Here is a 109,093-nt window from a genome sequence, read left to right as displayed (position 1 = left end):
TAACCACAAATCATCACAGCAGTATCTGCCAGACAAACATCTTCAGCACCTTACTTTTACAGCACCTTTAACCACCTCTATACAAACTCTCCATCATAGTGCCCTTAAACAGTAACAGAGACTTCTTTGAAGACCAATCTGTAGTCATTTTTCCTTTTCTGTGCTTCTTTCTATACTTAGATCCCTTCTTTATGCCTGTATCTGTAGTTAGGATCCATCATTGTGTCCTCATCTGTAGTAAGACATCCTCTTCATCTGTAGTTGTGTTCCCTCTCTTTGCCCTCTGTAGTTAGCCCCCCCCCCCCCTTATGCCCTCAACACTAGTTGGGCCCCCACTTTGTGCCTCCATCTGCAGTTAGCCCCCCCCTTTGTGCTAAATAAATGGTACCCCTTTGTCCTAATGAACTGTACCACCGCCCCCCTGTATAAACTGTGCCTCTTATGAACTGTTTTTATATTAAATAGTGCCACTGTCCCCGTATTATACTGTGCCCACAATGTAGTTTGCCACTGCCTACCTTATAAACTATATTACTACTGCCCTCCAATGTACTGTACCACTGCCCCCTGTAATGTGTCATACCACTGTCCTCTCTAATGTACTGTACCACTGTCCTCTAATGTACTGTACCACTGTCCTCTAATGTACTGTACCACTGTCCTCTAATGTACTGTACCACTGTCCTCTCTAATGTACTGTACCACTGCTCTCTCTAATGTATTGTACCACTGTCCTCTAATGTACTGTACCACTGTCCTCTCTAATGTATTGTACCACTGTCCTCTCTCATGTACTGTACCACTGTCCTCTAATGTACTGTACCACTGTCCTCTAATGTGCTGTACCACTGTCCTCTAATGTGCTGTACCACTGTCCTCTAATGTACTGTACCACTGTCCCCTCTAATGTACTGTGACACTGCCCCCTCTAATGTACTGTACCACTGTCCTCTCTAATGTACTGTACCACTGTCCTCTAATGTACTGTACCACTGTCCTCTCTAATGTACTGTACCACTGTCCCCTCTAATGTACTGTACCACTGTCCTCTCTAATGTACTGTACCACTGTCCCCTCTAATGTACTGTACCACTGTCCCCTCTAATGTACTTTACTACTGACCTCCTAAATCATTGTTTTCCAACCAGTGTCTCCTCAGCTGTTCCTTAACTACAACCTCCATTATGTCAGGACATGATGGGAGTTCTAGTCTTGTAGCGACTGAAGGGTCACATGTTGGAGAACACTATACTAAATAAACCTCCCTCCTAAATTATGGTTTGCCTACCAGTGGCAAAACTACAACTCCCATTGTACCCTGGTGGCAGGACATGATGAGAGTTTTAGTTTGGTAACAGCTCAGGAGCCACTGTTAGGAAGCAATCATTTAGGGGTACAGTTTATTTAGTAAAGTATTCTCCAACATGTGACCCTCCTGCTGTTCCTAAACTACAATCCCCACTATCTCCTGCCAGAAGGGCATGATGGGAGCTGTAGTTTTGTCACAGGTTTGAGAACACTACTAAATAAACTCTACCTATGTGTATACACTCCAGCCGGAATTCCTCAGAAGGCAGTACTACATAAGTTCCGTAGAAATCACGGCCATTGTTACAACGGCCATGATTACTACGGAACTTACTGTATGTAGTGTGAACATAGCCTTAAACACTAAGTTTTACTTATCTCTTCTTACATCACATTACATACACCCAGGGACACACACACACATCCCATGCACCCAGGACACACACATCTCATGCACCCAGGACACACACATCTCATGCACCCAGGACACACACACATCCCATGCACCCAGGACACACACACATCCCATGCACCCAGGACACACACACATCCCATGCACCCAGGGACACACACATCCCATGCACCCAGGACACACACACATCCCATGCACCCAGGACACACACACATCCCATGCACCCAGGACACACACACATCCCATGCACCCAGGACACACACACATCCCATGCACCCAGGACACACACATCTCATGCACCCAGGACACACACACATCCCATGCACCCAGGACACACACACATCCCATGCACCCAGGACACACACACATCCCATGCACCCAGGGACACACACATCCCATGCACCCAGGACACACACACACATCCCATGCACCCAGGACACACACACATCCCATGCACCCAGGGACACACACATCCCATGCACCCAGGACACACACACATCCCATGCACCCAGGACACACACACATCCCATGCACCCAGGACACACACACATCTCATGCACCCAGGACACACACACACATCCCATGCACCCAGGGACACACACATCCCATGCACCCAGGGACACACACACATCCCATGCACCCAGGACACACACACATCTCATGCACCCAGGACACACACACATCCCATGCACCCAGGGACACACACATCCCATGCACCCAGGGACACACACATCCCATGCACCCAGGGACACACATCCCATGCACCCAGGGGCACACACATCACATGCACCCAGGACACACACATCCCATGCACCCAGGACACACACATCCCATGCACCCAGGGACACACACATCCCATGCACCCAGGGACACACACATCCCATGCACCCAGGGACACACACATCACATGCACCCAGGACACACAGCACTTACTGTAATTGCAGGGAAGCTCTGAGGGGGCCATGTGGTGCAGTTCTCTGATCTTCTCCTAACAGTCGGACTCTGGGCCCCTCCTCTTCTTCTGTCCCGACATCCAGGAGAGCAGGAAGCAGCCGGAGGAGGTAGTGAGGGAGTGGGGGAGGGGCCCGGGCTGTGAGGAGGGGGTCCTGTCTGTGTCTCTTCTGCCCTGGTATAGAGTGAGCAGACACACAGACAGGAAGCTGCAGTGTCTGCTCTGAGAGCAGCGGCCACTACTTCCGGGCAGCCTTAAAGTGGCAGAGCAGCCTAATTAACATCCGGCCTCTGCGGCCCTTAAGTGTACTGGGGGGGACCGGCCCGGGGGGCCCCCAGCCTTGGTGGGCCCGGGGGCGACCGCCCCCTTTGCCCCCCTCTAATTTCGCTACTGCGTCAGACCCAGGACACTGAGTTTTCTGTGTGCCTGGTCGCTGTGTGTGTATGGGAGGGGGCAAGAGCTGACAGCCTGAGCCAAAGGGGAAACAAAATAAAGAATGTATACTTACCTGTCCCTGTAGTGCTGCAACACCGCTCCTGGACTCTTGCCAGGTTCCTTCAGCTCCCGCTCCTGCCACATCATGAACCAGGTTCAGGAATGCCAGCTCAGTGACTGAGGCGGAACACTGCTGCAGTCACTGATTAAAAGCAACAGAACCCTCCACTTTACTTTTCACCTGGACCTGCGGCCGTTGGACCCAGTTGTGGAGTGAAGGATTCTGTTGCTGTTACTATCCCGTTGTGGTTGCCTGGGAGTGGCTGCGGTTTATATACCTGCTGTGGTCGAGTGTTGTGCCTTGTATTTGCACAACACCATCAGGTGAGAATATCCATTTTCTCTTTTTCCTGATGCCCTTCTACCTGATTTCTACACTATGGAGCGCTGTTCATTTTTATATTGCAGTCACTGATTGGCTGAGCGGGTACTTTTCCCCAGGTTGTGATGAACCAAGAAGCCTGGAGCCCAGCGGTGGTCAGGGATTTAGTGATATGGCGCACCCCGGGACCGGCTCAAGGAGCGGGACTTGGCGAGATGGGGTAAGTATCCAGGGCTCTAGCGGGGGTTGGGTGGCCTTCACCCCGGCATGGGGGGTGACAGGTTCCCTTTAAAGGAGAAGGGTAACTAAAAATATCATTTAGGACGGGGTGGGAGGGGAAATAAAAAATCAGTTATATTGATCTGTCTGGGCGCCCACTCTGAGCTGCAACTTATGCCCCTATTCCACCGGTTGTTAAGAGGAGCAAACGAGCGCTCTCAGCGCGGCTGCAGCGAGCGGGTGAGTGCGGGAGGGGCGGCGGGGAGTTGCGGGGGGGGGGGGCTGCTCGGAGGATCGCTGATCGTCCGGGCAGCCCATAGGATACAGCAGCGTCTGCTGCCGATGCTCCTATTCAACGGAGCGACGGCAGCAGATCGTTGCTGTATCAGTCGCTTGTTTTTCAACATGTTGAAAAACAACGACTGCAACGATCAGCCGACATGAACGATGTCGGCTGATCGTTGCACTCTATTCCACGGGACGATTATCGTTCGTAGCGGCCGATATCGGCCGAATACGAACGACATTCGTTCCGTGGAATAGGGCCTTTACTGCTGGATCCCACCGGCTGTCTTCTAAGTTTGCCCCTCTCAACCAGTCAGTGACTAGGGTGGGATACCGCTGTAGTCACCGATTGGCTGAGCAGGCTGAATCCCACCAGCCTGTGACGTGGATGCCGGGTCATGACATACTCGGAACTGTGGAGAAAATTACAGCCAATGGGATCCAGAAGCTCCATGGTGTGGTGCAGCGGGGAGCAGCTTTGTTTTTTCAATTTCTTCCCACCTCCCTGCTCGTAGTGATTTTTTAAAACCCTGCCAGACTTCCTCTTTAATTATAGTAACTATGAAGGGGAGTTTTATCACACATGGTGTAAAGTGTAACTGGCTCTGTTGCCCCTAGCAACCAATCAGATTCCACCTTTCATTCCTCACAGACTCTTTGGAAAATGAAAGGTGGAATCTGATTGGTTGCTAGGGGCAACTGAGACAGTTTCACTTTACACCATGTTTAATAAATCTTCCCATATATATATGATTGAATTTACACTAATAGCGAAGTGAAGTGCTTCTTAGCCGGCTGCCTTTGAACCCTGTATGTCTCCGAGTGCCTGGAAAAGCTGCATGGATTATTATTATTATTATTGTTATTATTATTATGTTAGCATCATGTATTCCAAATAACATACTGTGAATATACAGTGGCGATCCTTGGCACGAAGCACCCCAAGCGATCGCTTGGGGCCCCAACATCCAGGGGGGCCCCCACGCCCTGCTCTTGTGCTCAAGACCGCTGGACAGGGCCGCTGCCCCGCTCGCTGCTGTCATCTGAACTGTAACTATGAGCACTCATAATGAGCGCTCATAGTTACATACAGCAGCACTGACAGGGCGGGAGACATTGGCTCCCTTCCTGTCAGTCACTTGTGGCTGCAGGAAGTGTTTTCCCTGCGGTCACAAGTGGCAGCTTTGTCCTTGTGGTGACATCACTGGAGCATCGGCACCAGGACAAGGGGAGTGCGGCCTCTTGTGATCGCAGGGAAAACCCTTCCTGCAGCCACAAGAGTGAAGAGAAGAGGAGACGCCTGGACCCAGGTGAGTATAAGTGTTTCTTTTATTGTGTTATATACTATATGGGAGGGGGAGCACACAGGGGTCTGTTTAACTGGGGGAGCGCACATCGGGGGTCTATATAAATAAGGGGAGCACACAGGGGGGCTATATAACAGGGGGAGCACACAGGGGGGCTATAGACTACAGGGGCTTCACAGAGGGGTCTATATACTACTGGGGGCAGCACACAGGGGTCTATATACTACTTGGGGCAGCAGAATGGGGTCTATATACAACTTGGAGAGCACACAGGAGGTCTATATCCAAGTGGGGGAGCGCATATACTACTGGGGGAGCACACAGGGATTTATATACTACTGATGGGGCACCCAGGGGGTCTATATACTACTGGGGGAACATACAGGGGGTCTATATACTACTTGTGAGGCACACAGGTGGTCTATATATAACTGGGGGAGCACACAGGGGTCTGTATACTACTGGGGCAGCACACAAGGGTCTATATAATACTGGTGGGGCACACAGGGGGATCTATATACTACTGCGGGAACCACACAGGGGGTTTATATTCTACTGGAGGAGCACACAGGGGTCTATATCCAAGTGGGGGAGCACACAGGAGGTCTATATCGAAGTGGGGGAGCACACAGGGGGGCTAAATACCCCTGAGGGAGCACACAGGGGGCCTATATACTAGTGGGGGAGCACACAGGAGGTCTATATACAACTGGGGCAGTACACAGGAAGTCTATATACTTCTGATGGAGCACACGGGGGGCTATATATAACTGGGGGAACACACAGGGGTCTATATACTACTGGGGGAAGCAAACAAGGGGTATATACTACTGGGGGCAGGACACAAGGGGTATATACTATTAAGGGCAGCACACAAGGAGTATATATTACTGGCGGTAGCGCACAAGGGGTATATACTACTGGGGGCAACACACAGCGGTCTATTGTTTTGGAACGCGTGTCGAGGGGGGGGCCCCAGACATAACTTCGCTTGGGGCCCCAGAAATGCCAAGACCGCCCCTGTGAATATATTACATACATCAGTCCCTACCCATCATGACAACCTGCCCTGGCCAGCATAGAGACAATATCTCTAGCAGGGATTACTATAACCTCAGTGCTGAGTATTTTCCCATCATCATCATTATTAGCAGTTGTAGTACTATTATTAGTATTTTTATTATTATATATTCTAAACAACCTAAAGCAAACAATAGTGTGAATTGTCTGGCTATGGCTCCCCCATCCCTGACCATGGCCCAGAGGAGGAGCACCCATACTCCCTGTGACTGAGGAAATCTGAGCCCTGCAATAATCTGCCCTCCCTCCTGGCTTTCAAAAAAATTGCCGGTCTGGGAACCAGAAGTCTCCATTCCGTGCTGGCTGATAGAAACAGCTGGATCTCCCTCCTCCTCCCCCTCCTCCTCCTCCTGCTGCTGCTGCTGCCGGGGACTGGCGAGCTCTGCTTCCTCTTTTGTCTCATCCATTCAGTAATGCAGACTGGGAGCATCTGAGCCAGGCAGGGAGGGCAGCCACACTGCAAGGAGGGATCGCTACTATCATGCCTGGGATGCCACACCGTGCTGCTGCTGCACACTAGCCCTGATTCTGGACGTGCCCTTCATGAATCCCAGGAAGGGCAAGGTATGATCTGATCCCTGTGCCCATAGTGAGCAGCTGCTGTCACTCGTGTGCCCACTCTGGCCACTGCTTCCTCCCCCACGTTGAGTCCTTAGCCTGCAGGGAGTGGCTGGGCTGGGAGAGCCAGGGGCTGACTGCAGGGCTGGGCTGGGACTCCCAACATCTGATACCCAGGCTTCAGTGGATGCTGACATGTCAGGAGGTAAGGGCATGATCTGTGGGCATAGGGGGTGGGCATGGCAGGGTGTGTAGGGGAGTCACCAGCTAACCTTCCAGATCTGCAACAAAGGAGGTAGAATGCACCCTTGCTCCATGCTGCCTGGCACATACACTGGGCACAGGGCTGGGGACCATCAGGGGGGCTCCATAGGAGCTGGTAACAGAAGAAGATGGGCTGCAGATGGCAAGGAGATTTCCTTTCCCCCATAGAGGAATCAAAGTGACAGTGTCTATTTCTGCTGCTGGGAAGGCTGCATGGTTACTAGACAATGCATCTGTTATTGTCATAAGCAGGAAGTGTGTGGAGTGTGTGACACATTGGAAGACAATCAATAGATATAATAGATAGATGATAGTAATAGTAACATTAAATAGATGTACTTATATAGAAGCTACTATTCACAAAGGACAGTAACACGTAGGATTGGTTGTGTCTATGTTGGTTCAGGTTGTACTGTAAACTATGAGTGACCATTGATGATAGAAAAGGATCTTATGTATCAATGTGACTACAGTCTTCTCCTTCTCCTGTGGAGGCTGGCACCTCTATAGATCCTTTTCTAACCATGTGATCTAGACATATGTTTCTTTGTTTTGTTTTATTTTATTTATTTATTTATTTATTTATTTATTTTTTGAAAGATTTAGTTGAGAGTTGAAACTCAAACTCTTGTATAGACATTGGACTTGTTACATAGAAATCTTTCTGACACGACGGCGGCGGCGGCGGCTCTGTGGGAGAACGTGGCTGTCACGTTATTGTATCCTGCACTGGATTGCAGCAGTTCTCATTCACACCTTTCTCCATGGAGTTCCTCGGTTATTTTCATTCTTTTTCAGACCTTTTGGTCTCTTGTGAAACATTTAAGCAAATATTTTGACGTTGTATCCAGACATAGTGTGTGTGGGGGGTGGCTGAGTGGATGACCACCTGGCTGACTGGATGACCACCCAAATGACAAGGAGGTATAGCCCCCCCTGGTCTGTTTGTTCTGCCCATGAGTTAGCAGATATATCATTGGCCACTTAGATAAGGAAGCCTCCTAGACTGAAAGCTCCTGGGCCATCCCATCAGGGAGGACCCATTGGCTGGCATGTTAGGCCTGATGTCAGGATGACACTGCAGTCAGACATTTACACCCTAAATGACATCACAATGTAGCCAAAGGGCCATATAGTAAGTGTATATTGAGTATATAGTGTATATAGTATGTGTATATGTCATATTGGGTAATAAGTATCACTATCTGCATGATTTTTCACATTTAGCTACTACTAAGTTGGGTTGTAATTCCAAAGCAAACATGTATTATTTAACCATTAAAATGTCCTTCCCTAGATGTGGATACCCACTGATACATATATTGCTGGGCACTAGAATTAAGAGTAGGGGACCTTTGCCCTAGCCACCATTTCTGTAACCTGTGAAGCGCAGATGATGCAGGACATGAACTATTATTTAGTAGCAATACACATGATAGGTTCTGGGTTACAGTTGTTGGGTGAAGTAGTTGCAGAAGATTATGTTGTAATTCAGTTGTGCCGGAGGAGGATGAACGTTTTCTTACAGCTAATTCCATAAATTGGGAATACAGGCCAAGCTCCACTATCCTCAATAAGTGGTGTAATTACTTCCTGTCTCTCCGAACGCTTCTCAAGTGCCAAATCCAATCAAGGAAATTCAACTTTTGTCTAGCAGAATGCTGCATTCTTTATTTCATTACTTCTCATGTTTTATCATCCAGTGTTTTCAGTACATGCAGGATAAATAGAGTTATTATAAGAAGTTTCCTATTGCATAACTGGAAATGGATGGTTCGGCTGGCCCAAGTGTGGATGTGGGAAAAAGATATGCAAACGGTTTCTTGCTCTTAAAGGGGACCTGTAGCCAACACGCAAAAATGAAGATGTTACTATTATCACATTGCTTAAAGGAGTTGTTCACCATTTTTTTTATTTGAAATGAACCTGTACCAGAAAGTACCAGAGATTTGTAATTTACTTCTATTAAAAAATATCAGGTCTTCCAGTACTTATCAGCTGCTGTATGTCCTGCAGGTAGTGGTATTCTTTCCTGTCTGGAGAGCAGGAGAGGTTTTCTACTCTGGACAGTTCCTGACCTGGACAGAGGTGGCAGCAGAGAGCACTGTGTCAGACTGAAGAGAATACACCTTTTCATGCAAGACATACAGCAGCTGATAAGTACTGGAAGACTCAAGATGTTTTAATAGAAGTAAATTACAAATCTCTGTCACTTTCTGGCACCAGTTCATTTAAAAGAAAAACTCTTTTGGTGAACAACCCCTTTAAAGTGTCCTAAGTAGCCATCTTTTTAGGGTTTCTTGATATGTCATCTGTTTTACGAGATACTTGGGTGTACAGTTTTTCTGACAGCTCATTTAATGGTCAGATGGGCATGAACATAGTTTTAAAAATGGGAGTGAATATCAGATGATGGATGTGATTACAAAGTCAGGGGGTATATATTGTCATACTTCACATGTCCGTGGCCATTTTTATGCTCAGGAAACACTGATCCTGAAGCCTTTCAGGAGGCTTCAGGAAACTATCAGTGTTTCCTGGTTGTAATAACGGAGAAGTAAAAAAAAATAATACTCACCTGCTGCAGGCTGCAGAGGTGTCCTGCTCCAGCATCTCCTATGGCATCTTATGGCGCTGCTTCCATCACTTGTGCGCCGCAGTGCTGGAAGGGATGGTAGCGGCCTCTTGTGGCAGAAGGTATAATGCTGCCTCTGGCTAAAAGAGTGATTGACAGGGTAAAAGCCTATGGCTCCTGGTATAGTCAATCACTGTAATGAATTTAAAGCGACTCTGTACCCACAATCTGATCCCCCCAAACCACTTGTACCTTCAGATAGCTGCTTTTAATCCAAGATCTGTCCTGGGGTCCATTCGGCAGATGATGCAGTTATTGTCCTAAGAAACAACTTTAAACTTGCAGCCCTGTGCCAAACGGCTGTGGCTTAGAATATCTGTGTCCTAACTGCACCACCCCTTCGTCCCTCCTCCCCCCCTTTTATCATTAGGAATGCCACTGGCAGGATTTTTCCTATTCCTCTGCAGTGAACACTGCACAGGTGCCTTAACAATGCAGCCCATGTGCAGTGTTCACGCAGCTGATGAATAGGAGAACACCTGCCTGCGGTATTTCTAATGATGAGGAGGGCGGGGAGGAGGGACAGAGAGGTGGTGCCAGCCTAATGCACAGACACTCTAGGCCACGGCTGCAAGTTTAAAAGTTTTTTTCTAGGACAATAACTGCATCACCTGCCGAACGGAGCCCAGGACAGATCTTGGATTAAAAGCAGCTATCTGATGGTAGAAGTGGTTTGGGGGGACAGATTGTGGGTACAGAGTCGCTTTAACTGTATGTGCTCTGTAAAGCACTGCATGTTAAAGGGACATTGTCAGCACCCGACAGCACTTGCCTGGGTGTTGGTGCTGGCTCGGGCTGTCATGCAATGTATTCAAAATTCCAGACAGATTCTGGATGTAAATTCAGAGCTGTCCAGAATTCTGGATGCCCCCATAGGGTTCTACAGGGCGCTGTGCCAGAATTCCAAACAAATATAGTACATGTCCTATATTTTTTGGACCCATTTTTTGGCACAGACACCCTTTAGGAAAAATCCTGAAGTTTATCTGTGTTCCATAGAACGCTATAGGCCGGAAATCCGGGTAAATTCAACAGATGTGTAAAGGGGGCCTAAAGCTTCCCCCCCCCACCGACAGTATAATCACACCCATCACCTAATATTCACTCCCATTATTAAAATTATATTCACACCCATGTGACTCTTCCCTGAATTGTCAGACAAACTATAACCTAAGATGTATATTATGTATAGCTTAGTCACATAACAATGGATGCACATTAGACACATATTATTTTGGTGAGTAATATATGCCAAAATACTCAAAAAACTCAATTGGGGATATTTATTAAAAGGCTAAAATGCCTTTTTTAGGCGCAGATGGTCCAGATCAGCAGAAAAATATTTGCAAATATTTTGTGCGCTTTGAGTCCATCTGCACCTCTTGCGTCAGAGGGGCGGGGAGGGGGCGCTATGCGGGGGGTTCAGAAGCACGCAGAGGGGGCACGGCCTCTACATGTGCTTCATTTATCGTTTTTACAGATAAAAAATGACGGTGAAACCTATGCCAGCTCTGAGCTGGCGTAGGTTTCATGTTATTCACATGGAGGGGCTCCGTGCGTACGGGATTTATGTAGAGGCAATGCGCCTCTACATAAATCCTTACCGCTCTGGTGCTGCAGGGACATTTGTAAGCCCAGTGAAAAAATGCCAGACTTAATAAATGTCCCTCTATGTGCACATATCCTTAGTGAGTGCAGATGTTTCCCAGACTGATTTAGTGCTTTTGAGAAGGACAGCTTACATGCCACCTGCTCTCTGGCCAAGAACAGAAATGTGGAGCCTGGCACAGAGTAGTCAACAAAGGTTGCACCCCTGATTTAATAGAAAAATGTCTCTTCTGCTTGATACTTTATTTAACCTGCTTAAAATCTTAAAGGGAAAAACTTAACCTGCTAATAGCCCCGCATAGTGCTGTGTCATCCGGCCCGCCCCCTCCATTTAGTACTATTAAAAGGGGTGGGCCAGATGATGCGCCAGTGCTCCTAACGGTGCTCCAGTGCAAACTTTACCCCAACTATCAGTGCGGGACTGGCTCAGAGGAGGAAGAAAGACACATACCTGCCTCCTCAGCATCCCTGGCACTGTAGGGAGCTGTCAGCAGATTAGATTTGTCTAACCTGCTGATAGCTCCCCTTTAACTCCTTAATGACCAGGGGCTTACATTTATGCCCTTGCAGGCTGGGCCTTAACGCAAAGGGGCGGAAATGTACGCCCCGCCGGCAGGGCCGTGCTATGAAGTGAGCTCAGGAGCTGAGCTTGCTTCCTAGCAGGTTGGGACCAGCTGTATTGAGCAGCCGGGCCCCCACCGTTAATGACGGGTATTTAAGTGTAAGTGACAGGAGCATCTCTTGCCATTTACCAATTGGGACATCCACAGCGTGTCTGCAGGGGTCCCGATCACACTGCCTGACTGCCGAGGTCTGCTGCTTACCTCCGTGCAGGCAGGCTCTATAGGAAGATCGCAGATTACACTGATCCCTGCTATGCTATTGCATAGCAGTGATCAGTGTATGAAATCTAGGGGACTTAAACAGTGTAAAAAAAAATGAATAAAAGTTTTAAATGTCCCAAACCCCTCCCTCAACAAAAGTGAAAATCACCCCCTTCCCATTTTAAACATAAAACAGATAAAAATAATAAAGCTAATCAACATACAATATACCGTAATATGCATAATCGTCTGATCTATTAAAATAAAACAATATTGTTCCCGCACTGTGAACAGCGTGAACAAAAAGCAGTAGAAAAAAAGAAGAGATTGCTTTTTTTTAAATTACATTTTATGTATAAAAAATTTATAAAAAGTCATCAATCCGTCTGATCTAAAAGAAAATGTTACTAATAAAAACTGGAGATCATGGCGCAAAAAATGATGTCCCATACGACCCTGTAGGAGAAAAAAATAAAAGCGCTATAAGAGTCACAATAGGGCCATTTTAAATGTACATAAAAAAAAGTTAAATAAAAATTGCTAGTAAAATGTTAGAAAACCCAGTAAACATGCATATCACTGTGTTCAGACTGACCTATAGAATAGTGAAAAAATGTGAGTTTTACCGTGAAGTGCATTACGTACACATAGAAACCCCCTCCCAAAAAATTGCAAAATCGCATTTTTTCACCCAAATTCACCCCATAAATGATATTTGGGGGGTTTCATCATTCATTTTATGGCAGATTCAAATATACCATTACAAAGTACACTTGTTTCTGGAAAAAAAACAAGCCCTCACATGACACTGTAGGTGGAAAAGAGTTATAGGTCTTAGAAGACGAGGAGAAAAACGAAAACGCAAATTGGCCCGGTCCTTGAGATCATTTTAGGCCTGGTCTTTAAGGGGTTAAGTATGTCAATCACTATTATCACCATGGTTATAATGTATCACTGCGAAAAGATATAAAGAATAACTCCATTATAAAGAGTTGCATTATTTTGTGGTCATTGATAGGAATCTGTTACCTGAATAAACAATTGACATCCTTCTACTAATAGCATCCCTTATGCTTGGAAATCATGTATAGACAGGCGCCTGTTTTTATTTAGCATGTTAGCTTGTTGATTTGACCTATAAAGCCACTAGATCGTGAAATATTTTTAGTAGATATTATCAGTCTCGCACTTAATCTTGTCGTCAGGGTGTGTGAGACGCCATTTTCTTGACACCACAGCAGCTCTCAGCTGCACTTAGCTACAACTTTACAGTCTCCTGTAGTACATTGAATTATTCTTATGAGACAATGTTGAATATATGATTTTTAAAGAAAGACCACTTTATTAGAGTTCTGTATGTAACAAAATTATAGTTTTGGTCAAAAAGGGTTAGGCCTCTTTCACATGGTCAGTGATTTTTCTGGGCCGCAAAACCTTTTCCTATATTTTTTTTTTTTTATCTGTGGAACATCATCTGTATCAATGAAATGTAAACAGTACTAGTTTGCTTAGATTTGATCCGGATCCCGTAGACTTCTATTGGTAATCTGTGCCGCAGTCACAATCTGCACTAGAACATGTCAATTTTTTACGGAACAGTGATAGTAATAGTGATTTTTCAGATGATTGGTTCCCTTTAATTTAATTTCATTTCATCATGGCAACATAAAACCCTTCCTATTATATGACTTATAGGTACCTTACATGTTAAGGTCCTATTACACAGAGCTATTATCTGTAAATACTTGCTTGGCGGCTGATCACTCACTTTAAACCTGCCTAAAAATAGTCTGCCATTGGCCACACATCTCCCCGTGAACTGTTCCGGCCTGGGCTTCAGTCAGACACAATCACAGGTTGCAGATCGGTTACCATGGTTACCAGAGGCCTTCTGTGTCTGTAGAAGTAACAGTACCACACAATACATTAGTAGTACAGTGTACCTTACAAACAATCACATGTAAAAGTTTTCTTAAAAAGGCCTTAAAAAAAAGACATACTTGGTATTGCCACATAATATCCGAACTGTTCAGTAGTAGTATGAAGGTAAAATTTTATCACTGTTTGGTGGCTATATTTGCCTTTGGTATATTGGGAACAATGTTATATAGCACCTATATATATATTTATACTGTACAATCTACGCTCTGGGGCACAAATTATATGTATGAAGCCCCCATTACTGGTTAGTTAAGTCAACGGATATTGGTGGAATACTGCTAAGCTATGGAACCCATGTCTAAATACTGTGCATGTAACCAATGTGACCCTCATAGATTGCTAAAATAAAGTGACAACAGCATCAGAAAAGTGTTGGTAGCACATGCCCCAGTGGTCAGACTCTTGCCATATCCTAGCAATATCCCCCCCAACGTCTGTGATGAGACAATTCCACACATCATACTTACACTTTATAGGCAAACTACCTGCAGGTTAGAAGCATCTAACTTGCTGTTATGTCCCTATAGCACATGGGGCGATGAGGATGAAGGTAATTTTCTTACATAGATCCCCAACACCGTTTTAGGGATATTTTTAGGTTATTTCATATGCAGATAAGCCATTTTGAGGGACTACCACCCTCGATGCACCGATCTGCCCCAGCCAGCTGGCCCCTCCTAATGAACATTAGCAGAGCGAGGGACTAGCCACCCCGGGCAGATCAAAGAACTGGGGGTGCTATATGGACATAACAGCAGGTTATTGGTAGTTGGTAGTTTCCTTTTAAAGTGAATATGTCAGCTGCAATTGACATTCTATACTACTGACTGTTAGATAGCTGTAAGGACAAGGAGACACATGGTACCTTTCATGTATCCAGCTGTGCCTCCAGGATGAAGAACAATGCTTTTAATCTCTGGTAAAGAGAGTCAAAGAGGATCTTCCAAGGATCTTATGTGGTCGGGGGTTTAAGAGGTATTACAGCTTGATGCGTGTTAGGAGCTTGGGAAAGCCTCCTCTGTGCAGCTCCCATGTAGTATTAGGTTCCCCCATGCAGGTCCCATGTAGTGTTTGTCCCCTCTGTGCTGATCTTATATAGTATTAGGCCCCAATGTGCAGCTTCCATATAGTATTATGCTCTTTTGTGCAGCTCCCATATAGTTTTAGGCCCCTCTCTGCAGCCCTAATATAATAGTTTACCTCCTCTGTGCAGCTTCCTTCTAGTATTAGGCCCTCTTTGAAGGCTTCATATAGTAGAAAATCTCCTGATAGTTTGGGTAGAATTTTAATGTCTACCTGCAGGACACAAACAGGACAGTATGGCTTGTCTATGAGCTCATACATACTGCCAAGTAAAGTTTCAGGTGGCAGGCAATGAGATCTTTTCCATTAGTCTTATAGAACTGGGGTACTCCAAATCTATGTACCTAGAGATCCTACAGTGTGTTGCCTCAACTTATTTCCTAAATGTATCAAAAAGAAACCTGGGAAATTTCTGCTAGTATTATTAACGTCATCAAAGACCTTAATAGCCAGGAAATGGAAGCAAACAGAGCCTCCCTCTCAAAATTTCTTGAAGGGCCAATTGAAAGAATTAGCCCGTTGGAAAGGCTGACAGCTTTTCTGAACAACAAAATTGACCTGTTTGAGTCTGTATGGTCTCCATGGGACTCCTACTTTGATCCGGCTGCTGGTAACAGCTGAGAGTTCTAGGTTCCCCTCCCTCCCCCCTTAAGTTTGTGTTCCCCTTCCCCCTTGTCCTGTTCTTGTTCATCCTGTCCTGTTTGTCTACTTACAAAGTACACTATCTCTGATGACTCCGTTGAGGTTTATAGATCTTCTCCTTACTATTATCTTGGTATCTAGATCTGGATATTTGACCTGGATATGTTTTTTCTATATGTTTCTCGATGGGAATGCGTACTTATCCAACTCCAGAGGTTTACCTGTTTTCTTTATGTGGATGGAGTCAAGTTTGCTGTGTCTTATTTTTTATTTTTTTAAAAATTAGTTATAAGAAAAAAAAAGAACTCAGGATCGACGGCATCAGATCGTTGCTGTATGAGTCGTTTGTCTTTCAAAAAGGTTGAAAGACAAAGGACTGCAACGATCATCGTTCATGTCGGCTGATCGTTGCCTTCTATTACACGGAACAATTATTGGCCCTAACGGCTGATATTGGCTGATAATTGTTCCGTGTAATAGGCCTTAAGGAGGAAAAGGGAGTATAGATAAGTTTTGGGGTAACAAGGAGTGTACTTTAAGGACAGTGAGACAAAAGTGTGTTACAGTAATCCACATGTACTTAGAAATCCTTGTCTGAAAAATAAGTAATTGCATTAGAAGGAATGCACTTCAATTCAATGTTTAATACATGCCACCATTTTAGTATTTTACAGAACACTTTGTATTATTGGCCTGCTTTGGTAATGTGTAATGTGGAATACATCTCTTTGTTTCTGGCAGAACTGAGTCCACGCATATAGACAGGGGGCATTGATGTTTGTCAATGAGAGAATGTGTTTTCCTCTGAATGAGCTTAGATACAAAACGAGTCCAGTTCTGGATTGTCTCATTTGTATTCAGTGTGGATGCAGTCTGCACTACATAGTCCCAGCTGCCAGTTACACTCTCAGTGGTGGTAGGATTGTTATTGTTTGTCATTCGTTATTCAAAAATATTCAGTATCATTGTTTAACTGAACTGAATAAGCTCTTTTCTCTAATAAATAGGATTTAGAAATGCATTTATATGTGTATAATTCTATCACAACACATATTTGGAGAACAACTGAATTGTTATTTCTGGGTCTATTATTTTTTTACTTACCAGAAAAGAATAAGGGCTCTATTACATGGAGCGATAATCAGCCGAATCAGGCCGATTCGGCTGAATATCACGCCATGTAATAGAGTCATCAGCTGCAACCGCGCACCGCTACATGTAATAGTGATGCTTGCTTCCCTGCACCATGGCTGTAGCTTCGAAGCGGTCACTGAGCTGACAGGCTGCTCAGCCAATCAGTGGCCAGGACCGTCGCGCCAGTGATTGGCTGAGCAGCCTGTCAGCTCAGAGACTGCTTTGAAGCTGTGGCTGCGGCTCTGGGAAGCAAGCAGAGGGTAGGAGAAGAATGAAGAGGTAATGTATAACAGTTCTGGGTAAGGGCTGTACGGACATTACCAATCAATAATCAAGTCGTGTAATAGCCTCAGTAAACGAACGCTGATGTAGCAGATTGGCACTTGATTACATCATTGATCAAGCCGCCTTTGGCCAATCTGGTAGGACCCTTAAGGAACTACATCTGTATAGCCTGAATGAAAAGGAAGAAATAAGGGACATGATCAAATCCTTTAATTACATTAAAAGATTAAATAAGGTACCGAAGCATGGAAGTGTTCATATGAAACTAAATGCAAGATCGAGGGGCTCTAAGGTTAGTTGGGGGGAAGAACAGAAGCCATGTCTGAACCTACTTTTTTACTTAAACACTAGTAGATGCTTGGAAACCTCTAGCAGATGTAGTTGATAAATCCACAATAAGTGAATTTAGACTTACCTATGATAAACATATAACCATCCAAAAGTAAAGAGGAGATAATGTAAGGGCAGACTAGATGTGTTTGTATTTCACTAATAGCGTATATTAGTTCAAAGTTTGTATCCTGAAGAAAATGACTAAAAATAACATCCTGCTATAATTTTCACAGGATTGCACCACATTTGTGACTCACACTTCCAATAACTAGTAGAGTTTGGGTTCTCCGACTTCCTGTTAGTAAAACCACTACTTTAATTACATGCACATGTCTGACTATTTATCCTAGTAAGAGATGACAAGAGCCACTCGGCACTAAACTGTCTCCCCCAAATGAGGGTGTATGGCACATGGAGGGTATAGTGGCACATGATGGAAGATGACAAGAAGCAATGATAAACTATTATTTCCTGTTGAAGAAAAGCCAAGGCATGTTTTCCTGGAATGCTTAACATCCTATATTTAGTTTTCAAACCAGAACTGAATGGGTATTGTACAATACTTGGACAAAACAGGATTCATCTGCAATGTGTAAATGCACTTTGTAGCCATTGTATCTGATGGTTCGCAGTTTGTTCATTGTTGTCAATCCCCAAGATCCGCTAAGGTCCATTATATCTGCAACAGGGACCTGATTATTTTTTGGTTTCATCGATTCATCAGGCTTTGTAAAGACTGCAAATGACCACCGATCTCATTGGTTGCCTTTGTTGTCCTCGGTTGTCCATAGCTTGTATCATTTTGTTGTGACAGTAATGGAGATCAGCAGAACATGCCCTCAATTCAGAGTGAGCTTCTGCTTATATACATTAGGCTGTGTAAAGGATAGGAGAGAGACACGGCAGCAGCCTGAAAGCAGATTACAGACTACTTTAAACTGCCTTCAGACAATACAACTAGGCTGCAATCACACATCATAGCTGTTTCCTTGTGGTACCATAGTACTGTAGTAAAAAAAATCTAACTTTGTAAGACACAGCTGTGATGGCGAAGCTGTTGCAGAATACTGAACTAACAATGTGCACCCATTAAAATGTTAATTCCAAAGCTTTGACATTGGAATTTCATGGCTCTCTACAATTCTGCAAGAGTCTGGCTTTATGAATGACCGAGGACTGCACCAGCATCTAATGTGCTGTTTTCCCTGCATTGGGCCCCAGCTTCCTACATTGATGTTTGCTGGACAGGAAGGTTATGTGACCTGAGTGTCCTAAACAGACAACATCCAGGGGGAGATTTATCAAACATGGTGTAAAGTAAATCTGTCTCAGTTGCCCCTAGCAACCAATCAGATTCCACCTTTCATTTTCCAAAGAGTCTGTATGGAATGAAAGGTGGAATCTGATTGGTTGCTAGGGGCAACTGAGCCAGTTTCACTTTACACCATGTTTGATAAATCCCCCCCCCCAGTGTTCGTATGGGGCTCCATTGACACCTACAAACTAGGTGGTGGGTAACAGGTTCCTTAAAGCAGTTATTAGCAGTTGGTATGTGGCTTGCTTGATGTGGTGTACTGAACACAAAGGTGGTATTCCTTAAAGGGGTATTCCGGGAAAAATTAACTTTTCTCCTTTTTTTATCCTTTTCTCAAGATAGAGGGAAACCCTTGAACTCCCCGGTGGTTCTGTTAGGAATAGAGCCCCAGGTAGGCACGCGACCCGTGGCTCCATTCCTTTGGAGCAATGGAAAGAGACGAGTACATAACTCTTCCGGTGTACTCGGTTCTTTCCGTCGCTCTATAGGAATGAATAGAGCTGCAGGGCATGTGCCAACCCGGGGCTGTATTTATAGTAGGGTCTAATACAGTTATTGCTGGGGGGTTCAGGGGTCAGACCCCCTGCGACCCCTACGTTTCCTAGAAAACCCCTTTAAATAGGTACTGCTAAACAGGTTAGGAAGAATCGGTTGTGCTTTGGACATTGTTATATAAGGCTTATTAATACTGTTTTGAATGTTAACATTTTATGAGCTCAACCTTTATAGAATATCCTCTTAATTCTAATGGGAATTGTCATCAGCATATTGGACAACATGTTGCTTTTTAAGGGAAACACCCTAGGAATTGGCATGGAAGGGATTTTTCTGCATGATAGATCCCATTTGTTGTGTCATGAGTAGGATTCTTAGTATACAGTTTCTAGTATCAGTCTTTGTACATTGTGGTCTTTCTTAGATGACTAGATCATTTTAATGTATAGTGTTTATACATATAATATGTATATATATTATGTAATATATTAATATAGTGTAGTTTATAAGTAATGTTATAAAAGCTCCCTGCTAGCATCAGGTTCTGCACTCCTAAAAAAATACACTTAGGTGGCCAGCTTACTGCTTCTCTTCTCTCATTGCTAATAACTACTCTACCAGGTTTAATCCTAAACTATGATATCCTCTCACTCTTGCAGTCTTCTTGTGTTCTTTGCCTGCACTGCGGGATATGACCTAATATTACTATATTGGCTTACAAGCTCTTCATCGGGAAATAACCGGTCTCTGCGTATCACCTGCCCAATATCACCCCTACAGTGAAGCATGGTGGTGGCAGCATCATCACCTGTGGATGTTTGTCAGCAGCTGGGCCAAGGAGACTGACAAGAGCTGAGGGAAAACTGAATGTAGGGGAGTATGGAGATATTCTTAATGAAAACCTTCCCCAGAGTGCTGCGGACTTCAGACTGGGACGAAGGTTCACCTTCCAACAAGACAATGACCCAAAGCACACAACCAAGACAACCCAGGGGTGACTTAGTGCCCTATTACACAGAGCAATAATCTGCCGCCTCACTCCAGGTAATAAACTCAACTCAAGTTCATACATTACCTCTCCACGCTCCCCCGTGTCTTCCTGTCTTCGCCACACTCCCTGCAACTTCAAAGTGGTCTCTGAAGTGACAAGCCGCTCAGCCAATCACAAGCCAGGACGGGACCGCCATGGCCAGTTATTGGCTGAGTGGCCTGTCATTTTGGAGACCGGCTCTGAAGTTCCACTGGAGGCTGCATGGAGAAGACAGGAAGATACCTGGGGGAGGTAATGTATAAACTTTATTATTACACTTTTAAAGCAATGGCTGCATGGACATCGCTAACGTTCTAGCTGCACGATAATCGAGCCATGCAATAGGCTCAGTAATCGTGTGCCGTTCTAGCATACCAGCGCTTATTTACTGTATTGGTTGGGTTGTCGAATACGGCCCTTAGGGAAAACTCTGTGAATTTCCTTGAGTGGTACTGCCAGAGTCCTCACTTGAACTATCTCTGGAGCTGACCAGCTGTTTGTGTGGGAGATGATGATGATGATTATTATCTAGTTGATGATGTATTTTCTTCTTTCGTCCCCTCTTCTTACAGACAGGTAGTTACCTCTAGCGGTGCCCTTTACAGGCACCATGCTGCTTTTGATTCAATAATTGCTTTCTCTTCTCAGAAAGAAAATAAAGAGGTTATATACCCCCTCTTCTTTCCCACAGAAACCTGCAGAGAAATCAGTATTTGTGGAGATATCTTTTGGAATAAAACCTTTTGTATGTTGTAGTACTTTATTGCATATGTTGGCTTCATATCATTAGCAAACAAAGCTTTTTACCACAAAGAACAAACAGTTAAAGTGAATCAACTCATAGTAATTTTACCAGTATGTAATATTTTACTATTACAGACTTATTTGTGTGTATGTTTGTAGATTTCTATGAGAACATTTCAGCAATTGAAAGAGCCCCTTGGATCCTCCTGTTCCAGTCATCAGTGGCAGGAAGCATTTTTCATGGTCACAGTCCAGCTTCCTGGACTCTGTATACAACCTCAGAATTGGTGCGGGGAAAGAGGTTGTAGAATGGTTCTGTCTAGCAGCTATGTCAGTGTCAGGTCAGTGATACAATAAGGCGGATTCACTAACTAAATTACTGTCTGTAGGCATCACTAGAAACGCTCTTTGTCATGCAGATTCACTCCAAGACAACAGACAGATTTTCTCACCCTCAGTTTTTGGGAAAATGCAGTATGCAAACCCTAAACGTAATTTCAGAAGGATCTATAGTGAATAACTCTTTGAAGACTTTTTAGAAAGTCTTTTTTTCTAGCTTGTGACAGATGCACTTTAAACCAAAGACAGAGGAGTAAAAAAGATAGGGTAAGAGCAGGTGCTCGCCTTATTATCCCTATTCCTCTCCTGCCATACTCTGGATCCATAGAATATATACACACAGGGTAAAGATATGCAATGACACTCTTATGTAAGCCATCGTAATGCTATAATAATACATCAGAACATATGTGGAAAAACACAAATGTGAGGCAGGAAATTCTAGCAGTGGAGATGAGGAAAACAGACTCCTGGCTTTGTAAGTGACACTAGAGGTGGAGAGTAGACGGGCTGGTCTGCCAGATGACACAACGCTGCCTGTACTCACATAATCCATTTTATGACTTTTTTTCCTTGTCTTTCTGCCTTTGTCAGATATAGAATCTGCTCCCTGTTTAAACAATGTAACCACAGAAGCAGCTGTTTGTCCTTTCTCTAATGTCCAGAATGTCTTAGCAAAATAAGCGTATGCTATAACCAGGGAGAGGACTGTACAGCTGCTAATGCCATAATTATTGTATTTTTAAAGGGTTTTACAGGATTGGGAAAGGATCTTCTTTTTTAATACCACTTTTTATTGGTTGCGTCTGGTACTCAGCACATCCATTTATACATAAAATATTGTTCTATACCTCTAGCTTGTGAAACTGAAGTCTAAAGGGCCATCTACATTATCATTCTAGAGCGACACTAGAAACGTTCCTTTGGCTGATAACCGGCCCATGTAAAAGTGACAGCGGAAAACACCTGATCCTCGGCTGATCACATCTTTTGTGCTGCTTTAAAATTTATTGCTATCAGCTGCACATCTTCCTGGGTAAACAGGAGATGTGCAGCCAGTAGCAAAGGGAAACTGACGGCATGGATATGCATATATCTGTGCTGTCAGTTTCCAGATCACACAAGACAAGCAGTGCACACAAATTCATCAGCGCTGCTGTGTGATCCGGCAATGTCACCTCCCATCGTTCTCTGTGGCCGTCACTGTGTCTTTAGGCCACCACCTCACCTCCTCCTGCTGTCAATCATTTTGGAGGAGGTGCCCTGTAATTACAACAGCAGCCAGGGGACAGGAGTAGAACAGTAGCTGACAGCATGAATATCGCTTCTGTCATGTCTGCATGAAGGATCATTCGTAAGGCCCGGCCACACGATTTATTGTGCCATGTAAACGCACTGCAAAGGAGCGCTGATCTCGCTGATCAATGTTCTTTTGTTTCCAAGAACATCCAAAGATCTAGTGTAAAAGCACCCTTAGGGGCCTATTCCACGGAGCGATAATTGCTCCATGTAATAGAGACAACAATCAGCCGATGATTGTGTCATCGGCTGATCGTTTATTCAGGTTCAAACTAGGGATGGTCCGAACCAAGTTCGGTTCGGGTTCATACGAACCCGAACTCTCGGAAATGATTCCTGCTGTCTGGCCGCTCCGTGGAGAGGGTGTATATAGCGGGAGGACCACCTGGAAAACTGGGATACAGCCATAGCCATAGGCTGTATCCCAGTTTTCCAGGCGGTCCTCCCGCTGTATTCACCCGCTGCATGGAGCGGGCAGACAGCGGGAATTTGATGCCGAGCGTTCGGGTTCATACGAACCCAAACCTTGGCAGTTTCGGACCATCCCTAGTTCAAACCTAAAATCATCAGGCACCGACCGCGCATCGCTACGTGGAATAGCGATGCGCGGCCGGTGACCAACGATTTCAGCAGCACCATACATTACCTAAGCATGTTGCAGGTCTTCTCCTGCGCTCCTTCTTCCTCCCGGTCCCGTGTGCAGCAGCAGCTTCGGTGCAACCTGTCTTAGCTGACAGCAGCCCTATGTGATATAGTATTGAAACATAATAAAATAACAATATAAAATGCTGATTTAATTAGAATATATAAAATCACTTATAATGATCATGGAAACAATAAAATACAATAAAGGTACTAGTAAAAATGCCGCCGGGCCCTGGCGGGAAAATAAATAAATGAATATTTGGATACCAGCACTGCAGGTTAAGTTTGTAATGGGTGATGTCTGAACAGCAATAGGCAGAGTAGCTATAAATATAATAGGCAGCTATGTGCCACGGAGTTTGCTGGTTACAGTAGTTCAGATGCAGTCACGTAGTTGTGGCTGTTTGTGCTCCACAAGGTAGCAACCTTGTATCAATCAGCAACAATGAATGTTTTGCTGCATAAACGGATAGCAATCCATAGATAGTCTATAAACAACAGTAGAAAATTACAAACTGTAGATTTTTAGCAGGATTCTTAGTCATAAGCTGCTGCCACAAACTGCTCTGGAGACATGAGTTGGTGAGTATCTATGGTATGTCAGTATACTGGTACTGAAATGGCTGGGATTGCTGGGATCTGTAGTACTATACAGTGCCAGTCCAAGTACATTCTACAGATACATTCTTATTTGTCTAGGGTGGAGGTTGTGTAGTAGTAAAGAAAGCGTCTGGTGTCTGTGACACCTCTCCCCCGTCCCGATAGAGATACAGCAGCCTGTGGCAATGCGTCCTTGTGTAGTGGCAGGAGCAGTTCACACACTCTGCACGGCCGCGCTCTGGATGTTCTCACCGTCCTCTTTTTGTCCGTTTCTGATGCAGCAATATTCAGGTATAACCAGCAGTTTGTTTGGAGAAAATGGCATATGTTGAATGGGGCCCTAATAGTTAAAATGGTGTATAGGACTTGCTCTTACACATGTGTGGGAGCATAATGTTTAGCAACCAGCAAACTCCGTGGCACATAGCTGCCTAATATATCTATAGCTACTCTGCCTATTGCTGTTCAGACATCACCTATCACAGACTTAACCCGCAGTGCAGGTATCCAAACATTCATGTATTTATTTTCCCGCCAGGGCCCTGCGGCATTTTTACTAGTACCTTTATTGTATTTTATTGTTTCCATGATCATTATATGTGATTATATATATTCTAATTAAATCAGCATTTTAAATTGTTATTTTATTATGTTTAAATACTATATCACATAGGGCTGCTCTGACTTAGAGGACTATATAATTTTTGTTAACACTTTTTGGTCCTCATATGCCACTATAGGTAGGGGCAGACTATATTTTAACCTCAGTCATTTGCACTTAGACCTTTGAGCTGCACCACTTCCCCCCTTTTGTCTTAGCTGACAGACCGCTCAGCCAATCGCTGGCCAGAACCGCTGCGGCCGGTGATTGGCTGAGCGGTCTATCAGCTTAGACAGGCCGCTCCGAAGCTGCTGCTGCTGCTGAGCGGGACCGGGAGGAAGAAGGAGTGCAGGAGAACACCTGCAACATGCTTAGGTAATGTATGGTAATTGAACAAGGGCTGCAAGGACATCAGTAACGATGTCCCTGCAGCCCTCGCTAAACGATTTTTGGGCCATGGAATAGGCCCAGTAAATAAGCGCCGATCTAGCAGATCGGCGCTCGTTTACATTATTGATCGGGCCCCGATCGGCCCGTGGAATAGGACCGAGTTAACCAGAGTCTGCACATACATGATAATCATGATGAACTGACAGTAACACACATGCTCTGAAAATTTCCAGGGAACATAGTAAAGATACACTACTTGTCAAACACGTGACTAGTGACGTTCCATCTGGGGGAAAAGGCCTGCTTGAATGGGACATTTTCTTTTTTAATTATTTTAACCCCACAAAATATTTTAGCTCTCTAAAGTATGAGCAATTGTTACAGAAAATCACAATCTTTCCTTTGGTAGTGTTATACCTTCTGTACTTAATATACTTACTAGACCAGCCTTTGTAACCCGGAAAGGAGTGGACCTAAAGATAGTCTCTTGGCCAGAGCAACTGTCTGCTACAACATTATTGTTTCTGTTCAGCTAAAATTTCATATAAATTTCCCATGGCACCTGAATTTAGTGAAGTGGAGAAGAATAATGGCTTTGATGGATCACCTTGGTAAAATGTCATATACAGTGAGAGACCTGGTGTAGCTAGAAGCTCTGCAGCAGTCAGTACCACCAGTGCAATAAATCAAATATGACATTCCCTTCTGCAGAGACATATTTGTTCCTCTATTCCTAGCTACCAAGTAAAAGTAAAATCAGTTTGATAAAATTATAAAATCTTCTGCAACATTTTTAACAAAAATATGTAGTATAAGGGTCACAAGTATATATTAGATTGCATTCTTGCAGTATTTTGCGATTGTGGTACCGATCTACTGTGTACCTCCCAGAGGCTACAAGCCCTCTCTGCTTTATATGGGGCACAAAGGAGCTTTATTCCAGCGTGCGAGGTCAGGAAATGGGCGGCAGCTAGTCATCTGGTTGGGGAGCAATGCGCAGTACGGGGATGATTGACAGGCAGAGAGGCCACTAACAGGTCACGCTAACAGAGCACGCTGTCAGGTAGAGAGGCCAGAGCTCCTCACCTAAATGACTAGCCCCCCCCCAACCTCGCACACCATGCTGATTGGTTCCCTATAATTTATGTATAATTGCAACGCTGTACGGCACACGGGAAGATGGTGAATCCGTTTACGACATAGTATTACATAGATGTAAGATGACAGTCACACAAACAATAGTAGTCCACCTTTGTGTTGCACTTTGGGGGATTGTGTCTATATAGTCAGGGTTGCTCTCCCTTGTGTAGCATTAAGCAAAAAAAAAAAACAAACATCCATGACACAGACATATTTGCAAAAAAATTGATAGAAAATTGCATTGCATATTTACAAGAATTCCAAACCTTGACCGGAGACCATGTCTGTGACATCAGACGCACACAACGTTTTAGGGCAGCACCCTGCTCTGTACTTAAAAGGGTCAATAACCTCAAAACAGATGTGTATTCTTTCCTTTTGGAGAGAATTTTGGTTTCGCATATATTTCTAGGCAGTGCTCTTAGACTCCTAGTTGGAGTGAACCACTGACAATAACACTCCCAAGGTGGTGACTTCCGGTTCCGGCGCGCGGATGCTAGCAGCGTGAGGGAGAAGCTCCGTGCCGGGCGCCACATTTATCTGTCCTCCCACCACCGTTCCCGCTTGGGGGGGGGGGTCGAGAAGATTACGGCTACTCCCTGGACACCTGCGCTGTCAGATGGAGAAGTTTCTGCAGCGTGTCGGCGAGGCGTCATCATCATCCCAGGCGACAATGTTACTACAGCGTGTGAAGACAAAGGCTAAGATGGCACCCGCTGTTACAGAACAGGAAGGTGCAGCAGCTCCTGACCCTCACCCACCCATATCCCAGGACACTGGTCTATACACTGATGATTCGGGTGAGCAGTTTATCTCTGGACTACATATAAGCTGTAAATCGCTGGCCATAGAAGTGGCGCGCATACTGAGTCCTGATCTTAAGGCGTCGCTTGACTCCACCATAACGGCAGCCCTCAATCAAATAAGAGGGGACATAGACAAACATTCCGACCAAATTAATGAGTTAGAAACCCGCTTAAATACGGTGGAGACAGAACTGACTCTTAGATTAACTTCAGCAATCCGCCCTCCAGATAAAATCATTACAGGACAAAACAGAGGATCTGGAGAATCGCTCCAGAAGGAGCAACCTGAGAATAGTGGGGTTGCCAGAATCCGTCTCAGCTCCTTGCTTGCTTAAAATATGTGCAGAAGAACTACCCCTGGCACTGGGACTGCCGGCGCTATATACTGTGGAACGGGCACACAGATTGGGCCCGCCCCGCATGACACCGGGCAATAATGTGGTGCCAAAACCGCGCCAAGTTATAGCAAAATACCTGAACTATGCTGACAAGAATATGATTATGCAGATGTACAAGAAAAAACAGGCAGATACCGTTGTCAGGGGATACAAGATCTTACTATTTAACGACTTTTCTGCCGACATTGCGAAGAGGAGGAAGGCTTATGCTCTGCTTTGCACAGAACTGGTAAAGCGCCAGATCCGTTTTGTCTTACAATTCCCGGCGACGCTGAGGATCTTCAGGGCGGATGGCACCTCGGAAGCCTTCCACAACCCGGATGATGCAGCTCACTTTGTGGGCATACAGGATCCCCAAGCCACGCAAGACAAGCACAAGCGTCGCAGAATGAACAGCCCCGAGTCTTCCCAAGACACCATGGACTGAGTGACTTAGCTCGTGTTGGGTTTCTTGAGAACCTGCAGAGGTTCTACCACCCAGTGTATCCTTCTAAAATGTGATAATTTCTATGGTTCTTCATAATTAGCTAATTACTGTTCCAGGTTCTTTCTTCCTAGTTTGGACTATTTCTTCTAATAGTTGTGTTCTTTGTTTTCACATGTCACATGTAGAACTGTTTTCTACCCACCGCTGGGGGCGTCAATTCCTCTAGGTGGCCCCGGTGGGGATATTCCCTCCTTCACACAAGATATGATATGTTACCATGTCAGTGTGAGGTGGTGGACATGCGAGGTCCACGTTCGTCCGCGAAAAAAGCGAAGTCCATGATACACCTTTTGCTCGCGGCTCTGATAAGAACTCATTGCTCCTTCTTTACTTTTGTTACTGTTTGTATGTTGTTTTTCTGTCCAGCCTATATGTTTGTCTGTTTTTTTGCCGGCAGGGGGTCCAGAAAGTCGCCTATCCGCCTCAGCAGGGGTATTCAGGTGCCTTGCCAGCTCATTTCCGATCAAGTAGTTACATTATGAAGATAGTGATATGGAATGTAAAAGGTCTGCGGTCCCCAGCAAAACACATAAAAGTCCTCCGTCATTTAAAGCGCTTAAAAGCGGACATCGCCATGCTCCAAGAGACTCATCTCTCGGGGACTGATTACTTTAGGATGACTAGATTATGGGTTAGCGAGGCGCATGGATCCCCGGCAGCAGATAGGAAAGCGGGGGTACTTACGCTACTACATAAACACTTAAATTATACTGTCGTTTCACAGTCCTGCGATACAGAAGGGAGACGCCATAGTCTATTGTTGGACACTCCAGCGGGGAGACTGTCCCTCCATAATATATATGCTCCCAATTCTGATAGACGTCCCTTTTTCTCCCAGTTAGAAGCAGCTGTATTGCAGGACGGGGAAATGAACAAGCTACTTGGTGGTGATTTCAACTCTGTGTCTCATGTCACGGAAGACCGCAGGAGGTCTAAAACAGTTGGATCTGCCAACCTCGCTCATGATGCATATATCCAACCACTGTTAGACACGGCTGGTCTCACAGACACGTGGCGCCACACACACCCCACTGAAAGAGAATTCACACACTATTCTCATTCCCAGGACACATGGTCCAGACTGGATTACTTCTTTGCCTCCCCATCCCTCCTTCACAAAATCGATGATACACATATCCATGATCTGGTCATCTCAGACCACTCTCCGGTCAGCTTAGTTATCAGGGAAGACTTTCCTAGGGGCCAGGACAGGGTGTGGAGATTCCCCTCCTATTTAGCTGGAGACACAGATTTCTAACAGTTGTTACAGCACTGGTGGCTCGAGTTCTCCTCTGATAATGCAGCCCACACCACAAACCCAATATTATACTGGGAGACTTCCAAAGCAGTCATGAGGGGAAAATAATGGCTTACACAGCGGCCCATAAAAAGAAGGTAGCCCTAGAATATAACAAAGGGTCCATTGCACTCCGACAGGCATACACCACCTTCTTTCAGCAACCGTCTCCTCAAAACAAAGACAAGTGGGTAGAAGCTAAGTGCAATTTTGATAGGGCACAAGACGATTTGGAAAATTGCAGCAGGGACCAGAGGTTTGCTGACCTATACCGGTTTGGCAACAAGGCTGGAAAGATGCTTGCCAACTTGGCTAAAGGCAGATGGAAACCCACACACATCAAGTCGTTACGCGATTCCTCTGGATCTCTGCAGCAAGACCCAAAGTCGATCTCACACATACTAAAAAACTATTATCAGTCTCTATATTTGCAGGGTCCGCTGCACTTGGAGGCAGGGCACCTTTTCCTAGACTCTCTACAATTACCCCAACTAACGGGAAATAACCTTGACTCTCTAAACGCACCGGTCTCAACGGCGGAGGTCAGTGATTCCATTAAATCCCTAAAAAATAATAAAGCGCCCGGACCTGACGGGTTTTCTGGGGAATACTTCAAAATACTATCTGATAAATTTATCCCGGATCTAGTTAACGCTTTTAATGCTATCCTGACTGAGGGAGAGCGCCTACGCTCGGGAGACTTAGCTCATATAAAGGTCCTACACAAAACTGGTAAGGACTCGACTCTCCCCGGATCCTACAGGCCAATATCCTTGATCAATCAGGATCTCAAACTGTTGTCAAAGATATTGGCCTCTAGACTTGGCTTGTTTCTCCCAGATCTGGTGGGCCCTCATCAGTCAGGTTTTGTTATGGGTAGGTCCGCGGTGTCCAACCTGAGGACCGTTCTGGCGGTCCAGACTGCGGTTGCCAGACAGGGTTACTCCAACCAGGCTCCAGCCCTTTTCATAATAGACGCCGAGAAGGCATTTGATAATGTTAGCTGGGCCTGGTTGGACATGACGCTGGACAAATTTGGCATCAGAGGTCATTTTCGCACGTTTCTTAAATCCTTGTACTCTAACCCCACGGCACGGATACATACTCCAGGGACCCTGTCTGAGGCCTTCCCCCTTCGGAAGGGCACCAGACAGGGTTGCCCACTCTCCCCACTACTGTTCAATTTGGCCCTGGAGCCCCTGGCTCGTTATCTCATCCAATCTAAAACGTATCAAGGGATAATGGTAGGGGATCAAGAAGTTAAAGTGGCCTGCTTTGCCGACGATACTCTCATATTCATGAACTCTCCCCGCAACCATTTACCGGCATTGGTTGACACCCTGATCCATTTCGGGACATTTTCGGGGTATAGAATCAATGTCGACAAATGCCAACTATTGCCCCTTAATGGAAACTTATCATCCAGAGACATACCTGAAGACCTGGCCATCACAATTAATAATTCATATATCACGTACTTAGGAATTAAGGTTGGCAAATCCCCCACCTCTATCTACAACTTGAATTACCCGCCTCTCATTAGGAAAATAGAACAGGAGCTCTCCAGATGGACTTCCCTCCCCCTCTCCCTAGTTGGCCGTATTCACCTCCTTAAAATGATTTCCTTCCCTAAACTCCTATATCCCATGCAAACTATCCCCCTGCTCCTTCGCCATGTGGATCATAACAAATTGAAAAGTATCTTTGTGAAATTCATATGGCAAAGAAAAAGGCCCCGCATTTCATACGAAACGCTCTGTTTATCCAAATTGGTGGGAGGGGTTCAATTACCCCACATTCGGATGTACAACCTAGCTGCTATGTTCCGACATGTCAGGGATTGGATCCTGCACACCAATTACCACTCCAACTATGCTCTGGAATCCAGACTAGTTTCCCCGTGGTCGTTGGCAGCATTACTGCAATCTAAATATGCACTCTTGCCGGGGTGTGTGCGATCCAATCCACTTATCATCGACACTATCTCGGCCTGGAAACAGGTCAGAAAACTCTTCAATTTACCTTACACAGTGTCCAAATTTAGCCCCTTATGGAATTCCCCAGCTTTCCCTCAGGGCTCGATTAACAAATTCTTAAGGGAATGGAAGACCCGTGGGGTGACTTGTTTTGGAGACCTACTAGATCAGTCCACAGGCACATTTCTATCCTGGGAAGCATGCTCGGCCAAATTTGGTCTGGCTCCCTCGCAATCGTGGCAATTTATACAACTAAAATCCCATTTTAAGGCTCTGGCCACACAATGCGAGAAGCTGGAAAAAGCAAACTCCGTTGATTCTCTTATAGGCCCAGCAGGTAGACGTGATTCCTTGTCAGACATCTATAAAAACTTAAAAGAACTACACCTTAAACCAGTGGAACTTAAAGCTCTTAATAAATGGTCGCCCTACCTCCAAACCACGGACCTCCCAGACAAAATAAAGAAAGGCATCTTGTATGTTAGACAGGCAACTCCCAGTGAAATATTGAGGGAGACACACCTCAAGATGGTCCATAGGGCCACATGTGCAAATTGCCCAAAGCGGACTTACTCCATTGTTTATGGCAGGGGTGGGGAACCTTTTCCATGTCGAGGGCCGGTCGGGCATTAATAAAATCATTCGAGGGCCGCATACCGTGTGCGCAGGGGCTGGCTGGCAAACTTTAGCCTGGGGGGCAAGCACACAGCAGTGGCCCATGAGTAGCGGAGAATCATCACGGCACATATACTTAAAGGAGAACTCTTGTCGAACCTAAACATCCCAAGCCGGCAGGGGGTAAGGGGAACATAATAAAGCATCTATGCTTACCTGTCCCCGTGCCATCGCAGTGCAGCGTCTCACAGACCGGCCTCCTGCAGCTGTGGTCCTGCAACGTCACATACTGAGGTGAGTGGGTACTTCCTGCCGGGACATGGCAATGCAGGAACCGGAGGAACAGGATAATGGCAAGAGAGCTGGGGCACAGGGAAGTATAGATTCTTTTTGTATATCCCCCCCCAGGATTTTTATATGAGGCCAGAGTTTAATCTGCTTTGGATTGGACTGTACCTGGTATGGACATTATACTAGTACTGACTAAACCCTGTATACTAATATTACCAATAATACTAGTATACAAGGGACAAATAATACCGCCACACCAGGTACCACATACTACAACTACATTATAAATGGTTACTAAATAATACTGTCACACCACGAGCATTACTACTATACTGGTACTACACTCCACCACACAGGGGCCAATATTCCCCCATACAGTGACCAAATAGAGGTAGATACCAGCTGTACACAGGCTCTGTATACCATATAAGTACAGTGCAGACACTTCCAGTGACTCACAGGTGACGTTTTCTCTGATCAGAGTCAGTGAGGTTTCCTTTTCTTTTCCATCATGAAGACTTCTTCCAACCCCAAATCATCTCAGCAGTATCTGCCAGACAAACATCTTCAGCACCTTACTTTTACAGCACTTTTACCCACCTCTATACAATCTTTCCATCATAGTGACCCTAAACAGTCACAGAGACCTCTGTGAAGACCAATCTATAGTCATTTCCCTTTTCTGTGCTTCTTTCTATACTTAGATCCCTTCTTGATGCCTGTATCAGTAGTTAGGATCCATCGTTGTGCCCTCATCTGTAGTAAGACCACTTCTTTGTGCCTCATCTGTAGTTGTGCCCCCTCTCTTTGCCCTCTGTAGTTAGCCCCCCCCCCTTGTGCCCTCATCGCAAGCTGGGCCCCCACTTTGAGCCCCTATCTGCAGTAAGCCCCCCCACCTTGTGCTAAATGAATGGTTCCCCTTTGTCCTAATGAACTGTACCACTGCCCCCTGGATAAAATGCATCTCCTATGAACTGTGTCTATAATAAATAGTGCCACTGCTCCCGTACTATTCTGTGCCCACAATGTACTGTGCCACTGCCTCCCTAATGTACTGTGCCACTGCCTCCCTAATGTACTGTACCACTGTCCTCTCTAATGTACTGTACCAGTGTCCTCTCTAATGTGCTGTATCACTGGTCTCTCTAATGTACCACTGCCCCCTCTAAAGTACTGTACCGCTGTCCTGTAATGTACTATACCGCTGTCCTCTAATGTACTGTACCACTGTCCCCTCTAATATACTGTACCACTGTCCCCTCTAATGTACTGTACCACTGTCCCCTCTAATGTACTGTACCACTGACCTCTCTAATGTACTGTACCACTGTCCTCTAATGTCCTGTACCACTGTCGTCTCTAATGTACTGTGCCACTGTCCTCTCTTTTGTACTGTACCACCATCCTCTAATGTACTGTACCACTGTCCCCTCTAATGTACTGTACCACTGTCCTCTAATATACTGTACCACTGTCCCTTCTAATATACTGTACCACTGTCCCCTCTAATATACTGTACCACTGTCCTCTCTTATGTACTGTACCACCGTCCTCTAATGTACTGTACCACTGTCCCCTCTAATGTACTGTGTCACTGTCCCCTCTAATGTACTGTACCACTGTCCCCTCTAATGTACTGTACCACTATTCCCTCTAATGTACAGTACCACTGTCCTCTCTTATGTACCGTGTCACTGTCCTCTATAATGTACTGTACCACTGTCCCCTCTATTGTACTGTACCCCTGTCCCCTCTAATGTACTGTACCACTGTCCCTAATGTATTGTACCACTGTCCTCTCTAATGTACTGTACCACTCTCCCCTCTAATGTACTGTACCACTGTCCTCTAATGTACTGTACCACAGTCCCCTCTAATGTACTGTACCACTGTCCCCTCTAATGTACTGTACCACTGTCCCCTCTAATGTACTGTACCACTGTCCCCTCTTAATATACTGTACCACTGTCCCCCCTAATGTACTGTACCACTGTCCCCTCTAATGTACTGTACCACCATCCTCTCATGTACTGTACCACCATCCTCTAATGTACTGTACCACTGTCCCCTCTAATGTACTGTACCACTGTCCCCTCTAATATATCGTGCCACTGTCCCCCTCTAATGTACTGTACCACTGTGCTCTCTAATGTACTGTACCCCTGTCCCCTCTAATGTACTGTACCACTGTCCCTAATGTATTGTACCACTGTCCTCTCTAATGTACTGTACCACTCTCCCCTCTAATGTACTGTACCACTGTCCTCTAATGTACTGTACCACTGTCCCCTCTAATGTACTGTACCACTGTCCCCTCTTAATATACTGTACCACTGTCCCCCCTAATGTACTGTACCACTGTCCCCTCTAATGTACTGTACCACTGTCCTCTCTTATGTACTGTACCACCATCCTCTAATGTACTGTACCACTGTCCCCTCTAATGTACTGTACCACTGTCCCCTCTAATGTACTGTACCACTGTCCCCTCTAATGTACTGTACCACTGTCCCTAATGTATTGTACCACTGTCCCCTCTAATATACCGTGCCACTGTCCCCCTCTAATGTACTGTACCACTGTGCTCTCTAATTTACTGTACCACTGTCCCCTCTAATGTACTGTACCACTGTCCCCTCTAATGTACTGTACCACTGTCCCTAATGTATTGTACCACTGTCCCCTCTAATGTACTGTACCACTGTGCTCTAATGTACTGTACCACTGTCCTCTCTAATGTACTGTACCACTGTCCTCTCTAATGTACTGTACCACTGTCCTCTCTAATGTACTGTACCACTATCCCCTCTAATGTACTGTACCACTGTCCCTAATGTACTGTACCACTGTCCTCTAATGTACTGTAAACCTCCCTCCTAAATTATGGTTTCCCTACTAGTGGCAAAACTACAACTCCCATTGTATCCTGGTGGCAGGACATGATGGAAGTTGTATTTTGGTAACAGCTGAGGAGACACTGTTAGGAAGCAATGATTTAGGGGTACAGTTTATTTAGTGTGGTCTCCACCATGTGACCCACCTGCTGTTCCTAAACTACAATCCCCATTATCTCCTGCCACCAGAGCATGATGGGAGTTGTAGTTTTAAACTAACTGAGGAATCACAGGTTGGAGAACACTACTAAATAAACTGAACCCCTAAATGATTGCTTTCTAACCAGTGGCTCCTCAGCTGTTGCCAAACTACAACTCTCATCATGTTCTGCTAGCAGGGTACAATGGGAGTTGTAGTTCTGCAATAACTGGAGAGTCACATGTTACAGAACAAACTACAATGCCCCCCCCCCTCCTCTCTCCACAATATACTCACTAAACTTGTCCTGTGCTGCTCTTCTGCTCTGGCCTCTTCCTCTCAGGTCTGACCAGAGAGGTGCAGGCAGGGCTAATCGCACTGCCTGAATCACCATGGAGACTCTGGCTGGCCGGACAGGGAGGTGAGTGTCCCCTGCTCCAATCAGCCCTAGGCTACTGTATTGTATTGGTGTCTTACAGACCCCAGTACTATACAGTAACCCCCCCAGACTCCCTCCCCAGATACCAGTCCTGGCAGTGGGCGGCTCCTCTCCCGACCAGCGTCCTCTTCTCCCTCCTGCATCCTCTTCTGTGGGCTGTGCACTTGTCTTTACTCACTGATGGAACAGGCTGCCTGCTCCACCAATGAGTAAGGGGAAGTGTGTGAGGAAGAGTCAGCCACACGCTGCTGACTCCTGGAACGCAAATGCAGCGGCCGCTACTTCCAGGGAGAACTTTAAAGTGGCAGAGCGGCTTTAATACTATCCGGCCACTGCGGCCCTTAGGTGTACTGGAGGGGACCAGCCCGCCCCTGCGTGTGCGGCAGTTAGTAGCGTGGGTTTGCAGCACCCAGGACAAGGCAAAGTATTGTTCCCCTAGTTCCCCTGCTATTGTAGTTAACCCCCAGTGATGCCCTGCGATTGTAGTTAACCCCCCCAGTGATGCCCCTTGTAGTCTAGTTAACCCCCAAGTCATGTCCTTGGTAGCCTAGTTAACCCCCCCAGTGATGCCTCTGGTAGGCCTAGTTAACCCCCATCAGTCATGTCCCTGGTAGCCTAGTTAACCCCCATCAGTCATGTCCCAGGTGGCCTAGTTAACCCCCATCAGTCATGTCCCAGGTGGCCTAGTTAACCCCCATCAGTCATGTCCCAGGTGGCCTAGTTAACCCCCATCAGGCATGTCCCTGGTGGCCTAGTTAACCCCCATCAGGCATGTCCCTGGTGGCCTAGTTAACCCCCATCAGTCATGTCCCAGGTGGCCTAGTTAACCCCCATCAGGCATGTCCCTGGTGGCCTAGTTAACCCCCATCAGGCATGTCCCAGGTGGCCTAGTTAACCCCCATCAGGCATGTCCCTGGTGGCCTAGTTAACCCCCATCAGGCATGTCCCTGGTGGCCTAGTTAACCCCCATCAGGCATGTCCCTGGTGGCCTAGTTAACCCCCATCAGGCATGTCCCTGGTGGCCTAGTTAACCCCCATCAGACATGTCCCTGGTGGCCTAGTAAACCCCCATCAGGCATGTCCCTGGTGGCCTAGTTAACCCCATCAGGCATATCCCTGGTGGCCTAGTTAACCCCCATCAGGCATGTCCCTGGTGGCCTAGTTAACCCCCATCAGGCATGTCCCTGGTGGCCTAGTTAACTCCCATCAGGCATGTCCCTGGTGGCCTATTTAATCCTCCATCAGGCATATCCCTGGTGGCCTAGTTAACCCCCATCAGGCATATCCCTGGTGGCCTAGTTAACCCCCATCAGGCATGTCCCTGGTGGCCTAGTTAACCCCCAAATAAAAAAAATAAACATCCCACTCACCTTACCTCCGTTCCCACGCTGCCCATGTCCTCTTCTGTCCCAGGTCCTCTGTGCCGGTCTTTGTCCTGCAGGCGGCGCGCGATGAAATGACGTCATCGCGCGCGGCCCGCAGGAGACTGAAGACACGCGCCGCTCTGCTGGGGAAGAAGCCGGCATAGACAGCATCCTCCTGTGTCCGGCAGCTGTCACAGACACCGGAGGATGCTGTGTATGCCTGTGTATGGCTCCTTCCTCCTCCAGAGCGGCGCGCATCACAGGGGAGCCGGCCGGAGGTTCCCCACCCCTGGTTTATGGCAATGCCAGCAGGTGCAGGAGGTCTGGAGGGATGTACAAGTGTTTATTAAGAAAGTGTGGCATGCTCACATTCCGCTAGACCCTCTTGCTTGTGTACTTCATTACATCCCCAAAGACTCTTCTGACCCCTCTTCCTCCCTGGTAGCTCACAAAGGGATACACTTATTCCTCTTAGTAACCCTCAAGTGCATATTGCGCCATTGGCTTCAACCTACCACCCCCAAAATTGAGGAAATTCAGGAATACATGGACTCCCTACTACACCACGAACTGATTACAACATTGAGGAATAAGGAACTATCAGCGAAGACTTTCTTTCTTAAATGGAAGAGCTTCATTGAGCTGCTGGGCTGCACGAACAATTCTTTTATTGTTTGTGCAGCCCTGGAAGCTGTCAGCACACATATATATATATATATATATATATATATATATATATATATATATATATATATAAATATATATATATATATATTTATCCCTGCTGTCAGTTTCCAGATCACAAGCAGTATATACTTAACATCCTCCAGCTATATCTTCAGGCCTAACCCCCTGTGTCTGTCAGTTATTCTGGAGAAGGCGGCAGCCTGAAGGTACAGCAGCAGCAGAGGACGGGAGACCCAGATGCTGGATCACAAGCAGCTCTGATGGCATGTATACATTATTTGCAATCTAGAAACTGACAGCTCATATATATACATTTCTGTGCTGTCGGTTTCACTTTATCGTTATTCGCCGCACATCCCCTATTTACACAGGAATATGTGCTATGTTAATAAATTGAAGCAGGCTTAAAAGACACCATTAGCTGAGGATTGGGTGTTTTCCTGGTCCTTAGCTGATCGCTGTCACTATTACACGACCAATTATCGGCCGAAGGAGCATTTCTAGCAACGCTTCTGGACAATAATAGGCCCTTAACAGTTAACAAAAAAAACAAATGAAACCAACAGAAGACAGAAGGACTTGCTCCAGTGCCACTGCCTTTTAGTAGCCATTGGTAAAGGTCTCGGTGCAGTGGAGTGGTCGATATTTGAAGGAGCAAGACCTGAGGGGCATTGCAGGCCTAGGGCTCAGATGCTTTAGGCTCCGCCTCTTTGACACAGCTTTTTCGGAATAAAACATAGCACCAGGAGACCCTTGAACCCCACCACAAGAAAGGATTTCATGACAGACCAGTGATTTGGGGGGAGTTACAGATTCGCATGAACGTTCTATAACATACCAAACATAACAGCTATTTATTACAGCAGTTTGCTGCATCTTTGTCAAATAAAAATTGACCTTGCATATGTTTTACTCTGGAAGATGAATGAACATCTTGTTAAATGCTGTATACTGACCTCAGCAGAATCTTGTAGGAATTGACTTTTGTAGAGATGGTGCTTCGGGCTTGTCAATATGCACCAGATGTTCAGTTTCTTAACAAGTTATATTGAAGGAACAAATGTGGCAGCCACAGTCTATGTATATGTGACACCCACTTAAAGGAGAACTCTGAGCAAATGTTAAAAAACAGGGAGGGTAAGGGGTGGAAACATAATAATAATAAAAAATGATACTCACCTCTCCCGGTACCCCCACAGCTACAGTACCATCGCTCATGGTCACCTGCCAATCTCCTGTATCTCCCAGGTTCCTGTTTCATCATGGACAGAAACTACCGCTCAGACAGTCAGTGACTGCATAAGTGCCCTGCTTCAGTCACTGACTGGCTGAACTGGCATTTCTAAATACGGGTGTAACAGGACTAAGACATAAAGGAGACTGATGGGTGACCATGAGGGGTGGTGTGGCCTCTGGCAGGGCACCAGGGTAGGTAAGTATCACTTAATTAATATGTTCCGACGACCCCCTGCCATCAATGTTTTTTTTTACTCTTGCCTCTATAAAGCTACAGGTTACAGTTTATCTAAAGGAATATATCAGTATATAATTGACATGCATTATGAACATAACTTACTTTCAGGAACATGGGCTACTGAGATATCCACAGGATAGCTCATCAGTCACTGATCGGCAGGGTACCCACCTGCCGCCCCCCACTTATAAGCTGTTTGGCCCCGGAATACACAGTGAATGGGGTCAGAAGCAGTTCGTCTCCATTCACTGTGTAGCGGTGGTGACATGTAACTACAGCTCAGTTTCCATTCAGTGAATAGGAGCTGAACTGCAACAACAGGTCACCACCACTACACATTAAACGGAGACCAACTGATTCTGGTCCCGCTCACTGTGTAGTGTGGGTGCCAAACAACTTTTTTTTTTTCTTCAGAAAAACCTTTAATGTAGTTTTATTATATTAATAACTCTGTCCGTTATTTTTCGGGTATATTAGCTAGAGCAATAAACCTTGTGTAATAAAAAATAAGGGGGAGATTTATCAAACATGGTGTAAAGTGAAACTGGCCCAGTTGCCCCTAGCAACCAATCAGATTCCACCTTTCATTCCTCACAGACTCTTTGGAAAATGGAAGGTGGAATCTGATTGGTTGCTAGGGGCAACTGAGCCAGTTTCACTTTATACCATGTTGACTCCCTCGAAGTCTATGTGATTTAGTCAATGTGGGCTGGACAGACTTGTCGCGTCTCTTTTTACAAGTTATACTGTTCAATTCCTGGCAGCTGAATTCCCATGCTGTCTGCCCGCACTAAGCCTTTTATTATGTGACTGTCAAATGTCTGCCACATGCCATCCAGAATTTGGAACCTGATTATATTAGATTACAATAAAATGCCTTTTTCTTATTTTTGCAAGCATGAAATAACACACATGCTGTCTTACCAAGTCCTGTCAGCTCACCCAGCATGTGAAAACCAACAGCGTGTAAGTGAGCAGTAAATGGGTATTGGCATTTTATAGCTCATTTGGATGATTCATTTTTTATCTATATAAAAAAATATTATAGAAACCTATGACGTTAGCAGACAGATACAGTATGTATGTATGGCAGTGTATTTATTAATAGATACTAATGTCCCTATTGATACTGTCAGTTTGACCAGTCTTTTATCCAGTTTTTCGATCCCCACCACGGACCCTGCTTGGAATTCTGCCTGCCTCACTGTCTCAATGTTAAGTATTAGGCTCCTCCACTCTCCTCTGAAAGAATTAAAGGGGTTATCCAGCGCTACAAAAACATGGCCACTTTCCCCCTACTGTTGTCTCCAGTTTGGGTGGGGTTTTGAAACTCAGTTCCATTGAAGTAAATGGAGCTTAATTGCAAACCGCACCTGAACTGGAGACAAGAGTAGGGGGAAAAGTGGCCATGTTTTTGTAGCGCTGGATAACCCCTTTAACATTGACACACTGAGACATGCGGGATTGTGAGCAGAGTCCGTGTCGGGGGATCCGGACAGAATTCTGCCTGTTTTACTCAGTGTAAACTGATCCTTATCCTGCATTACAAAAACATGGCCACTTTCTTCCAGAGACAGCACCACGTTTGTCTCCAGTTCGGGTGGGGTTTCGCAACTCAGTTCCATTGCCGATTTGCAACATGACCGTAATTAATACTTAACTTTATCAGCAAAAGGGAATCCCATCCGGAGTGTATACACATAGTATACACCCCATCAGGGATCACTAGCGGCCACAGTTTTCTGCTGCCGCTATGCATAAATAGCGGCCGCAGAGAACCTGTCAGTTCATACAATGGAGTGTGCGGTTCAGGCCACACTCTTCATTGTGTGCAGCAGTGAATTCGGATGCGGGCGCACCCGCATCCAAATCCAGCAGAAGTGAAGATCATCCAGCTGGTACTGCTGTTCCAGCCGTGATGATCTTCAGTAACACCGGCCGGTCACAGAACCGCCGGTGTTATATGTAAAATGAATATGGCCTTACACTGAAAAAATACTGGCATGTCATTGTATGGACGGATCAACTATGCAGATGTGGACGCTATGGATACGCATCCCTAATGCTGCCCATAGTTGTAGATCCGCAGTTACGGAGAGTATTACTGAAGTGTGAATGGGGCCCAATAGCATTGTACAGATCAGTAATTGCGGACAGCACAGTATAGTTGCGGGTCCACAATTGCAGACAGGATTCCTGGTGTGTGAATAAGGCATTAGAGTAGACAGACTTCAGATGCACAGTATTCATCACACAGCCTGTCCCACACTGATAAGTCTGGCACACATGAAGACTGTCTCCACATAGACAGTTGCAGCAAATCTGGGCCAATAAGTCAATCCGCTGCACTTGTTTTCTGCAGAAATGCGGCAACATTTAGGGCATTCTGTGGGTTTGAATTACTCCATGTCCTCGATTTCACATGGGTATAATATCCATGCATTGTAATGAACTTTTTGTAGCATATTAAGCACCAGCTTTAGTTTGTTGCAGGAATTTCTGCAACTCGAAAATCCATTCCTTACATGTGAATAGTGCTGTCTTGGCAGCAAGCACATGGATTTCTGCAACCAATCTGCCTTGCATGAATATACAGGACCCTAACCTCTGTGTATTAGCAATACTGTCACTTGAGTATTTCAGTAGAGCATTAACTGTTTCTAGGCCAACCAAAGGGCTGACTCAGCAGAGACCAGGGCTGCATCCGTCCCACTGCCAATATGCGGAGACTGATACAGAACAGAAGCAAACATTTCATAGTATCAGATTTCTTCACCATTCATGCTTATTAGAATATACTTGGACATCTGCTGTAATGCTTACCATAAAATAATCCAGTAAATGCTAATGCTTTTCACACTAAACACATGTGCAGCTGTGGCTACTGGCGCTACACAGTTAAATCACTTCAGGTCGACTTGATATGGAAACCAAATAACAGGCTTTTATTCCACTTCTCATGATAGTGATTGTCTTTAGTATTATTCTATTACCCGTGCTTTAGTTGTACTCTAAAATTATTTTGAGTTAATTAAAATAAAGTGAATTTTTAGATCACCTTAAGAATACATGAGCAGACAAAATCAGAGATTGCAGAGTTAGACTGCATTCACTTATCTGGGATATACAGTCCATAAGATGACTGTATATCACGGTCTAAACTGTTCTACTCTTACGGGACTCCCTGCTTGTAATTTATTAAGATGCTGTGAGCTCTGAAACCGTTAAAGCTGTATGCTACTGTACTGACACAGAACAGAAGAGTTCAGTCTATGATATACAGTGAGCTTATGCAGGGGTGGTCTTGGCATTTCTGGGGCCCAAAGCGAAGTCATGTCTGGGGCCCCCCCATGCCTCCCCCCCAGTAGTCCTCTTATAACCCTCCTACCACCATACAGAGATTACATATCACCTCAAAACTGCTCTGAACAAAACAGGAAGATATCACCAATGATGCCATAACATAATACTGCCACACCATAACCCCTATCACTACAGACCCTATAACAGAGTGCAGTTACATCCAGTGACTTACAGGAGGCGTCTTCTCTGATCAGCGTCTTTTACTTTTTTTTCTTTCTCTCTCCATCCAGCTTGGGCCACCTTGAAGTCTTCTCCTGGCTGGTAATCTTCCCTCCAGAATCTGTCAGAGAAATATTTTAGGCTCCAACACATCCAGTAGTTAGGTCCCCTCTACGTCTATATAGTAGTTACGCCCCTCTGTGCCCCCACAGATTAAAGGTGTCCCTGTGCTCCCACTTAATAATTAGGTATGTTCTGTGCCCCAGTATAGTAGTGAGGCATATAGGCACTTCTGTGCAGTTCCAATGTAATAAAGACCGCTGTGTGCTGCCCCCAGTTATATAGACCCCTTGTGCGCTGCCGACAGTAGTAAATACCACTTGTGTGCTGCCCCCAGTAGTATATACCTCTTGTGTGCTGTCCCCAGTGGTATATAGACCCCCCTGTGTGCTCCCGCAGTTATATATAGACCTGTGTGATCACCCAGTTATACATAGCCCCCCTGTGTGCTCCCCCAGTATACTATATAGCCCCCCTGTGTGCTCCCCCAGTATACTATATAGACCCCCTGTGTGCTCCCCCAGTATACTATATAGACCCCCTGTGTGCTGCTCCCAGTCGTATATACCGCGTGTGCTCCCCCCAGTTGTATATACCCCCTGTGTGCTCACCCACTAGTATATAGCCCCCCGTGTGCTGCCCCCAGTTGTATATCTCAAATCTTTAAATTACCGAATTTTCAGCCAGGTTCAGGAGCATCTTAGGCCAGGCAACTTTTGCATAAACCACGCCCCCTGTAAAAGTGTCTAAAATGCATAATAAATGTAAAGGATATTCATGTGTGCCACTTTTTCAGCCAGAATTCTCGCAGAGACGCATTAGTACATTTGGGCCATTCTCTTTAAAATGTAACATTTTAGGCCTCCTTCACATGGCCCTTGCAGTCCGCAATATGGACGTTATACGCCCTGTTATAGTCTTAGAGAAGATGCACACGAATGTGAATGCCATCTTCTGTGCATTTAGCCAGAGCAAGGACTGCAAAAAAAAGGGCTCCATAGACTTTAATATGCAGGATCCTTAAATATCATTCGGCAGTGATGGAGGTTGTGGTCTTACCTTTATTTAGAAGGTCCGTCATTCAGTTAAAGGAGAAGTCCAGCAAACATTTTTTATTAAAGTATTGTATTGCCGCTCAAAAGTTATACAAACCACCAATATACTGTACACATATTACGGAAAATGCTTATAAAGTGCTTTTTTCCCTGCACTTACTACTGCATCAAGGCTTCACTTCCTGGATAACATGATGATGTCACGACCCGACTCCCAGAGCTGTGCGGGCTGTGGCTGCTGGAGAGGATGATGTCAGGGGGACACTGAGGGACACAGGGCACTGGAGATACACTGAGCATCCCTCTGCCATCATCCTCTCCAGCAGCCACAGCCTGCACAGCTCTGGGAGTCGGGTCGTGACATCACCATGTTATCCAGGAAGTGAAGCCTTGATGCAGTAGTAAGTGCAGGGAAAAAGCACTTTATAAGCATTTCCCATAATAAGTGTATATTGCTGATTTGTATAACTTTTGCGGGGCAATACAATACTTTAATAAAAATACTTTCTTTTCCTTAATATGTAAATGAGTTGTTTGTTGCACACTTACACTTAAGTTATCCAGCAGAATTGACTCTTCCACCCTAACAGCCAGAATGTGAACCTGTAACTTTAGTAAAATGTGTAGTTTTATGGAAGCAAAGTACAACAATAAATCAGTTTCATGAAGCATTGTCTTCATCTGCGAATGCTCTGCAATGTAAAAAATAATATTGCTTCTCTCTTGCAGGTAACTAAACATGGAAGGCACAATCCATTGCACAAAAGTCTAAGAATTTATTGTGAAAGGTTTCGGAGAGAAGAAGCGAAACTAAAGAGTGATTGAAACTATTACTGCAGATATGCTGAAACCAAGTGGACTCAAAATCCCCGGTAGGGGAGCCAAACACTCCAGCCCAGTGGGAAGATCTTCAGCCGGATCTGGTGTTACTGGCAGCACCAGCTCTAAAGAAGGTACGTCAGTCTATATGTGGATGTTTTACATGGGATTTTCCATGACTTGCTCCAATGTTAAGTTACAGTTTACACCCAGATGTTTTTGGATGATCATAGAAACAGAGGTTCCTTATATTAAAGCTAGGGCTACACAGTAACGCAGAACTGCAGTCTTTAAGAATACAATGAGCTGTGTGTCATTTTTATTAAACTTCGATGTGGTGCTTTTAGATTCTGCTAGACTATGATATTGTTTTTGGCTGTAAATATACAGTTCATGCTTAGAATCATGTTATGGCTTTGGGCAGCAGCCATGATAGATAACTGATATATAGTGCATGCTATAGAGAGAAATGCTTTGCACTATTTGTAAAATAAGGGCTGACACATAGTGATTTGTAATTAACTTCTATTAAAAAATCTCAATTCTTCCAGTACTTATCAGCTGCTGTATGTCCTTTAGAAAGTGGTGTTTTCTTTCCAGTCTTGAGAGCACAAGAGGGTTTTCTATGGGGATTTGCTACTGCTTTGGACAGTTCCTGACATAGACAGAGGAGGCAGCAGAGAGCATTGTATCAGACTGGAAAGAAAACACCACTTCCTGCAGGACATACTGCAGCTGATATGTACTGAAAGACTTGAGTTTTTTTTTAATAAAAGTAAATTACAAATCTCTGCCACTTGCTGGGATCAGTTGATTTGAAAGGAAAAAAAAATTGGTGAACAACCCCTTTAATAAATGTGAGCTTTTATCTATATATTTGTGGCTGTGTAAGTCATTTGGTTGGGGATGTTCTCACTAAGAAATTATTATTTAGGGGATAATTAACTTGAAGAAAAAAAAAAGCAATAGGGCACTGGCCAATAAAAACACCAAAAAGAGCTAAGAGAAGGCGAGCATAAACATTGTGGTTTGGAGACAACATTCTGCTATGGAATTCCCACAAGAAGAAACCTCCCCCACTCTCGTATTGAATTCAACAAATCTAGTGGATTGTGGGTAAAATATTCTTAGCCTAGCTCTGAACTCCGGCCATAGGGAAATATGTGGGAACTAATCTTATGAATGCAGTGTATGTGTACTGAGCAGCATTGTCATACAATCTAAATAAATAATTGACATAATAGGTAACAATTGTTAAAATAAAATGTAAAGCAGACCGTCATTGTGTTTGTGCAGTACAACAAATTCATTGCTGATGTCAGGGTTTTGTTTGTTGAGGGCAATGCAGTGCTGAACAAGACCAGAGCTGAGGCTAGCATTTGGCTCTGCAACAATATGTCACTATGAATGGCATGGCTTATTACTGTTCTCTGATTGATCACATTACCAGGGGATGCCTGGCTTGTATCTCTCAAGGACTGTTTGCTCATATGTATTCCTTTGTTTGGTATTATTGTGTAAAGTTACTCTGTTGGTGGTCAGGAGTGGGTAGATGCTAATGTATACTTTTCTATATTTTACAAGCAGGAGTTCTCACAAAGAAAGTAAACAAATATACAGTGCCTAAATTGCATATTTTCTTTGTACCTGTCTGATTCCAGTACTAGCTGTGTGGTGATTGACAGGTTCTCTACCACACCCGTCTGGTTTCTTCTGCTTACCTAGTGCTGGGTTGCAGATAGTTTAGACTGAGTGGTGATAGACAGTTGCCTATGCCACTCATCTCCATTCCCTGGCAGCCTGTGTTCTTAGTGGTCTGGATCTCAGAGGGTCATTCCAATCACGCCCTGGAACGGGACTCATAAATCTCAGAATAAGTCCACTTTTGCTTGTACATCACTTGAGATAATCTCTTGTAGCTTGAGCTGGCATTTGATATTGGATCATATTGTTTGGATTTCTGACCTCCTGCTGACCTCTGTTTTTGTACTATTTTTGCCATCTCTGGTTTGATCTGTATCTTTATTCCTTTAGGCTTGCAAGTAGTCTGGGGCAGTGTTGGGTGGCCTAACGATAGAGCCTACACTGTTTGTCTTTCTGTGCCATTCCATCCAGGCCCCGGGTACCCCTTACAATCACTTTAAATGCACAGTAAAAAGTGTCAGTTTGAAGTAAATTACTCTCTGTCATTGGTCAGTATATTCTAAAAGTGTTTTATATATATATATATATATATATATATATATATATATATATATACACATTATATATCAACATATGTTAATAGTTATTCCTCCTAGCAAAAACATTATGTAGCAGTCCAATAACGGCAGCACTCCTAAATGTGATCAACGGTGATTTATTTAAACCCGTGAAATGTAGTTATTTGCTGCTTTTTTTTTTTTTTTTAGCCCCTACTATTAAATGTTCAGAAATCACCAGAAAATCACATTGTATGATCTTGAAATAATTATTTTGCATTTTATTGCATGAAATAAGTATTTGATACAATAGAAAAACAGGATATTTGGTACAAAAACCTTTTTTTCTTTTTTTTTTTTTTCCAAAAATGAGCTTGTTAGAAGCATTTTTCCTGGCTTTTAGTACTATTTCATGATGTGAGTTATTTCTTATTTCATTATGGGGAATAGGGACCCATGCCGGAGTTGTTTCCTTGACAACTAAGGACTTCCTCGTTGCTTTGCTATTTTTACTCACTCTTACCTAAAGTTGTGTTAAAGTAATATCATCATCCTCATAGATGTAAGACATTGGATTAAGAAAGAAAACACGTGTCACATAGTGATGTTTTTTTTTAACGATTATTGTAATTTATGTTATAATAAACGTTAGATATTAAAAACAAATCTGCTTCTATGGACTTTATATTTATACAATTCCTAAACCTTGAACCTTTCATTTGCTCTAGTCTTTTACTGTGCATTTGAGAAAGCATGCTCTTAATATATACCTTCTTTGTTATATATCTTGAATTGAATTCTCGTGGTTGTCAAGGTAACAAAGTCCTGGAAACAGTTTCCACTATTCGCAGCAAGCGTTATAGAGCTGTTTCTCTCTGATATGCTATGTTACAATAGGTGTCTTCTAGTATACACTAAGCTAAATGCAAGCACATAATAAAACTAACTAACATATATATATATATATATATATATATATATATATATATCATTATTAAGTACTAGAAAGCAGCAGTGTTGCGGCCATGATTATACTTGATACCAGATATTTTGAATTTTGACCACCCTTAGGCCATGTTCACACAACGTAATTTAAGTATTAATTATAGCCGTTGTTGCCGATTTGCAGCACGGCCGTGATTACTACTTAACTTACATTGTGCTGCAGCTAGAGGGAATCCCGTCCGGAGTGTATACTCATAGTATACGGTGTTATAGGTTGTGTGAACATGGCCTTAGGGTCCTATTCCACGGGCCGATGGGGGCCCAATCAACGATGTAAACGAGCGCCGATCTGCTAGATCGGCGCTCGTTTACTGGGCCTATTCCACGGCCCCGATGATCGTTAAGCGAGGGCTGCAGGGATATCGTTACCGATGTCCTTGCAGCCCTTGCACCATACATTACCTGTCCGGGCTGCAGGTCTTCTCCTTCTCCCGGGGTCCCGCGCACAGCAGCTTCGGAGCGGGGCTGTCAGAACTGACAGACCGCTCAGCCAATCACTGGCCGCTGCGGTCCCGGACAGTGATTGGCTGAGCGTTCTGTCAGTTCAGACAGCCCCGCTCCGAAGCTGCTGCGTGCGGGACCCCGGTAGAAGGAGAAGACCTGAAGCCCGGACAGGTAATGTATAATGCTGCTTAAATCGTAGGGTGCCGCCGCGCACCGCTATCCCACTGTAGCGATGCGCTGGTGGCGAACAATGATTTTAGGTCTGAACCCAACATTGACTGATCGTTCTCTCTATTCCACGGAGCGATAATTGGCCGATTTGGGCCGATTCGGTCGATTATCACTCCCATTTGGCCGATTATCGCTCCTTGGAATAGGCCCCCTAGTCTGTATGCCCTTTTTGATTATTTAGACTACACTGACCCCCACTGACAGCGGTTTCTTCTTAAAGGGTACTTTGTGCCTTAAAAAATTCATATATTACTAAAGAGACAATTTTTACCTCACTAAGTTTCCCCGGGTCCTTCTATGGCGTCTTCTGGTCCCCCGCTGAATGATTCTCCCGCTACTTCCAAGACAAACTCATCTCAGCAGTGACAGCCCGCTCAGCCAATAATTGGCCACGATACTGTCCCGTCTCAGTGATTGGTTGAGTGGACTGCCACTGCTGAGATGAATCTTTCTCAAAAGTGGCAGTGGGATGGTTCAGCGGAGGGCTTGAAGGCCGGAATCCCAGTATCTTGGGAATGTGGGGGCTAGCGAGAAAGTAAAAACGCTGTAAGAATCAAAGTACCTGAGGCCATGCTACATCCTAACTGGATCTAAAATGTCTATGGTATCAGTATTTGTTCATATTACATATTAGCTGACTAAACCCTAATTTTTAGCAGGAAAATAGTATATAGAAAATTCTAGTGACTTTAAGAAGTCAGTGATAAATGTAGTCATTGATATCAGCGTTTAGATTAAATGCCGTGTTTAATAGGAATTTCACATCTGCTATCCACACCCCAGTTAGTGTTCTAGCAAGGTAATACACAGGGCAGTTTCTAGGTAATTTTGACTACAGGGCGAATCTTCATAAAAGCGCCCCCCCCCCCCCCCCCCCAAGTGATTTATTTGGGGTTGTTGCTAGAAAAAGCAGTGTGTGTTTTATGTCATAGTTACCCAACCTTTCTAAAGTCATACAGTAACTCACAGGTGACGTCTTCTTTGATCTGAGGCGTCACTTTCCTTTTCCTCTCCATCCGGCCCAGACCTCCATGCTGATTTCTTGAAGCTACAATTCGTCTCTTCTGGACCTGCCAGACAAACATCTTAGGCTCCGCACTTTTACAACTTCCACTTTTTTGTGTCATGTGCCGTAAGGCTAGTAGCTATGTGGGTTGTCCCCTGTATATAGGACCCCCTGCTGTGCCTTCCAAATAGTAATAATGTCCTCTGCTGTGCCCCCATATAGTAATAATGCCCTCAGTGTGCCTTCCAAATAGTAATAATGCCTCCTCTGCTGTGCCTCCTATATAGAAATAATGCCTCCTGCTGGACCCACCATAGTAATAAAGTTCCCCTCCTGCCTGCAATTAACCTGACCGCCATCCCCAAATACACTACCCCACTTGACCCCCTCCACACACACACACACACTACCCCATCTGTACCCCATCCCCCCCACACACTATCACCTCTGACCCCCCCTCCTCCACACACTATCCCCCCTGATTCCCCTCCTCCTCCACACACTATCCCCCCCCTCCTCCACACACTATCCCCCCCTCCTCCACACATTATCCCCCCTGACCCCCTCCTCCATACATTATCCCCCCCTGACCCCCTCCTCCATACATTATCCCCCCCTGACCCCCTCCTCCATACATTATCCCCCCTGACCCCCCCCTCCTCCTCCACACACTATCCTCCCTGATCCCCCTCCTCCTCCACACACTATCCCCCCCCCTCCTCCACACACTATCCCCCCCCTCCTCCACACATTATCCCCCCTGACCCCCCCTCCATACATTATCCCCCCCTGACCCCCCCTCCATACATTATCCCCCTGACCCCCCCTCCATACATTATCCCCCCTGACCCCCCCTCCTCCATACATTATCCCCCCCTGACCCCCCCCTCCTCCATACATTATCCCCCCTGACCCCCCCTCCTCCTCCATACATTATCCCCCCTGCCCCCCCCTCCTCCTCCATACATTATCCCCCCCTGACCCCCCCTCCTCCATACATTATCCCCCCCTGACCCCCCCTCCTCCATACATTATCCCCCCTGACCCCCCCTCCTCCATACATTATCCCCCCCCCCTGACCCCCCCTCCTCCTCCATACATTATCCCCCCTGACCCCCCCTCCTCCTCCATACATTATCCCCCCTGACCCCCCCCCTCCTCCTCCATACATTATCCCCCCCTGACCCCCCCTCCTCCTCCTCCATACATTATCCCCCCCCTCCTCCTCCTCCATACATTATCCCCCCTGACCCCCCCCCCCTCCTCCTCCTCCTCCATCTCCATACATTATCCCCCCCCCGACACACACACACACACACACACACTTCCCCACTGGCTGCCTTCTCACCTCTCACCTGCGTCTGCGAGGTGAGTACTGCAGTGATAGTAGCGGCGCATCACCTACTGCCCGCCCGACATATCGACGTGTTCCTCCAATCAGAGCAGGGCAGGTGCGTGGAGCCTCTGCAGTGCACGCAGCCAATCAACGCGTGCACCACAGCCGGCCGCAGCGGCCCCACGCTCCCGCTCTGCACTGCGCTGATTGGATGAACACGTGCGGGCAGGAGGTGATGCGGAGAGGCGGCCGGGGCAAGTCTTGAGCGCTCACATGAGCGCGGCAGTGGCAGTGGCAGACTGGGGTGGGGGGGCTGCCGGGTGCCCGGGTGCCCGGGTGACGGTCTGGGTGTGGGGGCGCTGGTGCGCTATCCAACCAAGGCTGTGTGAGGTCCCGGGGGTGCCACCAGCGCCCCCTAACTGTCCGCGCCCCGTGCCGTCGCCCGACCCGCCCGGTGCAAGAAACGGCCCTGGTAATACATAATGTAAAGACTCCGTCTGCCTCTTCCCAGAGCCAAGGAATTCTCCGGAGGATTCCCCATGTTGATGTAACTGATTCACTGAGGCAAGAGGAACAGGAGAGTCATCTTCACCTACATACAGAGATCTCTAACATCATATTAAACATAAATAGGATGGATGAAATTCTCAACTGTTCCCCTGTTCCCGCTAGTGACAGGTAGCTCATACTGTATACCAGCAGACAAAGATTTCATTTGTTTATGTTCAGTTTATAACAAATTAGGCATCATTGTTATTAAAGGGATTATTCAGCGTTATAAAAACATGGCTACTTTCTTCCAGAGACAACACCTTTCTTGTCTCCAGATCAGGTGTGGTTTGCAGATAAAGGGGAACCTGTCACCATTTATATATATTTAAGGCAAATTATTCAGTATAGCTTCTAATTTATTGATTGGAATCTCTGATGTTTCCATGCTGAAGAGTCCAGTCCACTGAGTGACACCGCCCACTGGACTCCTCATTACAGAAAGAGCAGGGATTTTAATTAACAAATTATTAGTTGTACTGAATCTTTTCACACAAAGTAATATATTAATCCACTCAGTTCTTCCAGCTCTAGAACAAGATGTTGATATAATAGATGGCATAGTCTTCGGGACAGGTTCCCCTTAAGCTCTATTCACTTCAATGGAAAGGAATTGCAAAAAAAAAACACCCAACCTGGAGACAGAAGTGGCCATGTTTTTCTAATGCTGGATAGCCTGTTTAAAGCAGTTATCCTAACGACATTGATTCTGGCAGAGCAACAGGGTATGTAAAGGTCTGTCTAAGGCTGGGTTCACACTATGTTTTTGCAATCAGTTTTTTTTACAAAAAACGGATGAAAAACGGATGCAACTGTGTGCATCCGTTTCTCCATTGACTTCCATTATAAAATAAACGGATCAGAACAGATCCGTTTTTTTTTTTATGAAACCAAAAACGTGGTTGACCATGTTTTTACGTCCGTCAAGAAAAAACGGATACGTTTTGATCCGTTATTTTTTATAATGGAAGTACAGTTGCATCCGTTTTTTTCCTTCCGTTTTTTGCAAAAAACGGATTGCAAAAACGTAGTGTCAACCCAGCCTAACTAGTAATAAAATGTCCATACATTATATACATTAGATAAAAATAGGTTGATGGTTGAACAATTGTTTACTGATGAACATTTTGTTGTGGATAATAGGTATTTATTTAACAAAAGATCTTTGCTCTGATTATCAACTTAGCAACTTTGCATCTAGCTGTCTCATGAACAAATTTGCCCTACTGACCAACACAGTTTGCATGACAACACTATAGAATTTAATATCCAAAAGTTGGAACCAATGAGGAAAGAATAGAGCAAAAAATGGCAGGTTGGCCTTTCACTGCTTTTTGCTCCTTTTGTCCATTTCTTAATGTTTCATGTTTGGTGATAGAAGGGGCTAAACTGTGATATGTGAAGTAATATTATATATTGTGTAAAACTCTTGTAGTCCTAATTATATGATAATCTGTCCCATTTGTGTAGGTGCACAAATAAAAAAAAATCTTTACATAAGAAGAAAAGAAATATAATGTAATACAAGTAATATCTAATATCTAAATGTCCTCTGTTACTCTTTTGCAGGTTCACCTTTGCACAAACAAGGTTCAACATCTTCCATCACTGCAGAAAAATCAAATTCCAAGATCACTGAATGCGGGGACGAGTTCCTAGGAGACTATGTAGTTGGTGAACGTGTTTGGGTCAATGGAGTAAAGTCTGGAGTGGTACAGTATCTAGGAGAAACCCAGTTTGCTCCAGGTCAATGGGCAGGTGTTGTTTTAGATGACCCTGTTGGAAAAAACGACGGATCTGTAGGTGGAGTACGTTATTTTGAGTGTCAACCACTACAGGGGATATTTACCAGGCCTTCTAAACTGACTCGACAACCTGTGGCTGACGGTACAGGGAGTGATTCACATTCAGTGGAGTCTTTGACAACTCAGAACTTGTCTTTGCATTCTGGAACTGCCACACCACCTCTGACCACGCGGATTGTGCCACTGAGGGAGAGCGTGTTAAACAGCACCATAAAAACAGGAAATGAATCAGGATCTAACCTGTCAGACAGTGGGTCAGTAAAGAAAGGAGACAAGGATTTACGCATTGGAGATCGGGTTCTGGTCAGTCACTTTTGTATTGATTTTTTAAGTATCAAAAATATATTTTTGCGCATTCTGAAAAGTTACAAAAATGTATTTAGAATGTAGAATGTATTTAGAATATTTAGAATATCATTTATGAAGACCGGTGTACTCATACGCCACCCTGCCCCCTATTACTCCGCCTCTTAGCGTAACCTCCCTGACCTCCTGAGGAGGTGTAGATTTCTGCCATAATTTACGCCTGCGAGCATGGTAAATCTGTTGCCCCCCAGCTCACCCATTATGCGAGTCGGGGTTACGGCAGGCGTTCACCATGGAGAAGGTAAGTAACTGCGCCTTCTCCATGGTGTACGCTATGGGCAGAGGTTTCATAAATTTCCCCCTTAGATGTGAAGTTTGTATTAGGCTATGTTCCCACACAGTATTTTTGCTTAGTACTTTGCAACCAAAACCAGGACAGGAGTGGATTGAAAACACAGAAAGGCTATGGTTACACACACTGTTGAAATTGATCGGGTGGCCGTCATTTAATGGCAAATAATTGCCATTATTGTAAAATAACAGCCATTATTTGCCATTAAATGTTGGCCATCCAATCAATTCCAACAGTGTGAGAACATAGCCTTTCTGTGTTTTCAATCCACTCCTGGTTTTGGTTGCAAAATACTGAGCAAAAATACTGCGTGTGAACTTGGCCTCAAATGTTAAAAACACAATGTGGTGAATGCAGCACGTTGTCTAAAGGGATTTCAGACCGTTTTCTTGGGATGATGACCTCTGTGAAAGTCGTTCATGAAGCTTATAGCAAAGGATCCTAGTTTCTGTAATACTCATCTTCTTCTGCCTGGAAAGAGCTTTGAAAGGAAATGTACCTTCTTAATAATTTGCGAGGCACCTTTCCCTTATCTGTCTTATCACTTTATAGATTCACGATGATGTGTCAGAATGTCATAATCTAGATTTTGTCTGGAGAAGAGATTCTCTTTTCATGTGATACTTTATGTGATGTTGCACTGTATATCCTGTTAACCCACTCCTCGGGATGGAGCTGATAACATGATATCACACCTTAGAACGTGGTAGACAACTGTATGGCAGCTTGTGGTAAGAAGGAAAATACTGCCACTCTATTACTATATCACATTATATCTACTAATCTTTCTATAAATTTGACTTTTTGCAGATAGGGAATTCAAAGGGAACCTGTTGGATTGAAAATGCAGTTCAGGGTGAAGGCATCTTTTTATAGAGTAGGAGGAGCTAAGGAGATTGATGTATTTCATTATTGAAAAAGTGCCAAGATACCAAGTAATTTATTTATGTAAATCTCTACTCAATGATTGACAGTGCACTGCTTATGCACACTTATACACAGATAACTGTCAATCACTGAGTAGAACCTCCCACATGACTACTTAATGGAGAATGAGCAGAGATTTAAACTAGATTTGCATTTCCAGGGAAATACATAGTGCTTTAAAAGAGTTCCCCTTTAACAGTGACTTCCCTTTTAGAGAAACTTGATACCCTCTCTTTAGTGGCTTTGGTACTGTCCCTTAAGGAGCGACTTTGGTGCCAACCCTTTAAGAGTTAACTATATACTGTCCCTTTGAGACCAGCTTAAGGGTACGTTTACACGTACCGGATCCGCAGCGTTTCCCTGCCCAGTAAACTCTATGGGCAGACAAACTTGCAGCAGGAGGCACATCCCGCTATGAGTTTGTCCACAGCCCGCCCCGTTAACCCCCGGCCGCCGGAGCGTATACGTCACCTGCTCCCCGCTCCGGCTTGCTTCGGGGCTCTCAGTGTCTTCACGTCCCACTCAGCCAATCAGTGCACTGCGGCAGAGCAGCACAATGATTGGCCATGGAGGACGTGCTGAGAACCCCCGGAGCAAACCGGAGCAAGGACCAGGTGAAGTATACGCTCCGGCGGCCGGGGGTTAACGGGGTGGGCTGCTGACACTCACAGCGGGATGTGTACAGCGGTTTGTCTGCCCATAGAGTTTACTGGACAGGGATCCACAGCAGAGGGTCTCGCTGCGATTTTGCAGCGAGAAATCCGCTGCGGATCCAGTACGTGGGAACGTACTCTTAAAGAGACTTAGGTACCACCCTTTGAGAAGCAACTGTCCCTCTAAAAGTGACTTTGGTACTGTCCCTGTAAAAGTGACTTATGTACCATCCCTTTAAGAGTCACTTTGGTACTGTCCTTTAAAGAGCTACTTTGGTATTGTGCTTTAAGAGTGACTTATGTAATGTTCCTTTAAGAGCGACTTTGGTACCGCCCTTTTAAGAGCTACTTCACTGACTTACTTCTGCTACTTCACTGACTCAGCTCTGCTTCATGTCATCACTGGTTCAGCTCTGCTGTGCCGTGTGGGTATCGGCTCTGGTACGTGTCATCACTGGCTCAGCTCTGCTGTGCCATGCGGGTATCAGCTCTGCTACATATCATCACTAGCTCAGCTCTGCTGTGCCATGCGGGTATTGGCTGAGCTCTGCTTCTTCACTGATTCACAGCCTTATAATGGTAAAGATCATTGCTTTGCTTCTTCACTGATTCACAGCCTAAGGCTATGTTCACACTACGTATATTTGAGGCTGTATGTTTGAGGCTGTATAGCAACCAAAATAAGGAGTGGATTGAAAACACAGAAAGGATCTGTTTACATAATGTTGTAATTGAGTGGATGGCCGTCATTTTGGATGGCAAATATTTGCTGTTATTTTAAAACAACGGCTGTTATATTGAAATAATGGAAGTTATTTACTGTAATATGGCGGCCATCCACTCAATTACAACATTATGTGAACAGATCCTTTCTGTGTTTTCAATCCACTCCTGGTTTTGGTTGCTATGAGGACCTAACATGAGGACCAAATACATCCTCAAATAAACATAGTGTGAACCCAGCTTTATAATGGTAAAGATCATTGCTCGTTAAGGACCTTCCATCCTCTACATCTTCTATTGGCCAATAGTGGGCATGTGACTGTGTGGATTTATCAGGAACTGACTGACAAGACCTTAGAATTTCTATTGGCTGCTATATTTCAGCCATTTGCATATGTGCTGTGATTGGCTGTTAGCATTTACAGTGTGGCTATTATTTCCTATGGGAAATGAAGGGTCTTTAAACATAAATTTCTTAAAAACCGACAGATCCAATCGAAATCAAAAATAGATAGCACACCTGTCACCGCCGAAGGGCTTAGTAACGCAGTTTGAACGGTGTCTGTGTACAAAGCAGTTTGGGCTTTATTAATCGCAGAACAATGGCTGGAAGAAGAAGCGGAAGAAAAAGAAGAAGCGGAAGAAGAAGAATACGGATTAGAATACAGTGCTTTTTCAAGCACTATAATAAATAATTTAAATAAATAATTCCAGTTATCCTGGAACTTTTCTCACAACGCTATATATCAATCTGCTCAGCTCTTCTGACTCTATAACATGCTCTATGCATTACATTTAGAAATCTGCTATATGGCCGGAGCCAATTGCAACAATGGCCGTGATTTATGCAAAAACTTCCTATTAGAGGAAGGGATGTGCATCCTCAACTTTATGAGAGCTGAACTGTTTACGCAGTAGACAATTAATGGAACTCTTTCTTTTCTGCAATAGACTGCGCTAAATGTTATGTCTGCAGCAAATCTATGGAATGGTGAAAAGAATGCCTAAAGGGAACAGGAGGAAGCTAAATTTCTTCTTTTTTTTGTTATATTTTCTCCCTTTTTTCATTTAAATGTTACAGAAAATACGTAGTACACCTTCTTTCTATGTTATTGTTGTGTTTAATGGAGCCTAAATAACAATTGTGTGTTCCTCACCAAATTCTAAAAGCAAACATACAGTATAACCTCTAGTGACAACCAGAAACACTGCTGGATGCCATTGGAACTAGTTGACTGGTTGTCATCACATCCTTAAAGGGAACCAATTAGCATGATATGGTTCCCGGTATAGATCTACTGTACAGCTCTCTGAGCCTACCAGCCCTCCCTCTTATATCCAGCCTGCCCCTTCCTATACGGCCTCTGCATAGTCAGCAGATAGATGCAAAATTCATCCGGATCGTGGACTCCATGCAGCCACCAATAACCAGCAATAGAAGAACGAGGGATAACGGCATCAGTCCGGGATAAAACGTCAATTTATTCTTCTATAATAAAAAAAAATGTGCAAATCACAGTAGCAGCAGAAACGTTTTGACAAACATATCTTTATCAAGCTTGATAAAGACATGAGTGCAGGAGTGATGCCACTGCCCCCTCTATATACATGAAGATGGGCGGACTGGCAGGGCAGATCAGTAGCCCCTTCTCTAGTGCACCAAACTGCCTATTTTGCATAATGAATGTAGTGTAGATTGGCTGAAAAAACAGTGCAGAGTATGAAGGTAAGGAAACTACCTTCATCCTTAGCGTCCCGTGTGCTACCGGAATATAACAGCAGGTCAGAGTCTTCTAACCCGCTGTTAGTTTCCCTTTAATAACCAAAGTTTTGTACAAGTTTGAATGTTTTCTTCCTGAGACAGCTGTCATTAACTTCTAGTTATCCCTGTTCTAGAACTAACATGGAATAAGCCTATATTTTATACATCCTATTCCCACCACTACATAAAAGTCCTTCTCGGTACAACCTTATTAAAGGGATAAAATATTATTGAGAAATAATCTGCTAGACTAAGCCCTTGAGTATTTAACACTGTAAACCCTACAAGGCTGCTATTGCTCCACGGACTGGTATTTAAGTGCCACAGCACTGGTCTTTTTTGCATGTAATTATAGCATAGAAAACCTTTTAAGTAATCCAGGACAGAGGCTTCCTCTAAAACTGCATGTAAAGCGTTCAGATTCCTGTAATTCGCAGATGAATTAACATGAAGGCAACCTCTATCGTCCTATAGCTTCTTTGGTTTTCTATACACGGCCGTAGAGTGAAAATAAAACAATGTGTGAACAGATGGGAAAATATTTTTTGCGGCATGGGTCACAGCCCCAGCATGAGCCCACAAAGTTTACTGAACAGACTAGACTCATGTGCTGCTTCCCAGGAGAAGAGGGGGTGGGAGGAGGGGAGAGTAGTGAGGTCACTTTGCTCTACAGCATATCAGGCAGGAAATGTCCTTGGTGTTAAACTATGTCAGAGGTTTAAACAGTGTGTCTTAAAGGGGTTATCTAGCACTACATAAACATGGCCGCTTTTTTTCTAGAGACTGCCCCTCTCTTGTCTCCAGTTTGGGTGAGGTTTTGTAACTCTGTTTCATTAATGTGAATAGAGCTTAAAGGGGTTATCCACATAAGAGCAAAAAAATTAAATTGGACTCATCAAGTCCCCCTGAGTATTTTGAGCCATTTCCTGTCTTTCTAGCTGCTGCCATTCCTAAGTTACAAGTTTTTCTAAAAGTCGATCTATAACCAAGATAGGATTTCCCATCATGCATTTCCCTGATTGGTCCATTTGCATACTTGCCCTCTTAGCTTTCTTTCCTGCCCACTGCTGTCATTACTATTGCACAGGAACCACAGGACTGTTTTTTCACAGATTTTGCTTTACATCACCCCAATATGTATTCCATACTAGCTGATGATGTAGCAGAGCTGACGCATGCATGGTGTAGCTATGTGCTGCGTAACGGGCGTCTGTTTACCAGAGGGTGGGGGGGGGTAGTGTAGATTTTGATCTCTGATTGCTGACTGTTAATGAAAACATTCTAGTTCCATCCAGACTGTAAGAACATCTGTAACACTTATACAATATGCAGAACTGAGACACTGACAGCAAGCAGAGATAGAACTATAACTTTTCATATTACAGAAACCTAGGCTCAGGGAAACATGTAAGTCTATGGAAGCAGCACAGGTGCATGGAGATGATGCAAGTTATGTCTCCTGGGGGTTGGGTTACCAAGTCAATAAGCAAGCTAACCCGGCCCCCAGAGTGGAGATCACATGTCCTTAGACCACAAAGGGAGGGGGGAAGAGGGAGCTGAGCATGGTCTGAGTGGACCGAGAGTAGAGGATTTTAGACAAGAGCTCATAAGAATGAGATAAAAAAACAGGGAAAGGGTAGCTTCACACGTACCGTATCGCTGCGTTTCTATTGCGTTTTTATCGCTGCGTTTTTGCTGCGTTTATGGTGCGTTTTGATGCGTTTTTTCCATGCGCGTTTTGATTTTCACATGATTTCCATGTGAAAATCAAAACTCGCATGTAAAAATCGCACCAAAAATGCAGCGATAAAAACGCAGCGATACGGTACGTGTGAAGCTACCCAAAGGGTGATAGATAGGTTATACATGTATATTAGTCATAGGGTGTTATTGGGAAGGGGGATTGTTTAGAATATTGTTTTTGTTACCTGGATATCCTCTTAAATTGTAAACCACACCTGAACTGACTGGTGCTGTCTCTGGAAGAAAGTGGCCATGTTTTTGTAGTGCTGTGTAAAATCTATGTGTAAAAACTACCTACATTTACCACAAATGACAAGGAGAACTGGGCAGAGTTTGCAATCAGTGGAGCAGATTTTTGTCAGATCATTCAGACGTCTCCCGAACGCACCCCACACCTGGACTGGGCCCCGCATACATACCCGCTCGAGCGTGTCCTGCTCCCAGTACCAGTCCCTCTGCGGCAACCTGGTCTCGGCTTAGCTGTGCACTCATTATGCAAATAAGTAGTGATGAGTCTGATAGTAAATCACTGGAGTAGCCAGATCTCTGCAGCAGGATAAGCACTGGGATACGAAGGAGCAGGTATGTATGCGGGGCCCTGCTCAGGGGTGGGGTAGAGGGTGGGGGCTTCCCTGGGTGACAGGTTCCCTTTAAATGTAATGTATGTGTAGCAAGTAAATTGCTCTGGTACACGGCAGCTTGTCAGCATACAATGGGAACACTAACTTAGCAGCAACATTGCATCTTTTGCAATCTAGAATCCAACAGAAAAAACTGCACATGAAATATGACAACTTCTTTTAACATGGAGGTTATGTGGAAGTATAATACCTCTGCAATACCTGTTGTTCTTTATTGTTGCTTTGATTCATTTTGTTTCAGTTTTACACTTTTTCTTCTACATCATGGTGGTTGTGCACATTGTGACATCACTTACATCTCTGAATAACGTGCACTATATGTTACATTGCAGGTTGGTGGCACAAAAACAGGAGTAGTTCGCTATGTCGGAGAAACAGATTTTGCGAAAGGAGAGTGGTGTGGAGTGGAACTGGATGAACCCCTGGGGAAAAATGACGGAGCCGTGGCTGGTACCAGGTATGCTTGCATTATATCCTCCCATGAGAATAAGTTATTACATTAGTAAGTATGCCAATTGGATATCTTTGTTTTATCATAAAGACAACCCCTTCCATAAGCTACACTAGAGAGCCACTCACAAACAGCCACTGTGGTTGGTCTGGGCCATCCATGTATTTCCTGGTTATTCCGGCATATAATAGTGCACTATGGCCTGACACTTCTCCACTTAATAAAAATAGCTTATAACTAGGCCAACATCTATTTAAACATATATGCCTTCATGAGACTACCCCTTTAAATAGTTCTATATTTATCATTGGATACAAGGGATCAAAGTTAGACCAGTTGTATCTAAACATTATACTTCCAGATTATCCTACTGGAGATCTCAGGATATAAAGATCCACATTCTCCTGTCCCCTGCCTCCTTAGACTACAATGGATGATTATTTAAAAGCTTTAATATGGAGTTAAAATTGACAAAGTCCTTATTATAAATAATATAATCTTAAACTATTTTACTGTGATGTTGTTCCCCTGTTAATCCATGCTTGCATTGGAAATCTACTTTTAACATTAGACTGAGCTATGAGACTGTGACCTGTGTGTATCTGGATTTACTAAAGATCCCATTTTGTCGCTGGGTTCAGTTATAATGTAATAGGTCACCTTCATCAAAAATGAATCTAATCTCATAAAATAATCATGGCTGTCAGCTGCTGTTGAAAATGATATTGTTGTTACTGTGTGCCTCCTGGTTTTTCTCCATGTTTATAGGTCATACATCATTAGGGCTGCCCTTTACGTTTCTTTAGTACGTTTGTGCATTTCCCTCCAGTTTCGGCATATTCCTCGTATCTCCATCATTTTCCGCCACTGGGTGCAGCTATAGAATATGTGCAGATGACCACATTTCATGTTGTAAATAGTAATACTGTTATTAATGGACCATTGGTGTCTGTGTCCATCTCTAGAGCCAATAAGGGGGGGAAGATACGATAAATGTCCTTTTTTTATATTAATCTTTCTATTTCCTTTGGGTTTTTTATTTCAATTTGTTTCTATTTTTTTTTTTGTACATTAGTATGGGGCAGCCATATTGCCTGAGCTTTTTCTCTGCTGTGTTAACCGCATTTAGAAAGATGCCTTAGGGCGGGTTCACACTACGGAATTCTCGCGCGCTTTTCCGCCGGCTCCATAGACACCATTCTATGGGTCGGCGTATTCCGCGATCTGCTAAAAGAAGTGACATGACACTTCTTTCAGCGTATAGCGGAATACGCCGGCCCATAGAATGGTGTCTATGGGGCCGGCGGAAAGGCGCCCAGATGTGCGGGCGGACAGCTGACGGAATTCCACGGACGTTGTCCGCGAGAATTCCGTAATGTGAACCCGCCCTTACTCAGGGGCGTTACTAGGTTCTGAAATCATCCAATGCACATGCCCTCCTTTGCTAATATGACCCACTGTCCAGCCTGTAATATGAATACAAAAACGCATTTGTGTTCGGCTAACAAGAACCCATCCTTGTGTCATTTTGGCTCAGAGAATCATACAGTCACTATAAGGCTATGTTCACGCAACGTCAACAAAAAGAGAAAAGGCGGATGCTTTTTCTTTTTAAAAAGATGTCCATTATTGTTGCAATTTAACTGACTGCAATGCATTGAAGTCAATGGAATAATGGACGTTCAATGCCTATTGCAAACAACGGACATTATTTTTTTAGTTGTTCACACAGTTTTTTTTGCTCACCGTCCTTTCTCCATTTTTACTATTAAATTTAATGGACTTTTCAATTACAGACACACCCAAAGATCGAATAGTGCACCTGAACTAGAATAATTTACCAACAGCTAACATTGCACTGACAGGCAGCCAGACAGCTAAATGACATTTTAGACTCAAAATGACATCATTTTAAACAGAGCTGAAAAAACGTGTGAACATAGCCTAATATGGATACAAAAATGCATCTGTGTTCTGCTAACAAGAACCGGTCCATATGTCAATTTGTCTCAGAGAACCATACTGTCACTATAAGGCTATGTTCACACACTGGAAAGACAATATCAAAATATGGTTATAGTTTTGAGTGAAAATAAATCGATGTGTGAACAGCCACCGCTCAGCTCTTATTTCTTGAACTGCTCTGGTAAAATGAAAACTACATTATGAATACAGACATAGTTTCACTATAAGGCTATGTTCACACTACGTTCTTTTTGAGTGTAGAACAGACGCTGATTGCAATGGAATCAGCATTTGTTCGTTACTGCAGGAGTCAATGCAATGCCGCCCACTGTATGCACACATCGCTATTTTAACGCCCGTTCTTAAGAACAGGTGTTAAAATTATGTACATTCCTATTATTTTCGGATGCTGTCCACCTAACAGCGTCCGGAAATAATAGCTGTTCACACAATGTAAAGTCGGCCGGCGCTGCACTTTACATTGAAGTGAATAGCTAACAGCGTCAGGTGTGCCCGCTAGTCAATAGTTAAAAAAAGAACATTCCTGCAGCCAGAACAGAGGTATCGGCTGCAGGAATGTCCTGAATGCAGCCCAACGGCCGTCAGTTTAGCAGATGCTGTTAAACGTTGTGTGTCTAATAATGTGTTCCATTGAAGTTACAGTAATGGGAAATTTTTCCTTTTTTTTAATCTCTTCACACATTGTTTTATTTTCACTCAAAATTACAGCCATATTTAGCTTTTATTTTTACTGTGTATGGATTTAGCCGTAATGTAACAGTATATCTTTTTCTGAATATCCTAAGCAAATACAAAAAAGTTTAAAGAATTGTTTTCCCTACTCTTTGGATTATACTTTAGAAAATATGAGAACTCTACAGTGTGCCAATTCCTCTTTTATGCCTTCTGGAAACAATCCAATTGACAGTTGTCGATCATTCCTTTTGTCAATTGGCTGTTTCCGTAGTCCCTAGCACTGATAGATCAATGTCAGATTGCACATGGTCACATCACTTAAGGCGACTCTGTACCCACAATCTGTCCCCACCAAACCACTTGTACCTTCGGATAGCTGGTTTTAATCCAAGATCTGTCCTGGGGTCCGTTCGGCAGGTGATGCAGTTGTTGTCATTAAAAAAAAAAACAACTTTTAAACTTGCAGCCCTGTGTTAAATTGGCGTGGCCTAGAGTGTCTGTGCCCTAGGATTGCGACGCCCCTCCGTCCCTCTTCCCCGCCCTCCTCATCACTAGGAAAGCCCCATGACAGGATTTTTCCTATTCATCACCTGAACACTGCACATGTGCCTTAACGATCCAGCTCATGTGCAGTGTTCACACAGGTGATAAATAGGAGAAATTGTTCTTGGGGCATTCCTAATGATGAAGAGGACGGGTAGGAGGGACGGAGAGGCGGTGCAAGGCTAGGGCATAGACGCTCTAGACCACGCCAATTTGACACAGGGCTGTAAGTTTAAAAGTTGTTTTTTATGACAATAACTGCATCACCTGCCGAATGGACCCCAGGATAGATCTTGGATTAAAAGCAGCTATCCGAAGGTACAAGCTGTTTAGGAGGGTCAGATTGTGGGTACAGAGTCACTTTAATAAAGTGAATGATAGTGCCAGACTGTCAATTTATTCATACATTTTCAGGAGGAATAAGATAGGAAAAAATAAGACAGATGCAGCAGAATTGGTATTTTATGGGGAATAGAGGCAGGTCAGGAGAGGCCAATGTTAAGATTTTTATTTTTCAAATTTTTTTTTGGTATGCAGTATATAAAATATTGTGGTCAAACACCTGCTGTCTATGTTGAAATCATCCAAGCCTTTCCTGACTACTTACACTTGTCCAGCTTACATTCCTGAAGTCTGGAAACATTTGTACTCAGCTCTTTGGCTTCTTTTCATAGTAGAGAAAAAAGTAGAAAGAGCAAGTAGAGTTCTGTCGGGGAGAAAGCCAGCTCCAGATGGGATTAAATGAAACTCTGACGGAAAGAAAGGGCCTCTTGTTTGTAAACATTATGGTACAGTCCTATTACCGAAAGAAATCCGTGACTTCTTTTCTGCTCGTAGATTCCACAGCACAAGCATGGTTAGGGTAATGGAAAAAAAATGCTGTAATATGCAGATGTTGGGTGATACAGCTGCCTAGCAGACTTGGCTAAATGCTCTGCACGTGATGGAGTTTATTCTGGCAAGTTCAAGTAAAAAAATTAAAGCGCAACTATAAAATACTTTGACCATTCAGTTTTAGTTAGCTTAGGTCATGATAAGACTTTTTGCAATATACATTAATAACCTAAAATGAACAGTTTTTTTTAAATACATAAGGCTGATTATCCCCTTATAGCCCTCTCTGACTCTGAGTTATTTCTGCATTCCTGCTGGACACGCCCCCTCCCAGGAGATCTGTACTTAGTGTACAGACTCTGACAGGAGGATCAGATAACAGCCCCGACACAGAGAGAAACATAAACAAAACCTCCTCCCCCCCTCCCCTCACCTCGTAGCAGCACATTCTCCCCCCTTCCCTCACAGAGGTGACTAAGCAGAGCTGAGGGTGTTGTGTGTGAGGAGCAGCGCAGGGGAGGAGATGGATGGAGGGACAAGTGTATCCAGTGCCACCATCACTCCAATGTACTGCATGAGGCAGAGTGGGTGAGTCACTGAGGGGAGGACTACAAGTCCCAGCACAACACAGCTGTAGTCCTTCCATAGTACATATAACATTCACTATCAGATGTCTGCAGCAGGTGCCCCCACCTCCATGGCTGACATTATCCTACAGTGTAATGAGAGCAGATGACTGTATCTAATCACACTGTGTGTGATACCATCTGCTGGGGCTCTGTATCTAATCTTACATTGTGAGGCTATGTTCACACTATGTATCTGTGCGGCTGTATTTTTTATGCGGCTAGAAATGTGCGGCTGAAACTACGGCCGTGGGAAAAAAATAGACATGCGGCTGAAAACATACAGTCATTTACTTGGAAATCTGGTTCAACTAAAAATTACAAATAAAATCTTTAGAAAGTGATGCAAACACCTCTGGATGCATCTGGAAAAGCAGGGAAACAGTTTACTTGAATCGCTATTACCGGGGTTTGCGATCCTCTGCAGTATGCCGATGTCTCTCATGGTTAATATATTAAATTAATAAAACATATTTTCGTTGTAATAAAGTCCCTTTCGTTGTTAATAATTAAATTTAAACGAATCCATCATTGTGCAATTAAATATACTGTTAAAATAAATATATATATATATATATATAAATAATAAATAATATATAAATATGTTTAATGTAAAAATAAACAAAAATATGTTTTATTAATTAAATATTAATTAGTACAGGAAGCTCCATTAAGCCGTTAATTCATATTGCCGGTAAATAGAGCATTCTGTACTAATTAACACTTTACTTTAATTAAAACATCAAATGTTTCTTCTAATTATGTTATCACAATAACATTATTAGAAGAAACATTTTGAATTATATGTGCGCTCAGCTGATTGGCTGATCGGCTGAGCGCATGTATAATTAGCGGGTCCGCAGCACAGTGACTTCATTGTGCTGCGGACCAGCGAAGAGGACACATCGGGGTGAGTATAAAGCTCTCCCCTCCCCAGCACTGCACCCATCCCAGTAAGAAAGGGGGGTCACTTAACCCCTTCCTTGCTGGGATGGGTGCAGTCTGACATCAGTCTGGCCCCCAAGGGGTTAAGGGGGATGCAATACATCCTCCCTTAACCCCTTGGGGGCCAGACTGTAAGCAGCGATCTGTAAAGATGCTGCATACTGTAAGGAGCACAACACCGCTCACAATGATGGCCGTTGTGCTCCTGTTTGTTTGTTTTTTGTGTGTTTCTCCCTTTTTGTTTTTTCAGATATCGGTATCCTGTGGATTATGTCAGATTCTATGGACTACGTTGATGACCGGCGGTTGTTTGTTTTGTTTTTTTTAATAAAATGGTCAATGAGGGGTGTGGGGGTGTTTTTATTTGAATAAAAAACATTTTCCACTTGTGTCTTGTCTTTATTTCTTTACTTTATAGACTTAGTAGTGGAAGCCGTCTAATAGACGGAATCCATTACTAAGTTGGGGCCTAGTGTTAGCCGGTATAAATGGCTAACACTAACCCCCCCATTATTACCCCAGTACCCAATGCCACCAAGGGTACTGGGAAGAGCCGGGTGCCAGTGGTCCCGGAGCGTCAAAATTGGCGCTCCTGGACCGGGCGGCAGCAGGCTGGTAAGATTTAGGCTGGGGAGGGCCTAAACCAATGGCTCTTCCCACCCTGGTGTTACCAGGCTGCTGTCGCTTGGTTTTTAACCCGGCTGGTTATAAAAATAGGGGGGACCCTATGCGTTTTTTTTTGTTTGTTTTTTTAAACGCATAAAAACCAAGCGACAGCAGCCTGGTAAAACCCGGTCCAGGAGCGCCAATTTTGACGCTCCAGGACCACTGGCACCCGGCTCTTCCCAGTACCCTTGGTGGCATTGGGTACTGGGGTAATAATGGGGGGGTTAGTGTTAGCAATTTATACCGGCTAACACTAGGCCCCAACTTAGTAATGGATTCCGTCTATTAGACGGCTTCCACTACTAAGTCTATAAAGTAAAGAAATAAAGACAAGACACAAGTGGAAAATGTTTTTTATTTAAATAAAAACACCCCCACACCCCTCATTGACCATTTTATTAAAAAAAAAAAAAAAAACAACCGCCGGTCATCGACGTAGTCCATAGAATCTGACATAATCTACAGGATACCGATATCTGAAAAACAAAAAGGGAGAAACACACAAAAAACACACAAACAGGAGCACAACGCCCATCATTGTGAGCGGTGTTGTGCTCCTTACAGTAAGCAGCATCTTTACAGATCGCTGCTTACAGTCTGGCCCCCAAGGGGTTAAGGGAGGATGTATTGCATCCCCCTTAACCCCTTGGGGGCCAGACTGATGTCAGACTGCACCCATCCCAGCAAGGAAGGGGTTAAGTGACCCCCCTTCCTTACTGGGATGGGTGCAGTGCTGGGGAGGGGGTGAGGAGAGCTTTATACTCACCCCGATGTGTCCTCTTCGCTGGTCCGCAGCACAATGGAGTCACTGTGCTGCGGACCCGCTAATTATACATGCGCTCAGCCGATCAGCCAATCAGCTGAGCGCACATATAATTCAAAATGTTTCTTCTAATAATGTTATTGTGATAACATAATTAGAAGAAACATTTGATGTTTTAATTAAAGTAAAGTGTTAATTAGTACAGAATGCTCTATTTACCGGCAATATGAATTAACGGCTTAATGGAGCTTCCTGTACTAATTAATATTTAATTAATAAAACATATTTTTGTTGTAATAAAATCAGTTTCATTGTTCAATAATTTAATTCTAACGAATCCATCATTGTGCAATTAAATATACTGTCAAAAAATAAATATATATATAAATATACATTTATTTATATATATATATATTTATTTTAACAGTATATTTAATTGCACAATGATGGATTCGTTAGAATTATATTATTGAACAACGAAAGGGACTTTATTACAAAGAAAATGTGTTTTATTAATTTAATATATTAACTGTTAGAGGCATCGGCATTCGGCATTATTGCCGGCTATTTTTGAAGTACTCCGTACGGACCGCCTGTCAATCCACGGCCGTGAATTTGCACATTTCCAGCCGCAAACAATGGTCTTGTTCATTTTTTACGGGTCCGTTTACGATCAGGCCGTAGGCTCATACATAATGTGCACTGTGCAGCCGTATATCGTATACTTTCAAGCGTACGCATCAACCTCAAAACTACGGGCGAATATTCGCGGCTCCCAATACAGCCGGACAGATACATAGTGTGAACCTAGCCTGATACTGTATGCTGGGGCTGTATCTAATCCCACTTTGTGTGATACATCTGGTCAGTGAATGGAGGTAGCCAGCCAGCGAGATGAGGCATAGGCCACGCCCACTTTGTCTCAGCCAGGAGAAAAATTAATTTATTCTTCTCAGCCAAACAACTGGGGATATCTCAGTGAGCGCACACACTATCAACACAGTTTAGGGCTCTTTTTAAAAGGTAACACGAGGGCTTTTTATTTGAGGAATTTCATTTTTTGGCTACTGAAATTATAGTTGCGCTTTAAATCTGAATATTTACTTTTCTTTTGGTATTGGGTAAACTATATGGTATAACAAATGTGGTTTAGAGGTTGTTGTGTGATATTATGTGGATTGATACACACAGGGCTGGCAATTATTAAAGGGGTAGTGCGGCGCTAAACAATTATTCACTAAATAACACACATTACAAAGTTATACAACTTTGTAATGTATGTTATGTTAGTGAATTGCCCCCTTCCCCGTATTTCCCCCCACCCACACCGGACCCAGTGTAATGTTCTATACATACCTGCCTCTAGCCGACCCCGGTCCGCCATCTTGTGCCATGACGTCATCTTCGGACGGACAGCCGAACCGCTCCAGCCGTCCCTAGTGTCGGCCGCCCTCTGCCGCATCATCAACTGCTCAGCCACGATTGGCTGAGCACAGTTATGCTCAGCCAATCACGGCTGAGCAGCTGATGACGCGACACGTGTCATCAGCTGCAATTGGCTGAGCACAGTTATGCTCAGCTAATTGCGGCTGAGTAGCTGATGAAGTGGCAGAGGGCGGCCGGCACTAGGGACGGTCGAAGCGGTTCGGCCGTCCGTCCGAAGATGACGTCATGGCACAAGATGGCGGACGGGGGTCGGCTAGAGGCAGGTATGTATAGAACATTACACTGGGTCCGGTGTGGGTGGGGGGAAATACGGGGAAGGGGGCGATTCACTAACATAACATACATTACAAAGTTGTAACTTTGATTAACTTTGTAATGTGTGTTATTTAGTGAATAATTGTTTAGCGCCGCACTACCCCTTTAATACGTTCCTGAACAATCTATAGAAATAGAAGACACTTTTCCAGCGTCAGTGAGACAAGTATTAAGTTAGGTTCACATCAGCGTTTGAACCTCTGGCGCAAATCCGTTTGTACTTTCTATTTGTCTTAGTTGTGCTCTATTTTTGGGGGTTTTTTCAATATTTTATTGGTTTTCGGCATTGTAACAAAAATTTATATATTGTACAGTATCTCATGCATCACATTATGAGAGGAGTTCCTTTTTTTGGACTGAACATGCGCAGAAGAAGTGAGACACCAGGAAGAAATATAAAGTGATACAGCATGAATTATGTTTTTCTTCTTAATTATAACATGACTTATGCTTTTCTTTCCAGATATTTCCAGTGCCCACCAAAATATGGCCTTTTTGCTCCAATTCACAAGGTGATTCGAATTGGTTTCCCATCTACCAGTCCTGCCAAAGCTAAAAAAAGCAAGAGGATGGCTATGGGAGTGTCGGCACTAACTCACAGTCCTAGTAGTTCTTCTATCAGTTCCGTCAGCTCAGTGGCGTCCTCTGTAGGAGGCAGACCCAGCAGAAGCGGCTTGGTAAGGACCTGTTATTCTAAACAAAATTCTTCCTAGCATGTAAAAATAGTTGTAATGGTTTAGCAGTAGACCCAAATAGCTCTTTTAATCAATGGTGTAAGAACGTTACACCATTGGCAACTAGGCAACTAGGAAATCTCCTACTAAACATTCCAGTTCGGGGAAGTTGCCCTGCTTCATTGTACTAGTTGCTCCAAAGTAGGTAAAGATCAATGTTTTTGGACTCGCCTTTAGCTTACAGAAACATCATCCCGATATGCGCGGAAAATCTCTGGAACAACCGCCTTGCAGGAAGCTCTGAAGGAGAAGCAGCAACATATTGAGCAGTTATTGGCTGAGAGAGACCTGGAGCGGGCAGAGGTAGCAAAAGCCACCAGTCATATCTGTGAAGTGGAAAAGGAGCTGACACATTTAAAAACCCAACATGAAAAGGTATGTAGTACCAAAAGCGCTGAGGAATCTGTTGGCGCTATACAAATAAATATTATTAAAAGCATCTACTCTCAATTAGCGATACTGCGATAATGAATACAGGTAGTATGTGCAATAGTGTAGCTTTACAATATATGGAAAGTAACACCCACTGAACGCTCGCTCCCAATGTTTTATCCCACCATTTTCATTAAATATAAATACTTTTCATTATATAAATACTCTTCCATTATCTTAAAATCCTTTTTTCTAAAATCCAGTACTTTGGTTGTAATATAGGATTGCACACCATGCAACTAGACTATATGTATGAGGAATTAGCAAAAGGAAAATAACCCACTATGGTTTACTAGAGATGTTAAGACTATAGTGAAGGGGGGAAAGGCAGCCTACATGAGGTATAAAGAAACTGGAAGTGTAGCTGACAGAGAGACATATAAAGTTAGACAGATTATAAATTCGCATAAAGCCTAAAAAAAAAGTAATGGGGACAATACTTTTATTGACGCAGATAAGGCGGTCGTCGACCATTTGATTAGCTACTTCTCCACAGTGTTTTCAGAAGAAGGCCTTCACAATCACAGGATGGCTGCACATAGAATTGCCTCCATCTGTAAATCCTCAGCTACAGTATTTTCAGGAACCAATGTTTTAGAGGAACTTGCCCGTTTAAAGTTTAATAAGATGATGGGTCCAGATCAGTGATTGCTGATGGATCTGTATAACTAATCCCTGCTAAGAGAAGATGTTCCTAAACATTAGGGAATGAACAATGTTATTCCCATCCACAAGAAGGGGAGTAGAGAAGAGCCCAGTAACTACAGGCCAGTTAGCTTAACATCTGTAGTAGAAAAAATTATGTAAACACTTCTAAAAAAAGAAGATAATGGATCACCTAAGAATCAACAATTTGATGGATCACAACCAGCATGGCTTTACTGCGGGCCGATCATGTCAGACTAATCTCATTGATTTCTCTGATTATGTCACAAAAGTGCTGGATGAAGGTGATGCCGAGGATATCGCCTATTTGGACTTTAACAAAGCCAGTTCCTCATAAAGAGCTGATAGAGAGTTAGAGGAAAATTAGACTTAATTCCTTGATAGTTCAGTGGATTTTTGGTTGGCTGAAGGATAGATGTCAGAGGGTTGTTCTTAATGGAGTGTATTCTAAGCAGAGACTGGTTACAAGTGGTGTGCCACAAGGGTCTGTTCTGGGTCCTATTCTTTTTAATACAATGTAAGTGACTTAGGAGAAGGTTTGGTAGGCAAGGTTTGTCTGTTTGCTGATGACACATAAGTGTGCAACAGGGTTGATATTCATGGAGGTGTCAGGAATACGGAAAATGATAAGTGGTGAAACCTATGGAAACCACTTTTCAAAGTTTCCAGTTTCCAGGAGAAGGAATCCTCTATCCGAATATCATATCAGCTGTTTTGTGTTAGCGAAGGTTTCAGAAGAGAAGGATTTAGGGGTAGTGATTTCTGACAGCCTTAAAATAAGTCACAAGTGCAACCAGGCAGTAGGGAAAGCAAATTGTATGCTGGGCTGTATAGCTAGAGGTATAACCAGTAGAAAGAGGGAGATTGGGAGCCCGCTAGTGAGACCACATCTGGGGAACACTGTGTCCAGTTCTGGAGATCTCACCTAGATCACCTAAAAATGGTAGAGGGTGTGAGGCATAAAACATATGAGGAAAAAGGCTTTAAGATTTGAATCTGTATAGTCTGGAGAAAAGAAGGGAAGGGGGTCATGATTGAAACCTTTAAATATGTTAAAGGACTAAATAAGATTCAAGAGGGAAGAGTTTTTAGAAAGAAAAACTCAAGAACAAGAGGACACAGGGAGCGGTAAGCTGGGGGAAAGATCAGAAGCAACAGGAGAAAATATTATTTTACTGAAATAATAGTAGATGCTTGAAACAAACTTCTAGCAGATGTGGTTGGTAAATCTACAATAACAGAATTTAAACTTCCTGGGAGAAACATATATCTATCCTAATAATAAGAAAGACAATACTAGAAGGACCTAGTGGTCTTTTTCTGCCGACAATCTATGAGATTTAAAAAAAAAAAAAAAAATAAGTGACTCACTTATATTTGCTAGGCGTAGAAAACTGCGGCTGTTATTTTTCCAAAGACATTTCCCAAAACAGAAATAAAGGGCCAAGTGTAATTAAGAATTCATTAGACACATCCGTCTTCTTTGCCCTTCCAACGTGTTTTACAATTTTTTGTGGACTATGGATATCGTCACATGCCTAAAAGAAAACATAAGTATTTTATATTGAATTTATAGTAAAGATTAAGCTCCGTGAATGTCATAACGTGCAGCTACTACAAGGACACATTCACTGCTCACACAATACCGGGCTGTTGATCAGCGACTTCCATTAGGTTTTTGCTGTGCAACAGCTTCTATAAATGGCCACATGAGATCTTATATAAGCTTTTGATGTTTGTAGCCTACACCAGATGTTCTTTTTGTAGATCGTAGTGACTTTTTTTTTCAGGTCATTCAACAGCTGTTATGAATCAAATTAGTCCACGTCGCCAAATAGTGTTACTCTTATAGTCCATGGGGGTTTTAAGTCACTTTAAGTGTAGTTTACTTATTTTCTTGATCATTTTATTATTTGCTGTCCTGTAAATTATCAATTTGTGTATACACATTCATCCCATTGAGCCTTATGGTGGCCAAATGCGTCCTTTATTACTAATAATATTTATTTTAATGTTGCTATGAACGCTGCAATATCATATATAGATGTGTCCTTCTTTACATTTCGTCATGGTTCGAGATATCACTAATGACCAGTTTTGAAAGAAACTTTTGTGTTTCTAGTGTTGAATACTGTGAGCAACCCAAAAGATTTTTTTTTTTGTTCAGAGGAAAGGTAAGGAAGGACACACATGTGTTTATAACACATCTTCATTTCACCATACTTAGACTGCAGTGATAACCTATTGGTACCCCACAAAGGCATTGCATGGTGCAAGTAGGATAACAGTTAGAGCATCATCACTTCGTTAAAAGGTACCAATTAAGGATGGTCCGAACCTGCTGAGGTTCGGGTTCGTATGAACCCGAACGCTCAGCATCAGATTCCCGCTGTCTGGCCGCTCCGTGCAGAGGGTGGATACAGCGGGAGGACCGCCTGGAAAACTGGGATACAGCCTATGGCTATGGCTGTATCCCAGTTTTCCAGGCGGTCCTCCCGCTGTATCCACCCTCTCCACGGAGCGGGCAGACAGCGGGAATCATTGCCGAGAGTTCGGGTTCGTACGAACCTGAACCTCGGCAGGTTCGGACCATCCATAGTACCAATCGTTTATAAGAAATATATATATCTGATATGTCATAGCAAAGGAATCTGTGAGTTTGTGCCATGCTGGCAGTGGCAATTAAATAAGAATGGGTACACCACTCAGTTGAGCACAGCTGCCCGTTCTTTTTAGCATTCAGTGGGGGTCCGAACATCTGAACCCTCACTGATGCTGCTGTCGCTGTTAATTGTATTTTATGGATGACACCTGCTGTAGGCATATGCTCATGGAGTGCCAGGAATTAAAGTCTCAGATGACTTTACCTTTGAATACTACAAGTCAAACATTACAGACAGTAAAAAGGATTAGGCACTGTATAAGATGTAATAGTCTCTGAGCATGCTATGGATCAGCCTGTGCCAGACCTCATAGGTCATATTATTCCATGAGAAGAAGCGGCGATTCTTTGAAAGCCATAACAGTTCATAAGGTGTCAATCCATCTAGATTGCGCAGTGTGGCCCTTAGTCAGTCCCTTAGTGTGGCCCTTAGATAGTCCTGAAGCACTAAATACTATCATAGCCTGTTCTTGGGTACACCATATAGTAAAGACACAAAACGTTACTAGCAGCAAATACTTTTTTTTATCTTGGTAAGCAAAAATTGCATCCAAAATCAAACCCTGTGCATCAATGTGTAACACCCACGAGTGTCGTTAATCACATAAACCTTGTCTTAACAGCATGGACACACTAAAGTCCAAATTCGAGCAGAGCTCTCCTTCCACATCAGAGAAGCCAGAAGGAGCGTACGCCATGCTAAGTTTCGGGGGGCCCCCATTGTCAAGGCATACACACCTTCTGGCTTACCTGATGTAGATGGAGATCTCTGCTCAAATGTGGACTGTAAAGCGTCCATGCTAGACATGAAGACAAAGTCTATGAAAACAATTGCACCCGTGGGTGTTTCCCCCATAAAAAGGTAAGTTCTACAGAGGTTGATGGCATTTATGACTGAATAGCCATCCTGGACAAGACGTTGCATTCAGTGGTTAACCTGCCACTGTTTATCGAACAGCTATTTCTCCTGTTTTCACCATAATCATGCATCTCTGCATCTGCCAGATACCACTGATGGCGGCTTACCTCCTGCAGGATAAAAGAACTAGTCATGTTTAAATTCAGTATCATCTTTTCTAAACATCTGTCTTGAAATAGTAGGTAGGCCCCCTTAGATCATCAGCCAATCCCAGCAGGTTCAGTTGCTTTTATTTAGTATATGTGATTAGTGTCACTCTTATAGTTGTGATATTTTTGATTTCTAGTACATTACAGAGGCAGAGGGCAATCTTCAGAGGGCTCGTGCCATGGTGGACAGCACACAGAAAGAAAAAGTTGATCTACTTAATCAGCTTGAAGAGGAAAAAAGGTAAAAACAGATATTTAGATATTTTAATTCTTATTTCTAGTACACAATATCTTACCTGCTTCATATACCATACACATGTGGTACAAGCTGTACAGAATAAATACAATGTAATTAGAGATGAGCAAAGCGGGTTCGAGTCCATCCGAACCCGAACGATCGGCATTTGATTAGCGGGGGCTTCTGAACTTGGATAAAGCCCTAAGGTTATGTGGAAAATATGTATATAGTCATTGGCTGTACCCATGTTTTCCAGACAACCTTAGAGCTTTATCCAACTTCAGCAGCCACCGCTAATCAAATGCCAATTGGTCTGGTTCGAATGGACTCGAACCCGAACCTGGTTCGCTCATCTCTAAATGTAATGTATGAACAAATTATAGTTCCATATGTGTGATTTAAGGGAGCAGAAAATGGCTAAAACCTTTTTTTTCCACACCCCCCTTTTGAAATGTGGGGGAGCGGTCTAAGTCCCGATCATAACATGCGGGCAAAAGACACCCATACATTATGTCCAATAGCTGAACACAATTTCGCAGACACTGTGCAACTATTTGATTTTACATGCTGGCATGGTTTAAAGGCCCTATTACACGAATCAATTATCGGGCGTACTCAGCCAATTTCGGCCGTTGCTGCAGTTAATCATTCCTTGTAATAGAAGACAATGATCAGCCAACATGCACAATGTCGGCTGATTGTTGTCTTTCAGCGGGCTGAAATGGCAACGATCAACCTGGCAACGATCTACTGCCCTCACTCTATGTAATAGAAGCGGCCGCAGTAGACCGCCGCTGTCTGCTATGGGCTTCCCAGATAATGTGACGATTGCTCGGGCAGCCTCTTACCGTCTCCTCCCCCTGTGTAATAGGGGCTTAACTCTCACTGGATGATCAGGACTTAAGCCCCAGGTCAGCACTCGCTTGCTCCTCATTCCCCTGCCCACTGCCTGTGCTATTACACGTGCCGACAGTGAGCGAGAAGGAGCGGGTAAAAGCCGGGGTGGGGGAGGCCACGGGAAGCTGCCCAAGCAATTGTCAGATTAAATTTTACTCAGTACTCAGTAGTTTTACTAGATAGTTGAAATCGACTCAGATGAAATCATTGTATTAATGACAAGATCGGGCATATTGTTTCATGAAATTACCCTTTTATAATCTAAAGGGGTAATCTAAAGATTTTTCCAATGACATTTTTTCCTAATCTTTAGAGATCCAGCAGCCATCACTCTTTTTGTGAGGAATATCCAGTTGGTAGTAATATACTGTATTAAGTAAAAAAAAATATACTCTTTATGTTTTACTTCTTCTGTACTTACTAGGAAAAGTAACCCTTTTTTCACACTTTAAAATTTAGGAAAGTTGAAGACCTTCAGTTCAGAGTGGAAGAAGAGTCCATTACAAAGGGAGACCTAGAGGTATTGTTTGTAGCTTGCACTCCAGTTTCTTCAGTTTTACTGAGGTGTTGAAAGAATTATGCACTGACATGGTATCAGGCTGGACTTCAAATGTGTAGAAAGTCATGTGTGCACCCTATAATACCTGTCTTTCTTTCAATCTAGGGACATAAATCACTGCCAGCTATTAGTAGCATATAGTAGCACACTCATAGCCCGCCATTACATAGATAATTGACTGTTCTGTACTCTTTGCAGTGCTTAAAGAGGTAATCTAGGTAACTCCCATTGACTTTAATAGTAGTTGTGCAAACAGCATGGCTCACAAGCTACGCTGTTTATGTAACTTCAGGAGTTAAAGTCAATGGGTGTTATGCAAATGGCATAATTCTCCGGCTGCAGCTATTTTCAGCTTTCAAACCACCTTTATTAACTGCAAACAAGCCGGAGGGGGCCTGGGGTGCTATAAGTGTCCTGGATAAGTACACCCTTTTTGTCTATCTTCCTCTGTGTAGGAAAATAAAATATAAGTCAAACGTTTTAGAACACCTCCATTTTTCCAATTTTTATTAATATTTTCACAGTTGAATTTCTCTAATGTAGATTAGATGTTACATTTGAAATTAAGATAAATAGTTTTTTGACTGATAGCTGTCAGGAGTTTCTTCCCAATATTGTTGACAAAGTTCCCACAAATTTGATGGAATTGTGCGTTGTTTTGTTTGTTTGTTTTTAAATCCTTCTATTCAGTTCATCCTAAACATGATCAATGGAGTTTAAAGAAAAATAAATTCCTTTCATTTACAATTTAGCTCCATTCATTTCAATGGAACTGAGCTGCAAAACCACACCCAAAGTAAGGACAAGAGTGGTGCTGTTTCTGGAAGCCCAGATAACCCTTTTAAAGCTGTTTAAAGCCTAACAGCCTCATATTGTTTTTTAGGTACTTTTGACATAACCTAGAAGTATGATTTGGATGATTGTCTGGCACTTTTTCCTCCTTGTTTGGTGTCACACACTGAGAAAAGTGCATGATATACCAAAGAGGTCAAATTTTGATTCAACAGTCCATAAGGCCCTTTTGTACTCTTCAGTAGTCCACTAAAGGTGATACTTGGCCCAGGCAAGTTTCTTTTTTTATTTTGGAGTTTTAGCAGTGGCTTCTTTACTGGTGCCTTTTTCTTTTTATTATGATAGCAATGTGCTCTGTCCTGAAGAGAAATCCCCTCCCCTCTGTGATGCGGCTACATTAGAATTAATGTAGCCGCGTTACAGAGGGGCTAGCTGGCCCACCTTCAGTGCTTCATGCCAGGCCAGTGCTCGGGAATTGACCGGCACAGTGCGCAGGAATCGGGTGTTGGTTAGAAAAAAAAAAAAAGGACCCCCATGTCGGTCTGTTCATGTAAAAAAACACAAAGCGATGTACCTAGTGGTACACTAGCTTTACTGTAAAAAAATAAGTGTAAAATTGAGGTGTTCTAAAACTTTTGACTGGTAGTGTATGCTGGGTACAAGCAATTGATCAGTAGGAGGTATTTGTTACTGACAAATTTAAGGCCTTCTTGGTATTGAACACGTTTTCATACACACATCATTTAATAATAACTCCTTAAAGGATCATAGAGCGAGATTTATGCTAGAAATGCATTTGCAGTGTGTAAGAAAAGGTCATTAAAAGGCATGAAAACTATTGGTATTTATCACCTTTTGTGAAATAAATACATTTTACAGTCAGTCTTTGAAACAGTAAACACAATAAACTTATTAGACTGTTGAGAGAAATTATGTTGTCCAGGTCAACTCAGGGCTTTTTTCTTGCAAAACCAGTATTACACCTGGAATCAGAGGATGATGTATTGTCTCGGGAGAGAGGGAGGAGTTGGGGAGCTGGAGACAATACAAGTTTTGTAGTTCTGTTTTTAACTTCAGGGGTAAATCATGCCAAAACCAGTACTATTAGTGATAACACTATATAGTAAGTTATAAATCTTGGGATGATTTAATTAAATGCAATTTAAATACAATTTTCTCATACCTTATAACCCCTTTAAATTCAATCGAAGAGAAAAGAGTATATCAAAATGGAGATGGGAATAAAACCATGTAAGTGCATCGCCACCATTTTTTAATAAGTAAAACTTAAAAATTACGGTTCTAAAATATGTGAATGAGCCTTTACTTAAAGGAGAAGTCTGGACTGAAATTAAAAACCACTACGGGCAGGTGGTGGAGGAAAATTTAAAAATGCAATATGCTTACCAGTACCAGAGCCCGCACAGAGCCGCATCCCGCTCTGGGACCTCGCCGGCTGTCTTCTGAGCTCCCCTCCGGCTATGTCCCAACCCGGCTGACAGATGTCCCGCTCAGCCTCTCAGTGACTTGGGAGGTACACTGCTGCAGTCACTGATTGGTTGATTGATTGGTTGGTTGGGCTTAATCCCACCAGTCTGTGATGTGGATTCCGGGTCGTGACGTACCCGGAACTAGGGAGAAGATGACAGCCGTCCGGATCCGGGAGCTTTGTCATGCGGCGCAGCACGGCACTGGGAGCAGTAAGCATATTGCCTTTTTCAATCTTCCCACCCCCTGCCTGTAGTGGTTTTCTACCCCCCCATTGGACTTCCCCTTAAAGAGTCATGACGTTGTTGATGCCCATTCATTTCACATGTAGGAAAAACAACTCATTTTGCATTTGTATGAAAAGAACGATTGCAACGTTGACAACATGTTCAACCTTGTAAAAAGTCTGAATTCTTCTTCTACAATGACACATTGTGGGGTCTGCCAGAGAGGTCAGACAGCTGAGATCAGCTCCACATTGGAACAGTGTATTACATTATGTTACAATATAGCTTGTCCATTTTAATTAATTCATGTTTATTTTTTTTAAGAGACTACAATAACCAGTAACAATACAAATAGAAATGCTTATATGGTATATTGTTTCATTTCACTGGTTGCTTCCTTGTTTCACATTATAAGCATACAGTAAATCTTAATGTAAAATAGCACAGGCTTGTTCCTGGTGACGTGAAAAACGTGGATTAGTACATTCGTGTTAAGAAATCTCCAGTGCTGTTATTTGGAGTGCACATTTATACTTGGAATACAGGGCTGCACATGGTAATTCTCTTATCTGCACATTTTTTGGAATTATAATCATGTTCTTCCAGCCACAAAATTCCGACACATTGGCTCCTTGTCACAATGTCTCCATTCTTTGTAGTTCATCCTCCCTGATGGCCCCTTCCATTGACATTCACTTGAATAGAAACACATTGTGGAATGACATTCAAGTGCGTTTCTGAGCAAAGCTTCCAGACTCCATGATCATATTTCTAATTGTAATAGTAAGAGGCTATAATGATTAAGATAGTTCTATTCTGGTAATTCCAGGGCCAGGAACCAAAATCACAGTCACATTGAGGGAAATCGTCCACAGCAAATATTATTTACATGAATAGTAATAGTCCTTGCAGTGTTTGATGGTGATGGCACTCATCTGTTATGCAGTATACAGATCAATGATAGTCAGCCACTGAAAATTTGCTATTCTTGCAGTTTGCCAGCATGCCACAACTCTGCAAAAAACAAAAGTTTTAGACGTATCAGTATCAGCATGTTTAGGCTGCTGCTTGAACAGAAAGGTAAGTTTGTGCCAATGTTAGGACTGAGGGATGTAAGAAAGATCATTTTAAGGTTACTTAGTATTTATACAGTGATTTATAAGGGTGAGATTATTGGTGAGAATGGATAAGCTTGTTAATTTATATCAGACTGAGCTTTTCTAGAAGGGGTTAACCGTGTTTAGTCAAATTTCTAAAATACCCTAAACTATTGTTATGATTTAGCTAACCATAAGTACCCCATTGCTTACCCCTGTGCTGTATTTCAAGGCCCCTTGCTGCCCATGGATTAGCTGTGTAAGCAATGAATGGCAGACGCGTCCCCATCCAGGTTTTAAGATGGCAACAGTCACATGATTTCCCTGCACCTCTCCAACTTTCTGCTGGTGCCTAGAAAAACATGGCTGCTTTCTTCCAGAAAAAGCATGATTCTTGTCCTGCAATTAATTCTTAAAGGGGTAGTCCACCAAAAAATTTTTTCTTTCAAATCAACTGGTGCCATAAAGTGCCAGAGATTTGTAATTCACTTATATTAAAAAATCTTAAGTCTTCCAGTACTTATCAGCTGCTGTATACCCAACAGGAAGTTGTATTATTTCCAGTCTGGAGAGCAGGGGAGGTTTTCTATGGGGATTTGCTGCTGCTTTGGACAGTTCCTGACATGGACAGAGGAGGCAACAAAGAGCACTGGGTCAGACAGGAAAGAAAACACCACTTCCTGCTGGACACACAGCAGCTGATAAGTACTGGATGACTTAAGATTTTTTAATAGAAGTGAATTACAAATCTCTGGCACTTTATGGCACCAGTTGATTTGAAAGAAAAAATTTTTGGGTGGACTACCCCTTTAAGTTAAGATTTATTAAGCTCCATTCACTTTAATGGAACTGAGTTTCAAAACTGCACCCAAATTGGAGACAAGAGTCTGGAAGAAAGTAGCCATGTTTTTGAAATATTCCTTCCAATGTTTGAAATCCAGGCAGGGATAAGCAGTTGGGATAGTTATGATTGGTCATATCAGAACACAACCGTTTAAAGTAAGTTAGAAATTTGACAAGTGCCTTTATATACATGCATGTGTTTTTTCCCCAGAGGTTCATTACTTAAAGAGAACTTGTCATCATGAGTTCAATGGCTACAACACATCTATGATTCACTGTTTAATGATGCAGCTTTTCAGGGAAATCATAGTTTTAATTTAGACTGAAAATGGAGCTCTGAGTCCTGGGGCTCCCCATTCCTGGACAGATTTATAATGGCAAATTACTGCAAATATTTTAAAACAACGGCTATTGTTTTAAAAAATAACAGCCATTATTTGTCATTAAATGACGGCCATCCACTAAATTTTAAAAGTGTGGGAATATATCCTTTCTGTGTTTTCAATCCACTCCTGGTTTTGGTTGCATAATACTGAGCAAAAATACTGTGTGTGAACATAGCCTCAAACATAGCATAGTTTTAGGCTATGTTCACACGTCGTATTACACCGGCCGCGTCACGGAACGGCCGGTCTCTGCCCGGATCATGATCTTTATGGCCGTAGTGTTCTGATGCAGGTGCATCAGCGCGTGCCCGCATCAGAACTCCCTGCAGCACACAATGAAGCAAGCGGCCGGAGCCGCTCGCTTCATTGTGTGAACTGACAGGGTTTCCTACGGCCGCAATTCACGCAATGGGATCCCAGCCGGAGCATATACTATGTGTATACGCTCTGGGCGGGATCCCATAGAGGAATAGGCAGTGTTCCACACTGCATTAAGTGCATAGCCTTAAACTTTGGCTGGGTTCACACTACGTATATTTCAGTCAGTATTGTGGTCCTCATATTGCAACCAAAACCAGGAGTGGATTAAAAACACAGAAAGGATCTGTTCTCACAATGTTGAAATTGAGTGGATGGCCGCCATTTAATGGCAAATATTTGCTGTTATTTTAGAACAACGGCTGTTATATTGAAATAATGGCCGTTATTTACTGTTATATGGCGGCCATCCACTCAATTTCACCATTGTGTGAACAGATCCTTGCTGTGTTTTTAATCCACTCCTGGTTTTGGTTGCAATATGAGGACCACAATACTGACTGAAATATACGTAGTGTGAACCCAGCAAAACTGTAAATAGCCACTGGGGATAGTAAGGTATTCTTTTGGCAGCAAAAACTCCTTATTTGTTAATATAGGTGTTTAGTACCCCCGAGTTTAAGGGGTTGTCCAGCGAAAATCTTTTTCTTTCAAATCAACTGGTGTCGGAAAGTTATATAGATTAGAAATTTATTTTTATTAAAAAATCTCGTCTTCCCATACTTATTAGCTGCTGTATGTCATGCAGGAAATGTTGTTTTATTTTTAGTCTGACACAGTGCTCTCTGCTGTCATCTCTGGCCGAGACAGGAACTGTCCAGAGTAGGAGAGTTTTTCTATGGGGATTCATAGAAAACCAATACAAAGTTCCTGTCTCGGCCAGAGATGTCAGCAGAGAGCAGTGTGTCAGACTGAAAATAAAACCTTTCCTGCATGACATATAGTAGCTTAGAAGTACGGGATTTTTTAATAGAAGTAAATTACAAATCTATATAGCTTTCTGATATCAGTTGATTTGAAAGAAAAAGATTTTCGCTGGACAATCCCTTTAAAGACACGGGTCAAATGTAAACCTAAGACAACACCTGGCACTGTCTTAATGATTACTGATTACTTGTTTTTCTAATACTCACATATACAACGAGTAAGTTGCCACCCACACCTTGAAGGATAGGAATTAAGATAGGAGAGTAATCTAAGTGTTTCATAAAACAACACTGATTGTGCTAAAATGAACAAAAATGGTATCTGGTTCTTTCACCAATGTAAGTTGCCAGCAGTCTTTAGATTGTCAATAGTGTCCTCTCTTGTAGATGTTAGATGATGCTGCAACTTTTCACTCCTGCTTTCTCTCTTTCCTGTCCCGTGTGTGCAGACACAGACGCAGTTGGAGCATGCCCGAATTCGGGAGCTCGAGCAGAATCTACTGTTTGAGAAGGCAAAAACTGCAAAGCTTCTCAAAGAATTAGAGGACAAGAGGGTACAGTAAAATGGAATCAGTGACCCCTGCCTGAAGTCCAGTGTGCTTGCCAGCTTCATTTACACTCCCTTGGCCTGATTTTTTTTTTTGCTTCACTTTGTTTCTGCCCATATCTGGCTTAGAAACATTTCATTTTTGCCATCACTTTTACGCACCCTAAATAAATTATTATTTGCTGACATTTTTCAGACTTAAAGCAGTAGTACTTTAATCTGCTCATGTCGTTCTAGTTGCTTTTTTGAATTTTTACTGCCATGATATCTTACCGTGCAAATAGTTATAATGAATGTAATAATCAAAGAAAATTACAATGCATCAAATATAAACATTTGGTGCAATACCTAATACTGCATATAGTCTAAGTGTAGGTACAGGCGGCTATATGCAATACTACTGCTTTTAGTTTGTTGCAAAGCACATGGAATCATTGGGTTTTTGGCATCAGCATTTCATTACTGCATTAATAACAATGAAGTTACATGGGTATTTATGAAGTGTTCGGTCTCGCACAGTCTAATTGGCGTCATAATTTACAATAACAACAGTAACATATTATCATCTAACCAAGTTCAAACTAGCATGAAATAAAATCTGTCAGTACCTTACAGTCTTCTGCACAAATAAACCTGAGAGCAGAAGTATAGACTGGAGCCTGAGACACCTAACATTCTGTTCACACTGGTCACTATTATTTGTTTTTTTTTTTGCAGATTCTATGATGTATATAGCAGATCTATTAAGATCTGTTTGGAAGATCTATAGATTATAAAGTAATATAAATCCCATTTATTTGCATTGGGTCCACCAGGTTTCCCCCTTTGTTTACTATATAGATCAGTGCAACCTGTTAAACAGTTTATCCCAATAATTTATTCATTGTGAAAGATTTGAAAAGCTGTTAATAGTGGGGTTCTAGCAATTTTTTTTTTTTTTTTAGCAATAAAAGAAAATACCCTTTTTTAAAATAATTTTTTGCTTCCATATGTCTTCTGGTTCCCCTGATGATTTTAGTTGCTTGGGGCACAATCTGAACAGAATCAGTCTCCTTCCCCTTGGCAGCTGACAGTCTAGTCCCCTTTTATTAAAGGAGTTATCCAGTGTTAGAAAAACATGGCCACTTTCTTCCAGAGACAGCACCACTCTTGTCTCCTTTTCATTAAAGTGAATGGAGCTTAAAGGGGTTATCCAGCGCTACAAAAACATGGCCACTTTTTCCCTTACTGTTGTCTCCAGTTCAGGTGCAGTTTGCAATTAAGCTCCATTTACTTCAATGGAACTGAGTTTGAAAACCCCACCCAAACTGGAGACAACAGTAGGGGGAAAGTAGCCATGTTTTTATAGTGATGGAAAACCCCTTTAATTGCAAGACACACCTGACCTGAAGAAAATAGTCATGTTGTTTCTGGAAGAAAGTGGCCATGTTTTTCTAATGCTGGATAACCTTTTTAATGTGTCTTCTCAGCTTCACTGCCTGTTACAGCATGGTCTCTGTCTTTCCCAGGCAAGGAGGGCAGAAAGCTAGATCTTTTGCTCTCTGGTAAGAGTTTTTATGCAGACAGCTAGCTGTGGGGAATGTCTCAGCATGTGTGTCCCCAGCACTCAGCTCAGCAGGTTGACATGCATACTGCCATATTTGTTTAAACATGGTGGCACCATACTATGTATGTAAATATGTTATTAGAGACGAGCGAATCGCCCATCTAAATATTAAGTCTTAAGCGAATCGCATAATTTGATTGGTAAGCTGCTTATCAGCCGCCTGCCTTTCAGCTCTCTTCCGCTTTACCCTGGGTGTCCGGAAAAGCTGGATCTAGTTCTGAGAATCTGGGAGAAATGTCCCTGGACTGGATCCAGCTTTTCCTGGCACCCAGGGTGGAGTGGCAGGGAGTGGTACAGAGTTGAAAGGCAGGCCGCTGAAAGGCCACAATTGCTTTGAGTGTGTGTTGTTTCTTTACTAGCTTATTTATCAGCTTGTAGATGGCAAATATTGTTAATTTTTATGATCTATACAATAGATCTGTTAATTAAAGGGGTATTTAACTAATAGTTAAAGTGTACCTCTCATGAAGGCTGGACCTGGCGCAGAGTGCAATCCACCCAATTGGATCAGCACAGTGTTGACCCGGCATGGTCGTCTCCATGGATACCCAGACTTGTGGCTGCAAATGGATTGTGCGTCGGGTTCAGACTTTGTTACAGGTACATTTTAAAGGAGAATTGACAGCAGGTTAGAAGACTCTAACCTGCCGTTATGTTTCCATAGCTCACAGAAAGCTAAGAATGAAGATAGTTTTCTTTTGCTAAATCTTCAGTTTAATTAATCTGTAAATTAGGCGGTTCTGTCCCGTCCACCTTTCCTCATGAATATTGAGGCAGCACTCTGCAGTGACTCCAACGCACCAAACTATCTTGTGTATAAATGATGACGCAGGCATTCCCGAAGAGTTCAGTCCATGATATACAACGAGCATACAGACCGTATATCATGGACGTGTGAAAACAGCCTAAGGCTTCCCTCAGTCACAGCTTTTGCCTAGAATTTGTTTAGGCCAAAAAAAACGCCACAAAAAAATACCCAAAAAACTGCTGTTAGTTTTTATGTTTTTTTTTTATGGTAGTTTTTCTGACATTTTCTAGTTTTAGTGGAAATTACTAAGTGGAAATTTGCACCTCTGATGTTTTATCCCTTCATTTTTTCAGTAAAACTCATGTCATTCTATGTGATTTCAGGATTTCTAGTGGAAGAATTTAAAGTAATAAATTTATAGTAATACAATTTATAGTATACTGTATTTAAAGAATACAGTATAAAGAGCCTTTGACCTTAAGTGAAGATTATTTTATTTTTTAATTTGCATTAAATAATAAATTCAGTATCATATCATAAAAGCAGGTTACCATTATCCCAGGCCTGTGTGTATTCTCGTGACTTGTCTGAGTTTCCTAAATGTTAATATCTCAGTTTATGGTTTGTGTATATTTTAGTTCTAAAGCATACTACAGTTCATACAGTCTTATACAGACAATGAAATGTACCTATACAGAGGATTTTTTGTACGTTTTTATTCTAATCTTATTGCATTTTTTGTTTCAGTTCATGGTCTTTAGTAGTGACTAGAGATAAGCGAATTTACATAGAGATGAGCGAATCGGGTTCGGGTTCGAGTCCATCCGATCCCGATCGTTCGGGATTTGATTAGCTGGGGCTGCTGAACTTGGATAAAGCCCTAAGGTTGTCTGGAAAACATGGATACAGCCAATGACTATATCCATGTTTTCCACATAGCCTTAGGGCTTTATCCAAGTTCAGCAGCCACCGCTAATCAAATGCCGAAAGTTCGGGTTCGGATCGACTCGAGCATGCTCGAGGTTCGCTCATCTCTAAATTTACATTAATAACAGAGGAAAACGCTTTGTTGGCTCGGCAGTCAGATTATCAGCCTGCTGCCTTTTAATTGTGTGCCTCCTTGGGTGCTGGAAAACCTGGATCCAGTCCTGGGAAACTCTGAGAAGTTTCCCAGGACTGGATCCTGAAGGCCTTGTATCATGTACCATGCTTGTCGCTACCTTGACTGACGTAAGTGACTTATACCAACTTTCACATAATTTAGGCATAGTAATGCTTTGGGTACATGTAGCAGTATACAATTTCAGGTTGGCCTCTGATTCCCAAATATATAAACCTAAATTAACTGTGTAATCACACATGAAAGACTCTAAAAGGGACAATACAAGTGCAGTACAAGTTAAAGAGACCATGTAGCCAAGAAATTAGATTTTACTTTCTTCAGGCTTAGGCTGCCGTGATCACACAGCTTTTTATCGTTTCGTGACGTGCCCTCCCATTCCTGAGATATGTGGGTTTATTTTTATTTTGTGTGAAAATTCCATTAATAATCAGATGGGGGTGGGCCAAAATTTAATAATGCGACTGAATATTAGGTGACGGCCATGATTAGTATGTTTTATTATGAGGGAAATGTATGTACTAGACATACATGCCCCTCAATGTAAAGTATTCACACCACTTGAGTGTACAATCATGTTTATCACCTAATATACATCACTATTATACAAATGAAGTTCACACCCATCTCACTATTAACTGAATTGTCAAACGAACCATAAGCCCAGTGGCGTAACTACCATGGAGGCAGACCATTCAACTGCTATGGGGCCCGGGCTCCCATCAGCAAAAAAAATGCTCTACCTCTATGTTCTTCTCAAATAAAGTGCAGAGATCTAGGAAGTAAAGAGAAAAGTGCAGTGTCCTATAGTGTGGGCACCACCAGGACCTTCTGCCAGTCCCAGTGAGGTAACTGTGATAAAGAGGGTGGCTGTGGATGGCCCAAAAACTCAAATGCGTTTCGGAAACTTGTACTGTCTCCTTCATCAGGGAGATCACCTCTATTCCCTATTATGATTATCATTATTATTTGTATATTGTTTCAGCAGTCTTTTTTTTTTTTTGCATTCCACTTGGTTCTCAGCAGTCTGACAACACACAAGTGGAGTTGCACTCAAGTTTACGTTTATGCATAGTATGTCTTATTTACATTCATGTTTCTGCTGACAGGTGTGCTTTATTTACCCAGGCAACTGTAAGATTTTGGTCGTTTTTGAAGCTGGATATTTCTTTTTAGCCCACCTGCATCTATAATTACCATTCACTTCAGTTCACTTCAAATCCTTCATTCTTTAACAAACACCTAATACCCAAGCTTTGCACCATGTTGAATTCCTTTTACGCCAGTGTTTATTTTCAATTGAATAAAAATTATTTTTATGTAATATTACCTTAACTTTCAAGAATCAAGTATATAAGTAAAGACGGTAATAGTACTTGTTCCGAAAACATTAAACCTTGGCGTAAAATAAAATCAATAATATGTACTGTTCAGGGATGTATAGAGTTTTCGTATGTGGGCGTTTTACTTGTTACAGTATCCCATAAGCCAGAATAATTTATTTATTTATTTTTTCACAGCAGACAACGGTAGCAGAGCAGACGAGGATTCAGCAGCTGGAAGAGGAGCTTAACCTTCGACGCAACGAGATTGAAAGCCTTCAACACTGTTTATTGAACTCTAGTCAGTCAGATTTACCAGAAGAAAAAATTGGCCTTCAAACCGAGGCCTTGCGTTTACGAGACCAGCTTCTGTCTGCCAGCAAAGAGCATCAAAAAGAGAGCAATCAACAAAGAGATAAGTATGAGGAAAAGGTGAAAAGATATCAACAAGAAATCGAAAAACTAAAGACTTTAAATGAGAAGCATGTCCAGGAGATTGGAGAGCTGAAGAAGAAAGTAGAGCAGGCTACAAAGGAGAACATTGGAATGATGGACAGTTGGAAGTCTAAATTGGACAGTTTAGTTTCTGACCACCAAAGATCCCTAGAAGACCTGAAAGGTTCCCTGGTTACTAGTCCTGACTCTCAGCATAAAGAAATAGTAGAGCTTAAAGCTAGCGTGGAAAGCCTTAAAATGGAGCATCAACTAGAGTTAGAAAACCTAAAAGCTAAAACCGAGATTGAAATAGCAGTCCACATCAAAGAGCGGGAAACTCTCAAAGCTAAACTTCAGGAAATTAGGGATGAACTTGAGGAAGGAAATAACAACTGGAAGACACAGCTAGAATCAAAAACCAATCAACACCTCAAAGAGCTTCAGGATATTAAAGACAAATATCGAGAGGCAGAGAAGCGAGTGTGTGACCTGCAGAAGCTGCAAGCTGAATATAATGACCAGACACAAGCCATTGTCTTCCTAAAAGATCAGATTTCAGCCGCTGAAAAGAAAATGCAGGATTATGATGCGCTCCAGAAAGCAGACGTAAGAAACAACCAAGAGATCCAAAGACAACAGGAGAGAATTTTGATCTTGGAAAACAAATTGCAGTCAATGGAGGCACTTCACTCTTCACAGGATCCTAATGTAGGATACTAGGATTTTCTATTTTATAAAACTTAGTAATCATGTTAATACAAGAAATTATTGATAGGTTTATTAGGATGAACTATGGCAACAGGGCATATGAATTGCCGATAATCGTCCTTTGGAATAGAAGGCAACGATCAGCCGACATTGTTCATGTCGGCTGATCGTTACGTCGTTTGTCTTTCAAACATGTTGAAAGAGAAACGACTGGGATAACAGTGACCTGCTGCCGTCGCTCAATGGAAGAGGAGCGGCGGCAGCAGACCGCCGCTATCCCTATGGGCTGCCCGGACGATCTAGCGATGGTGAGAGATGGGTGGTGAGAGATGCAGGTACATTGCCCAGATTTTCTCAGGCTCTCTCCCTCTCTGTGTCTTGCACATAGCACATGCTAAGCCTTGCCCACAGTTCTTGTGTTCTATCCAACTGTTACTAGAGACCTAATTGCCCTAACAACAGGCAATGGACAACAGATTGCATTGAAGGGAGACATTTAATGGCTAAGACATTACCGTTTTTTCTGGGGAAAGGATAAATTTTTGGTAAGTGAAGTGATTTACAAATATGGAAGAGAGACATAGAGAGACAGTGACCATTTAGGTATATGACAGTGTGAACAGAGGCAGGGGATTTGAAGTCTTGGATTCAAAGACAAAATATGCTATATCGTGGAATTCATCTGTACAGAAATTTGAACCTTTAAAAAGTGATAAATAAACCTTATTCTGAGCTTTAAGTTTTTTAACCTTAATACTTGTAATGTCATATCCCGCAGACAAATAAAAAAGGTTGAATTAAATACAATTCTGTTTTGTATTTTCCAGATGATTGAAACAAATGATGTTTCAGAAGAAAAAATAAAAATGAAAAAGACAGTCGAAGGTAAATTTAGCTTTTTATGTTGTTTTTCTTAGTGTTTCACACTAAATATGTATAATTATTTCACATTGCATAACCATTGTACCAAGTAGTTGTATTATAAGTCTCTATTCACAAAGTACACAGCCTCAGCTTCATATGTTTATCTCTGCAGTCTTCATATATTGCTTCAATATTAGCGTAGTATTGTGCTCAGCTGTTTACCTGTACCTGTAGTCTCTGTACTTGTGTACTGTTTGGCCAATATTCCACACTAGAATTATCATTATATTGATCTTTGTAAAAAAAAAAAAAAAACTACAAAGTACTATAAAGAAGTCCGTCGATTTAAAAAAATGTTTTATTCCGGGGACAGGGGGAAACCCCTCCCCTCTTCATACAGCATAATGGACATAGAAATCCTGCTTCTTCTGAAGTGAGGGGGGAGCTAGGAAAACAGCTTTTTGAGTACAGAAGGAAACTCTTTTGGTAAATAAAACCTATTACAGAGTTTCTTGAAATCGCTTGTACTATAGATATTTATTGTTTTCAGAAAAATGACCCTGAAATGACAGTTACACTTTAAGGCTATGTTCACACTACGTATGAGTCCGGCCGTAGTTCGTACGCAGCTGTACATGTGCGGCTGAAAGTATGGCTGTGGGAAAAATAGGCATGCGGCCGGATTGCAAACATGCGGGCGAACCGCCAACATACGCCCGTAGTAGAGTTATGCTTCTATAGCTTGTTTCGAAGCGGTCTGAAACAGGTCATTTAGTTGGAAATCTTCGCCCAGCCCAATAAAACACACACAACCTTTTGGATCTAAAAATCACGTTCAATTTGGCTGAAATAAGTACTCCGTACGGGACCGCATGGAAATCCACGGCCGTGAGTTGGAACATTTCCGTCCTCAAACAATGGTCTTGTTCATTTTTCACGGCGCCGTATACGATCCGGCCGTAAGCTCATACGTAGTGTGCACTGTGCGGCCGTATATCGTATACTTTCAAGCGTACGCATCAACCTCAAAACTACGTGCGTATATTCACGGTTCGCACTACGGCCGGAAAGATACACAGTGTGAACATAGCCTAAATCACAACAACCATTATGGAATTTAATTTACTGCAGTAGAGGCAGAAGTGAAGCCAGGACTTCCAGCAATCCATGTCCTCTTCCCCATCCCTACCTGAATGTGCCTGAGGCAAGCCCCCCTGCTGATTATTGCCTTGCTCTACCCCCGGGTGCAGTATGCAGTATTCAGCCAAGATGTTTTCCGGGCCCAATAATGTTGGTAGCATACTTTCTTAGAAGGTGTTCTAGGTAATATATTTTACATTCTACATTATTACATTATTAGTATTTACAAACAGGAAGGAAGGAGTCTCCCTAACTTTTTTTTCTGTATTTAGATCTACAGCTCAAACTTAGTAAAAGAGACAAAGAGGTGTCATCCATGTCTGCTCATATTGAATCTCTAAGGGCTCAAATAAATGGTAAGTTTACTTCTTTGGTTAGTTAGCAATTTGCAGTATTTTTTATGTAATGCCACTAGGCATCACCTGGCAGCATTTCTCTTCTTACTGTTTGTGGCCTGTCTTGCCCACTTTTCTGCTACAGCTTGCCCAGTCCTGCCTGCTCCCCTGCCATATACCCGGCAGAGCAGTGGGTGTCTGCCAGCATCCTCTCTCCTTCAAGCCTGGCCTCCAAGCTTCTGGCACTGCTGCAGTTTTGTGTGTTTTTGGGGTTTTCTGTCAAATAATCATTGTACTTTCTGGTTGAGCAGTTACTCAGTACTATGATTTCCAGAATGTATTTCTGCTTTCCCTCTGCTGTTCATTCTACCCTGCTTACTCCCCTCTTGCAGCACTTCTGTAAGTTCCCTGCCTAGAGCTGCTGCAGAACATTGGTATACACAGCAAACTATTTTAAGTTTGTAAAACTGCTGCATTGCCTGTCTGCTCCTCTGTTTGTGGCATTGCTCAGCACAAGGTAGAATGCTGTAAACACTCCTCATTCTTCCCTAAATATCCTAATAAAGGTAAATGTGTATGTGACAGTGAGGTGGTGATGTAGGATTGATGGGCTGATCAGAGGGGATTACTTCATCATGGGGCGGTACTTGAGCTCAGAGACAAGATAAGACAGCAGAGGATGATGCGTTATCCCATTAGAGAGGAAGGGGCTGAGGAGCTGGAGAGTGGAGACAATACCACATTCTGTATTTCTTTCATTTTCAACTTCCTGTCAGGGGTAAATGAATCAAAAAAATGCTAAAGCCAGTACAATAAGACCTAACACTATATTAGTTAAATGTTTTGGGGTAATAGTTTAGTAGTAGTTTTAGTTTTAGGTAAAAGTCAAGAATAAAGATTTTCTAATACCAGTACAACCCCATTATGTGTCTACAAACTAGTAGCAATTTGTTTAGAATGTTATTCTGTTAGATTTTAAATTTTAGACCAGTCATTGTGGACGTTTGTCACACTGTAAATATAATATATCATAAGATCAATCTGACGCCTCCTTAAATGTCAGAGATTTTCATCCTGTAGCAAATAGATACTGGTCTTTATAAGATTTCCTGAGTTTTCACTGTTCACTTCCACTGATCCTGTATAGTGGTTGTCTTGGCCCTCCCTGGAGAAAATAGATTCTTTCCCTAGGGATTATGGGAAGGATGATCATTTTATTGTAAACACAAGCATCTTGGGTGCGATTTTTCCTTAGCCTCTAGTACTTTGTCATATGGGAGAACCAGTAATATCCTGTAGTCATATACAGGGGCGGTCTTGGCATTTCTGGGGCCCCAAGCGAAGTTATGTCTGGGCCCCCCCCCCTCGACACGTGTTCCAAAACAATAGACCACTGTGTGTTGCCCCCAGTAGTATATACCCCTTGTGCGCTACCGCCAGTAATATATACTCCTTGTGTGCTGCCCCAATAGTATATACCCCTTGTGTCCTGCCCCCAGTAGTATATACCCCTTGTTTGCTTCCCCCAGTAGTATATAGACCCCTGTGTGTTCCCCCAGTTATATATAGCCCCCCTTGTGCTCCCCCAGAAGTATATAGACCTCCTGTGTGCTGCCCCAGTTGTATATAGACCCCCTGTGTGCTGCCCCCAGTTGTATATACCCCCTGTGTGCTCCCCCACTAGTAAATAGGCCCCCTGTGTGCTCCCTCAGGGGTATTTAGCCCCCCCCTGTGTGCTCCCCCACTTGGATATAGACCTCCTGTGTGCTCCCCCACTTGGATAAAGACCCCTGTGTGCTCCTCCAGTAGTATATAAACCCCCTGTGTGGTTCCCCCAGTAGTATATAGACCCCCTGTGTGCCCCACCAGTATTATATAGACCCCTTGTGTGCTGCCCCAGTTATTTATAGACCACCTATGTGTCTCACAAGTAGTATATAGACCCCCTGTATGTTCCCCCAGTAGTATATAGACCCCCTGTGTGCCCCACCAGTAGTATATAGACCCCTGTGGGCTCCCCCAGTAGTATATAGCCCCCCTGTGTGCTCCCCCACTTGGATATAGACCTCCTGTGTGCTCTCCAAGTTGTATATAGACCCCATTCTGCTGCCCCAAGTAGTATATAGGCCCCCTGTGTGCTGCCCCCAGTAGTATATAGACCCCTCTGTGAAGCCCCAGTAGTCTATAGCCCCCCTGTGTGTTCACCCTGTTACATAGCCCCCCTGTGTGCTCCCCCCATTTATATAGACCCCCGATGTGCGCTCCCCCAGTTAAACAGACCCCTGTGTGCTCCCCCTCCCATATAGTATATAACACAATCAAACAAACTTATACTTACCTGGGTCCGGGCGTCTCCTCTTCTCTTCACTCTTGTGGCCGCAAGAAGGGTTTTCCCTGCGATCACAAGAGGCCGCACTCCCCTTGTCCTGGCGCCGATGCTCCAGTGATGTCACTGGAGCGCCGGCACCACAAGGACAAAGTTGCCACTTGTGACTGCAGGGAAAACCCTTCCTGCAGCCACAAGAGTGACTGACAGGAAGGGAGCCAATGTCTCCCGCCCTGTCAGTGCTGCTGCATGTAACTATGAGCGCTCATTATGAGTGCTCATAGTTACAGTTCAGATGGCAGCAGCGAGCGGGGCAGCGGCCCTGTCCAGCGGTCTTGAGCACAAGAGCGGGGCGTGGGGGCCCCCCTGGATGTTGGGGGCCCCAAGCGATCGCTTGGGGTGCTTGGTGCCAAAGACCGCCACTGGTCATATAGTTATACTACTACATTACATATCTTTAAATAATGAATAAGATAATGTTACTTACTGAGAAATCTTTTCATGTAACCAACAGCACTTGAGAACAAATGTAAATCAGGGGACAAGAAGGTGGATTCATTAGTGAAAGATAATAAAAAATTGGAAGTTGAACTAGAGGCCTTTTCCAGAAAGTCCCATGATGCATCAGGACAGTTTGTCATGATCAGCCAAGAATTACTCAAGAAAGAGAGGTGAGTGAAATTAGGCCCTGGTCCTAGATTCTAAATACTGAGTGCAATAATGATTCCATATGTATTTTAAAGCTTAACTGTCATTTCAGGGTCATTTTTTTAAAAAACTTTAAATATCAATAGTACAAGCGATTTTAAGAAACTCTGTAATAGGTTTTATAAACCAAAAGAGTTTCCTTCTGTACTGAAAAAGCAATCTCCCAGCCTCCCCCCTCACTTCAGAAGAAGCAGGATTTCTGTGTCCATTATGTGGCTATGGAGAGGGGAGGGGCTGTTAGGAGTGACTGAGCACGGAGCAGTCCTTCACAGCACAACACCCTGCAATCTTCTCTCAGTAAGTTCCTAGATAAGCACTGACCTTTCTGACCCCAGAATCCTGCGTTTTAGGTGCCCAAAGAGTCTACAAACAGCTGACCTTCATGTCACCTCTTCCTGCTCCCTCATCTCCCTCAGCCCCTCCCCCCTCCATAAAGATAGAATGGAGAGAGCAGAACCCGTCTTCACTGGCTTCTCTGTAATGAAGACGGATTTGCCTGATAAGGCACAGATACGAAGTCAGGGGGGGGGAGGCTGGGAGATTGCTTCTTGAGTACAGAAGGAGGCTTTTTTGGCTGATAAAACCTATTACAGAGTTTCCTAAAATCGCTTATACTACTGATTTCTGCAATAAAAAAAATATGACAGTTACGCTTTAACTCTTTATGATTTTAAGGTGAGTTCACACGTACCGTATCCGCAGCGGATTTCTCACTGTGAGTTCTCCGCTGCAGATCCTTCCCTGTCAGTTTCATTTTGTGATTACATACTCTCAACGGGATTGCCATCCCGCTGTATGTAAATGTCGGTGCCCTTACCCCTCCCCCCCCTCCCGCTGCCCAGAGCATACTGTACCTGCTCCACGCTCCGGCTGCATCTGAGGCTTCCAGCTGCCGTAGGTCCCGCTCAGCTTATCATTGCACGGGCCTGACACGGTCACTGATTGGCTGGGCAGGACCTCCGGGAGCCTCAGATGCAGTCGGAGTGTGGATTAAGTAAAGTATGCTCCAGGTGGTGGTGGTGGGGTTAAGGGGGCCGCCATTTACATACTGTTAAATATGTTATCACAATGAAACTGACAGGGAAGTTATCCGCTGCTGATTTTGCTGCAAATTCGCAGCGTGAAATCCATTGTGAATACGGTACGTGAAAACACACCTTAAAAACAATATTTGTATAAAATGCACATCCTGATCAGAAACTTGTGATTGTATGGTGGAGAGTGGCACCACATGGGCACTACTTTTCTCTTCCTGCAGAGGACACATAATGCTGATTTTTTTCCATCCCTCCACCTCTGAGGCATTTTCTTTGTAAAATATAAATAATAACATTCATTTTAAGTCATTGGGAAACTTTCTTTTTTTTTTTTTTCTTCAAATGAATGTCCTGCAGCGGCTGTGTATTAAAGTGGGCTCTTTATTTGTCTGGGCCTCAGGACACAACCTTGCATATTAAACAAAGTTTCTTAAATCTGTAAAAGAAGGTGCATTGACATTTATTTTTTTTGGGGGGGGGTGTCTGATCCTTATAGAGTACCTCACATTATGGGCTGGTGGCAGGATATACTGTAAACACCCGGCCAGTGTGCTGTCTGTTCAGACGCACACCAGAGACAGAATTCATCTGGAAGGGCCTTTGACTGCATACACTTAACAGAGCAGTCAACAGTGTTGCCAGAAGAATTCCGTCTCCAACACATGTTTGAACAGACTGCACACTGGCTGGGTGTTTACAGCATATCCTGCCGCCAGCACAGAATGAGAGGTGCCCTTTAATGATAACAGCCATTACTACATTCAGCTCTGTTTGGCAGAGTCTAAGACCACTATTATGACTTTACTGAAGCCCAAGGCAAGATAAGACAGACTTGACAACCAGGGGCTCAGGTTGCTGCTGCAAAGCACTGAGATGGAATAATTGAACCGTCAGAAAGCCACAACCTATCACTGGAGCCATGAGATGGGGAAGCGGAGTTCTCAAGCTGGGGAGCCAGAGTTCTGATTGGCTTGGCATCATGGTACCCCTGTGAGGCTAATGTTTAGCACCTTAATTCTGAGCAGAATGGCAAGCTGTAGACTAGGAGACCAGGGGGACATTTATGATGTGGCACATTTTGAATTTTTGGATGCAGTGGAGGCAAAAATGTATGTGCATGCGCTTAACGGGAGGTATGGGGGCACCCAATGGAAAAATGTCAGATAGGCTCTGGTGTTCACAGAATGTATTTTTAAGCCCAGCTCTAAAAATGTCATACTTAATAAGTGTCCCCCATAGGACTGCAGGAAACTGGATGGGTAAGTATATTACACAAGCATTGAAAATTGATTAATGTGGCTTAAATTTTTAGTAGGAAATGTATGTAAGTAGGATATAACAATATTTTGATTGGCTTGTATTTTCTGCTTGTCACTGACTTATCAGGAGCCTAAATGAACTAAGAGCTCTACTACTTGAAGCCAACCGGCATTCTCCAGGACCAGAGAAAGACCTGAGCCGAGAGGTCCATAAGGCAGACTGGAGGGCAAAAGAACAGAAATTAAAAGAAGAAATCAAGGCACTTAGAGAAAAGTTATTGATTTTGGTGCGTAAAAGCAAAACCTTCTCACCGGCAGCTGCCCCCAAAATTTGTTTAACTTTTGAAGGGTATAAAAGTAAAAACGTAGAAGTTCATGTAACTGTCATTATAGTTAGATATTTACAACTCACCCTCATGTTTCCCACCATATACGCCTGTCTTTATCTAGTTTATTTTTATATATCAGGATAAAGAGAAATCAGGGGCAGATCAGAGGAGATACTCCTTAATAGATCCAGCTACAGAATCCGAGGTGCTAAGGTTACAGCAGCGCTTAGTCAGCACAGAAGATGCTCTTCGAATAGCTCTCGACCAAGGTCAACAAATGGAGAAGCTAATGGAGGCCATGAGAAGCAGTGCTGAAAAGTTTCAGGTAAGACCTTCACACAGTTTCGAATAAATTTACTCTTTTCTGGGTCCACTTCTGCTTCAGTTTGGGCCAAAAGGGAACATATTACAGCTTTCAGCATACAGATATCTGTATATCATACTGGTGCATTTAATTCTAAACAGTTTGTGCTAAACTGGCAAAAAAAAAATCACATAAATATATTACATCTCTCTGAATGGTGTACTAATACACAGCAGAATACACTTATCAAGCTTGACGCACTCGTACTTAAATAAAGCCCCACCCCTTTTTCGGACTGGATTTACTAAGAGTGGCACATGTCCTAGTCAATCCGTCCAGCTCTGCGCCTGGTGCATTTTATCTACACCTGTACAGGTGCAGGTAAGGGTTTGTATTGATTTACAGCCTTGAGCGGGCATAAACCATGATAAATCTGGTGTGGAAGAGGCCACAGGCAGGTGAACACCAGGGAGAAGTCAAGGATCTGTGCCTTCTCCCTGGCTTATACCCGGACGCAGGCTTCATAATTCCCCCCCCCCCCCCTTAGTTTCCCTGTTCTTTATGTGCCCACAGCAGTCATGCATCAATATTTTAAACCAAGTCAACCAAGTATAACAGAAACATTAAACATCTTGGCAGAATACTGAAAGCATTTGGACCTTATTGCCCAGGCACTGTGTATTGGGCGATCGGCTCTTAAAAGCCTGTGTTCACTGGACGTTGGCTGGAGGAAACGCTGGTGCACACATTTTGTTTCTAATCCTACTGTCTTATCATTGATGTTCATGGCAGCTTCACAAACAAATGCCTTTATTTATCATGTTAATTGAATGATTGTATTAACCTTTAATTTCCGATAGGTGACTGGAAACTCAGGTTCTGCCAATGGTATCCATCAGCAAGACAAAGCACATAAGCAAGAGGTATTCCAATTTTAACATGCCAATATACAGTATGTAAAAAAATGGTGACACTGTTTGACTTGGTCTGTTAAAAGGCAATGTCCAGAATACTGCAGCTTTGGTTGATAGTATATTAAAACATCAGGGACACAAGCCCCAAAGCATATGCCCCCCCCCCACACACACACACACATACACCTTAAAAAGATTTTTATTCATATATAGAACTGTAGAAAGACCAATATTACTATTGGTACCAAAATACAAGACCCTAATAATGCTGATATACCATGAGCCCTGCCATTACCTCTTCTTTTGCACAAACTGCCCTTTATGTTCTCTTTTACAGACTGCTCCCTATGTTCCCCTACACAGTTTGCATGGGGTGATTCCTCTTACACACACCACCCTTCATGTCTTCATGTTTCTTCCGTTCTTTCTATGGTCCCTTTTTCTCATAGACTGCTTCTCATGACCCCATCTCATACGGATGGCTTTTTATGCCCCTTTTCACAGACTGCTGCTCATTTTATGCCACAAAGCCATGATGCTGTGCAGTTGAACGGGAATAGTGTCAAACGCCCAGTCCAGTTGTCCAGTCCTCATCCTTACCTCAGCACTGGCCCCTATGACAAACTTTTCTCATTTGAAGAACCACATTTTATATTGAAGATCTCTGGCAATAGACTGATAAGTAAATGTTGATGCTGGAATTCTCCATTCCCTTCATCACTGTTGGGAACTGGAAAGTGAATATTTAAAGAACAAAAATATGAACTATTGTGGGTTTTTGTTCTTAAGTGCTGTGGCTTATTAAAGGAGAGGTCAGGCCTCCCTGTTTGTTTGTTTGTTTGTTTTTAAAATAGGGGCACGGGGAAAAGTAACAGAGTGTTAACTCTCCCCTTGCCTCTTCAGCCCCGGATTGCTGCTCCGGGATCTCTAGCGCTGCACTTGTCACGACCTGGCTGATAGACTGGGGCGGGATGCCACTCCAGTGATTGGCTGAGCAGGCTGTGAATCAGCTGAGACAGGTATTTTCCCCACCCCCCGCGCGTGATGCGATCGCAGTGGATCGATCCCTGCTTCTTGCGGGTCAGGGCTCTGCGCCATAATGGCGCTTACCCTGGCTCGGGCGATCTATTATTCTGGGCTGCAGCAGTCCAGAGCATCAGATCATTGATCTCATTGATCTATGCAGTACATATGTACTGCAAAGATCTCAATAAGAAATCAATGTAGCTATACTAGAAATGTGTAGTGCGTAAAAAAATTATTTTTTTTATTAATAAAAAATCCCCTCCCCTAATAAGTCTGAATCAACCCCCTTTTCCCATTTTATAAATAAAAATAAATAAACAAACATATTTGGTATCACCATGTGCGTAATTGCCCGAACTATTAAATCATTGTATTCCTGATCATGCATGGTAAACGGCGTTTGCGCAAAAAAATGCCAAAGCACAAAATTGCACATTTTTGATGCATCAAGTCCAGAAAAAGAACAGATCATGGTGTGAAAAATAACACCTCACAAAGCCCCATTAACCAAAAAATAGAGATGTTATAAGCGATATATTTAGTTTTTTAAAAGAAAATAAAAATTTTTTAAAAGCCGTCAAATAAAATTAAAGTTATACAAGTTAGATATTTTTGTAATCGTACTGACGTGAGGAACATAGATAACATGCCAGTTTTACCATAGGGCAAACGGTATAAACATGAAACCCCCCGAAATGTAAAAAATGGCGATTTTATTTATTTTTTTTTCAATTTCTTCACGCAAATAATTTTTTTGCAGTTTTGCAGCACATTTTATGCATAAAATTAGATCTGTCATTGCAAAGTACAACTGTTGTTGCAAAAAAGAAGGGCTTGTGTGGGACTGTAGGTGAAATACGTCGGAGACTTTTTGTATTTAAGTTTTTTCTTATGAGTTCAACCCAACAACAATTGAATTTATACAATACAACTAAATATCATTTTAGCATTTTATGATTTTTTTTTTTTTTTTTAGGAAACTCATTGATGTCCACAAGAAAAGAATACTGACTATATGCCACAGTTTTTGCAAGAATCTTCTCTGTAGTGGAACTGACATATCAGAATGTCTTGTGCAGTATTCCTGTGTGAAGAACAGTGTTGATTTGTATTGCTAGATCCTCCCAAGACAATCATCTGATGGTCACTGCTGTGTTCTGGAAAAAGCTGTAGGTTGGAAGACCAGGAACCATTATTTCTTTACCCAGAATCTTGCCAATGACCTCTATAAGCTGGCTAGTAGAGATTACTGGAAATTTCCTATTCTATTTGAAGTGATATCCCCAACACTGCAACAATTCTCTCTCTACTTCTCGAGACTTGACGTTATATCAGCCATTTTGGAATTATGATGACATTTGTAATTCAAACATTAAGGGCAAAAATGACTGTAATCATCCTCTGGTTTGTCTGTGATCACTAGGGTATCGCAAAGGATAAATGTCATAAAAACAAAAAAGTATACTTAATAAAGCCAAGCATCGAGCATATTTCTCTATCCAATCTAGATTTCCCTCCGGCACTGCTTTACAACATAGGCTACAATTCATCATGCATACAGATTATTAGAAAGAGTCAATGTTTAATTAAAGAAGAGGTACATATATTTCTTTTTTATTGTAAATATCCTGTTTTATTGTTATAATGGCCATGGTCTAACCATACTCTAAAAAAAAGACGCTTTCCCGTGAATGTTATAATCAAGCCTATTCAGAAATGATTAGACAGATACAATTAGTCACTTTGGTTGTAGTCTAATGGATATGGATTTATGCCTAATGATATGGAATATATTGCCGATTAACCATGGACAGTTTTAAGGTACTTTGTGTTAAATTATGTCTTTAAGTCTTACTGATTTTATGTTGCATACAAAACTTTTGACCAAGAATATTTTATGTTAGATAAATGCCAGAGTTCAATACATGAAAATGTAAGATATGCCTTTTTAAATAAATGTAATTCCTTATTTATCTTAACAGAGCAAATGACTGCATTACCTTATTTACCTGCGCAGAACAATGGTTGTTTACAAAATTCTGCATCACATAAAGGCTTTTTAGGGAGATTTTTATTGTCCCTTTTGCTAAAACTGATGGGCCGGGTTCACACACAGTAAGACACCGGCCGTTCTGTGCATCAATTAATCACGGTACTGCATCGCTACTGCATCATTTACTCACGGCCATTGCTGCAAATTGCAACAATGGCCGTGATTAATTGATAATGTATGTTGTGTGAACTTATTGTGCGTTTACACAGAGATTTATCTGACCAATTTTGGAAGCCAAAGCCAGGAATGGATTTGAAAAGAGGAGAAATCTCAGTCTTTCCTTTATGACCTGTTATCTGCCTATAGTCTGTTCCTGGTTTAGGCTTCAAAAATCGGTCAGATTTGTATAGTCTGGAGGAAAGACGGGAAAGGGGGGACATGATTGAAACCTTTAAGTATGTTAAGGGACTAAATAAGGTTCAAGAGGGGAGTGTTTTTAGTAAAAAACTGAGCTCAAGAACAAGAGGACACAGTGAGAGATTAGTTGGGGGAAAGATCAGAAGCAATGTAAGAAAATATTATTTTACTGAAAGAGTAGTAGATACCTGGAACAAACTTCCAGCAGAGGTGGTTGGTAAATCTACAATAACAGAATTTAAACACGCCTGGGATAGACATATATCTATCCTAAGATAATAAGGAAGAAAATACTAAAAGGGCGGACTAGATGGACCCAGTGGTCTTTTTCTGCCGACAATCTTCTATGTTTCTATGTTTCTAGATAAATCTCTCTGTGTAAACACACCATTAGCCTTAAAATGTGACTAAACCTGAGATCAGAAGCTTATAAAAGCAAATCTTTGATGGTTAAACAATAATATAATCTATAAATGTTTCAGAAAAAAATGTTTCAGAGTAAAAGTGGCAGAATTTTGCATGGAGCCCCGCCACAGACTCCGCTTGGAATCCTGTCTGCCTCAATGCAAAGCCTTGCGCGCCTCTGCCGCTCTCCACTCAAAGAATTGACTTGTCAATTCTTTGAGCAGAGAGCGGAGGCACGCATGAGATATCGCTAGGGGCCCCGGCGGCACCTGACAGTACCCGACTCGCCCAGCCCTAGAAATGGCCCTGGCCTCTCATTTCTTCCTCCCCACCCTCTTCATCATTAGAAATTCCCCCAGGCAGGATTTCTATTTATCACCTGTCTAAACAGTGCACCTGTGCCATAGCGACACAGGTGCACTGTCCTAATGATGAGTAGGGTGGGGAAGAAAAAAAGGCCACGCCAGTATGGATAGAGTCACTTTAAGGAAAATAATCCAATATCACTTATGTGTGAGATGTTTACGTATGTAAACTGTTGCTTTCAGTACCCAATGTAACCCTGTATGTAGCAAGAACTCCATCTAAATGTTTACAATAATTATTTCCAATGAACTGCTCACTTCAGGTTCCTTTCACAACATTTTTATTTTATGTTTATGTTAATTTTGACTTTCACATTTCAAAACGTTAAAGGGGTTGTCTAGGCAGTAGTGTTTTTATGTATAAGCCCATGGAGGGGGTAAATAAAAAGATAAGAAGCACCCATCTCTCTGGCTTCTGCGGCACTGGTGGTATTGCGCTGCTCTGTCCCCATTGGGCGGGTTGGGGGTTGTGACATTGCAGGCCCCCCAGCCAATCAGTTGCACTAAAGACTGTCTACTCTTAATTTACTCCAGCTATTACTTTGCTTTAAGTGTTCCCGAATTTTCTGCTAGATTTTGGTGCTTTTTTAGCACACATGTCACAACTTAGGCCACATCCCTTTTTCGTTCCCAGCTGAAGTGTCCAAAAGGTGTCTAAAATGCATATTAAATGTGGAGAAATGTCCATTTTCAGACAGAATTCTGGCAGGGACACTTTTAGTTTATATGGGCCAATGTTTTTCATGTAAACCAAAAAGATCTTTTTCAGTCTCATCAATATACAATGTTCCAGTAGTCTTCTGGTTTGTCCAGGTGATCTTTAGCAAACTGTAGACAGGCGGCAATGTTCTTTTTGAAGAGCAATGACTTTCACCTTGCAATATTGTATCTTGAGGCCAAAATTTTATGGAAAAACAGTAATTGGTTCTGAATCCTCCAAATTGTCAGCCCAAAATAAGAAAAATGTAGACTAAAGATAATGAGGTATATAACATGGATAACGAAATGTTAACAATGCTACAGCTACTAAAAGCTATAAATCATCTTTTGTAGGGCCCTATACAGTTCACACTGGGTCCTAGAAAAATAAAATGGAGCTGTCCTCATCTGATATCTAAAAAAGTAGCTCAACCTGGCAATGCTAAGGAATAATAAAGATCATGTAGCTGTCTGGACAGGTCAGGGCACACAAAGGGAAGGCACAGAGACAGGTGAAGCCCTGACACTGTCCCACACCCACTGTCCCTGCCTACTTGTCTCAAGACCACCCTAAATGATGGCGGACAACGTGGAGCCGTTCCCTACGCTGGAATAAGGTAGCACGGAAGACAAGACAAAAGACGGGACAAAGATGAACAAAACGCAATGGCGGATGGTCAGCAACAAACAGGTCAGGACCAGGGGAATCAAAATACAGACAGGTCAGGTAGAACAGGAGTTCAGATCTAGCAGGAATAAGGAGCAAGATATAGACACAGCAAGTGAAATCCTATAGCAGGCATCAGGCATAGGAAATGCTACAAGGTCCCGAGGGGAATGGAGTAAAGAAACAAGGAACCAGACAGGAGGAGCAGGCTGTCAATCAATATGCAATGCAGGGTGTTAACTAAATACATGCTGGAGGAAATCTTCCCACAGAATGATTTGGAGTAACCTGAGTAAATTAAGCCAAAGCAGAATCAGACCATGTTCATACTAGTGAAAGGCAGACATGAGAACAACTAGCAAGAACAGTAGGTATATTTTGCTGCAACGGATGTAACCGGCGGCCAGAGCTAGAAACCAATGGTTTATCAGGTATAGTCATGACACTGCACTATACTGTGGAGAGGCACCATTACACGGCTAATCAGTGCATGCATTTCAGCAATTATCGGTGGAATCATCTAGCCATTCTTCCAGATTTTGACTGTATAGCTTCGACTTACAATGGTCCAGGAAAGACCACTGTATGTTGAAAATATAGTAACATGAGGCCATTGTAACCTGAGGGACCACTGTAGTAGACTTCTAAACATTAAGGTAAACTAATGGGAGAAAGGCCTGTTTGGTTCTCTCTAAAACAAGTGTGAAAATTGATTGATTGAGGTGCCATCTATATGCCTGTTTTTCCAGACATTTTGTATAGGTACTATACTGAACCTCTGCCACACCTCAGGTAAACAAAGCCTAGTTATAACCCTGAATTCAATCATACACATAGGTAAGTAATCCTCATTTTGCAGTTTAACCCCTTAGTGACCGCCGATACGGCTTTCTACGGCGGTCACTAATGGGCCTTATTCTGCTGCCATCAGCTTTTTACGGCGATGGCAGAGAATAAGGCTGCGGGGCCGGGACGGCCCCCACCCCATCCCCCCGGCTACCGGAGGTAGCTGAGGGGTTGGGGCAGTGAGTGGGGTCCGTCCCGGCCCCCCCCTTACCGACGATCGCCGCTATTAACGTTATAGCGGCGGCCGTCGGTAAAGAGGATTACCGGTGCCGCCGCCACCTTTCATCTCCCCCCGCCGTGAATCTACGGCGGGGGGAGATGAAATAAGTGTATATCAGACCCCAGATCAGACCCCCCTAGTGCCCCGATAACTAACCCCCCTCCCCCGGCGGCCATCATTTCCAAGATGGCCGCCGCCATCGCTGTGAACCGACTAACGTCGGTTCACAGCGATTAAAAAGTTAAAATGAATGAAAGCCCCATGCTCTCCGCCACCGGAGGTAGCGGAGAGCATGGGGCAGTCATCGGGGACCCCCCTGTGGGGTCCCGGTACAAGCGATCAGCGGTATATACTATATACCGCTGATCGCTTGTACCATGTGCTCCCGGCACTTTTTATCCCCTGTCACCATAAATGATTGGTGACAGGGGATAAAAAGTGATGTCCCCCCACCCCCCAAGTCGCCCCCCACCCCCCCTGTCACCCCCGTCCCCCAGTCACCCCCCCCTTCCCCATATACGTTACCTGCTCCTGGAGCTCCTTCCTCCTCGACGTCCTGGCTGGTTATGAAGTGCGCATGCGCTTCACAACCAGCCAAGTTCTGAAAATTTAAAGTGACAGAGACCAATTTGGTTTCTGTCACTGAACTATGATTACTGAGATAGAAAATATCCCAGTAATCATAGTAATACAGGGAAAATGAATGTATAAAGTACAAAAAGTGACAAACATACAAAAAAATAAAACACACACTTTTTATTATAGTAATAATTGCAGTTTACTCCCAAATTACCCCTAACCCCTCCCCAGATTACCCGTAACCACCGCACGTTGCCCGTAACCACCGCACGTTGCCCGTAACCACCACACGTTGCCCATAACCACCGCACGTTGCCCGTAACCACCGCAAATTGCCAGTGACCCCCTCCAGATTGCCCGTAACCACCCCAAATTACATGTACCCACCCCAGGTTACCTATAAGCACTTCAGTTTATCAGTAACAATCCCAGATTGTCTGTAACCCTTCCAGGTTGCACATAACCCCCCCAGGTTCCCCGTAATCATGCCAGATTACATGTAACCCCCCCCCAGATTGCACGTAACCACCGCGCGTTGCCTCTGACCACGCCACGATGCCTCTGACCACGCCACGATGCCTCTGACCACGCCACGATGCCTCTGACCACGCCACGATGCCTCTGACCACGCCACGATGCCTCTGACCACCGCACGTCGCCTCTGACCACCACACGTCGCCTCTGAACACCACACGTCGCCTCTGACCACCACACGTCGCCTCTGACCACCCCAAATTGCCAATGACCCCCTCCAGATTGCGGTGCCCATGTCAGATTACAGGTACCCACCCCAGATTGCCTATAAGAACTTCAGTTTATCCATAACCACCCCACATTGCCCGTAACCACCCCACGTTGCCCGTAACCACCCCAGATTGTCTGTAAGCACAGCAGGTTGCCCGTAACCACCCCACATTGCCCGTAACCAGCCCACGTTGCCTGTAACCACCCCAGATTGTCTGTAAGCACTGCAGGTTGCCCGTAACCACCCCACGTTGCCCGTATCCACCCCAGATTGTCTGTAAGCACTGCAGGTTGCCCGTAACCACCCCACGTTTCCCGTAACCATCCCAGATTGTCTGTAAGCACAGCAGGTTGCCCGTAACCAGCCCACGTTGCCCGTTACCAGCCCACGTTGCCTGTAACCAGCCCACGTTGCCTGTAACCAGCCCACGTTGTCTGTAACCAGCCCACGTTGCCTGTAACCAGCCCACGTTGCCTGTAACCACCCCACGTTGCCGTAACCACAGCAGGTTGCCCGTGACCACCACACATTGCCCATAACCACCACACGTTGCCCGTAACCACCCCGCGTTGCCTGTAACCACCCCACGTTGCCTGTAACCACAGCAGGTTGCCCGTGACCACCCCATGTTGTCCGTAACCACCCCAGATTACCTGTAACCACCTCAGGTTGCCCATAACCACCCCTGGTTGCCCGTAACCACCCCACATTACCTGTAATCTCATTTTTTATTTTTTATTTTAGTAACTGCGCTATTCTAATAACCATTACTAGCTGCGGTTTTGCTCCTGTAAATTGGCGCTCCTTCCCTTCTGAGCCCTGCTGTGTGCCCATACAGTGGTTTATGCCCACATATGAGGTACCGTTTTACTCAGGAGAACCTGCGTTACAGATTTTGGGGTGAATTTTCTCTCCTGTTCCTCGTCAAATTGAGAAATTTCAAACTAAACCAACATATTATTGGAAAAATTAGAGTTTTTCATTTTTACTGGCCAATTTTGAATACTTTCCTCTAATACCTGTGGGGTAAAAATGGTCACCACACACCAAGATGAATTCTTTGAGGGGTGCTCTTTCCAAAATGTGGTGACTTTTGGGGGGAATCTATTCTGCTGACACTACAGGGGCTCAGCAAACGCACCTGGCGCTCAGAAACTTCTTCAGAAAAATCTGCACTGAAAATGCTAATTGGCGCTCCTTCCCTTCTGAGCCCAGCTGTGTGCCCATGCAGTGGTTTATGCCCACATATGGGGTACCGTTCTATGCAGGAGAACCTGCTTTACATATATTGGGGTGACATTTCTCTCCTGTTCCTCGTGAAATTGAGAAATTTCAAACTAAAGGAACATATTATTGGAAAAATTCGAGTTTTTAATTTTTACTGTCTACTTTTGAATACTTTCCTCAAATACCTGTGGGGTCAAAATGCTCACCACACCCCAAAATATATTCTATGAGGGGTGCACTTTCCAAAATGGAGTGACTTATTGGGAGATTTTACTCTGTGGACACTACAGGGGCTCTGCAAACGCACCTGGCACTCGGAAACTTCTTCAGCAAAATCTGCATTGAAAAAGCTAATTGGCGCTCCTTCCCTTTTGAGCCCTCCTGTGTGCCCATACAGTGGTTTACGCCCACATATGGGGTACCATTGTACTCAGGAGAACCTGCGTTACAAATTTTGTGGTACTTTTTTCCTCTTGTTCCTCGTGAAATTGAGAAATTTCAAACTAAAAGAACATAATATTGGAAAAATTTGAGTTTTTCATTTTTACTGTCTACTTTTGAATACTTTCCTCTAATACCTGTGGGGTCAAAATGGTCACCACACACCAAGATGAATACTTTGAGGGGTGCACTTTCCAAAATGGAGTGACTTATGGCGAGATTTTACTCCGCTGGCACTACAGGGGCACTGCAAACGCACCTGGCGCTCGGAAACTTCTGCAGCAAAATCTGCATTGAAAAAGCTAATTGGCGCTCCTTCCCTTCTGAGCCCTCCTGTGTGCCCATGCAGTGGTTTATGCCCACATATGGGGTACCATTGTACTCAGGAGAACCTGCGTTACAAATTTTGGGGTACTTTTTTCCTCTTGTTCCTCGTGAAATTGAGAAATTTCAAACTAAACGAACATATTATTGGAAGAATTCGAGTTTTTCATTTTTACTGTCTTCTTTTGAATACTTTCCTGTAATACCTGTGGGGTCAAAATGGTCACCACACACCAAGATGAATTCTTTGAGGGGTGTACTTTCCAAAATGGGGTGACTTATGGGGGGTTTTCTCTCTGCTGACACTACAGGGGCACTACAAACGCACCTGGCGCTCAGAAACTTCTTCAGCAAAATCTGCATTGGAAAAGCTAATTGGCACTCCCTTCCTTCTGAGCCCTGCTGTGTGCCCATACAGTGGTTTACGCCCACATATGGGGTACCGTTGTACTCAAGAGAACCTGCATTACAAATTTTGGGGTGCTTTTTGTCTCATATTCCTTTTGAAAATGAGAAACTTTAATCTAAACGTATATATTATTGGAAAATTTAAATTTTCAAT

At 43.4% G+C, this 109,093-nt stretch overlaps 1 protein-coding gene across 4 annotated transcripts; it reads left to right on the top strand.

Moving 5' to 3' along the window:
* The first annotated feature begins 6,760 nt into the window (after positions 1–6,760).
* CLIP2 (CAP-Gly domain containing linker protein 2) lies at positions 6,761–101,543 on the top strand. Of its 4 annotated transcripts, XM_069971158.1 has the most exons (17): positions 6,761–7,143; positions 44,519–44,742; positions 52,950–53,488; positions 60,625–60,749; positions 70,006–70,219; positions 70,454–70,651; positions 75,242–75,345; positions 76,699–76,759; positions 83,325–83,429; positions 88,417–89,361; positions 90,189–90,246; positions 91,638–91,721; positions 94,541–94,697; positions 97,158–97,317; positions 97,499–97,684; positions 98,524–98,586; positions 100,580–101,543. In XM_069971158.1, exons 2-17 carry the CDS (start codon positions 44,631–44,633, stop codon positions 100,589–100,591), a joined length of 3,123 nt encoding a protein of 1,040 aa, XP_069827259.1. In that variant the 5' UTR covers positions 6,761–7,143; positions 44,519–44,630; the 3' UTR covers positions 100,592–101,543. The 4 variants fall into 4 exon arrangements, with proteins under 4 accessions (XP_069827259.1, XP_069827257.1, XP_069827258.1 ...); XM_069971156.1 differs by lacking the exon at positions 83,325–83,429 and having other exon boundaries at positions 6,761–6,944; XM_069971157.1 differs by lacking the exon at positions 83,325–83,429 and having other exon boundaries at positions 88,420–89,361.
* The last annotated feature ends 7,550 nt before the right edge of the window (positions 101,544–109,093 follow it).

The sequence above is a fragment of the Dendropsophus ebraccatus genome, chromosome 5, assembly GCF_027789765.1.
Source record: "Dendropsophus ebraccatus isolate aDenEbr1 chromosome 5, aDenEbr1.pat, whole genome shotgun sequence".
NCBI lineage: Eukaryota > Metazoa > Chordata > Amphibia > Anura > Hylidae > Dendropsophus > Dendropsophus ebraccatus.
The sequence above is the reverse complement of the archived record's forward strand: the minus strand, read 5'-3'. Positions and strand labels throughout refer to the sequence as shown.

Excerpts from the sequence above, each read along its gene's own strand:
- CLIP2 (XM_069971158.1), top strand. The coding sequence starts at position 44,631 with ATGCTGAAACCAAGTGGACTCAAAATCCCCGGTAGGGGAGCCAAACAC. Across the intron at positions 70,220-70,453 it reads GACCCAGCAGAAGCGGCTTG|CTTACAGAAACATCATCCCG; the intron begins GTAAGGACCTGT and ends ACTCGCCTTTAG. Across the intron at positions 75,346-76,698 it reads CAGCTTGAAGAGGAAAAAAG|GAAAGTTGAAGACCTTCAGT; the intron begins GTAAAAACAGAT and ends TTTAAAATTTAG.